Genomic DNA, 144,179 nt, shown 5'->3' with positions numbered 1-144,179 from the left:
ACACGTCTTCGTCACAGCACATGACTAGGGAACTGTGTTTCAAAAGCTAGTAGGCCTACAATTGGCTATTACCACAGCGATGAAAGAACTCACAGCATCAGGCTAAAACAAGTCGTTAATATCTAAATTGTGATATGTTCATATTGTTTGGAAACAGTTTACTACATTTTCAAATGATCATAAACTATTTTTTTGTCGTCATCTATAGCCATGGATTGTATATTTTGCTCATCTTCAGCCATGTCTGCTACAGCGTATGGATTTTCATCAACACGTTTTTCTGTACTCGAACTGTGTTGCGTGTTGTACGACACGTTTGGAAGAGAATTATGTTGAGTAGCATGCTCCTTGTCCTTGATTCTAAAAATAGCATGGAGTTAACAAAATAGTTGTTTATTTGCTATTTTATAAACAATGTTATGTCGCAACTGAAATAATTTTGAAACACAAAGTTTGCATTTAATTTTCTTGCAATCTTACAAAAAATACTGCGATATCAGCCATGTAGGAGTTTGGCTACAGCTGTAAAATACTTTGACCTGCACAGTGCACACCGTATCAATTATTTTGAGCAGTGGTCGTCTAGTAACATTGTTTAGATAATTTACCTTTTTCAATCAAGATTACTCAGTTTTTCCATATAAACTCGAACAGCTCAAAACAAAGAGACATATTGTTTCGTCAGCAGTATTGCCATTGACATCGGTACTAAACTGCTCATTTAGAAGCATTAATTGGCACTATCAACTGCAAATCATTCACAACAAAAAATGAAGAAACTCAATTACACTCAGAAACGAATTTACCTTGTTGAATGTCTGGTAAGATTTCGATCTCCATTAGAAGTAAATTACAACTTTGGATTTGTGTAAGTTTTGAAATTTGGCTACAAAGGGCAATAGATCAATTTGTGCAAAAGCCATATTTTGACCCAAAGTGAAAGTAAAAGATAGCCCAATTTGTACATTTAACTTGATCTTTTCCTCTTACTTTTAATGATTGTTGACAGTGGATCGTCGTGAGAACAAATTGTTTAGTTTGCTGAGACTCATCATTTATTGCTGCATTCTGGTGCCAGTAGTCAGTGGCCTAGTTAAGGTTTCTAGCACTTGGAGGCAATGGCACTTTTTACGTCTCTTAATAAAATTTACAGCAAAAAATCATGATCAGTTATCGAACACTTTGAAATTTTAGAACAAAAGGTTTAGCGTTTTTTGATACTGGACCCCGAGACAGGTATTTCCCCTTACCCCTACCTAAGCCACTGCCGATGTTCAAACACAACTAAAGTTAGTTTTTAGTTGGTTGTAATACAAGTTATTACGATAGCAAGGTGAGATATTTACCTCAGTTTTATAGCAAGAACTGCAATAATAATACCACAAACCAGCAGAAGTACCAACAGAACGGAAGTAACAGCAATAATAACAGTTGAATCAATGTCCGATTGCTTGGATTTATCATTTTCTCCTGAAGATGTATCAAGAAAAAGCTTTTACAATTGCTTTCACACTCAGTTTAAATTATGTGTAGGTTAATTCATGATTAGAGTAGACTAAAAAGTTTGAATTGATTGATGTCAATGCTTTTTTTGTCTGAAAAGTTTCACTGTTTGTAATTTATGACTGTTTTGTTTGTAATTATGACTGTTTGTAATTATGACTGATTATGACTCGTTATATTTTAAGGCCATTTGCAATCTACTTTTATAGGAAATATGTGGTTTGCTGTGTCAGTGCCGGTCTTTGGGGTGTGCAAACCGTGCAATCGCACAGGGCTCGCAAATTAAGGGGCCCGCAATTTAGTCAAAATGCACTAAGTTTTTTCATTTCCAATGGAAAAATTCAATTCGATTCCCAAGCAAATATTCATACCTAAATTTTTGTTGAACATGCTCTCAGAATGCACCAAATTCAAAGTAATTTTTCAAAATTTTCTGGGGGAGGTTTCCCAGACCCCTCGCCGCTGAGTGTCGCCTTCGGCAAAAATGCCGTCAAGCTTCGTCCGCCGGCCGTCAAAACTCCTCCTCCCCGTTCAAAATACCTAGCTAGGCTACTGAATTAAATCATTGTCATTGGGGCCCGCAAAGCATATTTCGCACAGGGCCCGAAATACCCTAAGACCGGCACTGGCTGTATATTGTGCGTTGCAGGAGATTTTTATGATTATGAATAAATTATAAGTTCATAAATACAGGATTTTTGCTTTGCAATGGAAAATGACAATGTTACTTGTTGATGGCATAGCATCAGAAGTATTTCCCGGTAGTGTTGCAGCTGCTGTGCTAGACCCAAAACTTGGCGTATTTGTGGATGAAGCTGTTGCTGTAAAAATGAACAAATTGCATTTGATTGACCGCGTACTGGTTTACAATTCATTTAAAACATGTCAAGACACAAAGAAAGTTAACTAGCTTGTGCAATGTGCATCTTCAATAAATTTTACAACTTACTTAACGTGATATGTGGACTGTCTTAGTTTGAGTAAAAGCGACGAATGATAACTTCTTACATTGGCTACATTCTGATGATAAAAATAAACATGTAAAAATATCTAAATAGTGTTATAAGCAGAAATACAAATATTAACCACAGAGACAATGGAGTATTCAGAAATTGGCCATGAAACACTGTGGTTCACAGCTTTGATGGCAAGCTCTACTGCGTAAAACTACTTTGATTAGCACAGCTAAACAAACATCTCAGGGTATTCTTCTTCATCGTGTGTCACACGGCCGTCCAAGCTCTTGCTCTATCGCTGAACTCGGTCAAATCCTGTGCAGAGTACCTTGCTTTTAGGTCAAAGCATTCGAGTAGATGTTGCATCGTTTGCTCCTGTCCGCATTTGCAACTTGTGCTCTTCATGGAATACTCCCAATGTCTCATCAAAGTTTTACACCTGCCAATGGGTGAGAGCTCCATATTGGCTAATGTCGGTCCAGCTGCCAAACCCTCCTGCCATAGTTGAACACGCACATTGGCGGCGACACCGTCTTGACCTAACGAGACAACTGAAGCTAGGACACTTTTTCTTGACTTCAGACGCCTGTGTGCTGGAGTTTGGTCATACAGTGGTTGTCTCAAATCCATGTGCTCACATCCTGGCAGGATCTTTCCTTTCTGCTGGTCACACTTCTTCTGATGTTGGGGGGAGCAATTCCAGACAAAATGTTCAGCGACGTGATGTTGGTTGGTTTGAGACAACCTGTAATCAATCGGCAGGTTTGGTTCAATATGAGGGTAATTTTCTTGGCATGTGCTAAGCGTTCTCAAACTGGACAGGCATATTCTGCAACCGAATAGCATAAGGCTAAAGCAGTTGACCGTATTGTATCAGAGAGGGCACCCCAATCAGAGTTATTTCTGGAAGCCACCTAGCTCTTACTTTTCCATATGAAATTTGTATGTGAGGGACCTATCTAGTTTGACGCCGAGGTATGTGGGATTGATGCAGTGTGCCAGTTTGGTTCCATTCCAGGAAATGTTTAGTTGGCGTGATGCATCCCGGGACTTAAGGTGGAATACACACACTTGGGTTTTATTGGAGTTGGCACGCTGGTGGTTGTCCGTGTAGTATGTTGTCAGCCCATCCAGACCATCGCTGAATACTCTCTCCGTGGAAATGAAGTGTTTGTGTTGCGTTGTTATACACAAATCGACAGCGTATAGGAAGCTTACTGTATCAGGATGGATTGGTCGGTCGTTGGTGTAAATGTTGTACAAGATGTGGGCTAAAACACTCCCTTGTGGTAGATCATTTTTCTGCTGTCTCTATCTGCTATTTTTGCCACAAAAATAAACATAGAAACTTTGAAACTTTGAAACATGTTTTTTTGATGTACCATTCTTGGAAAAAGATTCGGTAAGATTTTCAAAAAATCTAGCTAAAATTGTCAAAAAGAAATTTGATTGTGACATTTACCCTGTATATAGAACGTTCAAAGTAGGCAGATATTTTCAGCTGAAGTCGCCTACGCCCTTTGCTCTATGTTCTAATGTCGTTTATAAATTCAGTTGTTTGCGTGATGCAAGCCTGACATACATCGGTATGTCAACAAGACATTTATCGACTAGAGCTGGGGAACACCTGAACTTGAATTCTGTACAGAAAAGCGCAATTAAAGATCACATTTTCTCATGTACAGAATGTCAAAATAACGTTTCTATCAAGCAATTTGAGATCATGTCCAGAGGCAGGTCTGAGTATCAAACTAAGATCTTGGAAGCCTTGTACATAAAACATCACAACCCACTTTTGAACAGACAATTGTTTGCTTGCGGCTCGTCTTTCTTGCTCTCTGTATTTTAAAATTAGTTTTTTTGCACCTTGCCTTTCTACCATATCATGTGATCTTTTTAACACCTTTTGATGCAGTTATCTTTGATTCTCGTGGAGCCTATCGTTGAGTTTGAGCTAGTCAGAAGTACTGTGCAGTTGTTGCCTTTTCCTGTTTATGGATTTAGTTAACCATTGTATTTTATTCAGATGTAGTTAAGTTGTATGTATATTATTCCTGAAGAGGACATCTTGTGATGTCGAAAACGTTCGATACTTAATTTGTTGCGTAGTTTTGTGTTTTTATATGTAATAAACTTGAAGATGTTAAACTTGATCACGTTACTCGGCTTCGTATGCCTATGGTTCAACAAGACAAACTCTCTACCGAAGCTCAAACATAGAAACGGCGATTGCTAAGCAATCATTGTAGCAGCTTAGTGAATCGAAAGTTCTCGGTAATATTGAGGATTTTTGATAAAAGGAGACGATGGTTGACAGTGTCATACTCTGCAGATAGATCTACAAAGACCGCTCCAGTGACGGAACCCTCTTCAAACCCATTCTCTATGTGCTGTGTTAGATTCAAGAGTTGTCCTGTGCAGGATTTACCAGGTCGGAAACCTTCTTGTTCATTGATGAGTTAGTCTTCTATGAGAGGTTGCAATCGGTTTAATATCAGCCTTGCAAACAACTTGAACAAATGACACAGCAAAGATATCGGACGAAAGCTTTTAGGGTCAGTTGGGTCTTTTCCTGGTTTCAACAATGCAATAATTTTGGCTTTTCTTCATAGCTTAGGAATTTGGTAAGAGCTGAGGCAGTTGTTGTAAAGCTGTAGCAGCCATCCGAGAGCGATTGAACCAAAATGTTTAATTTGTTCAGTTCGAATTCCATCTAATCCAGCAGATTTACCTTGTTTCAGAAATTCAATGCCCTTCTTCAGTTCTTCAATCGAGAAAGGAGATGTTAGACAAGAGTTGCGTTCATTTTGAGGTCTTATTAGCCGGATGTAGACTGCTTTTTAATGCTATTTTTGCTTTTGCCATTTAGAAGAAGTTGATGGGCAATTTGATTGGCAGATACAGTGTAATGGTGGTCTGATTTAGTGTAGTCGGCTGACAGCAATTTGATTGTTTTCCAGGCTTTCCGACTGCTATGAGACATATCTGTGGATTCGATCATATCTTGCCACATTCTCCTCTTTTCGCTGGCGATAGCTGCCATCACGTTTTCTCCTGCTTCAACTGTAGAGTGAGAGAAAGAATCTGATTGGAACTTTTCTTTGTAGTCTTCATAGAGGTCTGTTGAGTCTGAGTTCAGACCAGGGATGTAACGTGTCCTACAGCCTCTAGGAATTTTTTTTTCATGACGGTCTTCGTACAGCTTCTATTAAGTCAGGGTATTTATCTGATGACGTATGTAAATTGGCGACGTGGAAGCCCAGATCTGAAGTAAATCGTTTCCAGTTAGCTTTTCGAAAGTTGTATCGTCGTTGATATAGGACATCCTTTGGAGGGACAACTGCCTCGATTCGAAGGCGGATTGACCGATTTTGGGTATGTGGGATTAGATCCAATATGTGCTTCACACAGCCCATAGTGATGGGGTCACTTGCAAAGATGAGGTCCGGATTTGAGCCTCGTTTCCATCTTCCGCTGTTAAAGGAAGGTAGCAACTTGGGGTCATGTATGAGGTGCAGGTTATTATCGTCAACCCATTTTTCAACAGCTTCTCCATCCTTAGTGGTGTTTTTATAGCCCCAGCTGGAGCTGTGGCTGTTGAAATCACCAATAAACAAGCCAGGCGTACTGCCATTTTGCACCATCAGATCGTTTGGTATGAAGGGTTCATTTGGGGGCTTATAGACAGATGTTACATCTATTCCATTAAGGTGGAGAGTCAGGCATTCAGTGTTATTGCTATCATCGGATGCAATTGAGTTAATACGTGATCCAGATCCTACGTACATAGCACTGCCATGTTTCCCATGAGGGATTTTGTTGACGAGGTTCATTCCGGGTATTCTTGGCCTATGGTGTGTACCACTTCGATAGGTTTCCTGTAAGAAGAGGACATCGCATTGATGTTGCTTGCAGAGTTCAGCAAGGATGGCTGATTTTGCTGAAGAAAATCCTTCAATGTTGGGCAAGATCACCGTCAGAGCCAGCTCTAAAGAGGGCTGGCTAGGCGCTAAAATAGGCACGGTTGTCGTGTGACGTGGTGAACACATTGGTTTCACTTCTGGTGCTTATTAGCTCTCGTCGAAGTTTCTTGTAGGGAAGGCCACGTAGAGGCTGTCTTTATTGTAGGCCTACGCTGCGTGTACAATAAGAATTATTGTTGCAGACTTGTTTTTGACTTTGCAATATTTTAGACTTTCCAAATAATCAAGATCTTTCAACAAAATATTTCAACTTCTTAGTTTATCACGTTATTAAACTACATGGTGTTTTCAATAGTTGTAATATAAGTACTGTAGACGTAATTGCACCTACCCGCTGGCGTTTCGCTTTTTGTACAAGCAGCGATAATGTAGACAAACTCAAGGTCTGTAAAAGAGTTCGTATTATCTGCTGTTGTAGTGATAGACACATTTGCAGGTTGTTTGAGTACTTGTAACGAGCTTGTTGAACAGAAGCTATCTTTGAGTTCTTTCAAGCAATCAGATGTAAGTGAGCTCTCTTCTGGTACATAACTGCGGAAGCACTGTGCAGGAGTGTCAGCATAAATTGCTTTCCCGTTATATGGTTGACCTGCACAAAGATTGACATTTATATAAAATATATAGTAAGATATATATCGCAAATATGCACAGTGCTGGTATCTACTGTAAAAATAAAATTAACAAATATTTTACAACGAAAAAAGTTGATAAACATGGATGCAAGGTGCCGTTCGAATGACTGAATATAGATTTTGAGATGCAATGTAATTTGCGATCACTGTAGTGTGTCACGATTTCTTTCTATCTCTTACCAGGAAAAAGACTTGGAAAGGTTCAATGACGTAGTTTAATGGATCAACCCGAAAAGCAGTCAATTAAATGTCGAATAATTCTACTAGTGAAGTGATAATCTGACTTCTTGAAGAACTTTAACGAACGGCTTCTCAAATAACTCTAAATTCGAACACAATTTATATCAGCACCAATTCTCATCTACTTGTATTCAATTACTTCAAGTCTCAATCACCAATAATTTCTGCATCAACTACCAATCCACAACTCATAGCACAACTCTCATAATCAACTCATAATAATAATAATAATCACACAAACTACACCACTATTTATAGTTGGTTGTTCAGTCCAGCAACTTTGAGAAGGTTACGTAAGGTTACATCATAAAGAACCATTGTTCTATCCAGCAGCATTTAAATGTAAACAACTGGTCACAGCGGTAAGCCATAATCTCTTCGTGGGAAAATTGTAACATAAAGTTCCCGAATCCGTTTGTCTGCATATAGTGACCGAAAGGAAACACTCCTTGAAACGTCTATTCTTAAAGTGTATTCCTGTAAAATTAGCCCGCGGCTATCGAAATCGAAATGCAACGCCTTGCACCTCTAAAAAACTGTCACTACGATACAGATTACTTGGATAAAAGACGGAGAATTTGTCCAGCTAGCAAGCACCAAATAAACCAGTTAAATGTGCGACCGACTTCCAACAAACAACTTCAAGAATGAATCAGAAAAATTTGTGATAACTCAAAGGCACGCCAGCAGTAGCGCGACGCAGCATTTCATGTCCAAACAGGTTTCAACTGAAACAGGTTTAAACAGGTTTGACACGAGTCTTACGGACGATGGTGCAATTTTGGCTCATGTTTTAGGAATTTCCATGACGTAATATTCAGTAGACCCGAACGGTTTCTACATGACGTTTGACCAGGCGAACAACCGTCTGGAACAACAACAGAAATCTCTAGAATGTCACGTAGGGAAAATGATTCCAGAAAACACATTTTACATAATACAGATTTCGTAATCAGAGGTTACTTCAGGTCATAACCGATAATAACACATCACACCAGAATTCTACAACCAAAACAACACGCTCGTTGAAGATACAAAACAAGCCATCGCGAGGCATTGCACCTTGATTGTGACATAGTGTAACGCTCAATGTTTGTGAAAGCACACAAACTTTATGATCTTGAAATCACTCTAATTAAAATAGTTTTGTTGTTTAAATCAGGGATCAACAAACTAACGCCTGCTGGCTACATCTGGCCCTTGAGGTTCGTCCACCCGGCCCGCCGAAGAGTGCAAATAGTGTCATATACACTGAATCAAAGTTTTCTTTTGAGATTAACTATTTCTGAAAGATCAGTTTATGTGTGGCTATAGGAGTTTAAAAATTAGGCAAAACTTTTTCTTTCTTCAAAACTCATTCGCCTATGATGCATGAACGTGTCAATTGTTGCTAACAGCTGAATAAATCAAACTAACTCCGTTGAATCACTACCACCATAAGTTGCAGACTGTTGAATTGATTATCCGGCTCGAGAACATATCCTTTCAGTCACCTGGCTTTTTTACAAGAAACGTTTGGTGACCTATGAGTTAGATAATTAGTTTTATTTAACATAATTCTCAAAGAAACAAGCATGACTTACCGTCAGGCATGGTGATAAAATCATCGTCATTTTGGTAGGAAGCGAGATATGTAAAAATTATGAACAGTAAATGATTTCGTTCATCGGGTGTTGCTATTTCCCATCCACAGGACTTGGTGTTTAACTGTCTATTGTTTCTGTTTGATGGATAGTGCTTGATGTTTCCATACCGACTTTCAAAGGTTGTGACAGAACATTCTGATTTGCTGCTTCCACAAGTCTTCAAAACTTGCAAGTGAATATAATATTAATACTATAGCTACAGCTTGTGTTTAACGCTTCCAAATAAATTTAAGTACTTGATATTTGAATTAAGTTTCCAATAGGAAAAATGACCGCTTATAGTTTTAGTTCTTCCCTGCCAAACTAGACTTTTGCTAAGTAATATATACGGAGACAGATTCCAAGAAGTTTTTCTTAATTTTTTTGATGATACTGTTGAACCAAATTATATCACTTGAAGTGGTAATGCAAACTAAAAACCTTTACTCTATAATATGTAATATGCAAATTATTTCTAATTAAATTAATTTCAATATTTTCAACTTCGATCACTCATGAACTAAAGGTATTGATAACTACAAAATTGGACACTTTTTCAATTTGAAATTTCTTTACACACTGATAGGATCACAAGCTTTAGTGAAACGACTTCCTTTGAACTGCTAAGATAAAAGTTATCTGAAAAATTTAACATATAGACTATTATCTGAAAAATTATTAGAATTGAAAAAGCAATTTAGACAGTTTGGCAGCTCACTTCAAACGTATGCAAGAAATAGAAGGATTTAAAGTAGGTCCGAGCTCTTTCATTTCAAACAAAACAATTACTTTTTTTACAGTTTTTCAAATCAACCAGCTTTGATAAGGTTTTTTTTTTTATAGCATTTTGTATTGCAATATTTTTGGTTATTACAAACATTTATCAAAATTTACATACTGTATGCGTGGTCGGCTCTAAACCACTTGGCTAACTGCAGTATATGCGACTCCGCTTATTTAAATTAATCAAAATACAAAGAGCCCAAAAAATATATACTAACAAATGATGAGCAAAGGTTGGCAAAAAAATTTCATTTATTTTATTTTTATGAGATTTTCCAATCCCGTATCAAGAGATACAGTACCTAAAATAAACAAAAAAGAAAAATAGTATAAAATTTTGGAACTATAGCCTAGTAGTTTTGGCAGGGGATTTTTCACATATCTACACCACATTCAAAACATAAATATGCTTTGTCTTGACTGACAACCGAGTTGTAGTTACAATAATGCCAACCATACCCAGCAAACATTGATTGTTGGGCCAATGTTGGCTATATGCTGGGTGCGTTGGCACAAGGTTGGCAATTTTGTCCAACATTTTGCCAACATTGCCAACAATACGCCAACGTTTACGATTATTCTTATTATGCTTTCAAAAAGTTCTCTAAGATTTTATTTCAGGTTTATTTGTTTTAATCTGTAAAAATACTAACACAAACTTCTTTTCATGTGGTATTGCTTCAAAACACAGTTGCGTGATTGGCCAACATCGGTCAGAAGCATTGCCAACGTTGTGCCAATTCATAACAATTTCGTTGTTTTCTTTCAAATTATGCAAATGTATGCCATCATTTTGCATAATTTTAAATTTTAATAATAAGCTATCAATGCTGCTATTGTTTTTCTAATATCGTACAAATATACTATGAATATTAAAGGCCAGCGTTGGTCAGAAGTGTAGCCAACGTTTTGCCAACAAAGTAAATTCATTTCGGTTTGTTTATTATGCCAAACTGAGCAGAGATCTAGAAAATGGTAGGAGCAACAAAACGCGAACGCGATAACGTGCTTGATGCCGAAGCAGTTCAAAGTTTCCATCAGCCTACACGTTTCCACAAAATAAACAATTGCAACGTTGGTTATATGCTGGATGTGTTGGCACAAGGTTGGCAATTATGTCCAACATTGCCAGCAATATGCCAACAATTACAATTTTTTTGACTATGCGTTCAAAGAGGTATCAAACATTTTATTTCATGTTTAGTTGTTTCATTTTTGAAAATACCAACACAAACTTCTTTTTATGTGGTTTAGTGAAAAACATAGTTGTGTGATTGGCAAACGTCGGTCAGAAGCATTACCAACGTTGTGCCAATTCATAACAATTTCGTTGTTTTCTTTTAAATCATCCAAATGCGGCCGGTAGGACCTGCCATCATTTGCTACAATTTTAACAACAGGCTTTCTATGCTGTTTTTGCTTTTCTGATAGCGCTACAGTACAAATATAACCTACTATGAATATTTAAGACCAGCGTTGGTCAGAGGCGTAGCCAACGTTTTGCCAACCAAGCAATTTTATGATGTCATACCTCAGAAAGTGTGAAATGCTGTTTCAGCTTCTCAATGCCAAACAGAACAGATGTCCACAAAAAGCTAGAAGCGACAAAACGCGAACGTTATAACATGCTTCATATACCGAAACAGTTTAAAGTTTCCTTCACACGTTTGTACAATGTACAAAATGAACAAGTGCAACGTTTACTATTTGCTGGATGTGTTAGCACAAGGCTGGCAATTTTGCCAACAATTTTTCCGATCAAAAAGGACTTTTGACACTTCATTTCAGCTTCACCTGTTGCGTTCTTTGAAAATAGGCTATCCTAGCCTACAATCCTAGTCTACTACATCAATAGCCTACAAACCTTTTTTATGCGGTTTTGTTTAAAAATATGTTTGTGTGAGCAAACATCGGTTAAGAAATGTTGCCAACGTTGTGCCAGTTGAACAACTATTCTAAAGTTTTCTTTCAATTTATGCAAATGTACATCATCATTTGCTACAGACCAGGCCACTGAGAAGATAATTTGGGCCCGGTACCAATGAGATCTTTGGGCCTCTAAACAGTTTTAAGAAAAACGCACTACATCTAAATATACGCGGTAGGCTAGTTTGTTTGTTTTTCCGGATACCTTGAAGAAGTTACGGGCTCCTAAAATTATCCAGGGCTCCAGTTCAAAAGTACCCCCTAAACTCCCCTGACACCGCTACTGGTGGGCAATTCCCAGCTTCAGGAGCAGTCATGTTGCGTCGAAATCTCTCCTCAATTTCTTGAAGCGAGATTTTACAAAATGATCGCTACTTTTACTTTCAACGATCCGGCGAATCGTTTTTCTCCTCCCGCGGTGCATAGAACAATACTGCAGGCACAATTGGTGTGAAAACTCCATTACGACGTCACAACTTAAACTTTGACTGGGCAATATGACACGTTGAAGTGAAATAGGCAACAAAGCTTTAGAGTGCGGCGATGTGTTATGGCGATGTGTTATATCAACGTGAGGTGATGCAATTTAGTAGAAGAACTTGGTTTGTTTTGATGAGGGAAGACAAAGGCCATGACTTAATTCTTTGCTAAAGGGATTATGACGTCACTCGATTCACTTCGACTGTTCAAGCATGGCGGTTGTGCGCAATACACAATTAATTACGTGGAGAGCCAAAAGTACAATGCTTATATGACAGCGCTAAGAGGAATTTTCGCTTCTTGCATTGAAAATATAAAAAATCGAATTCAATTGAGATATTACGGCCGAAAGAAGTTTTAGAAATGATCAAAATGAAACTATAGGAATGACTTACGATAATGTTTATGAACACCTGGTAAGTGAATGTCTTTTATTCATTGAACCTGAAATAATTGTGTAAAGTCGTTTTTGTCACTAGGCTACGTTTACCCAATTTAAAGAAAGTTATAAAACTCAACTTAGAGAAAGTTATAAAACTAAATGAACAATGGAAAACTTTCATATGAAATATTTTCGTGACAAATTTATTGCCAGTGCCCCTATATGAGTGCTAAGAAGATATCAGCAAAGTAGCAGAGTTTGTGATGTCCCACAACATGTGTAGGGTTTTGCTCAATCTTTGATTTTGCTGCTCCGTCAGTGTTTGCCTGACTGCTAGAATGTGTTTGTATTTTTATGTCGTGTGGATAGGTCTGTGATGGTTGTAGAATGTAGAGTATTTGCAAATGTAGCTTTCATTGCCGTCAGCTGAATCCCAAAATAAACTTTAAACGTTGGCTGTCATTTGTAAGTCGAAAATTTCTGCAACAAGTGCTGAAGCTGTTTAATATGGTGGATGAAGCCCCTGTCATTACATTCGATGTACATTTTGCAGGTTGCAAAGTTAAGTCAAGTTGTTGACAAAAATGCAAGCGACTGTATCAGTGGACTTATGCCAACTATTATCGAACACAACCAGTGACGTTCGGTGGCTTAAACCATTGGGAAAGCAACTTGGAAATATGTTGCAGCAAGGTAGTGGGCACGAGGGGCGTAACCGTCGGGCGAAGCCCGAAGGCGTGTTGCCGAAGGCAACACTTCCAGCGGGGGGTCTGGGGGGCCTCCCCCAGAAAATTTTGAAAAACACTTCCAATTTGGTGCGCTCTGAGAGCATTTCCAAAACAAAATCTTCGGACTTTCCCAGTCCGAGGATAAAGATTCAATCAATCAATCAAACTGGGACTAGTCTAGAATGTTGGCTGCTTTTTTAGACTGAGCACAAAAACTTATTGTCAATGTCATCTGTAAGCATTTACAACATGCATTGGACTGGTGCACTAGTAAAGAGCAAATAATTAGCCTATAAATTAAGCTAGTCCATTCTTGAAGAACACAAGTATGTTTGCTCTGAACTTGTGATGTCAGTCTATTGACCCAAAGAATTTAAAAAACACTTGTGCTGTTTCAGTACTGGTTGGTTAATGTACCCTTTGGAATTGCATGTCTTATTGTAGAATCTATGTTTTTTTTGGTAGGAGAACCAGCTTTATTTTCAGCGTACTCAGTAGCCTATAGTTACAAGCCCGAAAATCACTCATGCGTAGAGGCTGATTTCCTTTCGCCTGAAACCAAAAGCAGCCGCTATGAGATACGCATGACGTCACTGGGAAAGCAAGTTTAACCATAACACCAGATAACACATCTGATTGGCTAAGCAGCTGGTGTCGTTTTGCAAAACGATTGAGGATTGGATAAAACGAAGGCGTTTTTCAATGTAAGGTAAGCACTTTTGAAAGTTGATTTCCCTGGAGCTTCAGTGATGGTTTCTGACAAAAGCGTTTGCGTTAATTGGCATTTATAGGCAAGAAATGCGGTTTGGTGAGGACTTAGATACTCACAAGAGTTACGAGTAATTCTAGTCACGAACACAGTAATTTTCAAGTTAAAATAGATTTGATAAAAATAATAAGAAGTTAAACCTAGAATTCAGTCATTATATTTTGCATAGTTTTCGCTCAGGTAAGCACTGCTTTCCTTGCTTTCCCTCACCGATCGTCACTGAACACAACACAGTTCAAGTCATGTCGAGAACAAAGAAAGAAAAAATCATTGTAAAGTCTAAGCACTCGTTTGATTGTTTAAAAAATAATCTGAAAAGATTGTTCTTGGTGAGTACGATAAATGTTTCTACTACGACCAAATGATTATGTCATAACTATGCCATTTTGCTCTTTTGATTAATGTATGATGTAATTGTGAAGAGTATTGAGTAATGTATGAAAATGTTTTAGTGGTGTACTCGCATTGATGTGAACAACGAACATGGTGGTTAGTAGGCTATGTCGGCATTTATATACTGATTTAACACTTATTTTTTTTACTTTTATGATTAGACGTGGTGATGGCGCACGACAAAGCTGCTGCCGTGCAGCAAATTGATGAAGTGTTTCAGAGTGATTTCGAAATTGGAAGGACAGGCAAGGTAGCCGAAAACAGCAAAAACTAACTTTTGATGAGTTTGTTATATGTTTGAAAGACAACTGCGAATGTGTTGCTTTATTTGTTGAATAACTTATACTGTACAAGCAATTAGAATGTATTGGAACTTGATTATTGCTCTGTGTGGCGCAGAAGCGAATGATAAGTTTTTTTGTCACGCACATTGGAGAGAGGGATATTACATTGATATTGCAGATTGTTAATTAACGTCGCATTATCCTGGACGACAACTGCTCAAAATCCTACACTGTTTGCCAAACAGCCCTCTTGAATTAAATATTTTTGTTTCATTCGCAGGAATTCAGAATGATGAAGATACATAAGAAAAAGCTGCTGATGTGCAATGAATCTCCATCTATCAATACGTATTGATGTGGCTTGTTTCTAATAAATGTGAAAATATACGAAGCTCGGCTGTTACTTTGCTTTGTCACTAAGGGAGTAGTGTTGCTTATAAATCCGTGTTACTGCTGTTCTTTCGCCCAAGGATTAGGTAGGTTCAACAATAAACTTTTGGTGATGAGCGAGGTTTAGGTACAGAGACGTTTGGCAAATGTAGATGCTAACGTTGTTCAGATGTTTTATGCACCAGCTTGCTTTATATGGCCAACCTTGGTCAGAGCGAGGGCATCACAATAGGTCAGATGAAGCATCATGGTGTATAAAAATCTGGCCAACGGTGACCAGAATTTGAGCGCCAACGTTGGCCAGATGAAGTAAAATGGTGCATAAAACACTTTGCCAACGATAGCAAGATGCAGAAGCCAACAGTGGCAAGATGCAGACGCCTACGCTGGCAAGATGCAGAAGCCAACGTAGACAAGATGCAGAAGCCAACGTTGGCAAGATGCACAAGCCAACATTGGCAAGATGCAGACGCCAATGTTGGCAAGATGCACAAGCCAACATTGGCAAGATGCAGACGCCAATGTTGGCCAGATGAAGCAAATGGTGCATAAAACATCTTGCCAACATTGGCGTCTACCTCTTGCCAATGTTGCGGCAAGGTTGGCAAAAAAATTTCATCTATTTTATTTTTATGAGATTTTCCAATCCCGCATCAAGAGATGCAGTACCTAAAATAAACAAAAAAGAAAAATAGCATAACATTTTTGAACTATAGCCTAGTAGTTTTGGCAGGGGATTTTTCACATATCTACACCAGATTCAAAACATAAATATGCTTTGTCTTGACTGACAACCGAGTTGTAGTTACAATAACGCCAACCATAGTTTTGTAAGATGCTTCAGAAGACTTTTCCCAATGTAGGAATACCTAGATTACTGAAGCGCCATACAACACAATGCAATTGTACTTAATAAAAACAGCAGCGGAGAGTCAGCTTATGGAAATTTAATACTAACTTACCCATCAAAAATGTAAAGAGAATATATTTTACCATGACCTACTATAAATTCTTCGAAGGAACAGTGTTTCAAAGATGTAGTATTTAGAGTTTTAGACAATTCTAATTTCTGTTCAAAGCGTTTCAGTAGTAAATACCTGCATATGTATAGTCTAGAATGTTAGCGTTGTGAGACAAAATTGACCCTGTTTGCAATATTTGTTCACATTCTAAAAAACCTTCAATGACATTTTAAAGTTTGAAGTGCTATTTTAATGTAAACAAAAAAAATTGTAAAACGTTTAGCATTAACCTTCAAAGGAATAAGCTTTGTACAAAATCATTGCATTGCCTTCTGCTTTTCTCGAAGATGTCAATTTAACAAGTTTTTTTTTTAAGTTTAGGAAAAGCAAAGACGAAAGGCCTATCTATCGAATCTAGAGAGGAAATGAGCTTGGAGAAGAGTCGGCAACAACCGAGTAAACTTCAAGCGATAGCTAAGCATTTAAAAAAAGTTGTGTTAGAATAACAAAAAGTTCGGTAACACATGGATGCTGGCACCAAAACATCGTCAGCAATGGTATGATCGGCTTATGATTTATTGTTAAAGAATGGTTGAATGTTATATATATAGGCTATATATAGGCTATATTACATAAAATATATCAATATTTACAGTGCATGGGCATAAAGCTAAACAAGTTCCTGCGTGAGCTCATTTTTTGCTTGATAAGCTACAAATTTTCTTTGGTAAAAGCTGTAGCCATCGCCTGGTTGGTTCGTTTGGTTGGTTCGTTCGTTTCGCATACTTGTAGAGGCTTTCGACGAAGGGCTGGTTTACCGAGATTAACGCAGTGAAATTTCCGATTGTTGAAGTGTTGTTGCCAGGGAATTACTCCTTCTATTAGGTGCTGCTAAATGGAGAGCAGTCCTTAGAATGCGTTGCTCAAGCGCACACCCCGATAGTCTAACCAGCACCGCTTGATCTTGGAGCTTCTTTGTTCACGAAGACACGCGCTAAAAGCTATCTGTAAGAATATCGAATCCAAGCTGCAAGCCTCAAAAAAATTATGAATGGCCTACCAGTAGCCTATAATAATATTAATAATTGTAGTGAGCAGTCACTGTTATTCTGCTGCTATAATCGATTTTTAGTACAATCGGAGAAACATAAGTCAATTTGGGTTGGAAAAAGAACAGACCCGTGGTCCCACAAAGGGATAACACTTCTTTAATAGTTCTACACTCGCTCCACTGGCTTATGGCTGTCTGTTTCGAATCTTTGATAATCCTGGCATGACATTCGCTAATCACTTTTTACTTGATGCATTTGTGTCCTTTTTGTCTTGTTTACGAAAGCTTAAGTAAATCTGCATATCTTGCTTTGTTAATATTTTTTATCAGTCATTTCCATTCAAATTCTTCTTTAACAAAATAAACTGCCTACGTGCAGTCACATCTACCATAAGGTATTACTCTTTGTAATTTATTTTGCTGTAGATTAAAACAACGTAGGTGGCAAAACGAGGCGGCAACTTCCTGGTTTATGTGATTAGTGTTGAACAGTAGCATTTTCATTCTTAACCTGTGACGTACTGAGCGGCTTCAGTTGTTCAATATTAGATAACATCATTGAAATGTTGAGAAACTGTAAGAAATAATAACTTAGTTTTCTCAGGGGTAATGGCTTGCAAAAAGTCAAGCATAGCTTCCGCTAAGTTTTGTAACAAAAGACGGGGATTCTTGAGTAAAAGTCACATTTGAGTCATACATGACTGCAGGATAAGTGCTTTTGTGAGTCAAAGTACTAAATTGAAAGCTAACAGGACACCTATCATCGAGTATGTAACATATTCCTTGATATTTTTGAAGTTCTATAAAACCACCCATTAACTCAGTTGATTACTTTGTTTCCGAAGAAACCGTATAAGATCAAGCGATGCTGGTTCGATTCTTGGAGTATGCGCTTGAGCTACGCATTCAAGGACTGTTCTCCAATCAGCATCGTCTAGCCAGTGGATGGATTAATTCACAGACAATAACACTTCAATAAACAGAAACTTCACTCTGCCAATCTTGGTGACCCAGCCTAAATCAGTGGTTCAAAATCTCTCCAAGTATGCGGCCTGCCAGGATTAGTAACGCTTTCTCAGTTCGCGAAAAAAACTATCACAATCAATCAATATAAATGTACTTTTTAAAATGTCCATTGTCCAACTCTGCTGATTGTAAAACAGCAGGCTTTTTCAAGAAAAGTTCATTGAATATCTTCGGTTAAACTTCACACCAACCGCATCACATACACGTTACATTACGTCACATTGCTGATTCCGCCGATTAAATCTAGCGAAAAAATACATTGAAGTAAGAAGCACACATAGTAGGCTACTACAAGCTCAACAAGAGTGGTAGAGGTGTCCGTCAACTCGTTGCTCCGTAATAATAACAGCAACTTACACAACATCAATAAGGAAATATAAAAACCCCTTGCATAAAGTCCGAGCAAAATTATCGCAAATATGTTGCACTTCCATCAAGCAAGTCTTACCAAAGATTAAAAAGAATACAACTGGATTTATTTTGTAAAAAAGTGGGGGAAAGTCAGAGAAATAATGTAATCACGTTATGAATATCATCAAAATAGAAACAAAAACATCGACGTAGACTCGTGGGAAGACTTTGCCGCAGAGCGACCAACATGGCGCAGTCTTATTTATAAAGGCGCAGAATCAGCTGAGAAACACCGTACGCTATCTGCTATCAGAAAACGAGAACATCGCAAGGCCCGAGCCTCAAACAACCCTGGCCCAAGCCAACCATCCTTCCAATGTCCGTTCTGCAGTAGAAGATTCACCGCGCAGATAGGCCTCATCAGCCATCTCCGCACTCACGTAGCCTACACTGACCAAAGCCCACACTAGAAAAAAAAAAAAAGCTTGATCTCAGTCTCATTGGCCATCTTCGGAAACGAAGGGCGAACATCATCATCATCATCAAAATAGAAACAAAAACAACTCGAACGTGCAGCAGTTGTGAAGCGACAACAAATAAAACTATACCATGATCACAAGTGATATATCAAAGCATACGGTGTCGCTAGTAACTTCACGAAGTTGAAATTAAAAAATAACCTTTCTACAATACAATACGCCGTTTTTTTGCCTTTCAAAGTGAGTAATTTGGTAGACGTTTGGCCCACATACAATCCCTGAACATATTGACTTCACAGGTCCCTGTCAATCCAAGCCATAGTACAAATTTTCTGACTTTGTTGTCACCGTTTCTGTTACCATGTCATAGTCATTGTGGATGGGCACCGCGGATGGCTGGTCCAAGTGATCGTAGGCTGCGTCTTCTTCATTGTTTGCTGCCATCGCGTATAACTGAGGGTTCTGATGGGATGTTTTGAGTATGGTGTTTGGCTCGACGTAAATCCCGTTTTCTGGAATTTTATTTTGTGACGCGCCTGTGGGAGCATCTTGATGAGAAATTTTCATTGTCGATTCAGAGTTGGTTTTGCCACTAAAAATGGAAAGATGGATTAAAATTGCTGTAAGTTTTGACTTTATAAAACCTTGCAATGTCAGTTGTAATAGCTTACTGTATTACACAATATTTGAAATTTACTGAAAATAACCTGCCACTAAAAAAGCAATGAGTAATTCATCAACCAATTAAATGATGTTGGAGTTTTTACTACAATCTTCTAATGTTATTACTCTTAAATATACGTCAAATTCATTTAATTTAACTTAAAAAAAGTATTTTTGTTTTATTTCAAAACATCCATAATCATATCATACTTCTGATAGTAAAACTAGTAATTGCGATGTTTTGTAGGTAGGCTAATATCTACCAGGAGATATTCATAGCCACAATTGAATCTTTTGCAGTATGTTATGTTACGTATGTTACGTATACGTATACATGAAATATTAGATACGTATAGGCTACTGCTACGGCATGCAACGATGCTAGAACTTCTGTAACTACCACAGGTTCCCATTGAGTTGAAACATTCGCAAACATTCAATCAATACAGAAAACTAAACGGAATGAAACGAGACTTTGAGTCGTTTTTATAATTGCAATCCCAATTCCAATGCTCTGACCGTGGCAGTTGCTTTGCAATCAGTTTGTTCGTTTTGAATGTTCGAGTTAGCCTCCATGGCAGAGCATTATGTACTACTCTATTCGTTAAGTTGTCCTTTTTACAAGGCTGCTGAGAGGATAATGCGAGCTCAGTGCTATTAACAGTCTTGAGCTCTAAATGAAGACATTATTTCAGAAAAAATGCATTATATCCTATGAATACGTACCACCGTCATTCTGGCAGAATAATTTTGCGTGATCCGCCTAAAAAAATGATCCGTAAAAAATTGCGCGGTTAACAATGCGATGAAAGCAGCAACATTCGGAAGCTGATAAAATCACTTCTCCTTACCACATCAAAGCAAATGTTATATTTTTGAACAGTAAACACAGAAATTTCAATAAAAAACTCAACTTGTCAAAGATAAAGCAACTGCAATTGCGAAAAGTTAGACATAAAATCGTATCTATTAAGACTGCGATATGTGATATGGCAAGAAAAATAAGCATCACAAAAACGTCTATAAAAATATTTTCCCGAAATATTTTTCGGAATTTTATTTTTGAATCGTGTTCAGAATTAAATTTCCTTTCCAGGGATGGCAAGCTCGTGGTGGGGCAGACGAAGGAAACGCGAGCAGAATGGTTTAAAAATTAGGGAAATGTCTTATGTATTCACAAATAAATAGAGATTTTAACGTTTATAGACGCCTTCAATTAGACGCCTATAAAAATATTTTCCCGAAATATTTTTCGGAATTTTATTTTTGAATCGTGTTCAGAATTAAATTTCCTTTCCAAGGGTGGCAAGCTCGTGGTGGGGCAGACGAAAGAAACGCGAGCAGAATGGTTTAAAAATTGGGGAAATGTCTTACGTATTTAAAAATAAATAGAGATTTAAACGTTTATAGACGCCTTCAACTAGGCGCCTATAAAAATATATTCCCGAAATATTTTTCGGAATTTTATTTTTGAATCGTGTTCAGAATTAAATTTCCTTTCCAAGGGTGGCAAGCTCGTGGTGGGGCAGACGAAGGAAACGCGAGCAGAATGGTTTAAAAATTGGGGAAATGTTTTACGTCCATAAAAATAAATAGAAAATTTAACGTTTATAGAGGCCTTCAATTAGGCGCCTATAAAAATATTTTCCCGAAATATTTTTTGGAATTTTAATTTTGAATCGTGTTCAGAATTAAATTTCCTTTCCAGGGGTGTCAATTTTGTGAAGGGGCAGACGAAGGAAACGCGAGCAGAATGGTTTAAAAATGGGGAAAATGTCTTACGTATTTAAAAATAAATAGAGATTTTAACGTTTATAGACGCCTTCAATTAGGCGTCTATAAAAATATTTTCCCGAAATATTTTTCGGAATTTTATTTTTGAATCGTGTTCAGAATTAAATTTCCTTTCCAAGGGTGGCAAGCTCGTGGTGGGGCAGACGAAGGAAACGCGAGCAGAATGGTTTAAAAATTGGGAAAATGTCTTACGTATTTAAAAATAATTAGAAAATTTAACGTTTATAGACGCCTTCAATTAGGCGCCTATAAAAATATTTTCCCGAAATATTTTTCGGAATTTTATTTTTGAATCGTGTTCAGAATTAAATTTCCTTTCCAAGGGTGGCAAGCTCGTGGTGGGGCAGACAAAGGAAACGCGAGCAGAATGGTTTAAAAATTGGGGAAATGTCTTACGTATTTAATAATAAATAGAGATTTTAACGTTTATAGACGCCTTCAATTAGGCGCCTATAAAAATATTTTCCCGAAATATTTTTCGGAATTTTATTTTTGAATCGTGTTCAGAATTAAATTTCCTTTCCAAGGGTGGCAAGCTCGTGGTGGGGCAGACGAAGGAAACGCGATCAGAATGGTTTAACTAAAGATGAACTATTTTACGGAGCGTATAACTTTGCTCCTGCCTCGTCTGTTTTGAGAAATATAAAAAGTGAAGGTAAGCTTTGCAATAGATACTCAAAAAATTGGATGTATAACATCAATCGCCTGAGATACGAGTTTGAAAAGAAAAATTGAACCTTTATAAGACAAATAACTACACATCCACCAGGCGTTACAATGTATTCAAATGCACAAGTGAAACTTTATCGGGATTTATGCCCCAATGATGTAGTTTATTTCGACGCATCTGGAAGTATAGTCAGAAAACAAGAAGGTGAAAAAGACTTTCAAATTTATTCGCTTTTAGTGAGAAGCCCATTCACCGGGGGTCCAGCGCTCCCGGTGGCAACAAACATCGCAACAACTCATAATTCCGAGAGTATACGGAGTTTTCTGAGAAAATTTTTAATGGACATTGTAAAAATTTGCGGGAAAGTAAAAAAGCCGGCATTGATGATGATTGACGGTTCCATGGCTATGTGGAATGCTGTATTAAGTGCTATGTGCAATGAAACAATGTTAGATTATTACAACAGATGCTGGAGAGTAGTTACAGGCGAGGCAATAACGTACGACTTAGAAAAAACGTTCGTTCACAATTGTTTAAGTCATGCCATGCGTGCAGCTAAAGTTATGGCAAAAAAACATTACAAACATAAACAACACAGATTGACTGCAATGCATTGGATTTCGTTGTTATTTGCATGTACAACCCTGCGTGAACTGGACGAAATAATGGAAAGCATTATTTGTTTGTTTGTTTATCTTTATCCTGCATTGCGGGAAAGCGGACTTGAGCGCTATGCATCGGTGTACGCCTTCCGACGTACACCTGACCCACGCTGCAGCCGACGGCAATGTCAGTTTCCGGTTGTCTACTCTACTTATGACTTAAATTTGGTACTACCTATTACTCGAAATCGATCACTAGGTAGAGGCAATTATCGTTAAGTTTCTTGCCCAGAGAAACAACAGCAAGTGCGGGAGTCGAACATGCAGGCTCTCGACTGCGAGCCCAACGCGCTAACCACTCGGCCACGGCTGCCGACTGCCGACAAGTGTGAACTGCACTACGAGTAAACAAATATTTAGTTTCCCCAAAGTTTTGGTTCTGTCTTTAGGTAGAAATACTGGTGTAATCAAATCCAAAAGATGTGTCACAGCAGATGAAACTTTTACTCTTGAGGATGCAAATGGCGTTGAATGTAATTACAAATTCGTAAGTGCCATTGCACATTTTGGTGAAGGGAAGGAAAACGGCCATTACATTTGTTATTGTCTAGAAGGAGCCAATGTAGTTTGGGAATTTAATGACAAAAAGTTCGATGTATTTCGTTCTGCGAAATGACAAAGGTAATACAGGATCGCGGATACTTGTTTTTCTACGTAAAAGCTAAAGACTGAATATAGCAAAAGAATCCGCAGCATCCTACTCGATTTGCTGAAAAAATGTTTAGAAGTTTATGTTGTGCTCAGAGAATACAAATTATTCTTCATTAACTGATACCTACTGACGTGTTATTGCTTTAAGTTGCATTGTAATTTACGTTGTTGCTGATTGCTTTGTTGCTGATTGCTTTGTTACGTTGCCTTAAGTTCCTTTGTCGTTTTTACTGGTGTTTATTTTCAGTCTCAATTCAGTTTGCAGTTTATGTCGTCAGAACAACCTAGTTGCATTTTAGCGTAATAAACTTCTTAATAGAGGAATTGTAGATGGTTTCACTACATTTTATTACGCTAATAAAGTATGGATCTAAAAGACTTGCGCCCTAGACTCTTAGCTGCGGACCCGCAAAGTAAAGACGCTAAACGACAATGGGTGCATTGGTACAAGTCTTTTACAATTTATCTAGAAAAGCTCGGAGAAGTTTCAGCTGAAGACAAGTTGAATTTGCTTATAAATCACATAGACGCTTCAATATATGAACTGGTGTGTGAGACAACAAATTATGATGAAGCTATCGAACAACTGAAGCGCCTTTTTGAAAAGGTTTCTAACCCCATGTTTTCTCGATTTGTTTTAAAAACTAGGAAGCAGAAGCCAGATGAATCACTAGACGAGTACATGCAGACCTTAAAGCGATTGAGCCTCTCCTGTGACTTTCGGGCCGTATCGGCAGTTGCGCATAAAGAGGAAGCTATACGTGACTCGTTTATCGCTGGGATTTCGTCAAATCACATTAAACAACGCTTGCTAGAGGACAAAAATGCTTCGCTACAACAAACTTTTGATAAAGCTCGATCCTTAGATGATGCCCAAACGTTTTGCAATCGTGTCGAAATGACTGCGAGCCAGACTCCGTCTTCACTTGATTGTGGCGCAACAGCTTTTGAAACACGTCCTACCTTTAAAATTGAAGATTCTTCAGATAAGGAAGAAAGCTCAGATGTTAGCGCCGCGTTGGTTGAAAAGTGTAACTATTGCGGAAATAGGCGACATAGTAGAAGATATTGCCCTGCTCGTGAAGTTATTTGTTTCAAATGTTCTAAAAAAGGTCATTTCTCAAAAGTTTGTCGTCTTTCCAGGGTAAATCGAAAACCTATTTATTCATCTGCTTCTACTCCACGAGATGTCATTATGAATATGACAACCGAATCTTTCGACACCCACGCAAAGGTCAACGTCCCTGTTACAGTTAACGGAGTTCAAGCCAATGCTCTCATCGACACTGGCTCTACCCTTTGTCACATGAGCGACCGTTTAAGAAAGCGTCTAAATCTAAATCTTGAAGAAAGTGAATGCCGCATTGGTTTAGCCGTGAAAGGATGTTCATCGCAAAGTTTAGGAATCTGTAACGTAAAAGTCGCGCTTTTTGGACAAGAGTATGATAATGTAGGAGTCACTGTTTTGAAAAATTTGCTCACCGACCTAATTATCGGACAAACTTTTATGAAACAGCACAAAAGCGTGAACATTCAATTTGGAGGGCCTATGCCAACGTTACAGATCGGAGCATTAGAAGCTATTAAAACGTCTACTTCAATACAGCTTTTCAAACACTTAAGGAAGGAGTGCCATCCGATTGCTACAAAGCCTAGAAAGTATTCTCAAGCCGATAGAAGTTTTATCTCTTCAGAGGTGCAACGACTTTATAAGGAAGGTTTAATTGAGCCGAGTCGTTCGCCATGGCGAGCACAACCTCTTGTGATCACTCAAGAAAATCACAAAAAGCGTATGGTCATCGATTTTAGCCAAACCATAAACAAATTCACTTGTTTGGACGCGTATCCTTTACCTCTTATGTCAGACGTAGTGAACAATGTTGCTAGGAACAGCATCTATACAACGCTAGATTTAAAAAGTGCGTACCACCAGGTAGAAGTTCCTCTGCAAGATCGAAATTACACTGCTTTCGAAGCCGATGGAAGCTTGTGGCAATGGAAAAGAACGCCGTTTGGTCTAACGAATGCAGTACCTGGTTTTCAACGGATAATGGACAACATTATCAAAGACTACGAGTGCAAAGGTACGTACGCTTATCTTGACAATATTACCATTTGCGGGAAAACCCAAGAAGAGCACGATCAAAATTTATCAAAATTTCTTGCAGTAGCTCGAGAATGCAATCTAACTTTCAATGAAGCAAAAAGTACTTATTCGGCAGATACAATCGACTTGCTTGGATATAGAATCTCTAAAGGTACTTTAAGTCCTAACCCCGAAAGAGTGGAATCTTTACTAAAAATCCCGCCTCCAAAAAGTAGTAAACAACAGCAGAGGATTGTCGGTTTATTTGCGTATTATGCGCAATGGATTTCGCGTTATTCTGACAAGATTCAGCCTCTAATTCGAAACACTACCTTTCCTCTGAATGATGCAGCCCTAAACTCTTTCGCGACGTTGAAAGCTGAATTGGCTCAAGTTACGCTTGGGGTGATAGATGAAGAAATTTCATTTACAGTAGAAACTGACGCATCTGACATTGCCATTTCAGCCACTTTAAATCAGAACGGGCGACCCGTTGCTTTTTTTTCCAGGACACTCAACAAAAGTGAAAAAGTTCACTCAAGCATAGAGAAAGAAGCGACGGCAATTATCGAAGCCATTCGAAAATGGAGTCATTTTCTAGCGGGACGCCGATTCAAACTTGTCACAGATCAAAAATCGGTGGCATTCATGTACAACAGCAACAACCATGGCAAGGTAAAAAACGCAAAAATTTTGAGATGGCGACTGGAACTATCACAGTACGATTATGAAATTGTTTATCGAGCAGGGAAGTATAATACTGCTCCCGACACTTTATCTAGAGTGTATTGTGCAACTATGATGGACAATTTGTTGTATGAAATTCATGCGGCCTTATGCCACCCTGGAGTAACTCGCATGCATCATTATGTTAAAACAAAGAATTTGCCTTATTCTATTGATGACATCCGTAAAATGACATCCGCTTGTGAAATTTGTGCTGAGTTGAAACCTAAGTTCTACAAGCCAATTGAAATTCCATTGATAAAAGCTACGCAACCTATGGAGCGCTTAAGCATCGATTTCAAAGGACCTTTACCTTCTGCTACGAATAACAAATACATTCTGACTGTAGTAGATGAGTACTCTCGATTTCCTTTCGTCTTTCCTTGTAGTAAAGTAGACACTGAAACTGTAATCTCGTGCATGTCTAGTCTTTTTGCAATGTTTGGTAAATGTGGTTATGTGCATTCGGATAGAGGTGCATCGTTTATGTCTAAGGATTTTGTGTCTTACATGTACAGTTTGCGTATTCCTACCAGCAGAACCTTTATATACAATCCACGGGCTAATGGCCAATGCGAAAGATACAACGACGTAATTTGGACTTCTGTAAAACTTGCTTTGAAAACTCGAGATCTTCCTATTTCTAAATGGGAGTGTGTTCTACCTGATGTTTTACATTCTATGCGCTCTTTATTATGTACTGCAACAAACGTGACGCCACACGAGCGATTTTTTAATTTTCAGCGTCGTTCAAGTCTAGGTCTTTCCATACCTACTTGGGTTAAATGTCCTCAAAAGGTTTTATTGAGACGACACGTTCGTGCTAGCAAGTATGAACAGCTTGTCGAAGAAGTGGAAATGACTCATGCAACTCCGAACTACGCGCACGTTCGTTTCGCGAACGGACGCGAAACCACAGTGTCAATTCGTGACATCGCTCCAACTGCTCGTGGTGGCCTTGACGAGTCGACTCTTAGTTTGCCGGATCCCGGGAGTCCAAACGAAGGGATAAACAATCCATCTGTGGAAATTCCCGAACAAATAACAACTAATAATGAGTCTGTCAATGAAGATGCTCCTGCCCCGTCATCGGAAACTCATATACCGACTGATTCCAGCGAGCGCCCCATGCCCCGGCGCTCATCTCGTTCAAGGCGACCGCCAAACAGATTTGTAAATTAATTAAATGTATTTAATGTATTAGCGCCTTTAATTTTTGTTGATCCCTATTGATAATCTATGGAAGGGGTGAATGACGTGTTATTGCTTTAAGTTGCATTGTAATTTACGTTGTTGCTGATTGCTTTGTTGCTGATTGCTTTGTTACGTTGCCTTAAGTTCCTTTGTCGTTTTTACTGGTGTTTATTTTCAGTCTCAATTCAGTTTGCAGTTTATGTCGTCAGAACAACCTAGTTGCATTTTAGCGTAATAAACTTCTTAATAGAGGAATTGTAGATGGTTTCACTACACCTACTACATAGCCGAGTGGTGAGGTCGGCTGCATAGCCGAGTGGTGAGAACTTGGAAAGGCAATCGAAAGAGCACCGGGTTCGACACCGTTCAAGAGCATGCAGGTGTGTCTTTGGCAGGACACTTAAAGGCATGCCTGAAAGTGGACACGAAGATTGGCTTCATTGCTTTCGTGTCTACTTAATCCAAATCTTCAACCACCAGGTGTAAGTCTGGATACAACAAACAAACCTAGTGACTTCTAAATCAAATCATTGTAGATGCAGTAATCTATTAAAACTTAAAAAAATACCCATTCGAAATGTATAGCCTATAATCGCTTTCTAGAGAAATTTAAGTTTTCAAATTAGGATCTCTTCAATTTACACATCATTTTGTCAAATTCTGAAAAGTTCAATATTGATAAAGCATTAACTATTCTGTACAATTTTTTTTGCACTACTCAAGATGTGCTGTATAAGCAGGTGTAATATGGCTACTGGCGACAGGTCCTGCGTTAACAAAAAAACTAACGACCGTATAAGGTTGCCTCAAAGGTGCGGGGGGAAAACCTTACAACAATACAGAACTTAATAAACAAATGTAATACAAGGAATTTATTTTTGTACAGGCCTTTTCCATTATTTTCTGTAATTTCCAATTTTTCAACTATCTTTTATAAACGCTTAATTGAAAGCTTGTCAAAACGTCAAAATCCTTATTTAATTTTAAATACGTAAGATATTTCCCCCACTTTTAAATCATTCTGCCCCAGTTTCCTTCGTCTGCCCCACCGCAAGCTTGCCACCCCTGGAAAGGAAATTTAATTCTGAACACGATTCAAAAATAAAATTCCGAAAAATATTTTTATAGACGCCTAATTGAAGGCGTCTATAAACGTTAAAATCTATATTTATTTTTGAATACGTAAGACATTTCCCAATTTTTAAACCATTCTGCTCGCGTTTCCTTCGTCTGCCCCATCACGAGCTTGCCCCCCCTGGAAAAGAAATTTAATTCTGAACACGATTCAAAAATAAAATTCCGAAAAATATTTCGGGAAATATTTTTATAGGCGCCTAATTGAAGGCGTCTATAAACGTTAAAATCTCTATTTATTTTAAAATTTGTAAGACATTACCCCATTTTTTAAACCATTCTGCTCGCGTTTCCTTCGTCTGCCCCACCACGAGCTTGCCACCCTTGGAAAGGAAATTTAATTCTGAACACGATTCAAAATTAAATTTCCGAAACATATTTCGGGAAAATATTTTTATAGGCGGCTAATTGAAGGCGTCTATAAACGTTAAAATCTCTATTAACTTTTAAATACGTAAGACATTTCCCCAATTTTTAAACCATTCTGCTCGCGTTTCCTTCGTCTGCCCCACCACGAGCTTGCCACCCTTGGAAAGGAAATTTAATTCTGAACACGATTCAAAAATAAAATTCCGAAAAATATTTCGGGAAAATATTTTTATAGACGCCTAATTGAAGGCGTCTATAAACGTTAAAATCTCTATTTTTTCTTAAATACGTAAGACATTTCCCCAATTTTTAAACCATTCTGCTCGCGTTTCCTTCGTCTGCCCCACCACGAGCTTGCCACCCCTGGAAAGGAAATTTAATTCTAAACACGATTCAAAAATAAAATTCCGAAAAATATTTCGGAAAATTATTTTTATAGGCGCCTAATTGAAGGCCTCTATAAACGTTAAATTTTCTAATTATTTTTAAATACGTAAGACATTTCCCCAATTTTTAAACCATTCTGCTCGCGTTTTCTTCGTCTGCCCCACCACGAGCTTGCCACCCTTGGAAAGGAAATTTAATTCTGAACACGATTCAAAAATAAAATTCCGAAAAATATTTCGGGAAAATATTCTTATAGGCCCCTAATTGAAGGCGTCTATAAACGTTAAAATCTCTATTTATTTTTAAATACGTAAGACATTTCCCAATTTTTAAACCATTCTGCTCGCGTTTTTTTCGTTTGCCCCACCACGAGCTTGCCACCCTTGGAAAGGAAATTTAATTCTGAACACGATTCAAAAATAAAATTCCGAAAAATATTTCGGGAAAATATTTTTATAGGCGCCTAATTGAAGGCGTCTATAAACGTTAAATTTTCTAATTATTTTTAAATACGTAAGACATTTCCCCAATTTTTAAACCATTCTGCTCGCGTTTCCTTCGTCTGCCCCACCACGAGCTTGCCATCCCTGGAAAAGAAATTTAATTCTGAACACGATTCAAAAATAAAATTCCGAAAAATATTTCGGGAAATATTTTTATAGGCGCCTAATTGAAGGCGTCTATAAACGTTAAAATCTCTATTTATTTTAAAATTTGTAAGACATTACCCCAATTTTTAAACCATTCTGCTCGCGTTTCCTTCGTCTGCCCCACCACGAGCTTGCCACCCTTGGAAAGGAAATTTAATTCTGAACACGATTCAAAAATAAAATTCCGAAACATATTTCGGGAAAATATTTTTATAGGCGCCTAATTGAAGGCGTCTATAAACGTTAAAATCTCTATTAATTTTTAAATACGTAAGACATTTCCCCAATTTTTAAACCATTCTGCTCGCGTTTCCTTCGTCTGCCCCACCACGAGCTTGCCACCCTTGGAAAGGAAATTTAATTCTGAACACGATTCAAAAATAAAATTCCGAAAAATATTTCGGGAAAATATTTTTATAGACGCCTAATTGAAGGCGTCTATAAACGTTAAAATCTCTATTTATTCTTAAATACGTAAGACATTTCCCCAATTTTTAAACCATTCTGCTCGCGTTTCCTTCGTCTGCCCCACCACGAGCTTGCCACCCCTGGAAAAGAAATTTAATTCTGAACACGATTCAAAAATAAAATTCCGAAAAATATTTCGGGAAAATATTTTTATTGATGCCTAATTGAAGGCGTCTATAAACGTTAAATTTTTTAATTATTATTAAATACGTAAGACATTTCCCCACATTTCAAACCATTCTGCTCGCGTTTCCTTCGTCTGCCCCACCACGAGCTTGCCATTCCTGGAAAGGAAATTTAATTCTAAACACGATTCAAAAATAAAATTCCGAAAAATATTTCGGAAAAATATTTTTATAGGCGCCTAATTGAAGGCCTCTATAAAGGTTAAAATCTCTATTTATTTTCAAATACGTAAGACATTTTCCCAATTTTTAAACCATTCTGCTCGCGTTTCCTTCGTTTACCCCACCACGAGCTTGCCACCCTTGGAAAGGAAATTTAATTCTGAACACGATTCAAAAATAAAATTCCGAAAAATATTTCGGGAAAATATTTTTATAGGCGCCTAATTGAAGGCGTCTATAAACGTTAAAATCTCTATTTATTTTTAAATACGTAAGACATTTTCCCAAGTTTTAAACCATTCTGCTCGCGTTTCCTTCGTCTGCCCTACCACGAGCTTGCCACCCTTGGAAAGGAAATTTAATTCTGAACACGATTCAAAAATAAAATTCCGAAAAAGATTTCGGGAAAATGTTTTTATAGGCGGCTAATTGAAGGCGTCTATAAACGTTAAAATCTCTATTTATTTTTAAATACGTAAGACATTTCCCCAATTTTTAAACCATTCTGCTCGCGTTTCCTTTGTCTTCCCCACCACGAGCTTGCCACCCTTGGAAAGGAAATTTAATTCTGAACACGATTCAAAATAAAAATTCCGAAAAATATTTCGGGAAAATATTTTTATAGGCGCCTAATTGAAGGCGTCTATAAACGTTAAATTTTCTAATTATTTTTAAATACGTAAGACATTTCCCCAATTTTTAAACCATTCTGCTCGCGTTTTCTTCGTCTGCCCCACCACGACCTTGCCACCTTTGGAAAGGAAATTTAATTCTGAACACGATTCAAAAATCAAATTCCGAAAAATATTTCGGGAAAATATTTTTATAGGCGCCTAATTGAAGACGTCTATAAACATTAAAATCTCTATTTATTTTTAAATACGTAAGACATTTCCCAATTTTTAAACCATTCTGCTCGCGTTTCCTTCGTCTGCCCCACCACGAGTTTGCCACCCTTGGAAAGGAAATTTAATTCTGAACACGATTCAAAAATAAAATTCCGAAAAATATTTCGGGAAAATATTTTTATAGGCGCCTAATTGAAGGCGTCTATAAACGTTAAAATCTCTATTTATTTTTAAATACGTAAGACATTTCCCAATTTTTAAACCATTCTGCTCGCGTTTCCTTCGTCTGCCCCACCACGAGCTTGCCATCCCTTGGAAAGGAAATTTAATTCTGAACACGATTCAAAAATAAAATTCCGAAAAATATTTCGGGAAAATGTTTTTATAGGCGGCTAATTGAAGGCGTCTATAAACGTTAAAATCTCTATTTATTTTTAAATACGTAAGACATTTCCCCAATTTTTAAACCATTCTGCTCGCGTTTTCTTCGTCTGCCCCACCACGAGCTTGCCACCCTTGGAAAGGAAATTTAATTCTGAACACAATTCAAAAATAAAATTCCTAAAAATTATTCGGGAAAATATTTTTATAGGCGCCTAATTGAAGGCGTCTATAAACGTTAAAATCTCTATTTATTTTTAAATACGTAAGACATTTCCCCAATGTTTAAACCATTCTGCTCGCGTTTTTTTCGTTTGCCCCACCACGAGCTTGCCACCCTTGGAAAGGAAATTTAATTCTGAACACGATTCAAATATAAAATTCCAAAAAATATTTCGGGAAAATATTTTTATAGGCGCCTAATTGAAGGCGTCTATAAACGTTAAATTTTCTAATTATTTTTAAATACGTAAGACATTTCCCCAATTTTTAAACCATTCTGCTCGCGTTTCCTTCGTCTGCCCCACCACGAGCTTGCCACCCTTGGAAAGGAAATTTAATTCTGAACACGATTCAAAAATAAAATTCCGAAAAATATTTCGGGAAAATGTTTTTATAGGCCCCTAATTGAAGGCGTCTATAAACGTTAAAATCTCTATTTATTTTTAAATACGTAAGACATTTCCCCAATTTTTAAACCATTCTGCTCGCGTTTCCTTCGTCTGCCCCACCACGAGTTTGCCACCCTTGGAAAGGAAATTTAATTCTGAACACGATTCAAAAATAAAATTCCGAAAAATATTTCGGGAAAGTATTTTTATAGGCGCCTAATTGAAGGCGTCTATAAACGTTAAAATCTCTATTTATTTTTAAATACGTAAGACATTTCCCCAATTTTTAAACCATTCTGCTCGCGTTTCCTTCGTCTGCCCCACCACGAGTTTGCCACCCTTGGAAAGGAAATTTAATTCTGAACACGATTCAAAAATAAAATTCCGAAAAATATTTCGGGAAAATATTTTTATAGGCGCCTAATTGAAGGCGTCTATAAACGTTAAAATCTCTATTTATTTTTAAATACGTAAGACATTTTCCCAATTTTTAAACCATTCTGCTCGCGTTTCCTTCGTCTGCCCCACCACGAGCTTGCCACCCTTGGAAAGGAAATTTAATTCTGAACACGATTCAAAAATAAAAGTCCGAAAAATATTTCGGGAAAATATTCTTATAGGCGCCTAATTGAAGGCGTCTATAAACGTTAAATTTTCTAATTATTTTTAAATACGTAAGACATTTCCCCAATTTTTAAACCATTCTGCTCGCGTTTCCTTCGTCTGCCCCACCACGAGCTTGCCACCCTTGAAAAGGAAATTTAATTCTGAACACGATTCAAAAATAAAATTCCGAAAAATATTTCGGGAAAATATTTTTATAGACGCCTAATTGAAGGCGTCTATAAACGTTAAAATCTCTATTTATTCTTAAATAAGTAAGACATTTCCCCAATTTTTAAACCATTCTGCTCGCGTTTCCTTCGTCTGCCCCACCACGAGCTTGCCACCCCTGGAAAAGAAATTTAATTCTGAACACGATTCAAAAATAAAATTCCGAAAAATATTTCGGGAAAATATTTTTATTGACGCCTAATTGAAGGCGTCTATAAACGTTAAATTTTTTAATTATTATTAAATACGTAAGACATTTCCCCACATTTCAAACCATTCTGCTCGCGTTTCCTTCGTCTGCCCCACCACGAGCTTGCCATTCCTGGAAAGGAAATTTAATTCTAAACACGATTCAAAAATAAAATTCCGAAAAATATTTCGGAAAAATATTTTTATAGGCGCCTAATTGAAGGCCTCTATAAAGGTTAAAATCTCTATTTATTTTCAAATACGTAAGACATTTTCCCAATTTTTAAACCATTCTGCTCGCGTTTCCTTGGTTTACCCCACCACGAGCTTGCCACCCTTGGAAAGGAAATTTAATTCTGAACACGATTCAAAAATAAAATTCCGAAAAATATTTCGGGAAAATATTTTTATAGGCGCCTAATTGAAGGCGTCTATAAACGTTAAAATCTCTATTTATTTTTAAATACGTAAGACATTTCCCCAATTTTTAAACCATTCTGCTCGCGTTTCCTTCGTCTGCCCTACCACGAGCTTGCCACCCTTGGAAAGGAAATTTAATTCTGAACACGATTCAAAAATAAAAGTCCGAAAAATATTTCGGGAAAATATTTTTATAGGCGCCTAATTGAAGGCGTCTATAAACGTTAAATTTTCTAATTATTTTTAAATACGTAAGACATTTCCCAATTTTTAAACCATTCTGCTCGCGTTTCCTTCGTCTGCCCCACCACGAGCTTGCCATCCCTTGAAAGGAAATTTAATTCTGAACACGATTCAAAAATAAAATTCCGAAAAAGATTTCGGGAAAATGTTTTTATAGGCGGCTAATTGAAGGCGTCTATAAACGTTAAAATCTCTATTTATTTTTAAATACGTAAGACATTTCCCCAATTTTTAAACCATTCTGCTCGCGTTTCCTTCGTCTGCCCCACCACGAGCTTGCCACCCTTGGAAAGGAAATTTAATTCTGAACACGATTCAAAAATAAAATTCCGAAAAATATTTCGGGAAAATATTTTTATTGACGCCTAATTGAAGGCGTCTATAAACGTTAAATTTTCTAATTATTTTTAAATACGTAAGACATTTTCCCAATTTTTAAACCATTCTGCTCGCGTTTTCTTCGTCTGCTCCACCACGAGCTTGCCACCTTTGGAAAGGAAATTTAATTCTGAACACGATTCAAAAATCAAATTTCGAAAAATATTTCGGGAAAATATTTTTATAGGCGCCTAATTGAAGGCGTCTATAAACGTTAAAATCTCTATTTATTTTTAAATACGTAAGACATTTCCCCAATTTTTAAACCATTCTGCTCGCGTTTTTTTCGTTTGCCCCACCACGAGCTTGCCACCCTTGGAAAATAAATTTAATTCTGAACACGATTCAAATATAAAATTCCAAAAAATATTTCGGGAAAATATTTTTATAGGCCCCTAATTGAAGACGTCTATAAACGTTAAATTTTCTAATTATTTTTAAATACGTAAGACATTTCCCAATTTTTAAACCATTCTGCTCGCGTTTCCTTCGTCTGCCCCACCACGAGCTTGCCACCCTTGGAAAGGAAATTTAATTCTGAACACGATTCAAAAATAAAATTCCGAAAAATATTTCGGGAAAATGTTTTTATAGGCCCCTAATTGAAGGCGTCTATAAACGTTAAAATCTCTATTTATTTTTAAATACGTAAGACATTTCCCCAATTTTTAAACCATTCTGCTCGCGTTTCCTTCGTCTGCCCCACCACGAGTTTGCCACCCTTGGAAAGGAAATTTAATTCTGAACACGATTCAAAAATAAAATTCCGAAAAATATTTCGGGAAAATATTTTTATAGGCGCCTAATTGAAGGCGTCTATAAACGTTAAAATCTCTATTTATTTTTAAATACGTAAGACATTTCCCAATTTTTAAACCATTCTGCTCGCGTTTCCTTCGTCTGCCCCACCACGAGCTTGCCATCCCTTGGAAAGGAAATTTAATTCTGAACACGATTCAAAAATAAAATTCCGAAAAAGATTTCGGGAAAATGTTTTTATAGGCGGCTATTTGAAGGCGTCTATAAACGTTAAAATCTCTATTTATTTTTAAATACGTAAGACATTTCCCCAATTTTTAAACCATTCTGCTCGCGTTTTCTTCGTCTGCCCCACCACGAGCTTGCCACCCTTGGAAAGGAAATTTAATTCTGAACACGATTCAAAAATAAAATTCCGAAAAATATTTCGGGAAAATATTGTTATAGGCGCCTAATTGAAGGCGTCTATAAACGTTAAATTTTCTAATTATTTTTAAATACGTAAGACATTTCCCCAATTTTTAAACCATTCTGCTCGCGTTTTCTTCGTCTGCCCCACCACGAGCTTGCCACCCTTGGAAAGGAAATTTAATTCTGAACACAATTCAAAAATAAAATTCCGAAAAATATTTCGGGAAAATATTTTTATAGGCGCCTAATTGAAGGCGTCTATAAACGTTAAAATCTCTATTTATTTTTAAATACGTAAGACATTTCCCCAATTTTTAAACCATTCTGCTCGCGTTTTTTTCGTTTGCCCCACCACGAGCTTGCCACCCTTGGAAAGGAAATTTAATTCTGAACACGATTCAAATATAAAATTCCAAAAAATATTTCGGGAAAATATTTTTATAGGCGCCTAATTGAAGGCGTCTAAAAACGTTAATTTTTCTAATTATTTTTAAATACGTAAGACATTTCCACAATTTTTAAACCATTCTGCTCGCGTTTCCTTCGTCTGCCCCACCACGAGCTTGCCACCCTTGGAAAGGAAATTTAATTCTGAACACGATTCAAAAATAAAATTCCGAAAAATATTTCGGGAAAATGTTTTTATAGGCCCCTAATTGAAGGCGTCTATAAACGTTAAAATCTCTATTTATTTTTAAATACGTAAGACATTTCCCCAATTTTTAAACCATTCTGCTCGCGTTTCCTTTGTCTGCCCCACCACGAGTTTGCCACCCTTGGAAAGGAAATTTAATTCTGAACACGATTCAAAAATAAAATTCCGAAAAATATTTCGGGAAAATATTTTTATAGGCGCCTAATTGAAGGCGTCTTTAAACGTTAAAATCTCTATTTATTTTTAAATACGTGAGACATTTTCCCAATTTTTAAACCATTCTGCTCGCGTTTCCTTAGTCTGCCCCACCACGAGCTTGCCACCCTTGGAAAGGAAATTTAATTCTGAACACGATTCAAAAATAAAATTCCGAAAAATATTTCGGGAAAATATTTTTATAGGCGCCTAATTGAAGGCGTCTATAAACGTTAAAATCTCTATTTATTTTTAAATACGTGAGACATTTTCCCAATTTTTAAACCATTCTGCTCGCGTTTCCTTCGTTTGCCCCACCACGAGCTTGCCACCCTTGGAAAGGAAATTTAATTCTGAACACGATTCAAAAATAAAATTCCGAAAAATATTTCGGGAAAATGTTTTTATAGGCCCCTAATTGAAGGCGTCTATAAACGTTAAAATCTCTATTTATTTTTAAATACGTAAGACATTTCCCCAATTTTTAAACCATTCTGCTTGCGTTTCCTTCGTCTGCCCCACCACGAGTTTGCCACCCTTGGAAAGGAAATTTAATTCTGAACACGATTCAAAAATAAAATTCCGAAAAATATTTCGGGAAAATATTTTTATAGGCGCCTAATTGAAGGCGTCTATAAACGTTAAAATCTCTATTTATTTTTAAATACGTAAGACATTTCCCCAATTTTTAAACCATTCTGCTTGCGTTTCCTTCGTCTGCCCCACCACGAGTTTGCCACCCTTGGAAAGGAAATTTAATTCTGAACACGATTCAAAAATAAAATTCCAAAAAATATTTCGGGAAAATAATTTTATAGGCGCCTAATTGAAGGCGTCTATAAACGTTAAAATCTCTATTTATTTTTAAATACGTAAGACATTTTCCCAATTTTTAAACCATTCTGCTCGCGTTTCCTTCGTCTGCCCCACCACGAGCTTGCCATCCTTGGAAAGGAAATTTAATTCTGAACACGATTCAAAAATAAAATTCCGAAAAATATTTCGGGAAAATATTTTTATAGGCGCCTAATTGAAGGCGTCTTTAAACGTTAAAATCTCTATTTATTTTTAAATACGTGAGACATTTTCCCAATTTTTAAACCATTCTGCTCGCGTTTCCTTAGTCTGCCCCACCACGAGCTTGCCACCCTTGGAAAGGAAATTTAATTCTGAACACGATTCAAAAATAAAATTCCAAAAAATATTTCGGGAAAATATTTTTATAGGCGCCTAATTGAAGGCGTCTATAAACGTTAAAATCTCTATTTATTTTTAAATACGTGAGACATTTTCCCAATTTTTAAACCATTCTGCTCGCGTTTCCTTCGTTTGCCCCACCACGAGCTTGCCACCCTTGGAAAGGAAATTTAATTCTGAACACGATTCAAAAATAAGATTCCGAAAAATATTTCGGGAAAATATTTTTATAGGCGCCTAATTGAAGGCCTCTATAAACGTTAAAATCTCTATTTATTTTTAAATACGTAAGACATTTTCCCAATTTTTAAACCATTCTGCTCGCGTTTCCTTTGTCTGCCCCCACCCCGAGCTTGCCACCCTTGGAAAGGAAATTTAATTCTGAACACGATTCAAAAATAAAATTCCGAAAAATATTTCGGGAAAATATTTTTATAGGCGCCTAATTGAAGGCCTCTATAAACGTTAAAATCTCTATTTATTTTTAAATACGTAAGACATTTCCCCAATTTTTAAACCATTCTGCTCGCGTTTCCTTCGTCTGCCCCACCACGAGTTTGCCACCCTTGGAAAGGAAATTTAATTCTGAACACGATTCAAAAATAAAATTCCAAAAAATATTTCGGGAAAATATTTTTATAGGCGCCTAATTGAAGGCCTCTATAAACGTTAAAATCTCTATTTATTTTTAAATACGTAAGACATTTTCCAATTTTTAAACCATTCTGCTCGCGTTTCCTTTGTCTGCCCCCACCCCGAGCTTGCCACCCTTGGAAAGGAAATTTAATTCTGAACACGATTCAAAAATCAAATTCCGAAAAATATTTCGGGAAAATATTTTTATAGGCGCCTAATTGAAGGCCTCTATAAACGTTAAAATCTCTATTTATTTTTAAATACGTAAGACATTTCCCCAATTTTTAAACCATTCTGCTCGCGTTTCCTTCGTCTGCCCCACCACGAGTTTGCCACCCTTGGAAAGGAAATTTAATTCTGAACACGATTCAAAAATAAAATTCCAAAAAATATTTCGGGAAAATATTTTTATAGACGTTTTTGTGATGCTTATTTTTCTTGCCATATCACATATCGCAGTCTTAATAGATACGACTTGATGTCTAACTTTTCGCAATTGCAGTTGCTTTATCTTTGACAAGTTGAGTTTTTTATTTAAATTTCTGTGTTTACTGTTCATTTGGCTATGGAAAAAATATAACATTTGCTTTGATGTGGTAAGGAGAAGTGATTTTATCAGCTTCCGAATGTTGCTGCTTTCATCGCATTGTTAACCGCGCAATTTTTTACGGATCATTTTTTTAGGCGGATCACGCAAAATTATTCTGCCAGAGTGACGGTGGTGAATACGTGGTAATTTTGTCAAGTTTTCTAGTCCCTTGGAAGGGCCCGCAAAACTATCTCGGGCCGGGACCAACAATATTCCCTGGACCTCCTCTGTCAACGCTTCTGCCACCTTACCTTAGTTTCATGAAAAGAATTGCAATAACAACCAGACAAGCCACCAAAAGAACGGACAGAGTAGAAGCGACAATGGCGGTTGAAGCTTGTGTGGACTGAATGCTACGATTGGTGGACTCTGAAACAAAGTATACGAGGTAATAAAGTATTTTAGAACAAAGTATTTTGAAACTATTATTCCAAAACAAAGTACTTTCAAAAACCATTGTGCATTATTTGACATATATAGATAGGTTACTATTAGGCTTTAATTCAATTTCAAGATGACGTCAACTGTTGAATTCAGGAGTTTATGCTAACGTTTTGGTTAAAATCTTACCTTGATTGATGTTCTGATGTGAAACATTACCTAGCAAACATTGAAGTGAGAAATTATTATTTTCATCAACAAACTAATACCTATTTTACGAAAATGGTTGGAGATCGGGATGATAACAGACTATCCCAAATAGACCATCTCTCAAACGTCTTAAATTAAAACAACTTGACTTCAAGCCGTTATAATACGCAAACTATGGAAACGTAAACGTCTACAAGAACAATGAACATCACTTACTTCAAGACAAACCAAACTGTTAAAGTGCTTTGATAAGAGTGATTACATACATCGATGGCTAAATTATTTAGATTAAAAAATTACAAGCCTTACCTGTGGTCTGCCCAACTCTCGAACCATTGAAATGGGTTAGGTTGAACGCAGAGTTCGATACGCCGGTTTTCACAGGTGTTGCTGTAGCTACAGAAATTAAACGTTTTGAAATGAAAATGACATTCAATTTCGTAAAGCGAATTATGATATCAATTCAACAAAACTATAGAACATTTTTATTTATTATTTCACAACTGCAGGTTACTTCAAACAATATGTATTTTAATAGAACCTTTATATTTTTGTTTGTTTGTTTGTTTATCTTTATCCTGCATTGCGGAAAGCGGACTTGAGCGCTATGCATCGGTGTACGCCTTCCGACATACACCTGACCCACGCTGCAACCGACGCTAATGTCTGTTTCCGGTTGTCTACTCTACTTATGACTTAAATTTGGTACTACCCATTACTCGAAATCGATCACTAGGTAGAGGCAACTATCGTAAAGTTTCTTGCCCAGAGAAACAACAGTAAGTGCGGGAGGCTGGAGTCGAACATGCAGGCTCTCGACTGCGAGCCCAACGCGCTAACCACTCGGCCACGGCTGCCGACTTTAAAACAAAAAAACTCAAACAAAATTGTTAAATATAACAGTTTAAAAAGTATTTTCTAAAATTTGATTGTATTAAGATTTTTATGCAGGAGAAGTTATGTTAGGTCAAAAATACGTTGCCATATGGCAACACGGGGAATGAAAGGGTTAAGATTTTTATGCTCGTTCCACCTAATTACTTACTTATTGGTATTTGATTTGAAGGACAAGTAACGACAACATAAGTAAAAAGTAAGTCTGTAAACTCGTTTCCATCTTCTCTTGTATTTATTGACAAGGTTGCAGGTTGCATGAAGGTTTTAGATGACGTAGTTGGACAATATCTCCTTTCAAGCTCTGCCCTGCAATCTGCATTGCTTGAGTTCCGTTGTAGTTTATACTTGAAACATGCAGAAGAAGCATACACATTAATCTCATCCCCTTCATACTGATTACCTGGAAATATATTGAAATAAATTAGAAACACAAGTTTAAAACATGAGTAGTTTGCCCCAATAAATCAGATGGATAAACGCTTAACTGGATCAAATAACACTAATACAACTCTCAATGTGTGCAGTTGAGCAACGTATTTTAAGACAGTTCTCTTGTACTTAGGTATAAACAACGCTAATTGTAGGTCTGGGAATAGAATGTTTGAGAATAGAGATTTGGGGGAGTTTAAAGACTAAGATTTAGGAAATGGGGAAATATTCTTCAAAATACCCATGCCTAAATTGTTTAATTCTTAATCTTTTTCCCGATGAAAATCGTCCAATCATTAAGAGTCTCCTACAAGTCAGCTGAGCTGTAAACTGAGCAACTGGCAGTTGAACAAGTGACAATTTAGCTAGCAATGTTTCAGCAACTTGGTAAAGTTGGCAAGTGATGAAGCTGAGTGATGAAGTGACAGCTGAGCATGGAGCAAGCCGAAGCTTAAAATGTCACAAATCAGCAAACTCAGTTTAGCAAGCGATAACCAAGTAAGTCGGAACTGAAAAAGTAAATCTCATTTGCTGACACGACAATAGCTAAAATGTACTTGCTGAGTTGTCGCATGCCCAGAATCCTAATCTCCTTTGTTGTTTCATGAATTACCATTCCACAAACTGCAGTTTAAATAAATAACTGTCGTTTAGTGTAACTGTAATTTGACCAATTGTTGTTCTCCTATTCATCGTATTAAAATTTGCTAGGTGTTTGACTTACCATCTGGCAGAGTAATGACATCATTGCCTTGATAGTTTAGAAGGTAGTCAAGGTTTATGATGAGCAAAAAATCACTTTCTGTAGATGTTGCAATTTTCCAATCACAGGTCATGGTTCTTGGCCCGCCTCCTCGCCTATCCGCTGGAAAGTATTTAATGCTTCCAAACCCATCTTCAAGATCAGTGACAGAACATTGAGCGCTGATGCCATCAACAGCCAAAATCACTTGCAAAGAAACGTTAACTATTAAAAGGTTGAAATTGTTTCAAAAATTATTATCATAGGTAATGTGTTTGTGTAGAAGAAAGAGATAAAACGATTGGCTTTCATGAGCTTGGCTTTCTTGTCCCCGGTTTGTTTAAGGCCATGTCCTCAGTATGTCTATAAGTTTTAAATACCATAAAAAAAAATGTATAAAAGCGTTACCTACTAAGCATGTAAATAGCATTTCCCAAACCATTGCTTCATATGCTGTTCAAAATTGTTCAAGAAATAATCTTCAGCAGCGTATCTGCATTTACTTAATCACCTGCAAAATAACATCTGAGTGGATTTCAAGATTATTCATTGCGTCATTAGCAGTAAATTGCTGTTCAGACCTATACAAGGTAGAAAACTGATCTACAGTAGTTATAGACTTTTTGGATTGTATCTGTAGAAAACCTACGTTATCAATAAAGTTAATATACAGTAATATAATTCACTTAATGAATTTTAAAAGCAGCAAACATAAAACTTAAAAAAAAAAATTGAAACAGTCACTGGTAAAAAGGCCTCTATTCTGGTGTAACAATATTTATTTATTAGGTCGTTTTCATATGTCACAATCAATGTGCAAGGCCTCGCGTCGGGCTGCTTTGCGTCTTGACAGAATGTGCTGTTTTCATTGTGGAATTTTGAGCGATGTGTTATTATCGGGTATTGACCTGAAGTAACCTTTGAATGAGAAATCTGTATTATGTAACGTATTTCTATAATCGTCTGTAAGTATGCAACTCTGGAATGTTCTGTTGTTTTCCATGATTTCTGAGCGTCGTTTGTCATGACGTCATAAGGATGTTTATCAGTAAATGTCCGATTGCGAAATATTTATTATGTAAGAATCTTCTACACCACGTGATATTCTTTAAACTTCTTTGAGCTTCTGCTTGTTTACATTTTATGCAACTTGTCAGAACAATGAGTGATGTAATATCGCGTAACCTTCTCGAAGGTACTATACCGAGAAACCTTCTATAAATAGTGGTGTAATTTATTATGATGATTATTATGAGTTGATTATGAGAGTTGTGTTATGGGTTGTGGATTGGTAGTTGGTGCAGAAATTATTGTTGATTGAGAGTTGAAGTAATCGAATACAAGTAGATGAGAATTGGTGCTGATATAAATTGTGTTCGAAATTAGAATTATTTGAGAAGCTGTTCGTTAAAGTCCTTCAAGAAGTTAGATTATCATTTCACTAGTAGAACCATTCGACATTTAATTAACTGCTTTTCGGTTTGACACATTAAACTACGTCATTGAACCTTTCCAAGTCTTTTTCCTGGTAAGAGATAGAAAGAAATCGTGACATCATATCAATTTGCACTTTGAAAACTCATTTAAAAACTTGTAAACACTTTCATGTTATTGTTTAACTTTTCACCCTATTGGTTTCTTCACTTTTTCACTTCTCTTTTGAGCTTGATTTTTTTCTTCAGATAAACTCAATAGATATTATTCTCTCCAGCTTGCTCATTTTTTACCTTTACAGGAGATGACACAACCATGCTACCTACTAGGTCTCAAACTGTCGCTATTGATTTTTTAGTCAGTTTTATGCAAGGTTTACACAACAAACCAATTTGGTTATACCTATAGTACTTCGTTACGTCTGTGTCTGGATTGTAGCTCTTTCAATTCTAGAAGAAGAAGCTCTTTGATACAACTTATCACGTTGATCAGTGAAATGTTTACAGTGCAATAAAAATATTAGCATTAGACATCTCGTATTACCTCTCCTTATATTCAACAAACAATTAAAATAAAATAAAATTAGAATTATTGTAAAATATAAATTATAATGTATAATCTTGTTTGATACCTTAACAAATTCTGAATGCATTAAGTGCTTTGCGTTTCATTTCATATTCATTGTAAGGAACAGTTGCGTGATTCACAATGTTACAATATACAGATGGCAGTTATGAGACAACAATGTACAGTATGTGAATCAGATTCTTGCAATGATTCATCCAGTGCGAAGATAGGTAACTAACACAAAGCATAAATTACGTATACAGGCTACACAAAGCAATTAATACTTCAATTCAATATATCAATATACAATTATGTATATATACAATTATATATATACAATATATACAATTATGTATTATGTAATATACAATATGTCTATATAATAAGAGGATTTGTAATTGTTGAAAGTTCTCTTTTGTTACCATTTAGATTCTTGTTTAGTTTTTTTATGTTATTTAAATTGTCGTGATTACTAGACTAACGTAACGTGCCACCGCTCTTTGGAGAAGTCAGTAATGCTGTATCAAGAACTTTTCAGTGTGACCACAATCAAAGAGCGGGGCGGCTTCGTCACAATTACACCTATAATGACATGCTTAAACTCTCCAGTTTTGAATAGCTTCATCCGTTGTCTTGTGTCTACTGTTTGAGTGACGTTACCAAGGAAGATTTAGGGGCCAATAACGCTTTTTTGGCTATATAGGCTATTTCATTTTTTGCGCTTTCTCATGCAAGTACATGTTTTAAAAGTTTCTGTTGTGTATCCCCTGTACAAAAATATCAAGAAAATACTTTACATTTTTTTAATGGATTTGCGTATTTACAGTTGTAAATGACAAAACAAAGTGATTCACATCTGCAAAAGATTACAGTTCCAACAATGCTATTATCACATGATCTAGCTAGAAGTATTTTATGATAAAGTGTTGAAAAATCGAGTTCACTTCCAATTCTTTTAATGAAATTCAAGTTTTGCAAAAAACCACACATCTGGTATTTGTTATAATTCGTATTATTCGTTTGGCTTTCATACGGGCCAAAACACTTTCAGATAATAATTTTCTTTCATTGGATCACCTCATTGCTTTAACTCTAGTATGCATAACATGGGTTAAAATGACCTGAACGGTGCTATTCATGTTAATTGGTCGAACTATGCTGTTCACTTGGTTATAAGATTTTTGACTTGGTCAAAAAATTATACACATACATGATGATCAAAAGATTATTTTTCAATTTCATACCAGTTGTTAAATTTTTTTTTCCTAAACTACCCTGTAAATGCATAACATAGGTCATTTTGCCCTAAAAAAATTGCATAACAAATGGGTAGTGTAGGTCTGTAAAGCTGCAATCCAGTTGTTAACAGTGTGTATAATGATAGTGCATGCGATATGAACATGTGATGATTATCTAGTAATATCTAGTTAGGCGTTATCTATGCATACATTTTTTTGTGGGAAACCAACACTCCCAAGGATGCAACTCAGGTTCATGGATTCAAACCAGCCCATCACTTTAACATTGACATTTCTAATCTTGTAAAGTTCAAACTAGAAATGATTTTAAAATAAAGATGACTCATACTGAAATAGCGGAATAGTAATGTGTAAATAATAATTAAAGTTTCTACAATCATGGAAGAAAATCGCTGGTAAATGTTTCATAAACAGCATTTGAAATCATTGTTGTGTTTTCTGGTTTAGTCACAACTTTTTCCATAAACGCTTCCGGGGGAGGCTCTGGAAAGACGTCACTCCAATCAGCGATAGAATATTCATTGTCACCAGTAATGATAGACACTTTTCGTCTGTTGGCACCAGCTGGTTCCATTGTCGTATTATTGAAGCTGGTGTCTCTGCAATTTATTAGAAGACAATGTAAGATAAATAGCTACGTAAGTATACTGTTCTAGACAATAATTAATTTACACTGATTCAAATGAAAAACTAAATCCACAGGATATCTGCACAGATAAATATAATAATAATCAAAAGATTCTTGATTGGTATTCATTCAAGGTTTTGTAGGTTAGTTTTCCAATAAAAGTGTTACCAGATATGGAGTTCTGCCCTAATTTGTGAAAAGTTTAAAGACGTTTAAGACAAACCCTTGTGATTTGTAAAAAATTGAGGAGTCAGGCAGAGAAAAAATCCGAACCCTAACTCTTACTCTCCTAACCCCAACCTTAAACATAACTCTGGCAATCAACAACTACTTTTGCTTCAAAATTTTGAACTAATGGATTGTTCTCAATAAAACTAACCATATATTATATAAGAAACGTTTTCCTTATGTGTGAATTTTTTTTGTATTGTGCGGTGTGACTATGAGTAATAAACAGCAATATCAGGACATGACGACAAGAAATAAAGCAATGTATTTGCTATAAAACGGTAATGTACACAGGAAAGAGTGGGGTGAAGAGTTGTGCAAAAAACTCAAGTACCTGGTTGTATCATCATTAAGGAAAGCTTGATAAAGGACGTTGGTTACCATGTCAGACTTTCGCTTCAATTTTGCCGGTATTGGAGGGGGAGGGATTTCTTCAATTGCCAGATTTGCATAGTCTTCTTCAATAAGTGCAGACGTTTTCCTCTTGTTGCTCATCGATCCACTGGAGTTATTTTGATGTCTGAATTTGTAAAAAGCATTCCATTTTGCACGTTATAAATGTCTGCACATAATTCGTAACCGTGCAGTGAACTCGTTAAATCAACCCTGTCTTAAATCAAAGTGGTTCTTGCTTTATATCTTTTTCACGATCCAGTTGTTATGAAAGCATAGTTGAGTTTCAAATAAAATACTTCCAGACAAACAACTTCGTTTTTGAACTGATACAATTTACTAAAAAATTTCATTTTCTGCCAAATAAACTTTGTTTCTGACACCAACCATGCAGTTGCTATCATTGGTAAATAAACTGTGCATCCACACAACTGTAACAGTTATCATAGTTTTTTTCGTGGTGATGTTTTAAATACTACAAGACATCACACTATGAGCAGGTTATATTAGGAGCAAAATGGTTGGAACATCTGGTCAATCTAATTAAAAGAACAAAGAGCTCAAAAGGAACTCATGTTCAGCAAATGATTCAAAAACTGAAGTATCGTTTCTAGCACTAGCTGCAACGTTTATCTGAGGAAAGTAAAAGAAACAATCAACAGGCTGGTTGATTGTTTCACTGACGTCTCGCTCACCATGACAATGCGCATCCTCAGAGCGAAAAACATACAAAATAAAATTTACAAAGTTATATTCTGCAGTGCGATTGAAGGCAAGAAAAAATAAAACACACAATATTTTAAAGATTGGCCAATGATGTGTGAGCGGTTACTTTCCACGTTAAATTAAGTAAAAACTTCTAAAAATAAACATAAATTCGAAGCAGTGAAGACCAACATAAATTCGAGACGAAATTAAAAAAACAACAACGTTTCCAACTGTGCGTGCTCGAGTAGGCATGGAACTAGTGCTAGAAACGATAATTGTCCTGATGAACACCCAAACTGTTCAGTATCCAACTTAACTATCTTCATCTTCAGTGTTAATTAAGATTTTTATTCCTATTTTTTTTACATTTTCAGTGCTTTTTTTTATCAATTTTGTAGTCCTGAAGATGAAGGCAGTTTAGGGAACTGGGATACAAGACTCCGCCCTGGTCATAAATGCTATGAAATGATACACATCAAAGATTACAATTGACCAAGACATAAGGGGTAAAAAGTGTGAACAGCAAAGCAAAGGTATAGTAGTTGCAACTATATGTTTGGTCGATTTCAGTGCATGACTTCATTGTATTTTTGACTAGGGCGGAAGTCTGTATACTAGTTCCAAGTTTAGTTTACTAAACATATGTTTAGTATCTACATTACATTAACTTAACAAAGGCGTGTGAAGAAGGGAGCGTTTTAGACAAATTTGCTGTGACATTTTCAACTGCTTCAGCAACACTTGTAGTTAAACCTATCAAAAGGAATTGACTGATGTCGAAGTAGAGGTTTGTTTCGCTTACACTCAGTTGTCGGCTTTTTATCTCGCTCACTGGGAAAAAAAGAATGAAACATCAACCAGTTTCCAGGGATATCTAGAACAACGGGATTGCTGACTCTGTTTTGGAGTGGACAATAGGAGGGTACTGCATCATTACTGCATCATTACTGCACAAACTAATATGTGGATTTCTCAACATACAACCCATTTCTTGTTTTTAAAATGATGCTTGAAGATGAAATAATTTAAAAAAAGCAAAAAAAATTGAAAATGTGGCCGTTTTTTCCCTAACCGCCATGAAAAATACACAAATTTTAAACACAAATATTTTTAATGCCACTTACTGGATTTGAATCAAATTTTAACAAAATGTTTATAAGTATCAAGACTGAAGTTCTATAGAAGGAAATGAAGATATTTTGAGAAAATAAAAAGTTATTCGAATTGTTGCATTTTTTCAAAAATTTTTGATCCTCGCACATGAAACAAATGGGTGCCGACAACATCATAGACAAAATTTCCAAAATTATTTAACCAGAGGCTTTGCATGTTTACTCTGTCTGATAGTGTTAAAAATTTGAAAGCGATTGGCAAATAAATGAAAGAGATATTTGGGATTAAAATTTGGTACTTGGTCAAAAATCACATTTTACGAAAAACAACAATAAACATTTTCAACACCTTAAAGCCTCCTTTATCATAAGTAGACCCTTTTTTTTGCCTCTGCTTGGGTTTGTAATTTTTTCTTAAGTGCTTTTAATGTTTTTCTCCTGGCCTTGGATGTGTCAAAGCTTCTTTTTCTTGATTTGTCAAGTCAAAACTTGTCGAGTATTTGGCAGATTTCTGAATATGCAGAGATTTTGCTACTGTCTTGCTTTCCTAGTTTTTTTTGCTGAAGTAGAAGGTTGGCAAAAAAGGCTTTGATCTTCTGTTGTTGGATGGCTTTCTGGTGTTACAGGAAAGGTGCCACTTGTGTTACAGTAACAGTTCATCAAGTCTACCACCATTGTTAGACTTACAACCAACCTTATCCAACTTTCTTTGTTTAGCAATACCACGAAATTGAACTTTCTTACTTGTTTTCATGTTTTTTTTTATTTCCTATTTTTGATGACTAAAACTTGCCCAAAAGTGATGCAATAATCAATTAAATATGAAAACTAAAGCTGTGTTCAATACTGAATAGTCTTGCATGACTAACAGCAAAAGTTTGCTTTAAAATGATGATCTTAAGTTATAGACAAGGCCAGCCATTAGTTGTTGCTATGAGCGTTGCTAGGGAAGATGCCTAGGAGTGCCCACTTTCAAGACCTTATTTTAGCTTCACAGCAGGGATATCTAGAAAAGGCGACTTCTCAACTGCGTAATTGACACGCGCTTTCGCCTTTTTCATTTTTGGGCGTTGACAGCGCTGACCCTTCTAGTGTCCATCGCTTTATCGAAATTTGCAAAGTCAGCAATCCCGTTGTTCTACTGTAGATATCTCTGCCAGTTTCCCATTCACTCAGATATGTGATTTTACATGTCCATTAATTTGACATTGTTTTTTTATAATTTCAAATATGTGTAAGCAATGTAGGCTACACAGGAAAGAGTGGGGTGAAAGATTGTTCAAAAAATTCAAGTACCTGGTTGTATCATCGTTAAGACAAGCCTGATAAAGGACGTTGGTTACCATGTCAGACTTTTGCTTCAATTTTGCCGGTATTGGAGGGGGAGGGATTTCTTCAATTACCATATTTTCATAGTCTTCTTCAATAAGTGCAGACGTTTTTCTTCTATTGCTTTTCCATCCACTGGAGTTATTTTCGTTATTTTCGCGTCTAAATTGGCGAAAATATAGCTTACAGTTTTTAAATGCACAGGTATGTGCTTATTTATTATTAACAACAGAGTTTTCATTATGCAATGAAGAATCTAGTTTAACCAAGATCTCTTTAATAGTATATTATTAACACACTCAACTCTCGTCTTACCAGACTTTACAAATTGTTTACATTTTCAATGCTATATTTTCTCAATTTTTTAGCACTGAAGATGAAGACAGTTTAGGGAACAAACCTGTACAACAGCTCCCAGTTTGAAAAGTTTTCTAAACATATGTTTAGTATTTACATTACATTAAACAAAGGCATGTGAGGAAAGGAGCGCTTTTCCTGGCTATCAGCACAAGGCTGAGTACTCACTAGACCACAGCGAGTAGTTGCAATTCGCTAACTGTAACTTTCACGCTAGCCATTCAGACTATCCCATCAACTGTATGTTTCTCGACAGCCGATTCTAGCCAAAATTGACGGTGATAAACAAGTGTCTATCCACTATCGCTATCAATTCTTGCTACAGTCGGCTTAGAACAAACATACAACGAAGGACTGTGCGCTTTTGTCATACTATTAACAATCAAGACCTACGCTTTGTGATAAAGCGCTCTTCGTTTTGCTGTAAACCTTGTTTCGATGCCATGCTATTCAATTATTAATTTTTTCTTTATGTTTTTTAATGTCCTTGTAATTTCAATACAATGTTATGCAATGAAAAAAATTAGCCATATTTTGCATTCTTAAAACTGTTACTTTGGCAGAAATTGATTTATATTGTTCATGCTGCAGTGGGAGATATAAATGAGAAATAACATCATCGTGAAAAGAGATTAGAACTTACAGTATATAACCTATTTTAAAGTTATTTGGTACACAGTGAATGAAAGGAATAAATATTGTTCATAATCCTTCAGTCGTTACCTGGCTGTATGAACGTTATCACTGCAAGTTTGATATAGGACGTTGATGACCATGTCTTCATCCTCATCAGATTTTCCATTTAATTTCGCCGGTAAAGAAGGAGGGGAGCTCTCTTTGATTTTCAAACTGTCATGATATTCTTCAATAAGTGCAGACATTTTTCTTCTATTGTTCTTCGAACCACTGGACTTATTTTGAGGTCTGAATTTGACAAAATATATAGTTTTTAACTGCACAAGTATGTGTTTATTTACACTTAACAACAGAATATGCAATAAAGAATCTAGTTTAACCAAGAATTCTTTAATAGTATACTGTATTATTAAACATAGTCAACTCTCGTTTTATCAGACTTTGCAAATCTGGATTTCGGTTTCTGCACAGCGGACAACGTACTGGAGTTCTTCGAATTAATAGAGCTTTTTTGGAGGAATTGATTTCCTGCTTTAGCATATTTTTACGTCTTGGGCTACTAAATTTTTAGATCACGGTGCCGTATTCACACTTTAAGTAGGCCAGAAAATTAAAAAAGAACTTGAATGCAGTACAACCAAAAAAGGAACATTGACAGTTGTTGGTTCACCTAATTATTTTTGTGCTGTTGACAAGCACGTTATGGCGTTAATATAAATTTTGGTTAGTGAGGGTTCTTTGACAAATGTTCCTCGTTCCCTGTACTGACTGCCAGGAAGAACATCAACCATAACGGTGTGGCCGTTATAACCGTTACAACGGTTACTATACAGGAAGGGTACAGTTTTAACCCTTACTGTATAGTTCAGTAGTTACTACTTTTACTTATGTACGTACTATCAACATGTAGGCTTCTGTTTTTGTGCCTCTATTTTTTGCTGTGTTCTATTCTATAGCTCAGATTTTCCAGCTTTCTCTATATTTTTATATTTACAGAATGACCAAAGTTTTTTTTTCCTGGAAAATAACACACAATTTAGATAATATTTGAATAAGAACCTTCTGATAATCCCAAAAAGGGTGAAACAGCCTGTTAAGTTGTTTTTTTTTGTAAAGAGTAACTGCAGGTGATGTAATTTATATGCTGTATATCTACAGACCTAGTAAAAACGCATATTGTCCAAAGTCTAATCATTAATCTAAACCAATTACACCTTTTGTTATTTTTGGCTTACTAGCATTACAGCTGTTGAGTGCATGATTTCAAATTATCCAATGTTTAATAGGATAAATGCCTTACAAAGGCCGAAGTGTTGGAAACCTTGTTAATTGTAAGAGCCATCCCACTTTTACAATGGTGCATGAAATAGCAAAAACAGTTCAGATAAGTATCACAAAGTAGTGATAATTGTTACTGTATATTGTTACATACTGCATATACAATAACGTTTCATGCTGTACTAACTACACTTGACACCAAGTGCCCTTGGGGAGGGGGAGGAGGGGCAATCTCAAATGAACACGATGATGTATAGGTGCGCATTAATCCGGCCTTGCAAATACTTCCTAAATAAAGTTATTTTTCTGTGTTTTAAGTGGGAGATAACTCCAATCGCACCCCCTCGGATCTGTCAATGCTTAACACCATCTTAAAGTTAATCATATTGAGCTAATTACCGGTCCAATTCCAAGTCATTGCTTGGTGTTTCATAAAGAATATTGTCAATCATATCTTGATTTTCTTGTTTTTCCTTGTTATGTATCTTCAGTGTGTTTGTTGGAGACAGCATTGGAATTGTTTTGAGTGTCACCTCTTCATACGTTTCTTGGACAATGTTATATACATTGGATTTTGTGCTTCCAGATCCGTTTGTCCTGTGACAATCGCGGAAGGCGTTTTCCCTATCTTCTTCAAGATTTTTTCCTGTTCTGAAATTTGATAAAAGGTGAGTTATATGCAATGTCACAATATCTGACCGGATCAGATGACGGTCTGATCAGATCAGGGATCTTCTTGGAAATTTGTCAAACTATTTGGTTTAGAGTTTAAACAGATTGTTTGACTATGAGATAAAAAAAAATAGAATGCATTGAGAAAACAGGCCCAGGAACTGACTATGATGGCAGGGAAAAAGCGTTAATTTTTATAAGCAGAATTTTTATCAACAAGGTCTTAGTTTATTTATTGTAAAGTTTAAAATTTGAGTTCTTCACGCTGAATATCAACACTACAAAAAATCAAGAGCACGGGTAACTTCGTGGTGTTAGTGAATAATTAAAATGCATATTTAGGCTAGCTATAGATTTTTAACCATAACGTGTTTGTGGTTTAGGCTATATGCATAATTACACCATAAAGCTTTTGATTGTTGAAGTTCATTTCAGATTTTTTGCATATTACTACAACGCTTTACGAAGTGTTTTCAAGTCAATATCACAGTCGTATTATTTCTACAAAGTGCAGAAGCAATTAGTTGAATTTAGTTGAATTGCAAGATTTTGTAGACGATTTTTGCTCAAGTTGTTACCGAGCTGCTCTGTTAAAATTACCTGTTCACTGTTTGATAAAGAGTGCTTTTAATCATGTCTTTGTCTTCTCTTAATTTTTTATCACATGTGGTAACTGGTTTTTCCGCAGAACAGTCTGTTTGTATTTTTCCATTGTCATAATCTCCTTCAGCAAAAGTGTAAGCATCGTTTTCTTCACTCACGCTTGTCTGGTGTTTGTTACAAGCATCAAGTTGTTTGCCGGTCTCGAGGTTTGCTTTGAGTCTAAAGTAAATGTAAAAAACAACAACATAGATTTACATTGTCACTATCGTCCAACCAATAAGATGTAAATAAAACGGACACCATTCATACAACATAAATGTTTACAACCAATGATGTAACACTCATACATAAATGCAACATCAACGTTTGGAACTAGTTGCCAATACACTTGCAAAGAGTTTAATCTGACACCAATTAGTGAATTAAAAAAATATTATTTGAAGTTTTGCGTAAATTTGTTAAAGTCTGCATGTCACTCATACAGAGTGCTTTGAAGGAATGGCGACAGTGCCATATTTTAACATTTAACCCTACCCTTTGCGAGCCAATCTCCGTAATCACCTTCGGGCAGTTTAAGTGCCCTGCAAAAGACAAAGCTGCATGCTATTGAGCAGTGTCGAACCGACTCCGTTTCGAGTGCACAAGATTGCATTGTGACAAAACACTTAATGATTCGATGAAATGATAGAAGCTGGAACAATGAGTGTGTTGCGTTGCCGTACGTGAGCCGCTTCTAGCAGCCTGTTCTTTCCGCATTTGCACTCATGAAAGGTGAAAGCGTTTAAACAGTGCTGGTAAGGAGAGCGCCTTTACTCCGGCAGAAAAAAAATGCAGGTGCGTCTTTTTCAGACATGTGAGCTCAATGGTGGCCACAAACGTTGGCTTCTTTGGCTTCCTTTTTTTTGAGTCTAAATCTTTAATCACACACCATAAGCCTGGATATTACAACATCGCAGCCAACTAAACAGATACGTAATGAGGACATTGTTGCGCGCTTGAAACGGTGCCTGTTCGACGCCACTCAAGGTCACACGGTTATGCGTTTGGCAGTGCACTTACAGCATGCATAAAATTGGACACGAATTGGCTTTCTCGCCTTCTCTTTAATTTAATCCAAAATCTTCAAGCAAGCCAGCCAATTATCCCATTCTGTTTTGGGTACTAGAAAAAAACAACAACCACCCCAACACTTAAACAGAGTTGCCAATTGTTTTTCTAACTTTAATCTGTTTTGATATTTTTGGCTGACGCCTTTTAGGCTTACCTATGCTTCCGAATATAACCCATGCAAATAAGTCCACAGATAACTAGCAACGCAGCCAAGCAACCCGTTGATGCGATGTAGGCAGTGCAGTCACTTTGGTGCTCAACTTGACTACAATCACATGTGACGGGTCCTGCAAATACAGTGGAATACAGCGTGGTCAGTGATTTAAATCATGTCATGAAGTGTAGTCAACTTGCCATGAGCACAACTACAATTTACATCCTACTCTTTAACGTGTCAGGAATGGAGAAAAAGCATCACATACGACAATACACGAATAAAAGTGCAAAACGGCAAAAAATGTTGAATAGTTAGTTAGTAACTGCGCTCACAAAAACATCATACAATCACAGTTTTGGGTTTGGTAAATTTTGTTCTTTTACAAATTTTTACACTAACAATTAGATATAGATGAGCATAGTAAATTACTTTACTAGGAATCATAGATGTTCGTATCAAATAAATTAAAAACATACCAGAACTTGTGTTGTTGCTTGTAGATACGAATGTGGATCCTGCCACTGAGTTGGTGGTGTCTATTCTATCTATAAATAACCTTTACATTAAAATCCGTTGATATTAATATACAATCAATGCCAATCAAAACAATACTCTAATAAACTGTTGGTAATAGTGTTTATTGCACTTACAATGAAATATATCGAGAAAACGAAATATCTTCTGACAGGTGTCAAACCCACATTGTTTCTATTTGAATAAGCTTAACTGAAGATGATCTAGCTGCTAGCTGATTGAAATCGACTTTTAGTTGTCTATGGTTGAACCGACTCTTGTGAAAATCCATTTGTTTGTACTACAATGAAATATATTAACAGTAACTGAATTTATACATGTTATACAATTATAACAATATCTATGATATTTCTTACTAGTAATTGTGCTGCTGACAGTCGATTTCAGGCTAGTGGTACTTTCAATTGCTCCAGCTGAAGTGGCACCTTGAACAGGACGATAAAACAATCGTTTCAATATAAAATGACACAATGACACTTTAACATGAATATTTTGGGATGAATAATTTTCTGAAACCGACGAATATCTTCAGCAAAACAACTACAACCTTTAATTTTAACATCAAAACAAAAGTTTGAAAAGATAAATTAATAACCCTTTTACTTTTATTTTGATGTGTGAGTGGACATCAGTTTGGGAGCAACTGTTTTGAAAGGATGCAGAGATATCGTATTCATAACATATTGTGGATGTAATTCAAATAGTTTGATGAAACCAAGCGGCGAACGTGACAAGTCACGAATAAAGTTAGTTTTATAACCGCAGAGAGGACCCAACTGTTTCGATCTTATGGTGTCATCAGTGCAGAACACCTACAGTTCATCAGGCTGCGACGCTTTTTATATAAGTAATTCAGAATGAGGATTTTTCCTTTTGTGGTACGCAAGGAACCACATTTGGATACTTTCACCCACTATTTCTACATGTTTAGAAAAAAGTATTTACATTTTGGAATTAAATACTTTTAATCAGTGGCGGATTCAGAGTGAAGGAAGCGATTAGGGTGATGGTTCCCCACGGAAAAAGTAACTGTATTCACAATGTTTTGAAAGATCGCATGATTGTAGACGTATCCTATGTATTATTGTGCTTTGTTAAAATCATCCCCTCCTTTAAAAGTACTTGCTGAATCCGCCCCTGCTTTTACTATGCTTAGTACAGTCCTAATTGCAAGGAATTGAACTGCTGCTAATTGGTGATATATGGTGAATCAGTGGTCGGGAACCTTTTTAGGTAAAAGAGCCATTAAAGCTACATTTTTGGAAATAGATTTCCGTGAAAGCCATAGGTTATAATGCGTTAGCACTTAATACAACTAGCATGTGGTGGCACTAGTGTTATGAAAGTGGGAACGCGTTGTCGCAAGACGAGAAAAACAGCTAGGGTTTTGGGTGGTCTCCCCCACAAAAAAAAATGAAAAATAACATTTAATTTGGTGCATTCTGAGAATTTTTTCAGCTCTAAATTGTAATAAAAAGTTAAGATAAAATCTTCGCGGTTTGTACTTTAGAAGTTTGCACTTTAGAAGATTAGGATTTTTGCGAGCCAGATGCCGTCGTCAAAAGAGCCACATATGGCTCCGAGCCATAGGTTCCCAACCTAATGTATCACATTTTAAAAATTTTAAAAGATTTCTCTGCTTGTTTCTAAAGTGCTGATTAAAATTTTCCAAAATCACCATTTTCTCATCGCATTCCTATATTCACAACGCAAACAGAAAAAGAACATTAAAAAGGCAAATGACAACATTGTCGTAAAGTGACAATGCTTTAGTGAATAATGGTCAACAAGTCAAGAGCTTCTGCGTCAAAAGCCTCTACAAGAATGCGAAACTACCAGGAATAATCAATCAAGGCTTTGTCAGTCCGATAAAGATTCAAAATCAACTAACCAAGTCAACTAAAATCGTCAGCTTTGAAATGAAACTATTTTCCTGGAGTCAGACTTGAAGAGTAATTTGATGAAACTATTTATGAAGATAATGAGAGTTACAACAACAGACAGGGACGAACAAAGCTTACCATTTACTGTACTCGTTGTGGTTGTGACAGCTTCACTTGCTTTCTTTGTTGTACTATCTGCATTTTAACCTTTGTATTAAAATTTACAGATGATGTTTCCTGCTCTGGTCTTATAAAGGTATTTGTTATCAAACAATAAGTTATTTATATCAAATAACGCTGCAGAGATAAATATTACCACAAAATGTAGAAGGCATATCCTTGATATGTTGTTTCACTGTTTGTCGAATACAGACTCTTCCCCGTTGGTTAAAGATTTAAGTGGCATGGAAAGGAAGGCAAAAGATCTAATTTCCGGCCATCTTAAGCATGTGTTTTGCTAGAGACATAGTCAGGTGTTTTGAACGATGTTGAACCGCCTTGTTAGACGTTTTACAAATGCTCTCATCACTCTTCCATGCAGCTGATGATATTGGTTGGCAGTATAACCATGATATTTATGATGCAGCATAATCAACTTCAGTCTAAATTGTTAGATCAATTTCTATTTCAATTGTTGCATTTTTACCAAGGATTTTTTACTGTTTGAATTCTTGACTGAAAAAATCAATCAAAAATCAACACTGACGTCATTAACTTTGTCACGGTTTAGTGTAGCCTCTAAACTTTTACTCTGTACATAGTGATACTATATCTTACCAGGTGGTACTTAAGAACTTAAATACAGCAGTGAGCTTGATTATTGCTCGGCAGGTAACTTTTTATGAGCTGAGTAGCGAGACTTAGGCTACTCAATTGCGTCATTGCGTAGTTAAGCTGGAACTGCCTGTGTATTTGTAATTCCCTAAAAAGAGTGTAGACTACATTGCGAGTGTTATAAAATAAATAAACAATAAATTTAATGGAATGTCTAGCATTATGTCATGCACCTTTTTGTAGCGAAATAGAGACTTTGTCTGCATGATTTTTCTTCGACATTTCTTAAAAATAAAAATAAATCCTCAAAAAAGAATTTGAAGGTATTTGAAGCTGAATTGCAATGATACAAAAGCCTACCTGAGAGAGCAGACGATCGAGACTCTTCTGATGGAGTGGATTGAGAATTTGAGGAAGTATTACCTGCAAAATTCAATTTGCGGTGTTAAAATTATATTGTTTCAGTTGCATCATCTTTATGCATCATCTTATATCTGATGCAGTATTTTGAAGTAATGCAAAAATCGTCATAAATCAAGTCTGGTCTTAAACTTTTGGCCACAACTATATGTACCTTGTGAACAGCATTACAGCATGATGCGCAACGAGACCTCGCAAACGGGTATCAAACAAAAGCGGCCTTAGCGAGACGAGAGCAACAAAATTTGGATTTTTTTATTGCTAAAACGCATGTTGTACACAATGACATCACGCTGGAACAAAAAACTCGCAAAGTTAATTTGGGTTTTCCCGCCCTTTAAGGGCACTTTTAAAATTGGAGCTAACTGACTCAAAATCTGTGCAGTGTATTTTTATACTGCATTTAGTTGTCTATTGTTTTGCATCGGTATGCAGTTGCACTGCATGATGGTTAAATGGTATGATTGCTATAATTGTTACGTAATGGAGGTGCAACAATACAAACGCCTTCAGCAATATCAGCTTCGGTTGAACAGATTTAAAACATTTTAAACGCTTTACCAAGAAGACATTGACTTTAATTTCACTTTTTCTTATTTAATTTGAAAACTTATTTTAACAAAGCCCTTTCACTGCTTCTGAAACAAACTTATATGCAGCATGGCCATAAATATCTGGAAGCCGCTTTGACATGGAGAAATTCTGTCAGATCCCAATTACTGCAATGACACCACCAACCAATCAGAACATTTCTAAGTGGCTACCGTCAAATTGTGACCTTCTAGACCAGAGACCACTCAGAGAGTTGATGCTTACTTTAACCCTCTGTCTACCGAAAAAAAAATATGCAAGTTTTATCGTTGGGGTCTGTTGGACTCCAAATTCCAAAGTTCTTGTTTAGGACAACAAAAATCAGCTCCGATAATGAAATTAAAGCTCAATAGGAAAGGACGTAATAGACTAAAAAAGTCATAACTTATAAACACTGTAGAAATACCAAAAATACTCGAAATTTAAAAAAGAAGTCATACAGTAGCTCATGCACAAACTAAACTGATACGGAATTGGTCTATTCATGGCCACCTGGAGATTCGGCCTGATTTGTCACATTTTGCAGATTTTGATTACAGCTACTGCTAGTGCTTGACTGACATTTTTTGAGATGTTTTTACTTTTTGCGGTTTCCTAATGACATAAAACTTTTTTGTTTCCTTGTGGAAGCAATGGCAAATGAGAAAAAGTAAGTTGAAAAACGCAAAATCAGACTGTTATTGAAAATTAACAGTCTGACTAAAATCTTCGAAATCAAATTTTCTTTGTTTTTGAACATGTGAGGATGTTAAAACTTATTGTGTCATCTGGGGAAAAGAATAAAGAAAGCTTAACACTTTGCTCCTCAAAGGGAGGCCAGATTTGGCCCCCCCCTCATATTTCCTTTAATTATTTGAAGCACAGTAACGCCATGCACTTGGTTTTTCTTGACTTTTCCTAAAATTGCCAGGCGGATCTGATGATATTAAATTTGATGCTAAAAGTTGTGTAGTTTTCTTGTAAATTCAAGATTTTGGTGAATTTTTGCTATTTCTAGCTAACTTCCAGCAAAGCGTGAAATGGATTACATTGCGATGACAAGCCATAAGCTCATAATTGCTTCGTGCATCGATATGCGCGAGCAGAGAGAAGCATCCTCTTGCTTTCTTTTGTTTGGTTTGACCTCAATAATACAAAGCGCGTTATTTCTTATGCTACAAAGAAAAGCCAGTGATCGCAAAGCTGTTAATTAAAAACAATAATAGCAAACGTTTTTTGCGTTATCAGCTCTACAAAGAAGAATAGCAATCCACGATCAAAATAGTAGGCTATGGAGGCCACAAACTATTCAAAACAGTTGTTTCAAGCAGATAATATTCATTGACGAATAAAAAACGTTACAATAAGAAATCTTCTCTTGGATAAAGACACGAAAACCTGGTTTCGAAATAAACGTTCTATGGAAATGCTCTCATTGACAAAACTTGCAATTGAGGAAATGTATCACTGCAAATGCTTTTGGGAGAAGCCGGAGAAATAGCGTTTTTGCAAATAGTAATTGTGTGATACACTCAAAATTATGAGATAGGCTCCATTTACACGTAGCAGCTAACTCGATGGCGTCCCTTCACTGCTTTATGTCGCCTACTTGTTGTTATGTCTTGTATTTTTGTTTCACAGTGCACTGTGTTTTGTTCCAAAGAGCGCAAAATAAAGATGATAATGCCTCATCTACATTACAAAATATTTTGTAATGTAGGCCTACAAACAAAATGTACAATGTACACAATGTACATTACAAAATATTTTGTACTGTAGACGAGGCATAAAGTTAGGCGTCACATAAGACAAACAACAAATCAACTTTCTTCATCATTGATTCAACATCTGAATACGTTGCGCCAATGTATAAGAGGCCGGCTATTGTGAAAACCCGCCATTTATAAACGATCCGATTATACCAAAAGTGGGACAAACTAGTGGATCAAAGAATGAATAAACAATGCTGAGAAAACTAAATCTAAATGACGAACAATACCGATGTCTTCATTTATCTTGGAAAAATGCTGCCTAAACTCATCAACAAAAAATACCGTAAATAACGGCAAGGATCCCGAAAGCAGAATTTGCTCGACTTTGGCATGAATTTAGTCAGACATCTACAGTAATAATTCCACACATACAATAACGGGCTCTCAACTGCTGTAAGATAACACAATGGTTCTGGGCGATTTGTGTAACAGTTTAGGGGAAGACACTACTTGAAATGATGCACCACACAAAAGATTTTCAATGAAGACTGAGTCTAAAAACCGATGTGGATTGTGCTGCACAATAACTTCAAGTTCAGGACAGACAAGGCACAAAAATATCACGATAAAAATAAAGACCTTGTGGGAAATTTTCGAGAATCATAACACGATGCAAATACCATAAACGCTTAGTTTGCATGCTGCTCTAAGCTGGCCGGCAACCACAAAGGTAGACAATACAGGCAGTTTATAATTCGATAACAGCGCAATAAACATTATAAATACGTAAACCGACAATTTTCTTTTACAAACGTTTTACGTCTAATAGTAAATTTTTCCCCAACAATTTTTTGTGAAGCACTTGCAAACCACGGTTTTGTAAAATAATTCATCATTACTATTTTTTACTTCTCGGATATTGTAAAACGTCATCAGCAAAATCACAAAAAAAATTTCATTACTTCAATGTAGTAGGCCTAAGAATTTTTTATAGAATTGTAGCCACGTTGTTTCAACAAAGAAGCCATTTTTTAGCAATATAAAGTTATAGAAAATAATTTGCAATCATGCAAATGGTTGGAAAGAATCTAGGAAGTCTTCTCACAATCTGGCACAAAATGATTATGTTTATTGTATCTCTGTAAAATGTTTTACGACAAACTTTGAAGCTTCGTTATAATCATTTTTATCTTTGAAGTCAAAAGTTATTTTTTTTTTTGGCCAGAAACATAATCACTGCCTTGCTGATGTTGTCGCTTTTACGCGTATTTTTAGTGCTTCAAACAATAAGGACCCAGTCAGCAATCCAGTCCTTTTACATTGATTCAACATTTGTAAACGTTAAATTTATGTAGATTTGCTGACTGTGGGTTATTTTACATTTCCTTTGTTTACGCACGTTCCTCAATTCGCTGTTGCATTATTTCGACGCTGGCGGACTAAAAATGTATTTTCAAATTGATTGACACAATCTTCAATAAAAAGTGAGCTTCGAACTTAGCTTTGTTGATGTAAATGCTGTATTTTTTGTGGATGTAATTTATGAGTCATGTTTATAAACACCCGTAAGCGAAATGACTTATGATGTGGCCTGCATGATATTTGTGATGCGACTTGACACAAATCCACAATTTCAAAAGCACCTAATTTGAACTTAGAGATTTCAGATAATTTCAACAACTTGTTCAATTGTCTTCTCTCTACTAAAAATATTCATACTACAAACTCAATTGTAGACCTAAAATACACAAACGAAGATGTAAACAGCTATTCAAGCAGGCTAAGGTGTTACTTATGAGAAATTTGGTTCCATAAAACTAGAAGCTAGCCATGAGTTTCGGAATGCATTAGTTTAGGATAAAAATGTAAGACAACAAACGCAGTTTTTTTTTTTCAAATTCGTGTAACAATGATACTCTGATTGTAACTATTTTAGAATCAGTGAGTAGCTTACAATAAGATTTGCTCGCAAGTCGTAAATTCTAATCAATGCAATGATTCGGCACACCGCACACACACTTCGTGCGTTCGATCCAGGTCTTTGTTATTTAGAAGTTTGCATGAAATCGGATTAGCACGGTAATTAAGTAGCGGCAAGTTAAATCAAAATTGTCGTTTTTGGGTACCTTTGCAAAAATTGAAATATCAAGTTTAACATATAAAATTTTAAAATAATGACTTTTCAAACTTATAGACAAATGATTTGCTTTCACACCAGTGCAACTTCTGTTGAAATAGCATCAGCGGATAACACGTAACAGCTGATTGAATTTGATCCAAAAACGGCCCCCCCTTGAGCAGTTAACTTCCAAAAAAACGTTGAAAAGCAAAGGGTTAAAAATCTAATTTTTAGAAAAATTTATTTAAACGTTCGCTCAAAGTTAAAAAAACCTGGAAAATTCTGCAAAATGTGACAAATCAGGCCGTATCTTTAGGTGGCCATGGTCTATTCTTGAGCAATGGTCAAACTATTGAGAGATTTGCCTAAAAAACGCATATTAGGCCTACATATTAGTTCACAAGAAATATTGTGAGTTTATATATTATCGCATTCATTGCAAATGAATTGCGAATGTTCTTGGCAAACGTTGAGTTTGCAAGTAGTACAGAACTATCTGCATTTTTGGTCTTTGTGGCTTTCGCAAAGATAGCATCTAGCATTCATTGATTTTGGCGCCCGAACTTCAACAGCTGTTTCTTATATTTTGTTGCGGATTTAGATGTCTTGTTGATATTGAAGTCGAAGCTGGTAATCCAGCAAGCTCTTTTCCTAGTTGGATCTAAAATTTTCTTCTCTTTCATGCATGCATGTTTCAATGTTGTGCTGCTATTTTCGCCTTGCAATTGATGCAATATCACAAAAGCATTGACAGCAGTGACATCGATCATATTGAAAATTAAAGCTATCGGCTATCTTTTCGTCATTCTCTTGGAAATGTATTTCCTAAAATTTCTGTCAAAAGTGTCGACTCCTCTTTTAGTGCTGTTGTAATACAAGATTACTTCGAATACAGCAGGCCTGGGGTCAGTTGGACCCCACGGTACAAGATGATGTTTTTTTCTATCCTACCAACTTTTGTTTGAGATCAATAATTATTATATTGTCCTAAAGATCAAGCAAAGCTGTGAAAAGTCAAAGTATATCAATATCGCATCTGCTATATGTCCTGAGAAATCGCTGAGCGAAATTTGTTTTGGGGTCCATTGGACCCCACGGTAGACAGAGGGTTAAACTTTGTTTGGTAATCACAGAAAAAATAGTAATGGCAGGGGTGGAAATCGAACTTAAATCATCGAAATGACCAATTTTTTAAGCTTATTCGTTAGTCCAGGTAAAGTTAACGGAAAAAGAATAAGAGGCAGACCACCAAGGCGATGGCATGACAACTCCTGACATGGAACGAACTTAATTTGACGACACTGGGCGAGTGGGCGAGCTATCTAAACACTTTGACTAATGGAAACAGATTAAGCAAACTACCCATGTTGATGAGTAATCTACTTCAAGCGGAGATACCGATTGTATATAACCGTTAGGCCAAGCTGACGACGGCCAAATGGTCGCTTAATTTACTTTCTATTATCTGTTCTCACACTTTTTTACGTCACGGAAAACCTATCTTCTAATTGGTTGATTGCTTCGATGTTCAACTGGGCTCTGGCAGAATTTATTTAGGTTAAAGTGTCTACATAAATATGTAGCCTACTAAACCAGCATGATAGGGACAATAATAGAAATAATGTTTCAATTTATGCCAATTGCGACAACAGGTAGTACATTGCGATTACAGCTATAGCACAAAACGGCAAAGGAAGCCAGCAATTTGTATTACTTTGGCATGTCAAAGTTTTGCCAAGACAAAAGCGTGTGCTCAGGAGCGGCGTCGAACCAACGTTGTTTTCCTTCTTTCTGTGACACGTAAAATAACTTAACACCTTTTGATTAACAGCTGGTCAAATATTTTATTTGTCAATGTTATTGTCAAATAAAATATTTTAGAAAAGAATTTTAAGTTTTTTTTTCTCGATTTAAAAAACTGTCTTGAAGTTGTACGAAATCAGGAAAAGATTGTCTAAATTTTTCTGTTTTTTTGTGTTTGTTATTTTACTGTATTAGAAGTTTGGTGGTATAGCATACACTTTGGATTATCAAAAAAGCAGGACTAATGGAGTAATGGTAGACTATGTGCTCCGGAAGAGTGCCGGGTTTATGCAAATACCACATTGAAACATAAAACATGTGTGACTTCAATGTAATTTCTACAGTCAGACACATAAATTATATTTCTTGATAAATATAATCGCTTAGAGGTTTACTGGAAATTAGAAGTTTATTCACTTTGGACACCAAGGACAGCGGTAACAATCCTATTTGCAAAAAACGCTTCACGTTATCTTTGTTAACAAGTTAAGTTAGTTAGCTAAGAAGTTTATTTCTTCATCTTTATGTAATTGCAAAATTTTAAAGAAATATGTAAAATTAATCTTAACATATTTTGTATAGTGAAATGTCTACGGCAGTGGCCTATAAGCAATAAGTTATAAAACAAAACTGATTTGTGTTTTTCAACTTACCCATTATGAAAAAGCTTGTAGCTGTGCAACCCTGCAAACCACTATGAAATGAAGAACAGGCTACAAACAAGCCAACAAAATTGAACATTAATCAAATTTTGTATTCATTTTTACTCCATGATTTTATTGCTTTGCTTTTCCTAGACTATTTTTTTGAATAATTTTTGTTCTTAAATATTTTACACTTTGCAATAACATTATCGTCAGATTTATGATGATCATTCAATTGCAATAAAATCTCGAGCAGTCCTGACTCAAAAAAGAAGAATCTTTCAAAGACGCTTAACAACTAAAACGGCAAAAAATTGTTTTCCACATACTTAACTTTAGAAAAAAACACCTAGGCCTACTTTTAAACTTATTTTCATGGCATTGCATGTACAAGCTTACTTATATTAAATTAGACTGACTGTATAGGCTAGGCTGATTTATAAAACCATAAGTAAAAAATATAAAAAACAACTTGGCAGCTAAGTCTCTCTAAAGATCAAATGCCGAAATGTGAAACTGTTCTCCACATACAGCTAAGGAATGACTAAGACTCAGTAAATATACAAAATGATAAATATTTGCTTTCTCGTTTATTTTGCCATACCATATGTCCAAAATAATAACTTGAAGACTGTTTAAAACGGTTTCGTTTTGGTAGCGGCTGTGCAGAACCTTTTTACCTAAATAACTAGAATAAACAACAGCTTAAAATTTGTAATGAAAACTCATTAAGAAAGCTGCTAACATTCTAAAAAGTACGATGCTGATGTACGACAATGCTGATGATAGTATATCATCGTTTTACTTGCGTATGAGAAACGCCGTGTGAGCTAATGTCCTTTCAGTGTTTAATCCCGAATAGTTTCACGTTCAACATGTCAGCAACGTTGTACAGCTGCTCGTGAAAGCTGAACAGACAGTGAAGGTTGCATAGCTACACCACCGCAGGAGAATCCTGGTACCATAGGATGCTTGAAAAGGACGAAGGATCGATACCCTTTGAAAGCAAGCAGCTGGGTGATCAGCAAAGCACTTCATGGCATCCTAAAGGTAAATATTAAAATTGCCTTCCATTCAACTACAAACTAAATCTTTAATCAAAAAAATACGCATGGATGCGACAACAACACTATTGTAAAAAGGAATCACTTCACACAATATTTCAATTCCTGTGTGTTAAAAAATGTATTTTAAAGAATCATAATACCAATCTGAGGCTCAAGCCTTGTAAGCAAAATATTTTTAAAAGTTATGAAATTACCTTAAAGAAATGTAAATTGTTGCCTATATCAAGGAGAGTACTTCTTCACCAAAAGAAAAAAGTTGTCTTGGTAAATAAGAATCGGAAGAGATGTAGGCTAAATGCTTTTCCTATTCAGATGAACATGAAGTGTTTTCTTCCATTTTTTGGCCTGGCTTTAATATCATCCCAGTCAGGTTCCTAAAGTAGGGCTACTCCCTGGGCGTCTTACTAATCTTATTACTTTGCAAACCTTACTTGGTCGATATCCATTTTCGTCATAATTGGAGTGCTGACGCATTGTGTACTATAGATGCTGGTACTTCTTTACTTTGGTCACATGACAAATTAAAAAACAAAATATTTGTTTTACTTTGTACACGTTTGGATCTTTTTTGGAACAACTCAATCTGTCATTTACTGTATGGTCTTGTTTTGTAACATTTTTATAGGCTTAAGCTAGTGACGACTACGTGAAAAATGGCCCAGGTTGGTTAAATTGAATTGAGATTTATTGAATATTTGTCGCTTTACATTCTCGTACATTTGTCGTTCTTTTGTTTAGAAATTATGTGTTACATCAATAAAGAATCTGTTATATTTCCAATGATGTTATTCTTGAAAAGCCATTCCAAATTTTGCGATAAAAACGACCACAGAATGTGAATTCCCGATAGTGGATCAAGACTTACTGGAATATGCTTTTATAGGGAACACAATGAAGTGGTCTAATTAAGCATTTAAAAAAACAATAAAAGAAACAAAAGCTAAACTAAAGTGAAAGACATTTTTAATTTATTATTGTAAATGGCTTGTTGCTTTTACAAGATAATCAATAATATTGACGATCAATTTTATTTTATTACCCTAAATACACAGAAACAATATTATACAAATATTGCTTTGAAATAGAGTTTGGACACATAAAAAAATGTCTTGAAATATGTGTTGACAGTTTCGTCAACGTTTACGAGAAGATAAACACGGTTGGCTGTTACTAATCATGGACGAATTACTTGGAGGATCTGGAATTCCAGCATATGAAATGAGAATAAGTTTAATGTATCTGTGAAGAAAGGCGTTCTTTCCGGCTATCAGCACAAGGCTGATTACTCACTAGCACAGCGAGCTGCAGTGACGCTTCGCTAACCAGAACGGTGTAGCTTCCACGCCAGCCATTGAGACCTCCAATTAAACGTTGGTGCGATACTGATGAGCCCAGCCTCATGGGCGAAACACGTGTCTATCGCTGTCTATTCGATGCTACAATCGGCTGCCAAAATAACTTAAACGTTTAATGTATCTATTGACTTTTAATTATGTTATATCTCTGTATAATGCAAATTTTAAACCCGCTAAGATTACTTTGTCTTGTTTGCCTATTTTTAAAAAAATATTCAAGAGCAAGCGCTTCTGTTTAAACAGATCATGCGAGAATGATCTCAAAATTAGGGTTAGGGTTAACTTAGGGTTAACTGAATAAGGGGATTATTCTCAGGAGAGTAGCCTACGAAAATAAAAAATATTAGGTGCATTTAATCTAGAATTTAATCTAAAGTAACTCAGTGATAGTGGTTAATTTGTAAAGTTAAGATTTGAATCAAAAAGTATTTTGTCGGCATGAGAAAGATATTAATACTCACAGTGACAATGATTTGTCAAAGTATATTCAAGATTTTAAATCTGGACGTTTTATAGCGGTAAAGTAGTGTCCCTCTGCTACTCAATCTTCTACAGCTTTGCACCAATAATACAGAAGTTAACCCTCCAGCCAACAACTTTTATTTTTGTCACGTTCTTCGACGACACAAATTTTTATGACTTGCCGTAGTATAACAGATTATGAAAACCCCTGGGATATGACAAACAATGCCGTATCGCCATTTCTGTTCTCATAATAAGACAATGCAAAGGTTAAGTTACAAATTTAAATATTGAAATTAAAGTCAAGGAAATTGTTGGGATAGATTACTAAGTTCTTTTAGAAATAAGTTCTTGTAATTGTTCACGCCATGACAGACATGATCTTGAATAGATCTTGTTGAGTTTAACGATAATTAATATAATCCAAATGAAATATTTGTAGTTTTTTGTTACAACGTGGTTTTCATTGAAGAGAAGTAACTGTTTTGAAAAAATGAATCATTAAATCTCATCGTAAAGCAAACGTAAAAGCAATTTCATTTTAAATGACAAAGTTTATAATGTTGTGAACACAATATAAATTTCAGCACTGCAATGAAACAATATACATTGAAGGATATGAGAGCATGCAATTTATGATTATTTAGTACATTTTAACCTATCAAAATGCTTGAGTAAATACGCATACGCAATATTTACATACACATAAAATGCCCAGATACGTACAGCACTGGCGAGGCCAGAAGGCCGAAACGGTGTGCTACTGTCTGCAGTTACATATAAATTCACATACGCATACATACATCGTAATACGCAGCTACGCAGCTCAAATCAGACGATGGCGCAGGCATGCATTCAACACTCATAATGTGCGGTGCTGAAGCAGTTGAACAGTTTTGCACTACTGGTACCAGAAACTATCAGAAGTTTTAATATTACGGTAGGCCTACACAATGGCAGGAAAAATTGATATACTGTATGACACGTAACTGCAATCGCTTTTCAGTTTAGCTAAATTCATGCAGTAATAGCAAAGCAGAAAAAAAACATATAAAGATGAGTTTTTCATAATCATTGGATTTTTTTTTTGTTTCAGCATAAAAAGTAACAATGTACCAGATAGTACAATTAATAATTTATTTAACAGCGATAAATTGTAAAAGAGCATGAATTCTCTTGTCATTTTGTACTTCATCAGTGCATTTTCACTAACTATAGTGATTGATCTTACCTGTTCTATCAGAAACTAGCTAGTTTGCTGGAAACCTATCTCAGATATTTTTATTTAAAAACGTAAAAACTATCAAGAGTTAAATGCACAAGGAAGCAAAAGATACATGAAAAGTTGACACATCTGTTTGCTGCATAAGCAAACCTAGTTTGTTGACGAGACGTGATACAACTGAAAACGCATAAGACAAAATACAAGTTTATTTTAACTGACAATAATTTTAAAAATACGACAATTAAGAATCATATAAATTTTGTTATACAATTGACTGCTGAATACACTTTCGTTTCTGTGCAAAATATTTTGCACCGTTTCATTTTAACCCTATTTTTGCAAAGGTTTTTTAGCTACCGTATACCCTTGATGACTATTGAAAGGATCTAGAAATTTCAATGAGAAAAAAGTTTCCAATTAATAAAAATATCAGAGTGCGAGCAGCATACTGCATAATTTTACTTCAACATATTGTAATTCATCAAAGTGACATCTCAAGACTTCAGAAACCAGTTGTGTTTCGAAAACAACTTCAGTTTTAAAATGCTTAAATTAGAAATCAAAGCAATTTTAAATTGTCCAAATGTTTTTAGAGCTGATGAAGCAAAATTAGTTTGAAGCTATTGAGCTCATAACTTTCATGGTTAGATTGAGACAAATTCTATAGCTTCTTGATACATCTGCTTCACTTGCCCCTCAATGAAATTTCAAACTTTTCAAAATACTTGTCATGTTGATCCCAAATAAAGCGGCTCGGTAGCAATAAAATAATCCTCAAGGAAAGCCTGATGTGACATAAACAAAGTAAACACTAAATGACTATTGTATACTAATGTTACGTAACAACATTATTGTTATCAACACATTGTTAACAAATAACAATATTATCTCTAGTCAAAATTGCATTTCAGTGCAAGAAGAAAGGAATCCACTACAACTAAGACCGCACTGCATTCATGATTAAGGCTTTATTAGGCTACAATGAGCACAAAACCCTCCTGAAAACATACAAAATTGGTAAACAGAAATTTACGTAAAATAGATCAAAAAAGCATTTAAAGTAATTTTTATAGTTCGAATCAATAATGACATTTTGGAGGTGCTTTGGCGGATCAGAAAAAAAGTAGAACAGAAACGAAATAGGTCACACCAAGGTTCAGTCCTGCCCTATACGTATGTCTATATACACTTTATACAGTATATACTGTAGATAAAGATTTGGCTGCGTGTAATTTATCATCCCCTGGGAGTTGGTTTTTCCAGATAATCATGGATTAAAAGGAAGCAGCATCTTTTTTCTTCTGCGAGTGGGAAGATACGTCTAAAACTCCAGGTCACATTTTGGCGCTATGTCATACTTTTCTACAAAATGGAGCAGAAGGTCTGTGCGTTTTGAATGATGAGACCAAAGATTTGCTTCTGCCTAGTAGCTTCTCGATTTAATTTTAAAAAAAAACATCAACAACTGAGGGCGGCGCAAGAACGAACTCGATTCCAAAACATCAAGTGAAGAAGTAACAATAAATTAATCATTTCTTACTTGTAAATGTTTAAACGTGGGCCTCTCTAACTCGTTTCTATGCCAGCATTTCAACATTAGGTCATATAAAGAGTCTGGGCAGGGTGGGCTGGTCACTGGTTTTGGCATTCTGTAGCCTTTTGTCACTCTTTCCCTCACTTCCTTCTTCAACATTCCTGCACAAAAAAATATTAAATATAGTGTTAACCAAACCCGATCAGGCAATACGTAATTTTTTCTAATTCTAACTCACAAGTAAAACACTCCCATTTCGAGTGCCTTATATATCATCATCATTATGCTACTTCCTCATTTTGAGCATTGGGAGTAATGTGCCATTGTTCTCGATCATGAACATTTCATACCGCACATTCATATATTAGGCTAACTTCGTCCATTTAGAGATGTTTCTTGTCCAGATCATTCTAGGTCTGCATTGAATTCTTTTACCATTTATTTGCTGTTCTATTGATAATAATCTTTGTAAATAGTTTTGCCTTATTGGGTGTTTAAAATATTTCAGTTTTTTTCTTTTGACTATTTGTAAGGGAATTTTGTTTGAATTAAACTGACACTAATATTTCATCGTTAGCCCTTTCTTGTTTGTTTGCTATTCGGGAAATAAAAAATAAATAACTTACTACAGAGAATATTTATTGAGGATCAAATCCATGAATATGTTAGACATGGAAGAAGATAAATTATCAAACTTAAAGATAGATATCCCAATCCCAATACACCACCTTGAGCAGAACTACTTCGAAAGGAATCTGGGTGAAGCTCAATCGTTTGCGAACTTGGATGGGCCTCTTCAATAGTAACATGTTTCAATGGGTCCTTGCCGACTCAACATTTGGTGCATGTGGCTCAGACTTTAGACTGCATGCCACATTATTTACCAATGTCCTGTAAACCGACCTCAGTATAGATATGTGGAGCTCACAATGCTCGATGAAAACACAATCCATTGGCTACTGTGCGTGGATTGATCAACGTGACATGTGGCGGCCTCAAACTCAAGAACAAGAATTAAACTTAAAAGGACATTCTTAGATATTTAAGAGTAAAAACTTCCCGAATCTTTTGTAAGTTAAAAAAACTCTATCAACAACCAACAAAAAATGGAATGGTCTATATTTCAAATGAAATCAATTATTACAGCTTTCTACAACTGTTTTCAACTGAACTGAAATCAACTGCTTTCTACAATGCTTTCACTATTTGTGTAAATTTTTTTCTAAATTCCAAAAATTTTTTTTTTTGCCTAAATAACAGCATCTCATAGCTTCGCCCACGCAAATTATAGAAAACCTGATATCCTTGGTTTATTCATTGCTTCATAGCAATTGCGTAGAAATTTCAGCAGAGAAACACCTTTGCTTAACTCGATATTTTATTGGTAGAAAACGCAGCCTAGTTGGAAATCCCGTTCTTATGAATCCTGGTTCTATTATAACGCTTCCCATCAGCAGATGGGAGGCTGTGGTAGGGTAGTAACTCTTACCTGGATACGGTATTTGCCCTTTTGTTAATATTTCATACAGTAAAACACCAAAGCTCCAGACATTGGATTTGATGGTTATTCTTCCAGGATAATTTATACCCAACTTCTCATCATAGCCGATTGTTTCAGGTGAAAGCCATTTAACTGGCATCTTTTCTCCTGAAGTAATTAACCATTGCTCAAATTACAGCAATAATTTATAGTATACTTTATTTATATATTTTCAAGGAGACATTAAACCAAGAAACCAGCACACAATAAACACAGATAATATCTGTATCCTTGGACAACATCTTAGTGCATAACAAACAGCTACCACAACATTAATTAATATGGTAAGCAATTACAGAATTTTACTGTAACTGTGTTCAGCAAAAGATGTTACTCCTCTGAATAATACTGACTTTTTGTTCATCCCTTTAACTGCCACGGGCCCTTTAAAGAGACCGAGCTCTAAAAAAGTACACACTGTTTGCAATCACCATAACTCTGGTCTTTGTTTGCCAAACTGCATGGGAGTTACTTTTCAAGAAAAAGAAAGACTTGTATTTTCTAAAAGTTGAAAAAAAAATGGTAGGTTTGTATTTGATTTTTTTCTGTAATATTCAATCATTTACAGAGAATTTTTATTTTTTGTGCAAAGCGAAGTTTATGCGGTTCTTTGTTCGCATGACGCATAAACATCACCGTAACAACGTTTGTGTGGCAAGCTTAACACTTGCCTGACATCTACCTGTGAAGTTTTTAGCAGTTTGAGATTTTTTTTTAGATATCTAAATGGAAACGAAAAAAACAAAACAAAAAAAAACGAAAAATTATTGCATTTTGTCAGAAATTTACTCATTTAAGGCATTTAAAAAAAAATACACAAAATTTGTAAACATATTTCTACAGACTGATGAAAATGCAACAACTTTCATATATCGTTTTTTTTTTTTTTTTGCAGTTTCCATTCTTAAAATACAGCAGTTCAAAATCAAAGCCTTGCTCAAGCTAAATTCTAAAAAATGCATCAAAAAAGCGTGGCAGTTAAAGGGTGCTATCGGTTTGCAAACCTGTCCAAAGTGCATCACCTGGTGTTTGAATGTTAATTGTTTTTTAATGTGAAAACGTAATCATGAACAATTACTTACTAAGAAGCATATCACACACCCCATTTGTGGACCTTATCATTCCGAAGTAGGCAAGTTTGCAACGTTCGTATTTCCCAACATATACATTGCCTGCTCTTAAATCAAGATGTATGCAATCGTTACGCTCAAAGTAAGCCATTGCTGCTGAGATCTGCAAACACAAATGCCTTCTTCACACAAAATTGATCAAACTACATAGTTTTTTAAAACATGTTTGTAGTAGTAGTTACTGTAGTATATTACAAGTAAACTTGTGCAAAGGAGAAAGCAAAAAAGGAAAATGACGGCCTCATCTTTCCGAAGGAAAGGTAAATTCCATTAAGAATAATTTCACTGCATGATAGAACAAAGATTGATTTTTGAGTTAAATATAGTTTTTCTAACTTTACCTGGCTATTTCAACGCATTGAAACTATTTTGTATTGCAAACAAATGCCCAAATACCTATCATAACTTATTTTTAATCCCTGATCTTCAACATGTTTACTGTGCTGTACCTTATACAACTTAATGCATACTTGTGAGGAATACACATAGGGACTTGATGAATGAAGGTTTGTTTCATACCTTTGCTTCCCAAAAACGACATGTCAAACAAAATTTCTCATCATTTATTTTCCAATATTGCGACTTATGAGTTTTCTTTGTCCGGACACAGTTACTCAAAAAGTTTTATTTCTGACGTAGCCTAAGTGAGCGAGAATAGATTAATTTCAAAAAAGTGAAAAGCATAATCACTGGAGAGTAATGGGTTACACCAGAAAACAATAGTCCAGCTAGAGACGTCTCCGAAACAGTCAAAACAAGAAGATAAAGCAAAAACTGAAAGAGAAATTGAACAAAGCATTATCGTGCTGCTCCACGGGGTTCCGAACATCCTGTCAAGCAATAATGAGACGAAAAATACTGCGAGTGACCAAGTAAAATACGCACAGTAAAGAAAGTTGCAAAAAAATAATGACGCATTTAACGATGTCACTGTCTTGTCATTCATCTTGTCATTGGAGGACAAGACAAATCGCAGACCAGAATGCTTACTCTCAACGAATCGCAGTCGAAATACTGCTCCAGCGATCACGACACCCCGGTCTTTCACCAGGTCGTCTGCGGATGATTCGGCGCCTGGCCTCGAGCCGAGGTGTCGGGCCGGCCGGCCGCGTCTTGCCGCGACCGACCCGAACGGCCTCTCCGCGGCTTCGCCGAGGCTAACGCCTCTATCTTCGCCCGCTCAGGGCCGGGCGCGAACAAATTGTCGCTTGTCAGGAGGGATTCCGACTTAGAGGCGTTCAGTCGAAAGCCCGCGGACGGTAGCTTCGCGCCGCTGGCCGATCGGCCAAGCGCACGTAACAAATGTTGAATCTGCGGTTCCTCTCGTACTGAGCAGAGTTGCTATCGCGACGTCGCGTCACGAGACGAGCGTTCATCATGCAGTAGGGTAAAACTAACCTGTCTCACGACGGTCTAAACCCAGCTCACGTTCCCTATAGGTGGGTGAACAATCCAACGCTTGGCGAATTCTGCTTAGCAATGATAGGAAGAGCCGACATCGAAAGATCAAAAAGCGACGTCGCTATTACCGCTTGGCCGCCACAAGCCAGTTATTCCTGTGGTAACTTTTCTGACACCTCTCGTTCGACGCTCTCGAACAGACGAAAGGATCGATAGGCCGCGGTCGCTATTCGTACTGAAAATGTGATCGGTGGCGGTCTCCGCGTGGCGAAGACGCGAGATTAAGGAGACAAGGAAGGCCCCGTGAAGAACGCCGCCGTCCGGCTTTACCGACTGAGCGGAGCGGCGGTCAGAATGACGCGTTTGAATGTTAATTGGTTTTTAATGTGAAAACGTAATCATGAACAGTTACTTACTAAGAAGCATATCATACACCCAAGGCCGGATTTAGACCATGAGAGGCTCTAGGCTATTCCATTTGTGAGGCCCCTCCCTATTTTTGAGCTCAGAATTTCTTTCTAAACAACATCACATGTCATTGGTTAATGTTAAAAATATGAGTGCATTAAACTTTTCGTTCTTTTTATTTCCACATGCATGGGTGCCAATTTTTAATTAAAAGAATAAAATTTTAGTTAAGGCAGTTTTGCTTTTAATTTTAATTTCTTTGATCAACTAATCGTTACAATAGTTGTAAAGTTTATTTACAAGGAAGAAAAAATAGTTACAATCATCAAAAAGAGTAAGACTAGGCAGGGTTGGAAGTAACGACTAGTTGTCACTATTCGATAGCGTTATTCGTTGCTTTCTGAATATCGATTGCTTATACCCATTCCTTTGAAAAATAAATATCGAATGCGCGTTATTCACTGCTTTTTTATTCAAGCAAAGAAATCATTATTCGTTTTTCACTAATTTATATTTAGGATAACTACTAAATCATTTTTTGGTTTTCACTTCCTTCGTCGTCAAAACGAATTTACGAGATGTAGTTTTCGGATTACTATCTAAACTATTCCCCTCCCGGTTTTCGAACTTTAAAGGATTAAGGAAAGTTTTGCAGCAATACAGTTCAGAAAAACCATGCCAGATTATGTAGTTAAAAAAAAACATAAAACGTTGGCGATATCATGGTCTTTCAAACTTCTCTGGCATTTGCCGTTCGTATAAAATCGGGGTAAAGGTGGCCCCATACTTGATTCAAGTGTCGGGTATGAGAAGATAAGGTTTCATTGTACTAAGCCTTTGGCACTAAGGAGAGTAGGGTGGCCAGTTCCTTTCTCTCGGCCACCTTTCCTGCAGCAATTATGCCCACCCAATTTATTACATCCTAGGTAGAGGTGAGCGGTGTTTTCAACAACCAGCTTAACCCTTTGCTTTTCAACGTTTTTTTGGAAGTTAACTGCTCAAGGGGGGGCCGTTTTTGGATCAAATTCAATCAGCTGTTACGTGTTATCCGCTGATGCTATTTCAACAGAAGTTGCACTGGTGTGAAAACAAATCATTTGTCTATAAGTTTGAAAAGTCATTATTTTGAAATTTTATATGTTAAACTTGATATTTCAATTTTTGCAAAGGTACCCAAAAACGACAATTTTGATTTATCTTGCCGCTATTTAATTACCATGCTAATCCGATTTCATGCAAAGTTCTGAATAACAAAGAGCTCAATCGAACGCACGAAGTGTGTGTGCGGTGTGCCGAATCATTGCATTGATAAAGATTTGCGAGCAAATCTTATTGTAAGCTACTCACTGATTCTAAAATAGTTACAATTAGAGTAATATTGTTACACGAATTTGAAAAAACAAAACTGCGTTTGTTGTCTTACATTTTTGTCCTAAACTAATGCATTCCGAAACTCATGGCTAGCTTCTAGTTTTATGGAACCAAATTTCTCATAAGTAACACCTTAGCCTGCTTGAATAGCTGTTTACATCTTTGTTTGTGTATTTTAGGTCTACAATTGAGTTTGTAGTATGAATATTTTTAGTAGAGAGAAGACAATTGAACAAGTTGTTGAAATTATCTGAAATTTCTAAGTTCAAATTAGGTGCTTTTGAAATTGTGGATTTGTGTCAAGTCGCATCACAATTATCATGCAGGCTCCATCATAAGTCATTTCGCTTACTGGTGTTTATAAACATGACTCATAAATTACATCCACAAACAATACAGCATTTACATCAACAAAGCTAAGTTAGAAGCCCATTTTTTATTGAAGATTGCGTCAATCAATTTGAAAATACAATTTTAGTCCGCCAGCGTCGAAACAATGCAACAGCGAATTGAGGAACATGCGTAAACAAAAGAAATGTGAAATAACCCACAGTCAGCAAATCTACATGAATTTAACGTTTACAAATGTTGAATCAATGTAAATAGACTGGATTGCTGACTGGGTCCTTATTGTTTGAAGCACAAAAAATACGCGTAAAGGCGACAACATCAGCAAGGCAGTGATTATGTTTCTGGCCAAAAGAAAATTAACTTTTGACTTCAAAGATAAAAATGATTATAACGAAGCTTCAAAGTTTGTCGTAAAACATTTTGCAGAGATACAATAAACATAATCACTTTGTGCCAGATTGTGAGAAGACTTCCTAGATTCTTTCCAACCATTTGCATGATTGCAAATTATTTTCTATAACTTTATATTGCCAAAAAATGGCTTCTTTGTTGAAACAACGTGGCTACAATTCTATAAAAAATTCTTAGGCCTACTACATTGAAGTAATGAAAAATTTTTTTGTGATTTTGCTGATGACGTTTTACAATATCCGAGAAGTAAAAAATAATAATGATGAATTATTTTACAAAACCGTGGTTTGCAAGCGCTTCACAAAAAATTGTTGGGGGAAAATTTACTATTAGACGTAAAACGTTTGTAAAAGAAAATTGTCGGTTTACGTATTTATAATGTTTATTGCGCTGTTATCGAATTATAAACTGCCTGTGTTGTCTACCTTTGTGGTTGCCGGCCAGCTTAGAGCAGCATGCAAACTAAGCGTTTATGGTAATTGCATCGTGTTATGATTCTCGAAAATTTCCCACAAGGTCTTTATTTTTATCGTGATACTTTCTGCCTCTTCTGTCCTAAACTTGAAGTTATTGTGCAGCACAATCCACATCGGTTTTTAGACTCAGTCTTCATTGAAAATCTTTTGTGTGGTGCATCATTTCAAGTAGTGTCTTCCCCTAAACTGTTACACAAATCGTCCAGAACCAGGTTGATTATTATGTATCTTACAGCCGTTGAGAGCCCGTTATTGTATGTGTGGAATTATTACTGTAGATGTCTGACTAAATTCATGCCAAAGTCGAGCAAATTCTGCTTTCGGGATCCTTGCCGTTATTTACGGTATTTTTTGTTGATAAGTTTAAGCAGCATTTTTCCAAGATAAATGAAGACATCGGTATTGTTCGTCACTTAGATTTAGTTTTCTCAGCATTGTTTATTCATTCTTTGATCCACTAGTTTGTCCCACTTTTGCTATAATTGGATCGTTTATAAATGGCGGGTCTTCACAATAGCCGGCCTCTTATACATTGGGGCAACGTATTCAGATGTTGAATCAATGAAGAAGAAAGCTGATTTGTTGTTTGTCTTATGTGACGCCTAACTTTATGGCTCGTCTACATTACAAAATATTTTGTAATGTACATTGTGTACATTGTACATTTTGTTTGTACATTACAAAATATTTTGTAATGTAGATGAGGCATTATCATCTTTATTTTGCGCTCTTTGAAACAAAACACAGTGCACTGTGAAACAAAAATACAGGACATAACAACAAGTAGGCGACATAAAGCAGGGAAGAGACGCCATCGAGTTAGCTGCTACGTGTAAATGGAGCCTATCTCACAATTTTGAGTGTATCTCACAATTACTGTTTGCAAAAACGCTATTTCTCCGGCTTCTCCCAAAAGCATTTGCAGTGATACATTTCCTCAATTGCAAGTTTTGTCAATGAGAGCATTTCCATAGAACGTTTATTTCGAAACCAGGTTTTCGTGTCTTTACCCAAGAGAAGATTTCTTATTGTAACGTTTTTTATTCGTCAATGAATATTATCTGGTTGAAACAACTGTTTTGAATAGTTTGTGGCCTCCATAGCCTACTATTTTGATCGTGGATTGCTATTCTTCTTTGTAGAGCTGATAACGCAAAAAACGTTTGCTATTATTGTTTCTAATTAACAGCTTTGCGATCACTGGCTTTTCTTTGTAGCATAAGAAATTACGCGCTTTGTATTATTGAGGTCAAACCAAACAAAGGAAAGCAAGAGGATGCTTCTCTCTGCTCGCGCATATCGATGCACGAAGCAATTATGAGCTTATGGCTTGTTATCGCAATGTAATCCATTTCACGCTTTGCTGGAAGTTAGCTAGAAATAGCAAAAATTCACTAAAATCTTGAATTTACAAGAAAACTACACAACTTTTAGCATCAAATTTAATATCATCAGATCCGCCTGGCAATTTTAGGAAAAGTCAAGAAAAACCAAGTGCATGGCGTTACTGTGCTTCAAATAATTAAAGGAAATTTGAGGGGAGGGCCAAATCTGGCCTCCCTTTGAGGAGCAAAGTGTTAAGCCGGGAGTCGAACCAGGTTCGCATAGTTGAAAAGTCAACGTCTTATCCATTACGCCGTCTCACCACACAAGATGTACAGTACTTGAGTGATAATACATTTATCTGGCTCAACAGCGGCGTACAGCCATCACTTCATTCCACACTCCACCGCAAATTTTGGTGAAATATGTGCTTTATTCACATTGCAATGATTATTGCAGATTTATTTATTTTTATTTATAATAAACAACTAGTTGAATGATTTCACAAAAGTGATAGGCATAATCATTCGAGAGTAATGGGTTACACCAGAAAGCAATAGTCCAGCTGAAGACTTCTCCGCAATATTCAAAGCAAGAAGATAAAGCAATAAACTTCAAAAGAATTTGAACAAAAGCATTATTCTGCTGCCCCACGGGGGGTCCCCAACATTACAGCAAGCAATAATGCGTCAAAAAATACTGCGAGTGACCAAATTAAATATGCACAGTAAGGAGAGTTGCAAAAAATAATAATGCATTTATCGGGACCTTATTCTTGTAACATTCAATATGTAGCTATTAACTACACCAAACAAAAATTGATGCATGACTCGGAAGAAATAAACTTTACTTGATCCACCCGAAAACAAACTACAATTTTGTCAATAAAACGCTAAAACGTATTATACAATAGACTGTGCATTAACGAATCAAACATAGAAAGATCGAAAATTGTTGTGTAGGCTTTTGTAATACCCAAAAATTTACATGGATGAAAACCCGACCAGGTTGGTTGGCTTGATACTATATGACACTTTTTATAGTTTACTTAGTTACGTGTCTGTGGCAAGAAACGCTGTGGAATGAAGGCATCCCTTCATGAAGTTCCAAAAATAAATCGCTATTTATTGAAATAGTCGTACGCTCAAAAATAAGAAGTTTTTAAATTGAGCCACTTTATTGTAATAACCTATTCAAAATCTTCCAACGAAATAATGCCTACAAACCAATAATATCAAATACATAATGTTTTCAATAACAATCTATCTCTCGTATTGCACAAATCATTTTGAACTTGAAAACATTTATTCGCACAATACAAGATTATTAAATAAAATGTTCCTTTTCTTCACTAAAATGCATATTAGCGGCAGGCAACCAATTGAATCATTGATGAACCAAGTTGTGGAGTAAAATAGAAGAAAAAATTAAAAGCAAGGACTTGTTTTGTTTAAAAACATTTAAGACTCACTTAATAAGCCACTTCCTGGTAAGTTCTGGTAACTAAATACACTCAAATTAGTGACAAAAACTAAACCTACATTAGGGGTCTGAGGTGGTACAAAAATAAACCCTTGCGAGTAGAGAAGAAAGGAAGAAGCCTTACTAGAAAGTTTTCCCAAAAAATTGTAACTTCACGTTGGAGGCATTCCTACTCGCAATACCGACATCGTAGAAAGAATAACTCAACTCCAAAAGGCCCTCATCAGAAATTCTTCAAGAGATTCACTTCTGCAAGGCGGAAGGACTTGTGATTTCACGTTACTCACCAGGTACATCAAGATAAGAAAGTATTGAACAACATAACTCACAGGCAACTCAAATTTCTCAGTCACATCATCAGAATAAAAGAATTCGAAAATCTCTGTCTAAGCCGGAGACGTGCTCGTGGCACACAACGAACTACATTTGTATCTAACTTCAACGAAATACATCAATTAGCCAACCAAGAACACTTTGGGACACTGCACGACAAAGGGAACATTGGAAAATTTTACAAACTGAAGGTCTAGTTCATAAAAGACTGCATAGGCTATAAAAGTGCAGTAGTAGTAGTAGTAGTAGTAGTAGTAGTAGTAGTAGTAGTAGTAGTAGTAGTAGTAGTAGTAGTAGTAGTAGTAGTAGTAGTAGTAGTAGTAGTAGTAGTAGTAGTAGTAGTAGTAGTAGTAGTAGTAGTAGTAGTAGTAGTAGTAGTAGTAGTAGTAGTAGTAGTAGTAGTAGTAGTAGTAGTAGTAGTAGTAGTAGTAGTAGTAGTAGTAGTAGTAGTAGTAGTAGTAGTAGTAGTAGTAGTAGTAGTAGTAGTAGTAGTAGTAGTAGTAGTAGTAGTAGTAGTAGTAGTAGTAGTAGTAGTAGTAGTAGTAGTAGTAGTAGTAGTAGTAGTAGTAGTAGTAGTAGTAGTAGTAGTAGTAGTAGTAGTAGTAGTAGTAGTATTAAAGGTGATGTTTCAAGGCTTAAGTTCTGTGCTGTTAACACCAACATCCACCTCATCTCTTTCTTTTTCAAGTAACGCTTATATGTGTATCAACAGCTGTTCGGACAGTAAATACAGATCTGTAACAGTAGGCTACAGCAAACTTTATAATAAACAAGATATCAACGATAGTACACATAACGAGCAAAAAATTATAAATTCAGACACTGATGCAGTTGACATTTTGATAGCACTGAACCGTAGCTCTCATTGTCACAAAAGCTTTTTTATTTTCATTCATTTGGTTGATTTCCAACTAAAACTCACTTGTGATGCCATGTTTACGTGGTCGACGAGTGTTGTGTTTCTACCTGCCCCTTCTTTTAAATAATCTACCAAACTTCCGTGGCACATAAATTCCATGACGATGTGCATGGTTTCTGACAAAATCTGAAACAAAAATGCAGCTACTTGCAAGCTGGTGCAGTGGTTGTTAACTTTTGTTTGTACAGGTTACCCCTTCATGGAACATGACAAATAAATAGACTCCAAGTCCAAATTCTCTCAAGCAGATAAATACAATACAAACGAGGTATGCCTCAGTCTACCGTAACCAATGATTTCCATTTTTTAGCATAGAAACATGTGCTGTAACTGCCAGATTTTGTAAATAGATAATTTTTAAATATGATTAATAATAAATTTATCATTTAAAAGTTATAACATTACGGTATACTGTAACATCAAAACATTTTGCTAAAAAGGCTATGTTGCATAAATGTGAGTAAGTTGTTGCAATGTATTTATGCATGAAAATATAAAAATAAAATTCCAAGAAAGAAAGCACTTTTAGTAAATGATTTGAACTTTACTATGCTTTTCTCACTGATGAAGTAGCAATTTAGGTAACACCATCCAATTGATGTAACCAGTATCCAGTTGGCAAGCCGGTGTAAGCTCCATGTGCTATTTTAATGGGCTTGTAGGCTTCTGAGTTACATATGGATTTTGTGTTTGTGCCACACAGGCTTAATGCGAGCTCTTAATGGAATGGCTTAACGCAATATGAGCAACTCATGTGATGCCCATAAATGAATGTGGGCAGCTCATAAAAGGTACCTAGGAGGTACCGTCATAGCAGGTATGCCACTTACCGCGTCGTACACATAGACGAGTTTTTCGTGACGTAATTGTTTAATCAATTTTACTGCGGTAAGAAATGCTTCCTGTGACATCGTTCCATGCTTTAAAATTTTTACTGCCACCTTAGTGTTTCCATTCCAAAAACCTTTAATACAATACGGTTTACGATGGGCATATTATATAAATCATTGATATAATTGTATAGTGACTCACAGATAGGATAGTTTGGTTCTTAAATAACTTAGCATTGTGCTTAGTGCGAATTTTTAGCATTTTCATGAAAAGTGGCCAAGGTTTTTTTTTCTAGTTTGGCAATATGAGAATATGTTCTGGAAAAACTTGTATCAAGACATGTATCGTAAAATCGCTTTTGTATCAAACTTGCTTTGTGTTTATTACAAGCTGTTTATAATACTTGCTTGATAAGAAGCAAAAAATCGCTTTAGTGTACATTAAGCAGAAAATTACTTATGCTAATTGCTATCTATAGAAAGAAAATAGTTGACAACTATGACAGGTCGTGTTGATGTACATGTAGGCTAGTAGGGTGGTCCTTATTTCGAGACTTTTGAATTTTTAAATGGGAGCCCTTTAAAACAGTTCAAAACTGGTTAAATATGAAACCCTCAAATTTGTTTTAAATTAAACAATATCTTCTGATGATCTTTAAAAACAAGATCAACAAGAACTTGTGATCTTGAAGATCAAAATCAGATCACCAAAACAGAGTAATCTTGAACATCAAGATCACTGTTTATGTAGCCCGACTTGGAAGAATTTAGTTTTTGACCAATGAGATGGCAAAAAAAAAAAACTTGCAGACCTAAGCAACCTGGTCATAAGTAGTTCGTAGTTGCTATTGCTGACTTTTTATTTTTTTACTATCTATTCGAGTGCGGGGTAAACATTAGGGTGGCTCGTTTTTGAACTTTTTTTTAAAGTCTTTCGTGGTAGTGGGGAAATGGTGCCAATGAGTGAGAAAACAATCATGACAAAATTTGAGATTCGTAACAAATTGTCTTCAGCCTCCTCATGGGGCTTAAAAATCGAAAAATGAGGTCAAAAACGCATTTTTTTCAAAAATATTTTTAGTTTGGTTAGATACAATATTGTTTAGATATATCTAATTAGCCTAAGAAAAAAAATTGGAGTCATTTGAACTATTCCTTCAGCTTCCTCAAAGCTTCTGAAAATTTCCACTTTGCTGAAAATTTCGCATTTTTGTGGGTGGTTACATGATACATAATTGCGTTAGACATTTTGCCAGCTATAAAACGTCATTGTATTTCTCTTTATAGACCTGTCCTGAGCTGTTGCGTCATTTTTTAATGAAATTGGGTTAATTTGGTAGGAAAAAGTTACGTCTTTTATTTGAATTTACGTCACTGACGACGTTTGTAGTTATGTAACCACAAACAAAAATGCGAAATTTTCAGCAAAATGAAAATTTTCAGAAGCTGTGAGGAAGCTGAAGGAATAGTTCAAATGACTTCAATTTTTTTTTAAGGTTATTTAGATATATCTAAACAATATTGTATCTACCCAACCTAAAAATATTTTTGAAAAAAATTGCGTTTTTGACCCCATTTTTCGATTTTTGGGCCCCATGAGGAGGCTGAAGACAATTTGTTACGAATCTCAAATTTTGTCATGATTGTTTTCTCACTCATTGGCACCATTTCCCCACTACCCCGAGAGAATTAAAAAAAAAGTTCAAAAACGAGCTACCCTAGTAAACATGCTGCTTTTTTCAATTTTCTTGATTTCCCTTTTTTTATTAAAGTAAGTCAAATGTCCCCGAGTAACCACAAACAAGGTTGAGAATGGCAACCCTAATGCGAACCTCACATGGTTGCATTCCTCAAATGTTGAAAAGATATTTCGTAAGGTCTGTGGGAGGCATCCAGGCACTATCAGCAAGACGCCGTTGATTGTACTGCCAATAAAGCGAATATGTACACTTCGACCTCGCACAGGTGTACTATGCTTAGCAGTGGGGTAGACCAGCGCAAGGGCTGCTGTGCGAAAGTAAATATTTAAAAAACAGAAAAGTGAGAAAATTTGAGCCATTTTTGCCATACCCAATATAAAGCATAAGCGTAGATTTACTTTTTCTTGACTAACACAGAAAAAAAATTTCAATTTTGAAATGGCAACACTGACCAAGCTATATTGATACTTCATGTCGACTTTTTTTACTCTTATCGTATCAACAGTGGCTTAATGTTAATAATTGCCACTAACTCCTTTGCACAGTAGGCTACAGGTTTAAAATACTGCCTCCATCAAGTCAACTTAATTTCCAAAGTGATCTTGATCTTATTGGTTTTGAAGATCAAGATTAAAACAAAAAGATCTTAGACCAAGATCAAAGTGATCTTCAAGATCCTGATCAGATTTTGATCATCAAGATCACATTGTATTTTTCAAGATCAATATCACGCCCATCTTTATCTGTAGGTTACTTACTTTTTTCAGTTTGTCCTTCGTTGAAATTAATATTTGCAAATAAACTTTAGCTATTATATTAGTCTACTATTCACCGTTCAGTTGACAGATATGGTAGTTCTAGGTATACCTAATTTTTATAGTTTTGGTGTAAAGCGATTAGGCTATGTTGATAGTGCAGGCAGTTCATACGTACCTTGAGGGGTACAAACAATATTAACCGAATAGGTGTTTGTTTGCAGATAATATTCTAAAAACAAAATGTCCTACCGATCAATTGACCGACGTGGTAGTTGTAGAGTTAACCGCACTCCATAATGACGTATAATTATTACAATTCTAAAAATGCAAATCTTAAAACTTTAAAAAAATACATGTCTGTATACTTATCATTCCTACCTATCCAAATTTCCCCAAATTGTCCATCTATTAGTTTGGTTTGCAATTTTAGTTGGCACCTGTTTACTTCCCACACATCTGGTAGCTTCGTGGGTGGTAACACTTTAGTAAATGGTTCGGTCAGTCTGCAGCACAATCCATCTGCCCTCTCTGAACAAAACAAATTTGTTCTGAACTAAGTTGATTGATTGTCCATTATTCACACTTTACGATTATGTAGTCCAGGTGTGGCCAACCACTCAGATGCCAAGAGCCTCATTTATTGCTTTGTAAACTGCAAAGAGCCATACTCACATTACCACTCTGTTTCTGCCTTAGCTCAGCAGGATTTTTTGTAAATGTAAAATGTTACACACAAACATGAAAGAATGACATAAATTTACAACTCATTTATTGTTTTGTATATTAGGCTATAATACTTAGTGGAGCTTTTAGCAATTCTTTTAGTCACAACCCTTTGGGTTAGCACAAGTTCAATTTTTCATGGTTGTTTAATTAATTGCCCCAAACCGAGCCCCATCTCTTAATTTCAACTTCTAATTATTTTATTTCAGTTTGAAAAAAAAGCAGGAAATGTGAGCACAAATGTGGGTTGAATCTGGGCAGCCCAGTTATAAACTTATCTACACATGGGTGGTAGGTGAGTTGCCCAATGCTAAAAAAAAATGTTTTTACAAAACAAAAATATTTTTATTGGTAGTATAAAAACAACTTTGTCAGTGTTGTTTTATAGGCTACTGCCAATAATTATTGCAAGGGTTCATGTGAGATCTCATGTGAGCAGCCCATTTCCGCAATAACATTTTACAAATTTTAGACTGAGTTGAATTTTCCACATTAGTTCAGAATATTAGTAGTTTAAACTAATGCACCATTTGTTATAATAACTATATAGGTATATTTACGCATTTTCATCTTCCCTTCAACTACAAAGATAACTTGCTTTCACTCCTTTTGAATACGACGTTTTTTGAGGTTCAGTGGCGCATTGCATCTGTCTGTGATCCAGATTACAAAGGACATCAGTTCGACACCGCTTGGAAGTGTTTTTTTTTCAAACCGGGTTGCCTAATTGGGAAGGAACGTAACCTCGTGGACAAATATAACTGGGATCCAATCTGGCAGCTCAGTCGGGGCCAAATATATTGCCCCTTTTGGTACCTAGATGGGCCCCAGTTGTCATTGCTGGTTGGGTTTGCACATCTTTTTTTTTATCTTGTTGGTTCTTCATGGTCTATAGCAGGGGTTCCCAACCGGGGGTACTCGTACCCCTTAGGGGTTCGAGATTAAACATCAAGATCCTTGGGCCACAGAGAAGCTTTTCAAACACATTTGACAATACAGTTTTATTTTGGAATTGTGAGTGATAATATGTCATTACCGTCTTTGCTTTGAAAAAGCAATTATCTACAAATAATTGTTGTTATTTAGTAGGCCAAGAATTAGCCTCATTGTCTCATAACAATGCGTTTTTTACTTGCTGCTGCTGAAAATGAAAACCTTGTTAATTTTCCTTGATCAAATTGCAAATATCTCTTTGCTGCAAAATGTCAAAAATGAAATTATTTTCCATTTAAAGATGCTAGTTGATTCTTTCGATGGTTACTTTTTTGTTGGTGAATTGAATTGTTTCCAGCATTGGATTATAAATCCATTTCTTTTTGATTTAACAAAAATTTGAAGGAAAACATCATCGAAACGAAAAGCTGCCAAAAATTGAAACTGCTATTTGACAAATCAAAGTTAGAAGATATTTGGTGTGTTGCTATTGTTATAGTCGTCATTTTATTTACGTTGAATATATGTAACTCGTGACCAGCGTCACTACATAATCACAGTTCAGCGTTTTCTGGTACAGACGTTGGAATTGATTACTACCGCACTGCGCGTGTAATCAATTGAGCGTTCTGTACCACGTTCCTTAGTTGATTGTTTTGCGTTTCTTTCTTACTATATATTTTGCGTTGCTTTTATACAATGAATCAGTAAGTAACAAGAGGTAAATGGTTTTCTCACTTGGTTGGCTATCGCTACAATTATTATTGTTTATTTTATATTAAACGTCTGGAAATACAACAGACATTTAACTTTCCCAAGTCTTGCTATGGACGCCATGACAGTGTTGATTCTCTTCTCAACAACTTATTACTGTAGAAGTGGTTTTTCGACCATGATGTATATCAAGAATAAATACAGAAATCGCCTGTAACTGGACGATGATATACGTGTTGCCTCGAGTAAAATCGAACCATCGTTTGAGCGAATTTATCAATGAAACAGCAACAAATATCTCATTAAGAAGTGACAAACAAAATAACTGACATTTAATTTATTTTGGTAATTTTTGCATTTTTGTGTAAAATATCGGTTCAACCTTTAATTGAGCTATTTGATTTAGCAATATACCTAAAAAATACAATTAGAATTTTTTTGGAGGTATGAAGAATGCTCTGACCTGACAAAGGGGTACGAGCAGCAAAAAAGGTTGGGACCCCTGGTCTATAACTTGAGTTTATTGACAAACGCAAACACGCTTCGTACCGAGGCAAGGTAGCATTTTGAGTTCATCTTGGAATCAACCAAGTTCTAGGTCGATCTGGTCCTAGGTCCTATGTCCACTTAGTTATAGGTCGACACAAAAAAAAACAGAACCATAATTCACCAAGGATCCCAAGTGCTCAGGAAAGTTTTTGTTTTCTTTTCTGCGAGTTTCACGACATCTCAATGCCGAAAAAAGCAAGAGTGTAGGTTACATAGCTTTCCGACAGTCATCTTAGAGCACATTGCAGCGACAGGTCACCTGACAGCTTTTGGTCCAAGACAGTAATCAGATTCTTAAATTGCCTGTGGTTGATTGAGCGTATTATTGCGAACGTAGTTGACGATTTCCATCGCAGGCTTCATGACGTTGTCCAAATTCGAAGTCTTAGGCATAAGTAAGCTTACTTCTTGTGGGGTTTTAGAAAATTGACTTATGCAAGTTATGTTACACTGTGGTATGAATGGTTGAATAATTCTATTTGTGAGATTGTTGATAGAAGTTCTTGAAGGACTTTACGAATGGTGTAGCACTTCCAAGAAATAATCAAAATAAACTCTCAATAATTTGACAGCAACTTCTTAGTACAACTCTCGTAGTTTATAGCAGCTAGAACCTTAACAATCGTTTCCATCTTCTAATAATCTCAACTTCTATAGAGAAAGAGAGAGAGAGAGAGAGAGAGAGAGAGAGAGAGAGAGAGAGAAACCTTTTATTTTGTCTGTTGCGACAATAGTACGGTACAATTATATACAATACGAATAAAATAGTACCATAGCTATCTAAATACCACAACAGACAGAAAGCAACGAAAGACTATATCAGTCATCGAGTCAGCTGCTTCCCAGTTCTTAATGTGATAAATGTCAAGCAGCGGCAAATTACGTTGAAACAAGATAGGCTGATGTTCAGTAATATTAATAAAAGAAAAGAAATCATGTGCTGCTGCGATCCTCAAGTGAAGTCCTGTGGTTTTATTCAAATATAAACTTTATTCCGGGTGACTAAACATAGGAAAAAACTTTTGATATAGTAATACGATTCTCATCTAGGCTACTCATAATATCTTTTCATCGTCTCATCTACTCTCATTTTTATTAATTATACTTAAACAGGCTGCTATTTATAGTCGTTTTGTTTTGACCAGCAACTCCTAGAAATTACGGTAATGTCACTTCACAAAAAATCAATATTCTGGTCAAACATTACCAGACATACATACGTTTGTGACGTCATGAAAGCATACCTTACGTCAGAATGTTTCTTCAAGTTAAGAAGTTTCTTGAATTGCATGAATGCAAAATCATTTAGAAGTAAATTTCGCAATAGAAAATTCCGTAATTAAAGGTTACTATAGGACAGAAATCAATAAGATCTCACAAGAATTACTCAGTGAAAATAGCCCACTTGTTCAAGAACAGAATGAAGCCTGCCATCTAGGCTACGCATATTGATTGTGACAATATCCTCAAATATGTTTATGCTCATCGTGGCTCTGTACATATGATTTTGTAAATGATCACGCTCATGAAAAGAACGTCCCAACTTTTTCGACTCCAGCTAGCAACATGAATTCAATAAAAGCCATCCGTTGAGCTTTGTATTTATTTTTACTTGTTTTGTTTAGTAGCTGCAATTCTTCGACCTTTCAAGTTGTAGAATTGAATAACTTCATCAACTATGAAAAAGTTTATAAAGAAATCAAATGAATCATGCGGCGTTGAAATGTCACAACTTCGGACCGAACAGGACGTAATAATTGCAGGTTGATTTAATTCATTGCTGGACCTTTACTGGCTTACTGGCTCCATTGGCTTCCGTGAATTCTTTTACTGTCTACCGAGATCTAAAAGTAATAAACTCTACATAAGTTGTGCAGTAGTCTGACTGACCGACGTACAGTAATTTGCATGGCTACCAAAGTTGCTAGATATTTTTCAAATTTCCAGCTCAATTGCTGCTAAAATATAGTCTAAAAATATCCAAATTATTTTCATGTTAAAATATGCCTAAAGGCTTAAACATAACCCAAACAATAAAAAACTCGCACAAAATAACGTCAAAATTGAAAATTTATAGACGAAAATGGCATTTACAGTAGTTTATGAAAATCGGTTTGAAATAAAACGAAACCAAACAAAAAAACGCGACTGCTAAAAGTTTCGCAACTCCAAAACAAACGAAGCCTAAAGCTGCAGAACTGGCAACTCTGGCACCTACTGTTGTAAACAGAAAAAAATTGCGGTTTCAACTGTGATAAGTAGATCAAGAGATAATGTTTTTCTTCCGCCACAGCTGTTTTCATTGACAATCAACAATACAGAGCTTTTATAAGACACAATCCTACTGGAAAGTACATGGGTCATTTTTAACCAATTGTGTGTTAATTTAGGATAGGACACAAAAAAAATCACTTGCTGTGTAAATAAAACAAGCTTTTGCAATAAACTTTTTTTTTTACATAAAAACACTCGATTTTAAGGGATTATACATGGAGCGCTGACGCGAAACACCTTTAGCAACCACCAACATTGCATGAAGCTCGTCACTGCATCACTTTTGACACATTTATGCAACCTAGGGTTAACAACTGAGGTATTGAACCTAATATATCGTGTTCTATTGTATATAAATAGCTATGCTCAATCGTTTGTTGATGGCCGCAGTCTCTACCATCTTTGCCTCGCTCAAAAGCTAGCAATATTGCAGACTGACCATGACCACCAATTAAATAAGCACTTCGAATTGGTGAGTAAATGTCGTCACCGCAATAAATTTAAACTCAGATACTTCAAATAGCACAAACCACCTAAGCAAGGGATAAGAAAACTTTGATAATAGTGAAGTTATTCACTTACTCAACCACAGTATGTGAAATAGTTCACATCAATATTCTAAGGCAGTATCAACCCTACAGGCACGAGCAAAAATTAATCATATATAAATATTTCATGTTTATCTTCCAAGGTAAAGTCAGAATTTAGTACATACAAAAAAAGTGCACATGCAGTAACTTACCACGATAATGAGCAACAAGTTTGAATAAATCCGTAAATAGTTCAGTTTTGGTTAATATATAGAAATACCCAGTGAACTTTTGCAGTATTCTATAATGCTGAACTGACACCTCATTTTCTGGATCATTTACAAAGAGGGAATAGGATCCTGAAATGGCGATGCAATGTAGTTTTCTTACCTACACAATCTTAATCAGTAGGCTACAAGACGTCAAGATACGTAGATTGTATTTCGGAACGTTTTGACGTTCTGCAGTTTTTCAGATCTCTGCTATTCTAATTAGTTTGACCAGTGGTGAAATGACAAATGTGTTTTAGTTTGACCAGTGGTGAAATGACAAATGTGTTTTAGGTTTACCAGTGGTGAAATGACATATATGTTTTAGTTTGTACAGTAGGAAATTTCAAAAAAAAGTGATGACCTTAATCACGTTCTCTTTAAGGTATGAGAAAAAATGCATATCTTTCAAAATAAAAAAATCAATTACTAATCTACAACAACTAAACAAAACAAAGGATGGATGCTCGATATCTGCCATGAATTTTCGTCACTTCGTCACTTCCGGATGCTATTGACGTACTGTATGTAATTAACTATAACCCGTTTTGATTCTTGGACAGCGAAAAAGACTGGAATTTTGACATCCACAATTAGGCTAATTTGACCTGTTTTCAGTTTCAGTTCTTTTCCTACTACTGTACAGTATACCCATGCATTACAAAAAACAGTCTTCACACAATATCAATACATATAAATATCTCTCCAAAAAATTCCACAACCAATAAGTCATTATTCTTTCCCTACGGTAGAAGCATCTTTGGTATTACACGAAATTCAGTAATTTGTTGCGATTTGGTATCACTAGGCAATTTACCAGTTACTTCTGTCACATTTCGTTACAAATTGAAAAAAATAACACTTTTTTTAATGGATTCTTATTAAAGTTTTACACTTACGATTGAAACAACTAAAAATCATAGCACTTTTTTGGCCCAGATCACCTGATTGGTGGATTAGTGGTTAACCCTATCTTAGTAAGAGCTGTTTTCGTACGCGGAAAGCACGTCACGGGCTATCTTAGCCCCGTGGTATTTAATCGCTAATAACAGGAGCTATGAAAATCACAGAACCAAAATATTTTACAAGATAATAGCCATGTGTATTGTGCGTATAGAAATTAAATTTTTACTCAACAAATTTATTAAAATAAAGTGTCTAAGATGAAAAAACGTCAGACAGTCGGTTTTTATTTTAATTTTCTGAAAATAGATTCAAAATTGAAATTTTTGAATTATAACTAAACTAAACAAAAAATTACTTGTGCTCATTAATATAAGGCATTTTTGAACGTTTCTACATTTCAAAGTAATTGCACTACCATTAACATATATATAGGCTAACTAGCATTGCACGAAAATGTCTAGCCACCTGAGACGAAATGCTTATTGTGAAGGGCAGGAAGGTATAAAAATGACCAGCTTTAGTGTAAAAAATTCAGAAAGAATAAAAACTAAAAGTCAAGATATTTCACATTTCTGGCATATTTCCTTCTGTGAAATATTTCACTAATAGAGTGGGGCGTCCTCATAAAACCCCGTGTCGCTACAGATAGGGTTAAAGTGTCCGCCTCTGAGTCGGTAAGTACTGCGGGTCAAACACTTTTTTATACCAAACACTTTTTAAAAGTGGTACTGTATTACAAAAACATATTGAAAGAAACGAAATCTTTCTGTGTTGCACTGTTTTGATGCTAAACCGATAGTTTTACCTGTTTCAGCTCCCTGGATAAAGCCAGTCGTGGAGACTGACAAAACGTCGGAAATAAGCTAGTTGTTATTTTCAACATCTTGTGACAGCCTTGTCTGTAGTCACCGGAAAATCGTAAGAAAATGAAAGTACAAAAAAAGAATCGCAAGAAACTCACACATGCATAACGGTTAAACTGAGCAAGATAAATTGTTACCTGGATTTATGAGGTTCTCTGTTATCATAAACGTTCCTGGAGCTGAATTGGATTCTCGTAAGCATCTTTCGCAAACTTGTTTGCTTGTGGGGCCAAAGTACCATCTAAAACACACAAAATGTCAGTCACACAAGTGTCAAACTCGACAATTCCTGCATCATTACTGCATTGTTCTATTAGTGTGGCATGAGTGGTGCTTACTATTAACCCTATATTGCCTGAGTGGCGATACATGCCTTGATACAAATTTTTCCAGAACTTATTCTCGTTTTGCTAAATTAAAAAGATATAGCCTTGGCTACTGTTCATGCACCAAGCATCAAGCTCTTTAAACTTGCTGTCGCGGCTTTACCAGCGTTGGGGCTCAAGTTGCCAACTTCCTAGTGGTGAGCCCTGGTAATTGATTCTTGCAATATAGCGGATAACAACAAATCGAGACAGCAATTGTAGCTCACAGAGCTCTATGCAAATCTATCCTGTACAGAGTGACGCCAAACTAGAGCATGCGCTCTTCATTTCTAATAATTGTTCGAGGCGGCAATTTCGGTTGTCGTAGGGGAAAGCATCACCTTGCTGCAGTTGAATGTGGAAGGCCTGACCAAGTCTAAGGTCAATATTTTACAACATACAGTGAAGGCCAACCGAGTGACGGCTATTCGCCTTGAGGAGACACAGGTCACCAACCGTGTTGTTCTGAAAATTCGCGGATACATATTGGCTGCACAAACGTAGGCCTATAGCAACATCCATAGTATTGCCGCTTTTGTAAAAAGACCACTGGTTCTATAAATACAGAATCTTTTGATTTTACTTAAATATTATCCAAATTTATTGCGTGTCACGGTTTCTTTTTATCTCTTACCAGGAAAGAGACTTGTAAAGGTTCAATGACGTAGTTTAATGGGATATTACCGAAAGGCAGTCAATTAAATGTCGAATAGTTCTACTAGTGAAATGATATATGAAAATTCTTGAAGGACTTTAACGAAGATTACTCACAGCTTCTCATGTAACTCTAATTTCGATCACTATTTATATCATCACCAATTCCCATCTACTTGTATTCAATTACTTTAACTCTCAATCGGCAATAACCTCTGCATCTATTACCCACTACCACAACAACAACAGTTTACAACTCATAATTCATAATAATCTCTTATAATTATTACGCAAATTAAACCACTATTTATAGCAGGTTGTTCGGTCTAGTAACTTCGAGAAGGTTACGTAATGTTACATCATAAGAACTCATTGTTCTGTCAAGTTGCACTACATGTAAACAAGCAAGTTAAAGAAGCTTCCAGATTTTCACGTAGGGTAGAATGTTCTAGAAATACGTCACATAATACAGATTTCGCAATCAGAGTTTACCACCGGACAGTAAACGATAATCACATATAGCATAAGAATCCCACAATCAAAACAGCACGTTCGGTCAAGATACAAAGCAGCCCGTCGCAAGGCCTTGCACATTGATTGTGACACTGCGCAAGTTTCGCCTTGCAATGTTTTATACTTTACATGCGAACTTTATACATTTTACACTTGCTAAAAGTTTGCTTGTTCTTTTTGGAGAACATTGTGTGTTTCCGTATTGCTCATTATAGAGGCAACGCTTGCCGAGTAGGCTACTGTCTGCAAATAAAACCAAAAAAAATGTGAGACTCATTCTTTTGTCCCTGGCTTTCTCCTTGAAGTGTAATAGCGTTGCCAATCAAACATTTGTGCTGATGGAAAATTTTAAGTTATACAGAAAGGTTTCAATCTAAAACGTCATGTTGCTGCAAGCTGAAATTTTCCTCACAAAACTTTTAGAGGGCGTTTGTAAAACGAAACCCACTTTCCTGGCAGATATACTTTTTTATCAAAATGCTTGGGAGTCTACTAATTTCATCGTTTCAATGTAAACCCTAATCCAGTCAACTCACCAAGTGAAATATTTTTGTCGTTTGCTGTCAGACTTGTCGCAATGCGCTTGTTAGCCTTTCCATAGCTAGCAAATCATTCTTTTTTGTATATCAAATCAGAGTTTGTAGACATATGTTTATTGACTTTAAATCAATATAAAAAGATCAGATTTGTTGGCTGGGTCAATCACGTGCTTCAAAAACGAATATTTAGTCTTGAGATAAGACAGCGGTTGCGCTTGCTTTTTTATCATGAAATCCTGGCTCAACTACAAGTTTGAGCTAGTTGTTGAAAAACTTTTCTCACTTTTAAACTATAGATAAATATAACATATTTGTTTCTCTATCTTCTAAAACTATTTAAATGAATATACCACACCCAAAATTGGAAACTCTTGTGCCATACTCGGTGGCTGAGAGATGGAAATAGACGTTTCACCTCTTTGTTCTAAAAAATTGTCTATTAAAATGTGAGGATAATTAGGTGTTTTTGAAAATTGCAGCTACTCTTTGAACTTTTTTAAAACATTGCTTGACAATGGATCACTATCCTCCAAAAATTAGCTTTATGCATATTTTATTTTTACTAATACAGTAATTGCAGACTTTCTTGGGTAAATTGTTTGGAGAAAAACAGACAATGGACGATTGGGTTAGGGTTGGAGGGCGCAAAACATGTATTCTTTGTTAAAGGGAGGTGAGTAAAAAAAATCTAAGAATAACTACTGCAAGCTAGACGGTTCACACAAAAATTGACTTTCCGTTATACGAAAATTAACAACTTCAATTCAATATCACAGTAACTAAACAGACAAACGTACTTTTGTGGTATGAGGTCTGTGTTTGCAACGTAGTTGCTTGGAATGTATCCTCTTTGACCAGTTGTAGCTGAACGTGCTTTCAACCAATCTCCTTTTCTGTGAACATATTGTGCAAATATTTTATAGTTATACGCAATGAAGAAAGTACCATATTATTTTTAACTCTTAGAAAGCTGGGCCCTGGAGTCTTGCTCAGTTTGGGGGGGGGGCTGTCGATTCTTGGAAAGTCTAATGCAACTATGATTTGTACATTTTGGAGACAGCATGGCCGATCCAATGTATTTGGTTTTTTTGGACTTAATTGTCTGGGTCATGCTTGCTCTACTGTAGGACACGTGATTAAAGATCATTTCATAAGCTTTATTAAAATATGACAAAAGGTCATTGCCTGGTTGAACGTGGCTATTTTTGTTGTGTACATATGGATGATCATGTCGAGAAACTTAAGGACAGCCTAAACGTTTCAAGATACTCCAGTGTCTGTTTTTACTCACTGTTGTGTCGAAAGCATTGGTGAGGTCACCCAAAGTGATGAAGAAATCCTTATTTTGTTTCATAGATTTATTTTGTAACTGTAACTACTGAGAAAACACAGTGCTTCTGTTTGGTCTAAACTTCAATGAAGCTGTGAGATGAACTCTTCAACTAAGAAATCATTTTGATGTTGATGCGTTGATTGCTTTTTGTTCAAATTTTTACTCAAGGCTTCTTTGTAATTATTTTTTTTTAGTAACGTTTTCTCATTTATAATGTACATTGTACACTACAGCCTTCCCATACAGTATTGTAGGTAGCTATCAAGTTTGAGAAACCGGCTCTAGTGTTTCCTTAGCCTTAAAGAAACTGCGTTCGATTAACTTTTTAAGTTTGAAATATTGCTCTAAATTGTCCAGATTTAACCCATTAAACGCCGCACCTATTTCTAGAAGTTAATTCTTTTTCATTTTTTGATGTTAGTAGCACCCTTTCAGTTTCGACAATTAGTAAAAAAAATTGATTTTTTTTTTGTTTGTTTATACAAAATCTGAGGCGTTGCAGAAACGCAACGTCAGCGGGCGATAATTTTTTTTAATTGTTTGACTAATCGAGTGTTAAGACTTCTTTACCTTTGCGTCTTCTGCGTCTCTCTTTTGACCGTTTTCTTTTTTTCCTTTGAACATATAAAAATCTAAGACCATATTTTAGTCAAGTGCGAAAACATAGTTTTCTATTCACAATTGCAAACAACGAAATCATTTGGCATAAAAACATACGAGTAATAAAAGTACACAAAAAAAGTACTCAATAAAACACAATGTCCTTGAACACATCTACTTTGGACTATGGCCTGTTTTTGTGGTACAATTCATTGCAATGCTGATGAAGAGGAACATCACACATCCCACGAGGAAAACGCGTTTGACTGTGACCCTGTCTGCAACGACGTCTTTTATTGCAGGGAATAGTTTTTAGACAGTGGTGCAATGTAGAACTATTTGGTCGGCTATATTCAAGAGCAAAAACACTTGGGCGGCCAGTGGCAGAGATTGCAAAGCGTTTGCAGTTAAAAAGTTTCACAGTCACTTGTCGTCGAAACTCTAGTCCCAGCAATTTCCTTTCCAAATCTTCCAGCTTGTCAGCTTTTTTGCTTATAGGAGAAAATAAGGAAGAAGCCTTTTTCCTACTCCATTTTACTTCCGATAAGCTGCGTTTTTTCTTCGGAACTGGGGTCGTTGTGAATTTCAATCTCTCCTGCAGCGTCTGGTAGCACTGCTCCACTTCCTGTCAAATCGTTTTCGTCCATACCCTCTTCGTCGCTAACTACAGCAGGATCTGGTGGTGCTATGACCATGTCAATTTCATCTTCTTCACAATATTCCATATCTTCGAAAGGGGCAAATGCCTCTTCTACAGTAGAAACTGCTGGCGAGACATTATTTAGTGTAACGCAATGCGTTCGGAAAAAAATAGCAGTAGCTCGGCCTACCTCTTGTAACAATCAGTTACCGTGTGACTTTGTGAAACAGAAAACAATATCCAGCTCTATTTCGGTCAAGCCATTAGTAAGACAACTAAGTATCGTTTAGAGTTGGAGAAAATTACTGGTTACTGGCTAGTAATTCTCAGAAATCATTTGCAAATCAGGTCAATTGTCGCTTTATTGTTTCGTAAATGCTTTTCGCCTGTAATCAGCATCTCTTTACGAAACAACGGTGCGTGTCTACTACACTGCATATTAGGCTGGCGCAAAATCTCGAAAAAAAAATGTTTTTTTTTTAAATTTTTCGTCAGTTTGGAATATTGTTCCTTTTGGTAAATGTATCTCCTACACCAATTTTCACAAAAAAATATTAACGTTTGACCCTGGTTCACCTGGTTTGAATTTTTTCAATATATTGAATTTTCGCTTATCCCTGAAACTGCTCACTCGCTATCTTCTAATGCACTCTAGCATCTTAATGGACACAATAAGAGGCAGTAACACAAACTTGTAGCAAGCAAAGTGGTTTAATTAGCAACTCCATGAACACTGACACGTGTATTACTCTCAAAATGTCGAATTCTACCTCATTTCAGACATGATTTTGTTTGTGCACTCTTCACCGTAGTAAATATCTACTGCTTTCAGTTTCTTGAATCATTTGATGATGTTTATCGATTTTCACAGGCCAACAAAACTTTATAAAGGCAGTTATTTCAAGGTCATTTTAAGGTATTTCGAGGCCCCTGATTCTGAAAATGCACTAAGTTTTCTCGAATTGGCTCTAGTTTTTGAGTTACAGTAAAAATATTTTTTCGTAATTTTGAGCCCCTATAGATTTAACGTTGTGTCGTTTACTACATAAACAAAACTGGAAGTAATCCCAGGCACATTTCTGAGTTGTATAACCCTTAACATACCAAGCGGGGTCTCGTAGGGACCCCAGAGGTGAATTTTTTTATCTCTCGCCTTACCTATAGCATCAACTTTTCTCTTTATCTTTGTATGTGTCATAAATTTAAGCAAGTTCAGTATAGTGCAACAAAAATTAAAAAATTATTTGAAACATATGCAAAAAACAACATAACGTTACCTGGTGTCCTGATATGGGACCCCCCTTGGTATATTAGGTTACAAATGTTGAATGTTATCCAGCTAACTTCACGCGAAAAATGTCCTTACACTTTGCCAGAGTTTGAGAATTTGATGACAAATCAACATGTGGTCAAAAAAAAGAAAATGCCAAACTTGCAGCTTTTCGCGAAATTTGGGATGGATTTGTAGAAAACTGCAAAAAACTTTATAAGCCATTTGAAGAAGTAATGGTAGATGAACAATTAGTCTCTTTCCGAAGGAAATGTCCAACGAGTACATGAAATCAAAACCAGCAAAATATGGAATTAAAGTGTGGGCAGCTGAAGACGTGAAAACACTTATCTGTATAATCTCCAAGTCTATTCAGGAAAACTTCCTGGGAGTGCACCAGAGAAAATCAAGGACGTCTGGTTGTGTGTACTGTGTGACATGATGAAATCACTGTTTGCAACTGGAAGAAGTGTCACCACAGATAAGTTTTTTACATCAGTGCCAACTGCAGAATTTTTGTTCCAGAAAGATATCACCAAGACAGGAATACTGAGCAAAGAAGTCAGATATTCCTTCAGTTATGGAAGTTGCGAAGGGACGATATGTTTTATCGTCAAACTTTATCTTTTCAGATAAACTGTCAGTTGTAAGCTATGTGACTAAAAAAACAAGACGGTTTGTTTACTATCTTCTCAGTATCTTGATGATTCACTGTCTAATGAAGATCACAAGAAACCCAACATGATACTTGAATATAACTGCACAAAAGGCGGAGTGGATGATGCAGACAAGTTGGTGAGTGAATATTCTTGTGCCAGACGAATGTCAAGATGGCCTTTCCGACTTTTTATGATCGTGCTTGACATTGGAGCCCTGAATTCCTATATCACTTTGGTGTTCAAAAACAGAGACTGGAACAGTAGAAAATCTAATCGAGGATATTATTTCTTGCTGGAGTTAGGCAAAGAATTGACGAAATCTAATGTCTTGCGCAGAGCATGTAATCCATCTGGTTTTCAGCTTCACATCGTTAGAGCTATTGAAGGTATGGGAGTTTCTGAAGCTCGAAACACTGAAGCTTCAAATATATTCTTAACGTCAAGGCAGCTAGTGAAACGGAAGAGAGGAAAATGTTTTCAATGTCCTTGAAACAACGATAGAAAAGTTAACATTATATGCTCCAATGCAAACGTTTCGTTTGCGAACAGCACCGAGTCACCAACACAGCTGTGACAAGTGCAAAAGAATGTGAAGATGAATGTGAATGAACTGTGTATTTATGAATATGATCCTTTGTCTAAGTAATTTGTAGAAACACATATTATACTGTATGTGATGCTAAGACTAAAATTTTAGTTTTTATAACACTTGGGGTAAAAACAAGGGTTTGTTACAGTGTCATAAAAATGGCATCTGCTTTACTTACAATTTCAGCAATCTTCCTTTCTTACATTAGCTTTATAAACTGTAATCTAAGTAAGGATGAAGAAAGTAGACTACAAGTTGGCTTGTGCTTTGGTGTGCCGGTATACTGATTGTATGTATTGTGAGAAAACGCAAACCGGCTTAGCCAATTTGCCGTTTTTCATTTCCAAGGAAGAATGGTACATTCATCCCCAAACCTGAACCCCTAGACTTTGGCTTCTCGTCTTACCTGGAGAGCAGGGTTTCGACTAAACACCACCAAAGTTTGGAAGTGCTGAAAACTAATCTGAAAAAAGAATGAGCCAAAATACCTCAAAGAGTTATTCATGACTCTTGCAGGTCGTTTTCGAAGCGTCTCCGACTTGTTATCGACCCAAATGGCCGACACATTGAGTAAAACTTGTTTTTTCTAAATATTTATTTACTTGACAATAACATTATATTTTTATTACTCATTTATTAGGCTATCCACCATTTGTTAAATACATTTGTTTGAAGTTGTAACGTTAATTATTGATGACCTTGTATATACTGTATACTTTAAGCAATAGAAACGATGGGGTCCTTGGAGGACCCCACCTTGGTAAACGACGTTGGTGAACGAGGCTTGGTATGTTAAAGGATAAACGCTATTTCGAACCAATCACGTTAATTACAACCCAAACAAACAGCTATTTAACGTTTACTGGCCTAGTAACAATCAAAATATGATGTGAAGTAAGCCTGAGGATACAAGATGTAGAATATATAACTTGCGTTTTGCATTAATATATTTGTTGACTTCAACAGTCTCAGACTCTACTTAGTAAGTAAGCTACCAAGTACAAACAAAATGCATACATTGTTTTGCTTAACAAACTAGACAAATAAGCAAAACAAAGCTATCGATGAACAAACGCAACTCTTTATTATGATTGGCTTACTAAGCAACACCCATCAAGGTACGAAGGCCATTTACATAATTACAGAATACAAAGTTATGTTATTCAGTAAAGTAGCTGCTTAGAATTTTATGCTTGCTGCGGAAGAACGTAATCTTGGAGTCAAGAATGCCATGTTGATCGAGATGAGGAGCCAAGATTCCAGCTACCACTTTTGATAACTAAATATTTAACTACTACAGTAGGTGGTAGAAATGGTTTTGAGAAAAAAAACTTGACCTTGCTCCAAAATATTACTGAAGGTATTGAGGTTACTCTCAGTCATGCCCGTTTTCCTATTGTTTCAAGCAAATCACCACTTGAAACTAGAGAGGGCAAACAAAAAACAGAAATAGCAACGTCCATGCAATGACTGCCTTGCACACTCCATGTAAACATGATGTTCGAACTTCCTTCGAACATCCTCACCGTGCAGAAGTATCAATTTTCATGATGATTCCACGGCTCTCTTTATGTCATGGCACTCTGAACTTCTTAGCCTTGAGCCAAGAAACGGGTTTGAGTGCAATGTTTGCATACTTTATAGGAGGAACCCAGGACTTATCTTGATCACACAGCTTCATGTCAAAGTAATAATAATGCTTGTTTTTATATAGCGCTGTATCTATCGCAGAATGCGTTGCTCCTCTGCGTTGCCTCATGCAGCAAAATATATCTGGGTTGTTTGTACAGCATCCTACTTGTCAAAGGCATATTTTATTAGCCTATATGGCATTTATTTAGCCTATAGACCAGAAAAAAACTTCTTGCAGCAAAGACTTGGCCTTAGCAAAGGCTTAGAATAAAATTTCATTTGTACAGTATCCATTTCAGTAGGCCTACCTATTCAATATAAAGCTGCATTCATAAACACATGACTTTCGGGATATTTTTCTCGTGATGTAGGCCTACTGATTCACAACTGTTTTCGTTAAATATTTATGTCTCCCTTACGTCAAACACAGTTCATTTCAACCTTTGCTTGCGTTTTGAACTTTTGTGCAACATGAACCAATTGAACTAGACAAGTGCAATTATGACATCATAATGGTAAACAGGGCTGAAAATAAGTAATTTGCTAATTGAAAGCTTTTGAGAAACGATTTCAAAAATATTTTCATTGTCGAATATCTCGAAAACTAGAGCCAATTCGAAAAAACTAAGTGCATTTTCGGAATCAGGGACCGTGAAATACTCTTTAATGACTCTCATCCTTTGTGCCAAAATATTTTTGTTGGTCCATGTTATAAATTCACTGACTGCGAAAAGGCTGCAAAATCAACTAAAATGACACTAAAAGCATGCACTATTAGTGACTCTCAGACTTGGAGTAGGGTGAAGATGTTCCACGTGGAAGTCAACAGAAGAAGTGACGTCAAAATCACGTGGTCAAATTTTGAGAAATCCCCTCTTCAGATACTGCTAAACCACTTCGAAATTTACTAATTTTTCAGAAAAATTCAGAATTTCTCCTTGGGTGAACCAGGGTCAAAGGTCAAAACCCAACAAAAATTTTTGGTTTGCAAATATCAGTGAGCAAAATGGAACATTATTCCAAACTGAAAAAATTTTTAAAGAACATCAAGGAAAATGAGCCACCCTAATGCATATGCATAATAAAGTATCGGTTTTACGCTGACGTTGCAGAAATGGTACAGCAAAGTTTACACTTAAATATCTCCGGCTCTTCACACATTTAGAAGATGTGCTTACACTGGTATGTTCTAGCATCACTACACTATACTTTAAGCCAATTTTTGAAATTATTTTATTGAATTAATGCATATTGAAATACGACAAACAAAATGCGCTCGAAATGCGTGAAAAGTGTCGTAAAAGAGCGATGATTTTAAGTATACAAAAAAATTTATTTTTTTAAAATAAGGTTTTAAACACTTTATTTAGAGTTCAAATGACAAGAATATTCATTTTTTTAGATAGAAAGTTGCTTTTGAAATGCGTTTATAAAGGCTCAAATATAAAGGCTCAAATAATTTATATTAAGGCTCAATAAGGCTCAATAATTTATATTAAGGCTATTAAGGCCGTTTATAAAGGCTCAAATAAAAGGCTCAAACCTGTTTCGCAAAAAGGTTTTTTGGTTTTAGGTTTTTTGCGAAAAACCTAGCTAAACTTATAAAAAAGAAATTTTCATGTGACATTCATCCTGTGTATAAAACATTTAAAGTGCACCAATATTTTCAATTGAAGTCGCCTACCCCCTTTGCTCTTTCTTCAAATATTGTGTATAAATTTATTTGTTTGCGTGACGCAAACCAGACATACATTGGTATGTCAACCAGACATTTGTTGACAAGGGCCGGGGAGCACTTAAACCCAAACCTAACAACTAAAAGTGCAATTAAAGAGCACATCGCCTCTTGTGAAACGTGCACTGACAATGTCTCGATCGACCAATTTAAAATCATCTCTCGAGGCAGATCTGATTTACAGACTAAGATCATGGAAGCCTTAAGAATCAAACGTAACAATCCATCTCTCAACCGGCAGTTATTGGCCTGTGGCTCATCGTTCCTTTTGTGTGTGTTCTAATTGTTTTGTCCAATGCCTGTAGTCTACACCTCACGTGTCTACACCTCACGCACTTACGAGTTCAGTTTGTGCTTTCAGTCCAGAGTGTCGTTACAGTTACAGTGCATAGTCAAATTTATCTTACGATTTTTCATTTTATGTATTGCAGATTTAATTCCTGATGAGGACACACGTACGTGTCGAAAACGTTTGAGTTCATTTTATTTAATTATGTTATATTTTGTGTGAAATAAAGTATGCTAAACCCGCTAAAGTTACTATGTTTTATTTCTCTATGTTTATAATAGTAGCATAACCCTGTTAAAATTGATATTAAATTACAAAACATGTTTTAAAAAATTAAATATGTATCCATGAAGTATTTTATGCACGGATTTAAAAAATGTATGTGTTTTCAAAATGGTTGGGTTGTATGGATTTAGAACTTATTTTTTTGACAAGTATTTGTGGATCCCTGTTGTAAATAACATGGAAAAAGCATCATAAAATCTACTTTTCCAAATTTAATTTTACAAGATAAAAACTTCAAAAACACGATCTTTCATCATACTGACCCTTTCAATACGTAAATCAAATCTCCTTTATGGAATGATAGTTCATCAGAGGTTCTTGCGACAAAATCGTACAAAGCTACAAATTTTTGCATTCCTTCTGTAAAAGATAGATTAATACAAAAAGAAGTCGCGTCAAACAAAACTTGAAACTGAGTACAATAGTTCAAGGAAATGATATTTCACACAACAGCAAGGCATCGAACAACAAATTTATCACACTACTTATTTTGAAAGAGCGGTTCAGAAAAACAATTGAAGAGGTGAGAAGGAAAGCCACCTGCTAAAGTTACATTTTGGCCACAACTTACTTGTTACTTGTTTTGGACTTCCTTTACAGTCTTAAGTAACATATCAAAAGTTTTGTAGCTGAAAGTTGTACCAAAGCCCTTTTATAAGAAACGGAATTTTTTTTAAATTACGGATTTTTCGGGCTAAAAGTACTTAAAGTCCTTTCAGCTAATAAGATGGTCGGCTATCCTCACGTGACATCTAATGCAGGTTTGCATAAATTTTGCAAGATAAATAATTTTTTCTTTGACCTGGGAAACTTCAAGGTTGTTGATGACAAAAAAACGTGATCGAGAAAACTTTGAAGTGACGTCAACAAATAGTCGTACTGATTAGGCTACATCATCTTTTATAATCATTTCTTGTCTTGTCACGCGACCAATTTTACAGAAGGCTAATAGAGGTAGACCACAATAAATTATCAACAGATAGATAGCCTAACTTTTGTAGCAAGTTAGGCTATAAACTTGTACTCATACTATTGTATATGCTTGCTTTCAAAAGGTTAAATTCATGGATGTGCTTTCGGTTTATTCAATACTCACCGCAGCATACACTATATGCAAGTGTGTTCAGCAAAACCAATCTTGGAAGATGTTTTTAAAATTTATATACAATACCATAAAGGAATCTTCAATACAATTGATAGTATCTCCCCTGCAAGTGGTAGGTATATGGCACTAAATGTTATCACAAATCATGTCAGTGGAATGCAAACAACGAATAGCCTGCACGTTTTATTTTAGAACAAAGTCACACTTAAGCAAAGAAAAAGGCTCAAGTCCAAATCTGTTTGTTAATTCCCATGAAGCAACACAGTGAAATATGCTACAAAAAGCAAAAATTATATGTCCAGCTGATTTCAAGAAGCATAAAAATTTAAAAACCTCAAAATTGACATTTATGACTCAAGTACTTTACGTTCTCACCTCTTCAATTGGAAACAATAGTTGAAAATATTTCTTTTATAGAAATGAAACATATTACAGTGAGGAAGTGTTTCAAAATAAAACAAAATTCTTTAAAAAAAATTTTAATACAAAACAATATGGAATCTTTACAAAGAATATATCCTATCGAAACAGAATATGATCAAACTGCCTTTATGTTGACCATCCCACATTGAGAATAGATAAAACGACAAATTATATCACAGCCAAAGCATAGTTTATGCGTTTGCAAACATTTTTTTTTACAAAGGGCCAGATGACTGTAAAAGGAGCAACTCGCGGGCGAGATGCCCATTTCTTTTAATAAAATGCAATAGCAATTGACATGTTTGTTTGTAACATGTGAATACGCTGTACACATACATTCAATCTTTCAGAAATACAAATATTGCTAAAAGGTTTTATTGGAAAATAAAGACGCAATACTGCAAATTAAATACTTGCAGCAAATTAAATACTTTGCAACAAAAGATTGCGCTACTAAAGAATACTATAGGACAGTAAAGTACTGTAACATCTCAACAGAATTACACAATAAAATAGCACCCTTGTTCAAGAACATATAATGTAGCCTGCCGTATGAGCTATATCTATTGATTGTGATAAAAACAAATTGGTTTCGTTTTGATTAGGCCGTTTAAACTTCAAACTTGGCTATGTTACCAAAACAGACTTTGTTTGAAACCAAAATATATTGCCTTCACACAAATTTTCCTTTATATTGATTGTTTGAATTAGCCTACGTGCTGCAAACGTTTATCTTGATCATAAAATAATCATTTCGAGCAACCTCATGCTGCTGACCTGGCATTTGCTTGCTGGTGGCAGGTGCTACAGGTTCTTTGTTTTCTGCTGGATTTTGAATTATGTTTATCTGAAAGCATGTATATATATTTTGTAAATAATAACCCTTGTGTCTTGTCGTGTTTGCAATTTCAATTGCACTTTCTTTACCTTCGCCAACTCATAAATCAAATGTTCAAGACTGTGGTTTCTTTGTGCATGTTCTAATCCATTTCCAGGCAACTCTGTAGTTTTCCAACATTCTGGGCAAGTGACCTTTAATTTTTGAGACATTAACAATGGGAGTTTGAATTTGAATGTTTGTCTGCAACAAAACACAAATTTAGTTTGAACATCATGATGAAGTAAATAACGAAACAAATTTTTGAGTTTATTAGGTTGTTATTTTATTAATGTATTGTAGTTGTTTTCAATAATGCTATTCAATCCCACTAAGTTGTGGTCAGTCATCTGTTCATGTTAATAAAGATCGCCAGACTACTCGGCATGCGACAATGCAGAAGGTGTTTCAACTCAGCAAGTGCATTTCAGCTACTATCCAAGTCAGCAAATGAGATTTTCACTTAGAGTCGGACTTGCTTGGTCATAGCTTGCTAAACTGAATTTGCTGACTTGTGACATGATAAGTTTTGGCTTAATCAGTTGACATTTTCTTAGCTTCATCTTCATATTTCTTAGCTTTGATACTTTTCCAAGAAAAAATTTTGATCGCATTAGATTTGTACAAAACCTTCATTAGCAATGGAGCACTTTCAGTTTACCCTTTCGTAATGTAAGCAACTTGCAACCTATTTTGACAAGCATCTACCTATTTGTCAAGAAGTTGAATGTTCACAATTCACAAATTTTGTGATGCCTGTCTAAATTTCTCTTCTTTTAAACCGCCTTGCAACAAAATTTTACCTAAAATTGTTTTATTTACATTTCATCTGTTGCTATTTCTTTATGATGCCATCAAAAACACAACCTGAGTTCCAGTACTGTTACCAAAGCGCAACTGGTGTCAATCGACACCTCCGTTGTTAGAAGTATATTCTCTGATTAAAAAATTGTTATTATCAGAATGTTTATCAACACAGTATAAAAGTAAAGCTAATATAATTACATGAAAGTACTCAAACTCTCAAGGGGACTGGAGAACAAACAAAGCCAAAATTCAGATATCGAAAATTAAAAAGTGTCGATTTCGACACCTCCGTTGTTCTGATATTAAGCTTTCATGGACAAACGTGGCAAAGCCATGCTTCCTGATTTCGGCAGACCTAGCTAGTGCGTAGTTTGGAATCGCTGCGTATTTCTTGATGCTTACAGTTAGTTAGCTAGCTACCTTCAAGAAGTTCAAATTTATTGCATTTTATAAATATTTTCATATTCCTGATGAGCGCTTAAATTAAGCCGAAAACGTTCGACTGTTAAAACTATTTGTAAACATGTAAATTATATTATTATAATGCTCAACTCTGTTGTATTGTTGTGTCTTGCCTGTGTTTAGTACAAGAAAACAAACTCTTTCCCGAAACAGTACTTGATAATGCCTTTCAGACATGCACTATCAGCAAAAAAAATCAAAACAGATGTTTGTCATTCTGGAGAAGGAGACTATTCAACGTTGAGTGACTTTAAAACACCACTTTTTCTCCATACACCTATTTTTACAAAATTGATGTTTCTACTATCACTTATATGAAAGAGGTGTGTATAAGTACCTTGAATATGCTCAATTATGTTTTTCATTTTTAGGAAGCATTGTATTCTATTAAACAGCTATTGTATAAATTAATATAGACAAGAACCAGGCTCATATTTCACGTTGGAATATTAAAATAAACACATTTATGACAGAACTATTTGGGATTGCCATGGCCACCTAAAGATACGGCCTGATTTGTCACATTTTGCAGAAATTTCCAGGTTTTTCTAACTTTAGGCGAACGTTTAAATAAATTTTTCTAAAAATTAGATTTTTACGCTTTCTTTATTCTTTTCCCCAGATGACACAATAGGTTTTAACATCTTCACATGTTGAAAAACAAAGAAAATTTGATTTCGAAGATTTTAGTCAGACTGTTAATTTTCAATAACAGTCTGATTTTGCGTTTTTCAACTTACTTTTTCTCATTTGCTACTGCTTCCCCAAGGCAACAAAAAAGTTTTATGTCATTAGGAAACCGCAAAAAGTAAGAACATCTAAAAAAATGTCAGTCAAGCACCAGCAGTAGCTGTAATCAAAATCTGCAAAATGTGACAAATCAGGCCGCATCTCCAGGTGGCCATGGGATTGCATAATGTGCGATGCCGATATCCTGTATCGTTTAACTTCAACTAACACTCATTCAACCTTCAGCAAGTTTTTTTATGAAAATGTAATGACATGAAAAGCAACGATAAAATTGATTGCCGATGCCGTCTGATGACGGGTTGAAAAGTTGAGTTTTAGTTTTAACATAGTTATGTTCCTACTTGGAAATTCGAGGAGTGATGCATATTTGTTCCAAGCATGTGTGGCACAAATTGTGTCCACACCGAAGTATTCGTATTGGTTTCTTCAATGTGTTCAGACATTCTGGACATTTGGTCATCTTTGCCATCTTGTTTTGTGAGTTGGTGTCATTTGAACTAGCCATGTTAGAATCTAGAGACATAAAACAACGCAAAGTATATCATATTTCATCATCATTTTCAGTCTGTGGTAACTCACTGCTGAGCGAAAGAACTTTCTCTTTTCTTGCCAATTCAGTTTGTTGACACATTTACAAAATTTATTTGTCGTTTATTATGCCTCAAGTAAATCATCATAAAAAATGTTAATAGTAATAAGTTCTGAATATAAGTTTTTGTAGTTTTTCAAATACTGGTTACATCAAAGTTGCAGAATAGCTGAAATGAAGTATCTGACGTAGGTTTGAATATGTCGATTTTCTCAACTTTTTCTGAAGCAAAAAATATTAGTTGATGTTTTTTACACTGAACCTACTGGTTTCTGAGCACAAATTCTTCCCGTAGAAAAATCACTCATTGCAACTGAAGAGGTGAAAACAAAATTATTTAAATCACATTTGAATAAAATAAATTCAGAGCACTCCAAGCATCTGTACAATGAACACTAACCGCATTGCCAAAATATTTGTAGCCTACCTAAAACTGGTACCTAAGTCTCCTGCTTAAAATATATTCTGATTTACATCTAACCCATTCTTCCATTTGTAGATTTTGTATATTAAGGTTCATATCACGTCACGATGCTGATTAAATGATAGTTTACCTTCGAATTTTAGGTTGATAATGCTCAATGTTTTGTAAAGCTTCCCTAAAGATAACCTCTGCCAACTTAAAAATATCTGCAGTAGAACCTGGCCAAAATGCTTCGTTCAGTTGTGATTAAAAAAATATTGCAACTTCTGTTGATTCATAAAGCTTTTTTGGCATATTACTTTAGATAACCGTCAAACACTCTCTTGGAAAGCCTGTGTTATGTCCATACACAAAAGTGTCGAAAGACTACTGTTACGGAATACATTGTCTTGCTATTGTGAAATTCACCAATTCGATATATCTTCTATTTGCTTTTCAGAAGACTGGAAGTTAAGGTTTTTCAAACATATTGCAATGATTATTAACAGTAAATGAAATTTATTCTAATTACACTTCTAACGAATCCAGATTTCAGGCCAAGCGCAGCAAAAGTGTCACCTTCACATAGCTCTACTCGTGGTTCCAACACTTTTTACCAAAAAAATAATACAACATGAAATACGAAAAAAAAAAAAACAGACGCTCTTAATAGCATACTAAAATTACTGTAAAAGGATTAAATATCGTTATAAAGCTTTCTCCCACTCATTAGAAATGTTTGATGCCTCTTCTAGGAATACAGTCACTGAAAAAATTCCCATTTGTAAAACGACAAAAGAAAATTATAACACAAATATTATCACATCTAAAAGTGACTGATTTTTTTACCTTGCGTTTCTTTGACTGCGAGAGGGGGTAAGTGTGTTGCTTGTTCCTCACTTTGCTTTGTAATTTCACCTTGACAATAATGTTTTTATGAAGAATAACCTAAATGCATATACAATTTTAAGAGCATAACTTTACTAAAGGGGGTCCAAGAGGGAAGCGAGACAAATGCTTTTTACGTTTCTATGGAAATCCACCACTGCGTCCAAACTTATAGGTCAAGGAAGATTAGATGATTGCTCACTTTAACTATCGGTAACTTGCATACCTATAGCCAGCTTAAATGTGTGAAAACTTTTGAGGACAAACCAATAGAGCCTAATCCACATAGGCTACTGTACATGCGTACGTGTAGTGGATGAACTATTACAGATACGTTAGGCTCGTAATATGGTCACATAGTAAATCAGAAACAACATAAACGCAGTACAGTTGTTCAAAATGTTATCATTGGTAGAGTGACAAAAAAAATCATAGCAAAACTTCTATCACGTTTACAAGTGACTGATTTATATACTTTGCAAACCTTTGCCTGTAGGAGACGATGAAGGCTTCGTTTGTTTATCACTTTGTGTTGTATTCATCTGTAAGTAAAATATTGTGATAGAACGATTCACTGGGGAACAATTTTGAAAAAAAATTGGTGACTTTGATTTTGCACTTAATTTAGGCTAATACTGGTGTGCTGCTTTCAAAAATACCGCCAATTTTCTTCTATCATGTCAAGTTTTTGCTCTACAGCATCATCCAAAATATGCAACTTTTCACGAGTTTAACCGTATTGCTTTTCCATAGTACGTACGTAATAGGAACGCACAAGCTAATCATATAGGCTAGTAAGCATTATACAAAAAAGGTCAACTGAATTATTAAGCAAAAAAAGCACAGGCATCGATTTAGGTCGATGTTTTTTCCCCTGTTTTTGATTGGAGAGTACAATCATCCAACGAAACTAGATTAGAATGGTAAAATTGAAGTTAGCTGCTTTCCACTTTTAATTATGCATGTACTCGTACTATCCAGGAAAAACAGACAAGCAATAAAATAATATCTGTTCCAATCCCTGCAGGTTCACAAAATTTCACAATATTTTGCAATTTTGCATCAGTAACTGTCAAATGCCTTGAAAAGATGTCGACTCTGTTACACCACACGTTTAAAAAGCTTTCAAATGCGCTGACTCAAAACACGTGTTGCCTCGCTTTGAAATTGTAGTTTCATAAAAGCGTGGAATGTAATTGATTGATTCAAGAAATATGGAATCGACGACAGAAAGCAGAAAAACCTTAAAAAATATAAACAATACTATCGAAACTAATGAGCTAATTAACTTAGTTTAACTTAACACTGATATTATGCACATGTTCATTGTTTGTATTGTTGCAGGCAAGTGTCAGTAGGGTCAATATATGATATATATAGTTTGAACCAAAAAAAATCCTACAAAAGGTTTTTCAACGTTTTTTTGTAGTATTTATCATCAAGAATAACATTTTAAAATATTAGGAGAAAAACAATTTTTGACAATTTTTATTGAAAAAAAATAATCTTGTGTTTTTCAACATTTTGTTATTTAATAACTTACTGTATAGGCAGGTTCACTATGTCAATATAAAGAGTTTCGTTCAAATTTTTGGGAGATTAGCAAACCAATACATTTTCGGAAAGCTTAGACCATGATGAATCCGAAAAACGTTGATTGCATTTGCAGAAATGTCCGCATGGCCGTCATTTTTAATTTTCCAAATGGCCGCCCCAAAATATACATTTTGCTCTATCTCGGCTCTTAATAAACTTAGAAACTTCATTAAACATGCTAACCCTATGTTTTAAGGATCAAGGAATCCATTACAAGCATACCAAGATGCCTAGCGTTAACTACTTTCCAATTATCCGCCATATTTCTTTTCAAAATGGCCGCCGAAATTATATTTCATTATATTACTACAGCAACAAACCTAACGTAGAAACAGCAACAAACTTAAAGTGGCAATGGGCGGGACATGTAGCAAGAATGACAGACAACAGATGGGTCAAGATAACCACAGAATGGACACCAAGATATGTAAGAAGAACTAAAGGGAGACCAAAAAGAAGATGGCGTGATAACATAGAAGAAAAAATTGGCATCACCTGGATGAGAAGAGCAACAGACAGAACAATGTGGAAACATATGTGGAGGCCATCAGCCAGCAGTGGCATGACCGGGTGATGATGATGATGATAATATAACTACTTACTAGTTGAGATATAAACTTTATTCAACAGGCTAGTGCTAAGTTATGTTGAATAAGGAATTCTTTAAAAGCCAGCCTGCACATCACTGTCATAAAGACAAAAGAAAAACAATTCCATTTTCTAACAGCTGTTGTCATTTGCTATGCTTCGTCTGTCACGTCTTTCTCAGCATTGAAGTTAGCAGTGGTGCTTCGTATTAGTTTGGTTGTCTTGTACAACATCTTGGTTTCGTCCATTTCACTGCCTTAACTTAGCATCATAGACGTGTGAACCACTTCTTCACAAGCTTCAGGGTTGTGTAGAACAGATGGCTTTCTTCTGTCTTTCTGTCTCACTGATTTGATATTTGGCAACTCTGAAAAAATATCCTTCAGCCACTGCCGTGTCAATTTCGGTTTGTGTTTCTCTGCCTCTTTTTTGCCTCCAAGCATGAAAATATAAGTGTTGTCAATGTCATCCATGGGAAGGTAAGCTTGCTTTGCTGTATGAATCTCAACAGGATTGATCAATTCGATCAAGCACGCCATCTGCATTGGTAACTCATTGTTATTAGACTTGTCTGTCACTGGCTCCATCTCTGAGGACATGAAACACATGCCAAATCCAGCAGAGCTTGTGGTATCTTACATTTATCGCATGGGGATCACTTGGACATATCGCATTACTCAACCTTGTCATTAGTTCCGGATCCTGAGTAATTTTCACAGTTTGCCTGAGTGTTCTCCCCAAATTCTCTGTTCGGACTTTGTAGAGAGATTGCCATCATCTACCTGACAGAAGCACTGGTCTTTTGACAGAGGCTCTGTTGCAGATCCTAGTGAATGGTGCTGCTTTACCTGATATGCTCGCATCCATTTCCGAGCTTGTTCGTGTGTGTCCTCGTTTTTGGAGGCATATTTTCCTGTTGGCATGGAATGTTGAAATCGATCCCTCGCTCGTTGTATTGATACCTGATTGGTTGCACTGAAGTAACTACTTTTCAGTTTTGGAAAAGTACACATAGACTGTCGTAAACGTTACACCAACCCCATCGATACACAGCTTAAGAAGAACAGAGAGGAAAGTGGGTCCTGCGTCAGGAGGAAACAAAGTGTTCGAATTCTTGATGGCAACTTCGACAGCAAGACTGATTGTTCTTTTTTTTTGTGGAACTCGAGTTCTCACGGACAGACCTAGCTTTAGTTTCGTTAAAACAGATGTTTTTGCAAGGACTACATTAGAGTGTTGGGAGAGACGTTCTGACGATTGGTCATTCGCCGTGAAAGGTCATATTGAATATTACGGTGGCGATTTGGATGCTGCAGACTGTTTATATCATCATTCTTGTAGTGTTAATTTTAGATATGGATTTAACGTACCATTGCAATACGGCAGAGTACCTGAGGGAAAATCTGGGCGACCGAAGGATGTTGAACAGGACCAGGCATTTTTAAAGATTCAGACCTCAGATCTAAAATGAAGGAGTTTTTTTGCAAATGATGATTGCCTTTTTTATGGATCACAATATCTGAAAACCCAATTACATAAGCAATACGGTGAATCTATTTATATAGCTGAAGGTCAGGGCCTTCACGACATTGTCACTAGGAGAGAGAAAATATCCAAAATTCTCCGATCTCATTACCTAAAGACAAGGCATGAGGATGATGAAGAGTCACAAAAGAGAAAAATAATTAAAACTGCGGCAAGGATCATCAAAGGTGAGATCAAAAATGGTGTTCCATCTGTTAATGATCGCTATCCAAGCACAGACGCACTCAATCTCGGTCCTGTTCTAATGTACTAGCCTGAAACTTTGCGAACACTGTTGAGTTCCTTATTTGTAGGAAAGACACAAAGCAAAAGGTTGCAAGTATTAGCCAAGCTATTGCCCAAGCTGTCAGACCACGAGCGGTGATTGCACCATAGAAAATTGGTTTTGCTGTTCAAGGACATCATTTGTACAGGTCTAGATTTCTTGATACTTTACACAATATGGGATATTGTTCTTCTTACGCAGAAGTCCAGAGGTTTGAAAAGAATGCAGCTGATTGGGTAGTGTCAGAATCCATTGATCCAGAGAACATATAGACCTACTCGAAAGTACAATGTTATTTGTAGCTGACAATGTTGATCATAATATTATTACCCTGGATGGAAAGGGGACTTTCTACGAGATGGGAATGATTGCTGCCTTGAAAGCAAACTGAATGATTCCAAGGCACAACCACCCACAACTCAACATTACAAAGAAGGCTAGGACTGAAATCAAACAACTCCACTTTGCCAATAAAGCGCGTCGTGACATCTTGTTTCAAGATCTCCCCAGATTTCTTGATTGTGATGACAGGATTGACATGTTGTGGAAGCTTTCATTCAATTTCATGCAAACCCTGCCCAACTGGCAAGGTATGATGCATATTCTTCACCAAGGGAACGATCATCCTGGCCAGTCGTCGATAGTGTTTTTGCCAAAGTAAAACATGTATTCAGCGGATAAAACGTGCATTCTGTCCACAGTAGTGTATGTATCCAATATTGCCTTCAAACATCACGTTCCAGTAGTGATCACATTCAATCAGCCACTGTACTGGAAAGCTACCGAAATCATTGCTGAAAAACATTCCGAAAAACTCAACACTACGTCATAGATGGAGGTTTACTGCTACAGCGGCTACCATGGAAGAGGGGAAAACCTACGGATCCACTGCACAATCATATGCAAAATTTACGACTCGGCGTTATCAAAGGGCAACATTTTTTTACGGGTACCTAGGAGGACCAACAATCAAGGACAACACACACCAGAGGATTGGAAAGAATGTGCATGCAGTCATCAGCTTTACGGTAGAGACAGTGTTTGATGGAAGGAAGGATGAGTTTCTCTCAAGGGACATGAACAAACAAAAATGATTGACCTGATCAGTAAAACACTTCGGGGTAAAGGCTGCAAAATGATTAATGCCCCAGGGAATGCTGATGTTCCGATTGTGAAGGCTGATGTTCTTAGTGCAGTGTCACACTCGACAACGTTGATTGGAGAAGACACAAATCTATTGGTCCTGCTTCTTCATTATGCGCAACAAGCAAACAAAGATCTATATTTCCGTTCCGACAAGGCAAATGCTGACAAAGTGTATCATATAAACGAACTGAAAATGGTGATGGGTGAAGAATTATGTTCCCAGTTACCTTTTCTACATGCCTACACACAGGATGTGACACAGCATCAAGAATCTTTGGTGTGGGTAAGAAATCTGTCTTTCGTAAGCTGGTGAAGGGTGATGCTTCTCTGAAAGACTGTGTCAATTACTTCCTTCTTCGAAAGCAGATAGCAGCATCCATTGTGAACCAAGGTTGTCAAGCGATGGCTGTGATTTTTGGGGGCATGCGGACGGATTCCCTCTCGTCATTGCGCTACAAAGCACTAAGAAAAAAAGTAGTTTCTTCCCAATCATTTGTGACACCAGAACGCATATACCACCTACTGAGTCATCAACAAACTTTCACTATCTAAAGGTTTACTACCAAACAATGGTCTGGTTAGGACAAGAGAGTGATATGGAAACTTGCAGGTGGCGTTGGAAACTTTAAGGCAGTCAGTTTGTGCCAACAGAGTCGGAAATGAATGAGGCCCCAGATTGCCCCTTGAAGATTATCCACTGCAACTGCACAACTGCCTGTAGAACTGCCAGGTGTAGCTGTAGGCAGAATAATCTACCTGTACCTTAGCATGTGGACAGTGCCAACTTGATGCCTGTGACAATACGTACAATCAGTCATTACTGGATGAAGATGATGACCAGGACTTATTAATCAACTTAATGTAAATAACTTAATAAGCGGTGTGTGATTCTTATACTGCCAGTGTTTCACTGTTGGTTTTGTTTCCTATAAGTCGTTCCATTAACTTATAAGTCTAATGAGTTACTTTCATTTTGAAATGTTTTAATAAATTCCTTACCACCTAAAACCAAGGCATAGACTCCAGAATTAGAGCTCTAGCATGAATATTAAGTGAATTACTGTCATTATACTGTTTTGGCGGCCATCTTGAAAATGACAACTTTCCAATGCTCTGATTCTCCTAGATTTTTAATATATTATTCTTGATGATAAATACTACAAAAAAGCGTTGGAAAACCTTTGTAGGAATTTTTTGGGGTCAAACCATATATTGATCTGACTATGTGGTTAAGCGTGCTTATGCTTGTTTGTTAGAATACTATCATGTCTGCGACTGCGTCTGCTGTTTCTCGTCGTCAGTGTCTAAATAACCCGAATTTCTTTTATTTTATTTGCAACAGTTTTACTATTTCTAAGCCAAAGAAAAGATGTCAGTGCAAAATTCCCGTCTTTTCGGTGTTAATTATTTTTATTAAATTAATTTAATAAATTTAATAAATGATTTCATAAATTTATTAATTAATAATTGCTACATTTATAGCACTAGATGAAGACAATATGGTTTTTTAAACGGTTGTTGAACATGAGTTTAGTACCTACTGTACTTTTTGGGATGTTTATTTTTTGACTACATTTCTTTTTTTATTTCCACAATTTGAGAACATCTGGGAAGTCTCAGTGTTTGCGAGATTTGACAGTAGCCTACTGTCAACTTTTACATAAAATTGTCACTACATTTTTCTTCACCTTTAATTGAGATTGATTTTCTTTTATTGTTTCAAATACACACTGTTCAGTGTTCACCTTTCCCAATGCTTTGATCCAGTCATCAAGACTGATGTTTCTTGGTACATTTTCCAACCCTGGAAGCACTGTTAGAAAAGAACATGTAAAGCCGAAACAAAATATCAGCTAAAATTTTTACAACATGACATTGAGAGCAATATTAAAAAGCAATATTGCAAACAAGTAAAAATGTATGAACGGATGTTTACTCTCAGAGTTAAAAGTACTACTAGCATTTCAATCTTATAATGTATATATCAAAAAAAGACAAAACTGTAAGGCATTTTTGATACATTTATTGTAAATAAAATCATAGTTTATCGATACCATTTAAACCATTAATTACAATACACCTCCCTCCCATTGTACATTGAAGTTATGAATACTTCGGTGACTAAGCAATGGCATTGTCCAATATCTTACTTGTGATGTTGTAGATTGTTGTCCCTCCAAAATTTGGTTGAACCAAATGTCCACCAGACACACCTACACTAAGTGCATTTCCTAGATGCACGTTGCCTCCATGTCTTCCACAGCTAAAAATGCATAAAACGAAAGTAAAACGGAAATAGCTACTGGAGGAAACTTTGCTCATGTTCATTTGTTGCTAAGAAACTTTAAAAGTTGAGCAATTTTTTTACTCTTTTAAGGCATCAAAGAACATTAGTCTGATTTAAAGTCAGAACTACTTCTTACAGTTATATCTTCATCATATTAATATATGCCTCACTGTTCTATTCAAGCTTTGTTTTCTGTTATTTTTAAATTTTATTCTACCTAAAATTGCAACACTAGTTCAGTCTACTAACAAGTAAGTGTACCTCCACTGGCCAGCTATTTTCCGGTCCTAAGCCCGGAAAATAGGGATATTTAGTGGAAAAAGGGGCATTCTGCTGTTAAACCTATGCCAAAACGTCAATGGAGGTACAGAATTAATCTTTTACCAATGGGTCTAGGACTTATCCGGAAAGTTATGTCTAGCAACATGGTCGTACAACTGTGAGAAGCGTTACGGCTGTTTTACCATGGACGTGTAAGGTTAAAGCAGATAGCCTAAACAGAAAAAAGCAGTAAAAGCAATATATGAAAGCAAGAATTTAATATTTGGAGTATCAATATGGTAAAATGGAAGTATTTACCGATAAAGGTAGATAACTACAACGCAAGCCACAACAGAGACCAGTGAAGGCACAGAAGCCTGGTTAGTGAAAAATTATATTAAGAAGAGCACCAGACAGAGTTTGCCAAGAAGGTAAAAAAGGCCGTTTGTGAAAAAGAAAGTCTGCACTTGGATGGTCTTCTACGAAACCGTGAAAGAAACTGCAAAGGATGGGTTGGATACATATAGCTAAGGAGGATCAGAAAATAAAGAAAAAACATGGTAGTGAAATGAGGATGTGCAGAATTTGTCACGAAACAGAGTGAATGCAAGTTACTTGAACAGATTTAATCTAACATTCCTAACTACTTCTGCGTAAAAGACTGGAAACAAGTAAAACGTGTTGTGGGGAAAACAAAGACTGCAGCAAATAAGGATATGAATAAGCCGCTTCAAAATAAAAATAAACAATTGAACCTAACTCGATTGTTCATGTAAAAGAATAAAGATCCTCGAGATGTTACCAGTTAAATAGTGAAACATATGAACTAACATGTAACAAAGGAAGATGCATAAATTCTGGTAAGTTTGGACAATACTATCAACAAATAAGAAATGTATGGTAAAACACAAAAAAAATGTGACAATCGACCAAGCAGCAGATGAAAGTGTAGTTGAGGTCGTGCAAAAGCAGAAAATGAAAAGACGATAAGCAGTTGTACTAGACGATATTTCAAGAGAATTTTAAAAGATCATGGAAGCGACAGGAATAAAATAACTATGCAATTTTAAAGACATAATAGAACATGCCAGACGACTTGAAAAGTAGCAAGTTGATGTCAATTTTTCAAAAGTTTCCTTATCACAAAAACATTTTGGTTTCATCCAGGAAAGGAGCTCGTGAGGCACATTAGATCTAATACAGTATTTGCGTTGCGTTAGCTGATGGAAAAAACACAAAAAAACAAGATTAGCATTGCATTTATTTATTAACCCAGAGAAAACACATTATCAAGTAAAAAGGAGAGATATGTCTTGCAACGAAGAAAGTAAAAGAGATCTATGTCCGTCTAATTCAAGATTCTTACCAAGAAATTAAAACATGAGCGAGGCGTTGAGAGAGAGAGAGAAATGTTTTTGATTTGCCTTTCCAGCACGAGAAAAAATCGAGTAATGACACAATATAATACATAATGTAGAAATATCTGGCAGCACCGAATAACTTTGCGGTTTTCTTGTCGAGATGTGCTGCCAATCATCAGGTAAACAGCAATAGTATCCTGTCATAAAATTGACTACATCACATTAAATTGACTATATAAAATCACTACATGAAGCGCATATAAAGGTTCATAATCAGCAGCACAATTTTATACAATTAGGCCGACATAGTCAGTTCACGAGTAACATCATTAAAATAATTGATAAATTTATCCTAAACTACTTAGGAAATTTCACAGTTGGCGACATTGTGTGCTATAAAGTGAACAGCATATCGAATTGGTATAAGCAACGTCACGCAATCAATTCTTTTTTGGGATGTAAAAGCGAAACCAAGGGTTATAGTAAATGTTACATGCACAATACACATTTTCATCCATTTGGTTACGAGAAGGTTATTCAGAACAGTCAAGTAAAAAGTTTTTATAGTGTTTTTAAAAAGAATACATGTTATGCAAGTTCTTTATTGTTTGGTTAATGTCAGTCCAAATTTTAATCCCTCGATGAGGCAGCAAGTTTCGTGCAAAGGCTTTGTTTAATTGTGAAGAAAAAATACAGCTTTATTTAATTGTCTGGTGTTGTGAGTGTGCACATTCTGAATTTTGATTAATTGTTCTTGAAAGACTCTTGGAAGATTGTTAATGATAAGTTGATGCATAAATTTGGCAAGTTTCAGTTTGTAAATATCTTTCCGTTTTAAGAATTGTAATGACTTTTATAGATTGCTGAGGCGGCAAAAATTAAAATTTGTTGTCATTGTGCGAACAACATTGTTGAGTCTAACGTCAACTTCCTCTGTTAGGGAACATTTGTGGATTTTAGATAACGGTCGCACTTTATCAACGGACAGCACTTGGTCGGTTCTTTTATTCTTACATAAGACGAGGCATCCAGAGAAGCGTCATATGACATGCCGTTTGTATAGAACGCTTTGTTTTGTGCGAGAACAGGGAAAGACATGAAATATACTCTGGAGAATCGGAGAAAAGCTATGGGGAATAGAGGAAAAAATTAGAATATCTTTAATATCTATATGTCAGTACGTAAAGGAGTTTAAATACTTTTGTCCTACAGATCTTGAGTAGAGAACAAATTGTGATAAAGCGGCTACGACAAGATGACAGGCGAAATGACGAGCATGAAAAAAATAGCAGGAATAATGTGTGACCGAAAGATACCCCAAAAGTTAGGGAAAGCTATTTAAAGCAATGGTGGAGACGCGCAGTTGCGAAACTATGGAAACTAAGTCATGGAAATGTTGGCCGTGAAAAAGAACAGAAAGGAAATATTCAAGAGGCCGAAATGAAAATGCTGCTATAAACTGTGAGGTTGATGAAACTAGACTAACTGAAAAAAAATATTGTCAGAAAAAAGTAGAAGTCGGAAATCTGAAAGATGAACTGAAAAGACACGTTTTATAATCTTAGATGGTTGGAACACGTGGCAGAGAAAGATGAGGATTGTGTTGGAAGGAGAATGAGGATATTGTAAGTTGGAAAGGAAATCAAGGAATACTAAAAAAAAGATAAAATATTATAAAAAACCTCGAAACAATAGGATGGGAAAAAGATCACGCTTCTGACTTGTGATGTGGAGAGCTGCAATCCACACCAGCGACCTCAATTGAAGTGAACGAAAAAAGCTCAAACAAGATGAAAAAGTTCAAGCTTGCCAAAATGAAACCTTGTGCTTGGCATGTGTGGATCATCATCTACAATTGGCATCTGTTTTTCCCCAGGTGTTACGTTGATGAATGACGATTCTTCGTCATTTCTTTCTTCAGGTGTGCTGCTGATCGAGGTTGATTCCTCATTATCTCCTCCAGCATACTTGTGCAACAAATCTAGCGCACGCTGAGAAGAATTCTCGGCAGATGATATTTCAGATGAATGCTGAAATTGAAAATTTTGTTTATATCAACTAGTTATCAATCTAACTTTTTCTGATTGTCACAATCAATATGCATAACTAAGGCAGTAGGTTACATTCTACAGTATGTTCTTAGTTATATACTTTTTTGATTGCGTAAGTCTCACTGCACTAGCTGTTATGGTTGAATATTTGTCCAAAAATATCTTTTTGTCTAAGCAATGCGTTACCGGCATTGCCAACAAACTTCTTAAAAATTTTACAGTTTTTTAGCTTAATTCTGAAAACTTTTTTAAGTTGACAGTACACTCTGACATTTTAAATACTGTTGAATGTGAATCATCATGTATTCTCTTCTTTGTTCTTAGAATTAAATACGCATGAACCGATGTAAACCTGACGCACGTTTTCGGGATTAAGTATTATACTCTGACCAGTAGTTGAGTTTGTAAGCCATTTCAGCACTGTTGCGGTTGTACAAACTAGTGTAATGTTAGCAAGGGATTAGTTATTCTTGGTTTATCTACAAAATGAGGCACATCAACCCTCTTCTGTTTTCCAATAGCGTTCCGCATGCCCCGAACCCAAACGAAATGTATGCGGATATTTTCAAATCCTTTTGCACTCAAAAACTTGAAATACGATTGGAAAAACAATTCCTATAAAAACATTCATCTTCGTCTGAAAACCCAAAATGAAAATAAGATCCACAAGATTGACCAACATGGAAAAAAATTTTGCTTGGAACGAAATTCTTCTGAGAAACAAGAAAATCAATTTCCTCCTTCCACCTCACCTGTCTTTCACGTCCTATCGGATAACTTATAAAAGATACAAATGGAGAAAATTTGAAAATTATTACAATCCGATACAATACCAATAAATTGCAAATTCTGCCGAAAACATGGTGACAATGTGGCCCACGTCCTCACTGGGTACACTTTTGCATTAGAATTTTGAGAGCGCTTGAAGCAACAATTGTCTGACTTAATCAACAAAGACATCAAAATAACAAAGGACATGATCCTCTACAATCAATTCCCCAGCGTACAAAAAAAAACACAGTAAAACCCAATACTTTTGATTATGATGAATGTCGCCCAACATAAAGCTTCATGCAAAAGAATTTATCTCTGGTTATTGGCAACACCCTCATATGGAGGACAAAACGGTTCACCATCTAAGCCCTGTGGGTGATCATGACCAAAACAAAAGACATGACCAACAAAGCATAACAGTCCTTTATCATCTGACATTTCCCTTTCTTCTAAACCCCCTCCTACGGTCATAAGAAAAAAGAGCCAGTCGATACTCTCTCTTCAATCGTCTCTCTCAGCCGTCCTTTATGATAGGGACGACTGATTGCAGCAGTGGGTCTTATTTTTCCACAAGCCGGCCCATCCAAAGAATACTCTGGGATCAGCAAAATCTATCCTTCCTCTGACCGCCTCTCTCTGGCATCTCTTCCAAATGAGATTTCAGACCGCAATGGACCTTTCCACAAGCAGATGGCCTTCTTTAAAAGGACATCAAGAAGAAGCACACACAAAAACAAACTGAAATTAAATTAAATTAAAATTAATTCTCTGCCAAAACGTGCTAGTTCTCGAGCTTGACCCGCCACCTCCTAGTCTGCTTCAACATCAGCAAGAGGAAAGTAGAGACAGGTAGATAAGCTTGAGGCAGTCAATAACCTTTATTTTATACACCCAAAAATTACTATCTACAACGGTGTGTCCCTTTGATCAGGGTAAGTCCCTCGCCTCCCTGGTAGGTATCTTCCTTGCAAGTATGGTGTGCTTGCTGAGTGTTTGGCTGTGTGGACGGCTCCCGGAGCGGATGCATTAATGATGAGTGAGATAACAATTCCATTTTATATGGAAAATTGTAAACCTGCAAGGTAGCTTATCCATCTTGAACTCTGAGCGTTGCGGGAAAAAAAATAGTTTGTGATTTTCTTTGGGTGGGTGGTCGTCTACATCGAACTTCCTTGCCATTCAATGTAAAACATTTAATTATCATGCCACCAGATCACCACATTACAAGATTGCTGATACAAAATTATCATGAGCTGGAAGGGCACAGTGGAACTCTACATGTTCTTTCTACCATAAGAGAAAGGTAGCCTACTGGATCATTTGCGGACAGTCTGCCGTTCGATCAACATTACGTCTCTGCATAACGACGACGCTTTCAGCATGCTAAGGTTGGTGAACAGATTATGGCACCTCCACCAGAATTACGTGGCACCCCCAACTATCCTCCCTTTAACTGGACAGGCATTGATTACATGAGGCCGGTATATGTGAAGTCCGGAAGAAGTACTCCAAAACGTTACATCTGTGTTTTTACCTGTTTGAACATAAAAGCTGTACATCTTGAAGTTTCCCATGCCGTGGACACAAATTCATTTTTGCAAGCCTTTCGAAGGTTTACAGGCAGACGATGTAAACCCTCGCATGCTTGCAGTGACAATGGCACCAAATTTGTTGGTGCGGAAAGAGAGCTTCGTAACGCTTTTCAAAAGTGGAACCAAAGTACCATGCACAATGCTATGTTGAAACAGGAAATAGCATGGCACTTCAACCCACCTGCGGCAAGTCATCAAGGAGCGTATCATCCGAACTGTCCGTAAGGTTCTGTACGCTCTTGTCCAAGACAGATTGTCCAAGACAGACAGACGTTATTGTAGAAGTAGAACACATTCTCAATAACCGTCCAATCACAGCCATGAGCGATGACTCCAGGGATGAATCTCCTCTCACTCCTAAAATGTTGTTGACTGGTTGTATAAACAGTAAACACAGACACTACTCCGGGTGCTTTCATTATGGATAACGGGTATCGTAAATCCTGGAAATTGGTTCAACACTTGGCCGAACAGTTCTGAGCACAATGGTTAAAACAATATCTGCCTGTTCTTCAGTCGTGTTCTGAATGGGCTGTTTAACGCAGCATTTTTCAATCTTGATTTGAAATTTTGCAACCTAAGGATATGTTAGAACACAAATGTAAGATGTAAAAAGTTTAGTGAAACAATGATTTCCCACAATGAAACAAGTAAAAAATATCAGGGTTTGAAAATAATAGTAAAAAACCTAAACGCTTCCCTTGAGGACTGTCTGTGGGTCTCGGGCGGGCTGGGGAGTGTACAAGAGCCGGTCCGCCGCTCTTTGGTGGGGCGAGGTGGATCTGTCGTGGAGAGTGGGGCCACCGTAGCGCGGCTTCCGGTGAGTGGACCAGTAGTACAATCACAACTGCCCTCAGAGGTCGGTAGAGAGGAGGTTCACCAGGAAGTGTTAGGGTTACAGAATGACAGGGAAGCCCGTCAACGAAGGCGTCAGCTACTTAGTGACATCAGTGCGGCCACGAGACAGCTTGGGGAACTAAGAAGCAGAGACGAAGTCATGGAATTTGAATCACAGCATGTCAAGGCTCTAGATTGGAGGGTTAGAGACTTTTGTGTCATTACGCAGAAAGAGGACTCCGAACCTCGAGTCGCCCCCGAGTTTGAAATGTTGGTGAGGAGATGTAAAGACTCGCCTCCAGTAAATTCAGCTTCCCTGCCAAACATAACCATTGGGGTCCCTCCCTCATCTGCAGGAAAAAGCAGAAGGTCTGCGCATATTCTAGCTCAGATTGATCTGGAAACTCAATTAGAACAGATTCAAATTGAGAACCGCTTAGATGAGGCGCGAGAGACAAGAAAATTGAAGGAGGCCCGAGAACAGGAAGCCCGAGAAGAGCGTAAGCTGGCCAGAGAGCTTAAGGAGGCCCGGGAACAGGAAGCCCGAGAAGAGCGTAAGCTGGCCAGAGAGCTTAGGGAGTTACAAGTACGTGCAAGCTTGCAGAAGCAGATGGCCATGTCGGAATGCTATACAGAGAAGACACATAGCTTGAGGAGTTATCGCACGCGGGATTCCAAGACGAGCGCCCAGGTGAAAGATGGTCCCCATCTCAAGGAAAGCGAGAAACCAAAAAAAGCCCCTCACTCAGTGCTGTCTAAATTCTGTGCCCATATGGAGGCTGCTAACAAAGCAGACAAGTTAATGGCCCCTAGCTTAAATGTACCTGTCTATGAGAGACCTATTAGACCTCCGCCACGATTTACTGATACTACTAGGTATATCCCTAAGGGTAGTGCATAGTCCATGATGGGTATTATGGCTTACCCCTGCATGAAAGTGACGTGATGGCAAGGAGAGAACAGCAACCTCCCCTAGCCTACGACGGAGCGTGCGAAAAGGCGTCAAGGAAGGACTACCTTGACATGGCCTCGCTCATAAAATATGACGGTTTTCTATGTCCTTTATTGTTTTTAAAAACGAGATAAATGCTTTGTTAGAAAAATGCCCATATGAGGATATGAGACTGAGCTTGATTAGAGCAGCATGTATTAAAACTGCTGCTCAAGACATAAACTTGGTGATCAGTAGCACCCCAGGTTACAACGAAGCAATGCGTGCTAATATGGCATTGGAGCGTTTGTCTTTAAGATTTTCTGTTCGCGCCGGTTTTAATTCTGAGTCTTGTGTTAAAAGTATCCGATTTGGGCCGCGTGTGTCGGGGGCTGACATTACTGGTTGGCGCAAGTTTCGGGCAGAATTACTAGATTGCCAAATATATGCGGCAGCATACAAGCGGTTGGACTACCTTGAAGGGAAATTTGTCTGTGATCTAGCTAAACGTTTGCCCGTTTATGCGCGTCAACGCTTCATTGATTTCTTAGGTGATAAATTTGGTTGTACGGCGGACCCTTCCTTTGATAGTTTGTTGCAGTTTGTTATTGCGGAAGACAATGCGAAATCAACCGACTTTGGCGTTTGGTTAATGAGTGAGGACCATAAGTCGAGCAATAACCATTCTTTTGGTAAGTCGGACAGTAAAAGGGACGCGGGTGCATTTCAAGTGAAACATACGGCGGCCAAGGTTGACGGCTATGGTAATATAAATTCCGCAACGTCAAAAACGAGTGTCTCGTTGTGTGAGTGTTGCCTTTCGTTTGGTGTGAATGTGGATCATGGTTTGGAGGTATGTCATCGTTTGCAGGGTATGACTGTGGCAAAGCGTGAAGAGTTTTTCCACAAACATTGGCTCTGTTATAATTGTGGAGGAAAGCATCGGGCTAGAGATTGTCGCTGTGCCATGAACTGTGATCAGTGTCAGGATGCTAACTATAAAACGCCGAAGCATTTCGCTATGTTGCATGAATGGGTCGTTAATGATAGGCCAGCAAACAAACCAGTTCCAAAGAAGGTACGCGAGTCCGCTGTGGACAAAGTTGACAAGTCTGCGGTTAATAAAACTGGAGTTCAAGGTAGAGAAAAATCAGTCTCTTTGAGAAATGTGAAAGTGACACCTTGTAAAGTTTTAAACCGAACAGTTGCTGTGAAGGTCATAAACCCGGCAACTGGCTTAGAAAAGTTGGTGTACTGTCAGCTTGATTATGGATCCCAGATAACGCTGATATCAAAATCTTTGTGTGCAGAGTTGGGGTTACAGCCCTATGAAAACATTTCCTTTACCATGAAAACCTTGAACGGTGATGCGAAAGTTGATACTGGTTTGGTCAAATTTATGGTAAAATCGTTGTCGACTGGTGAGAGTTTTAACATAGATAATGTTGTTTGTTCGACGCCATGGAGCGATGACATTGAAACCTTGCCCCATAAGCAAGAATTGAGTGGTTACAGACATTTTGATGACATTAGTGTGTTTGAATTAGAAAATCGTCAGACTGTGGACATTTGATAGGCGATGATTGTCCATTCTTGTTAACTGTGCTTGAAGAGCGAGTTGGTAAAACGTTGCATGAGCCACACGCGATCAATACACCGTTGGGATGGCTAGCCGGTGGAGGGCGGTCTCCTCTCTGTTCGGACAGTCGCGTCACAGTCAGGAAAGTGCAGGTTCGCGATGATTTTGAGAACGTGGACTGGTTAAAACGTGAAATTTTGACGCGCGACTGTATTGTGGACGAATTAAGACAGGAGTTAAAAGAAGCCACGCTGGCAGATTCGCAGCGGAGCATGTCACGCGCTGATAAGAAAGTGCTGAGATTGACTAACGAAAATCATGTGTTATCGGACAATCGTTATGAGATTCCTATCCCATTTAAAGGTGACCTTCAGTTACCGGAAAATGAAAGCCTGGCTCGAAAGCGGTTAGGGGCGTTAAAGCGAAAAGCCGTGTGTGACGCCGAGTTGTACAAATTTTGCTAGAAACTTTTCAGGAGCTAAAGGAAAAAGGATTTATAGAACCCGCTTTGAACGAGTCAACTGAATGTGGCCCTTGGTACCTTCCATACTTTGTTACATCACAAACTAAAAAAAGGATTGTATATGATGGGAAGGCAACATTTAATGGCACTTGTTTAAATGATTGGATTTTCACCGGCCCCGATTTGCTTAACAGCCTGGCGGGTATTCTTGCGCAGTTTCGTATGGGTCGCTATGCCTTTATGTCGGATCTAGCTAAATGCTTTTTTCAGGTAAAAGTGCCTGAAGTGCAAAGAGATTTGCTGCGCATCTTGTGGTTTGACAACGATGATATTAATGGCGCTATGCGGCCGTATAGATTCACGCGCCATGCCTGGGGACTTAAGAGCTCACCCTTTGTAGCGAGTTTTGCGATTCGTAAGACTTTAGAGGATAATGCAACTGGTGCATCGGACCTGACTTTAAACACTATACGAGAAAATATCTATATGGATGACTTAATATTTGCGGTGGATAGCTTGTGTGATGCAGAGTCGGTTGTAAACGAGTCGATTTCTTCGTTTAAAAGTCGCGGGTTTCATTTGGTTAAGTGGAGTGCTAATGGTGAGGCACTTCCAGCGTTGTCACATTTGAATGTAGACTCATTAGCGTCTGGTTTCCGAGACCTAGACTTGGATGATGAATGTCAAGATGACATGCCTGGCATGAAGGCTCTTGGTTGCATCTGGAAGACAAGCTCTGATTGCTTAAAACTCAAGTCAGAACTGCAACCTTTGAACAAATACACGCGAAGAAGCATGTTAAGCCAATTAGGCAAGTCGTTTGACCCTCTTGGGATATTTTGTTGCTTCTTCGTGAAGGCTAGATTGATCTTGCAGCAATTAGCAATTGATAACTTTGACTGGGACACCCCGGTTCCAGACAAAGTTGTAAAAGATTGGGAAACATGGTTTCAATTGATAAAGTCACTGTTAGACATGTCATTGCCTCGGTATTACTTTGCAAATTCTATCCCAGTGGAGCCCAATGATAAAGTGGTTTTCCAACTGCATTGTTTTTCGGATGCATCAGAGCGTGTCTTTGGTAGTGTTGTTTATTTACATCGGATAGTAAATGAATCTATATCAGTGTCGATTGTCTTCGGCAAGAGTAAAGTGGCTTTAAGGCATCAGCGCTCTTGGGAAATTCCGCGAAAGGAATTGGTTGCTGCTGTGATGGGTGTAGAGTTACTCCGACAGGCTAAGGAGTCGTTAAAACTAGATAACTGTAAGCCCTTTTTGTGGTCTGACTCGAAAACCGTTTTGCATTGGCTAAAAAATGATGAGTTGAGATTGGACAAATTTGTAGCACGTCGTGTTGATAAAATATTATTGTTTTCGGAGTCTTCAGATTGGAGGTATTGTCCCACAGGTTTAAACCCGGCAGATGTTGCTTCAAGACCAGATGGAGTTAAGAAGGAGACATCGAGAAGTTTGTGGTTTCACGGACCTAGGTTTTTATCACAAAACTGCGAAATCCCTCTTGTTGATGATGGTGTGGGTAGTGTATCCTGTCATAAGACTAATTGCACAAAGGATGAGATGTGCCCTGGTGACGATGATGACAGTCTAGAACGACTCATTGCCTCTGCACCGTCGTTGTATGTTTTGCAGAAGCGTGTGGCCTATAGGGCAGCGTTTGTTCAGTTTCTGTTCTGCAAAATCAAAGGATGCGAGTTTCGTAAGCCGAAGTTAGATGTCGATTATCTTAACTGGTCATTGGAATTAGTTGTTAAATTTGTTCAAAATAAAGTGTATGGGTCTGCTGTGAAATTGATGACTGAAGAATCGCCAGAAGCCTTGGATGAGGCGATCAAAAAGCTAAGCAAAAAGAGTAGCGTACGTAATAAACAGTGGTTGGGTGATTTGAGATCATTACTTAGGTTTACACCATGCGTAGATGAAAAGGGTCTGTTAAGAATTGAAGGAAAATTGAGTAATGCACTGGTTTTGTCTGAAGATAGAAAACATCCGATTATCTTGCCAACAAAGCATGCGCTCACGCGGCTGGTTGTGTTATGGTATCACAGCAGAAATGGTCATGTTGGTGTACAACATTCGCTGCTTTGTACAAGGCAGAGGTTTTGGATCATCAAAGGTGCATGTGCGGTCAAAAAATACTTAAAAGAATGTGCGAGGTGTGCGTTGGAGAAAGCGAAGCCCATAAGGTAGCTCATGTCAGATCTCCCAGTAGCTCGTACTGCTACATGTGATAAAGCCTTTGACATTTGTGGCATGGACTACTTGGGGCCAATTGAATTCGTTCAAGGGAGTAGTACACGTAAGGCGTGGGAATTGTTGTTTACTTGCATGGCTTCAAGGACAATACATGTCGAACTTGTCACTTCGCTGTCATTAAATGAGTTTATATTGGCATTTAGCAGGTTCACTGACGTAAGAGGCTCCGTGACGAAATTGTTCTCTGATAACGGGTCTACGTTTCAAGGGGCAGCTAACCTTTTGCCAGAGTTGCTTGAGTCTTGCGAGTGGTCAAACTCTCTACGTGAAAGAGGTGTTGTTTGAAAGGATCCCGCCATGTGCCCCATCGCAAGGTGGCACTTGGGAATCCATGGTCAAGCAGTTTAAGCTAATTTTCACAAGAACTGTGCATGAGTTGGCACGTAAGCCAAGCTATGTTGAATTGCTGACGTTTGCCTCGAGTGCCGTGAGGATTGTCAACGAAAGACCATTAGTATCGTTAAGTGATGATCCTAACGATTTTGCGGTGATAACACCGGCGTCATTGCTTACACCCGCCTTCGGCCGGTATGTGCCTTTAGGGGATTCTCAACCCAGGGACCTTCTGAGGCGTGATTACCGGTTTTTACAAGGGCTCTCTGATAAGTTTTGGGGTCACTGGACAGATTTCTACCTACCTCAGTTGCAGGGTCGGGGAAAATGGAGAAACATCTGTCGCAATTTAGAACCCGGAGACTTGGTCCTGGTATGGGATATGAACGATCGGCCTAAACGAGGAGACTACCGAGTCGGCAGAGTGGTTAAAATTTTACCGCAGCATCGAAAGGGTAAAGAGTTTGTGAGAAGGGTGAGGGTGGCTGTGGTAGCATGGGACACTAACACAAAGAAGTCGCACGTTGAAACCGTGCTTCGTGATATTTCTTGCGTTGCTCCGGTGGAGGGCGCGCGGACACGCACTGCTGTGCTCGCTCCAGTTGGTTCGGGCCCCCCAGATGGACGTTAAGGGACGTCACTCATAGAAAATGTGTTCACTTTATTATTAATGTTTAATTGTTTATGACTTGTGTGATGTATGATGCTTATGCTCGCTGTTTACAAATTAAATAGATACAGTCTGGCTGGAAGCGTATGTATTTATCAAGTACATATTGTCACTTTGAGTTACGCCAATATCGCTTACAGCAAATTTGCTTGGGATACCTGTGACTTAAGCTGAGCATCTTATTCATTCTTTCACATTTAATTTAGTATCTTCATATGACAACTTTGTTTTTGTATAACTTTAGGTGTATTGTGTGTTAGTACTGTAATGTCGTGTGAGCATGGTCCGTTTTAAATACCTTCAGACAGCAGTGCGGGACGACAGGTTCATCTACATGACTGTGTCGTATGTATGTTATTTATACAACAATATTATGCGACATTGCAATTATGTTTAATGTGTGTTAGGTATGGCCAATGTTGAGTAATTTCGTTTAGGTAAAAATAATCTTCTGGAAGATGGATATTGTAATATTCATCTTGGAGGCTGCTATGTTCACGAAATTATGGCCAAGTTATCTGTTTCCGTATTGTGACATAGATTGTCGCGCAATCGTGACGTCATCATTGCGATGCACTGTCACGCTTGAGCGACAATCTCTCGTCATTCTTTCTCTAATTTTCTAACTTGTGTTTTCCAAACGTGTTGCGTCTTTCTTTTACGATGTGTGAATCTAACGGACGGACGTAATAAGAGTGTGAAGTGACTATTCCACATCACAATTGAACCCGTCTCTTGTTAACAATATACCATCAATCTTCACTCAACACATGTGGAACTTGAGTCGAAAGTTAGGAAGAAGACAGGTTGGATAGCAGCTCATATACATAGCGGTTATCAAAAAGAAAGAACAAGGTTTGGGCAAGTGCGTATCAGTGGTTAATCTTATCGGGTGGCTATTTTTTATCACTTTTAAATATGCATTAACGTATATAATGAACACTTTTCATAAAAAAATCTGATGAAATTTAACTAGCACTAACTTTTTGTAGAACCGGATGTACAATGTTGAGAATCGGATGATCAACCAGTTCAAGAACTTTAGACTTTTCAGCGGATGCCAAATCTTTCACCGAACGAATGTTTCCTTGAAAAGTTATGGAGGTTAGAAAACCAAACAAGAACAAGACCTTGTTATGCAAACTAAACAACACTTTGCAAGTGAAGAATCAGCATCATTAATTAATCCATTTCAAGATTTCTTCAATTTTTGCACTGGATTTCTTTATTTTGTTTTTTTATATTTTCTTCGACTTCATTATTCTTGAGAGCTTTCTGATATTTCCTATTTTCACTAAAAACTAAAAAGTGAAGATATTATAAAAAGTAAAGAAATCCTATTTGTAAAACATACTTAAGTACAATAAAACTAAATGTTAACACCACAAATGTACCATTCCATAGCTTTGCAGTAACTTCTGAAGGCAAACCAAAGTTTTCTTCCAAAAATACTTGAAATACTTCTTCAGACATTTGTGACAAAATCCAACAAAAACAAAAAAAATGCAAAAAATCTGTAATATTAGCAACCATTACACTGGTCTACAAACAAAAAAAAATTTCTGCTGCTTAAACTTTGAAAACTGATTTAAAGTAATTTTGGGGTGCTGAATCCGAATTTGAATTCAGATTTACACTATGAGATCAGATTTTTTAGATATGATAACAAAAATGCTTTATTTGCCAAAAGTGAAAGTTTTGGAGTTGCGTTTACCACCAGCATATGCAGTGCTATAGCGAAAGGTTAGTCTTAGACAGGCCAAAGCAGCCTAAATAAGGTTACTGGACAAGCATTGCCATAGGCCTGCTTAAATCTTTGTGGTTTCATGCAAAACATTGACGGGGGAAGGGGTCAGTTATACTTTTGGCCTCCCTTTTAGCTTGTTATTACTGTTTTGTTAATAATGTTGCTTAGAAAACAAATTGGTATCAAAATTATAGTTTGTGGGTGTATTTCAGCTATTTATGCACCACATGGCCTGGATTTCTTGATAGGCTATAGCACAGTGTGTATGTGTGATAAACGCAACGTCAAATTTTCCACTTTTGACAAAAGTAACAATTTGTTGTTATCATATCTCACAAACCTGACGTGATAAAATAAATCTAAGGTCAGATTCGGATTCAGCACCCCAAAATTACCCTAAATCAGTTCTCTAAATTCATACAGCAAAAATCGTATAGACCAGTGTTATAAATTAATCTGTTAAAAAAGGAATAGTACCTATAGACATCTGTCGGATTGGCCCATAAAGCAAGAGAAAGACCACAAAGGATAGCAACTGATTTATATAGGTTCAACAAATGAAACAAAAAGATCAGCAACGTCTGGTAGCACATGTAACTTCACACAAAGTGAAAATTACATTACTTTAAAACACTTTTTATGATTTCAATTTTTTTTCTTCTTTCAAATCATAAAAAAACTGTTTGACATAACTCAGGATCACGCGGCTTAGTTTCGGCAAGACACTCAGCGATATGCTAAAATACAATACAGTGTAATGTCAACAAGTTACTCAGAGGACTGAATGTCTTTTTGCTGCTTCCAGCTGTTTGTTGTATTGCCTATGTGCTTGCAGTGTATCGTGTTGTGCTGTTCTTCTGTTTATAGGGTTTAAAAATACTGTAGTAATTGAAGAGTGACTAATTCAAAGCAATTTTCAAAATTCATCATTTGTTGATTCTGAGAAATTTGTTAATATCTTTGTAAGACCCTGAGCCCATTTCCACATTGTGCTATTAGCCTGAAAGTTGTATGTGCCAACATTAAATTATTCACCGAGGATACTAATCAATTGCTTAACCAATTTTTTTCAGAAATAAACTTTTTTTGCATGCTTTAAAGTAAATTCTGATGAAAATCACCGATTAGTAATCCAGCAAATACCTTCACGCAAACTGATTGACGATTTGGTTTGGTTTTGAATTTTTATTCTCGGACTGACAAACCCTTGATAGGTTATTCCTGGTAGTTTCGCATGCTTGCAGAAGCTCTTGACACAAGGCCGGTTACCGAGATTGACAGAGTGAAGTTTGCCGATTGTTGAAGTGTTGTTGCCGGGGAATTATTTTATTCACTATAGGTGCCGCTGAAAAGCAGTCCTGAAATGCTGGAAAGCAGTCCTGAAATGCGTTGCTCAAGCGCACACCCCAAGAGTCGAACCAGCGCCGCATAATCTTGAGCCGGGCGCTAACCACTGAGCTAACTGGGCGGACATTGTCCTATCAAACGGTTAGTATAAATAAGCGGTCGCTTAACCCTTGTAAGCACGATTGACTACATTCTGCAGTCATTACAGCTTTCAATGCTGCCCAGCAGGGCTGTGGAGTCGGGCACAAATTATAAGACTCCAATTCCGACTTCTCGGTTTAAAACTGGCCGACTCCGATTTCGGAAACCCCAAAATTTTTGCGACTCCGACTCCATAGCCCGCAAAAAGCTGTGGAATCGGCCGAAAGTAAAACTGATAACTTTTTGTGCAAAGCAAGTTTTGCTTTCCATTTTCTACGTGTCTTATTTTGCTGGGATGTGACTGTAGGATACTTTATATACTTCATTACTTTATACTGCGGATAAAAAGCTTATTTTATGCTATTTATAAAAAGACTATTGATCTTATGCAGTGTTTGCGCTCAGCTTGGTATCTCAAAGGAATAATTATATCGATACCTTGATAGTAAATGACAAAGAAAAAGAAGTTATTTTGTTTGATAAAGGCTTACAGCAGAAAAAGTATGGCAGATTCAGCATGTCAATAACAAACAACACGCATTTAAAAAAAAAAGTGCTTAAACAAGGACTACTTGTTCCAGACGGTTGTTCGCCTGGTCAAACGTCATGTAGAAACCGTTCGGGTCTACTGAATATTACGTCATGGAAATTCCTAAAACATGAGCCAAAATTGCACCATCGTCCGTAAGACTCGTGTCAAACCTGTTGAAACCGGTTTAAACATGAAATGTTGCGTCGCGCTACTGCTGGCGTGCCTTTGAGTTATCACAAATTTTTCTGATTCATTCTCGAAGTTGTTTGTTGGAAGTCGGTCGCACATTTAACTGGTTTATTTGGTGCTTGCTAGCTGGACAAATTCTTCGTCTTTTATCCAAGTAATCTGTATCGTAGTGACAGTTTTAGAGGTGTATCGCGTTGCACCCCATTTCGATAGCCGCGGGCTAATTTTACAGAAATACACTGTTTGAAAAGAAGTTCAAGTGTGTGTTTCTTCGGTCATTATATACAGACGAACGGATTCGGGAACTTTATGTTAAAATTTTCCCACGAAGAGATTATGGTTTACCGCTGTGACCACTACTAAATGTAATGAATCTTTCTTTTACGCGTTCATGAGGGTTAAAAAAATCTGCTGTTGGGGCATCCAACTCTAAAGAAGGTTTCACTTAGTTGTAAACGCTCTGCAGTTGTAGTTTCTCGTCGATGTTTCTTGGAGTGTTTCCTTCAGCAAGAAGGAACTGATGCACTGCTCTTTGCCTTGATGGGTAGGCTACTTCTATCAAAGTTGCCATAACAAAATAAGCTCAATTTAAATCATATGCTTTCTTATATCTGATAAACCACAAGAAATTGCATACATCTCATGAGTAAACCACTAGTGCTGGATTATGATAGTTGAAGGTCTAAAGCTCAAATCACTTTGTGGGCTTATTTTTACGTGCGTAAAAACTTCTAAGACCACTTTTGGCTTGCAATGGAGATAATAAACTTTATTTCAACTAAACCTCATGTAAGCTATCCGCTGCTATTATATGAATGGCCACAGGTTTGGTAGCCTAATTGGTTCAAGTTCTGTTTCGTGGTTCCAATCTCAGTTTAACGCTTTATTTTTGGTGGGTCGAATTTTTGTAGGCCTACAATAATATACGGACCATTGATAATCTAGCACTGGTAACCACAATCCTTCCACTAGCTTCCATTGGTCAGTCATAGTCATGATGCGTATTCATTTTCCAACTTACTGTAAATTCATGTTTTACAGACATTTTCGATATTAAAGTAACATCTGTTATAAACATTATGGGGTTTCATTCCCAGCAATACAAATATCAAAATAACAGTATTTTGTTGGTGATTAGGCCTGAAATAAAAATTCTAAGATTAAATATTGTGCTCGATAAACCTTACAAAGCTAAGCCAACACTAACGAAACAATGCCAAAATTAACGCTCACTTTTTACACAAGGAAGTATGTCATCGTTCAATTGTTTGCACATTAGTAACTTCCTAACGCTTTGAGTGACGGATTCATCACGCGTATAGCTTCCATTGAAATTAAGTCGATATGCGCAGGAAAGGTAATAATTCAATAGACCGACAACAAGAACAGTCGAGAGCTTTTTAGCACGAATTAGTGGTGCTAACCTGATGAGCCAAGCCTCATGGGCGAAGCACGTGTCCATCGCTGTCAATTCTTGTGACGTACAATTGTCGAGAAACAGATGTCTTTGAAAATGGCAGGCGTGAAGTTTACTAGGATATGTAGTTGAATGAGTTTCGCTTTTAGCAGCATGATCGTTGCTTACTTCACAGTGTAGATTCAAACGATCTGTTATAGCCTGATGCTGCGGGTTCTTTTTGGCAATATCAAATTACACTAGCTTTTGGAACACAGTTCCCTAGTCATGTGCTATGACGAATGGTGTTGAAGTCAGTGAGTGGTTTTTTAAAATGGCTCTTTGTTTTAGCTTGAGGCTGCCGGCTGTTGAGTTTCTGTGCTGTTAGGCGTTATTGCTGTGAGGTTGTGAGGAACCTCACAGCAATAACGCCTAATGGAAAGGAAATTTCCATTTGTAGCAGTGTCCAGTTCTAAGTGTGTGGTTACCGAATTAATGGAGATCGGTACTTCCAACTTTGAATTTCGAGGTTTTCTGCAAGAACTAGAAAGCATGTTAATTTCCTCGATACAATTTACCTTAGAAGGTTTGAACTGTCTAGCTTTCTTTCGACAAACACTCTGTAAGTGTCCCGTAATATTGCAGAAATGGCAAGTGGCTTTCTTGTGGCAAGTGGCAAGTGTGTTCAAGTGGCAAGTGGCAGGATCTTTACAGAATTTTCTTAAACCTACAGTCATTGGCCTTGTGGTTGGAATTACCACAGCGATAGCATTCTTTATTTTTAGAAGAAAAGAAAGTACCTGTAAGTTGCCTAGTTTTTGGAGGTTTGCTGATGGTCCTTACTTTCGCAACTGGTACTGGTGGAGTGCCGTAAACAGTTTCTTTGGCCACCTTGGCTGCCTCTTCGGTTTCTGATGCAACCTCCACCGCACGTTTGAAAGTAAGTTCATCAGCTCTGATTTTGAATAACGCCTTAAGCACCGCCTCGTTACCTATTGAACAAATAAAACGAGTACGTAAAGCTTCGACCAATGGATTTGAAATGGACGAGAAGTCACAGGTGGCAGCTGCCTGGCGTATGCGGATGGCTAGTTCTTGAGCTGTTTCACCGGGCTTGCGCTTCATTTCGCTCCAGAAACGGAATCGCTCCCTCACGATGAAGCGTTTTGGGTCGAATTGTTGAGCCATGTAATTTGTAATTTCCGTCATGGTGAGATCGTTGACTTCTTTTGGGTTTGTTTCCTGCGCAGCCAAATTTGTTAACATTTTGTAGATTGTAGGTGATTGATTGGTGAGAAAAACCTGCGGCATTTTGTCTTGTGCGACTGAATGTGCTGCTACAAAGGTGTTAAACCTCTTCCAATAGTCTGCCCACAATTCAGTGGTGGCATCGAACGTTACGAACTTAGGTAAAGATACCTGTTGTTGTATTGTTGTTGGTTGTGGTCTTGAAGTTTGGGCTCGTATTTCTCGTAGTTGTTCAAGGTGGCGCTTTTCTTGGTTGGCAATTTGATCTTGATGACGTTGTTCTTGTTCTCGTTGACGTTCTTCTTGTCTGGCAATTTGTTCCTTCGTCTGGAGTTCTTGGTTGGCAATTTGTTGTTGCAGGACTTCGATCAGCTTCTCCATGTTTCTAAAATCCTGTAGATATTCTGTAAAGATCCTGCCGGCGACGCCAGTTAAATGTCTGTTGTATTTCCAGACGTTTAATATAAAATAAACAATAATAATTGTAGCGATAGCCAACCAAGTGAGAAAACCATTTACCTCTTGTTACTTACTCACTTATGTGCACAAAAACAACTCAATATATATCAAGAAAGAAACGCAAAACAATCAACTAAGGAACGTGGTACAGAACGCTCAATTGATTACACGCGCAGTGCGGTGGTAATCAATTCCAACGTCTGTACCAGAAAACGCTGAACTGTGATTATGTAGTGACGCTGGTCACGAGTTACATATTTTCAACGTAAATAAAATGACGACTATAACAGACACCATCGGCCGTTGGAGGTATACTTTTTTTTTGGCCGTTCTAGTGTTAAAACAGCAACAGAAACATGCATTGTCTAAGTTCTTTCAATTTTTGTCAAAGCTTTCGTTGTGACAACCACGGCTTCGTCAGTGACGTAAATTCAAATAAAAGACGTCACGTTTTCCTACCAAATTAACCCAATTTCATTAAAAAATGACACAACAGCTCAGGGAAGGTCTATAATATAAAGAGAAATGCAATAACGTTTGTAGTTTTGTGGTTATGTAGGCCTAACCATAAACAAAAACGGAAAATTTTCAGCAAAATGGAAATTTTCAGAAGCTGTGAGGAAGCTGAAGGAATAGTTGAAATGACATCATTTTTTTCCCTAGGGTAATTAGATATATCTAAAAAATATTGTATCTACCCAAACTAAAAATATTTTTGCAAAATATTTTTTTAATTTTTTTGGAAAAATTGCGTTTTTGACCCCATTTTTCGATTTTTGACCCCCATGAGGACGCTGAAGACAATTTGTTACGAATCTCAAATTTTGTCATGATTGTTTTCTCACTCATTGGCACCATTTCTCCACTACCCGAAGAGAATTAAAAAAAAAAGTAAACGAGCCACCCTACTAAACGCGCTCTGCATGAAATCAAACCAACAAGTTTGCTTATACAGTATGTTAGTAATCTCACCAAGATAAGATTACGTGCAATATACCAGCATGGTATGGTGGTAAATAAAGTTTATACTTGTATTAACAACTGTTTGCATAGTAAACGGACATTTGTAACAGTGCGACAAAGCCTAAAAAACAACAAACAATTAATACTAAAAATAAAAAGTAAAATAATAAATTCAAACACGTATGCAGTTGAAATGCCAATGAACGTTAGCTCACTACTGCAAAAAAGCTTTTCTTCTTTATTCATTTAGTTAATTTCCATCTAAACTTACCTGTGCTGCCATGTCTATGTGGTCAACGAGTGTTGTGTTTCTACCTGCCCCTTCTCTTAAATAACCCTCCAAACTTCCATGACACATAAACTCCATGACAATGTAGATTGTTTCTGACGAAACCTGCAATGGAAAATGCAGCTGCATGTGAGCTAGTGCAGTGATTGTTGATCTTGTTTTGCACTTTTTACCTCTTTATGGAACAAGATTACCAAACTTACTCCTAAATCAAATACTTTCAAGTAAATAAATACACCGAGGGATTCTTCAATCAATCGTCATTATACTTGCATTAAATCAAAGCTATTTTCACGAAGATCCACACTACACCAGAATAAATGGTACCTGGAAGGTATTGTCATAGCAGGAATGCTACTTACCACATCGTACACATCAATAAGTTTTTCATGACGTAATGTTTTAATCATATTTATTTCGGTCAGTAACGCTTCCTGTGACATCGTTCCAGGCTTTAAAACTTTTATTGCCACTTCAATTTCTTCATTACAAAGACCTTAAATACAGTACCGTTAACGATTAGTGCACACTAGGGTGGGTCAAAATTTTTTTTTTCTTCCAAAACATGGTGGCAACCCCTTCAGATTATGAGGTTAGTCCTAGAAACTTCCCAAATAAAGTTTGAGCAGGTTTTTTCAAGTATTCGCCAAGCAATGGCCTTTTGAAATTTTCAGTATAGGAACATGATAGGCCATATGGGAAAACGTATTGTAAAAAAAAGGGCTTTTATGTGACTTCTTTATCTCTATGTCCTTGCTAACATCTAAAATAATCATTTCTGAATTCAGTCAACATTTCTGTTATCAGTTATTACTACTGAGTACGTAAATCATGTTCATGACAATGATTCACATGTAAACAATATCTATTCATGGTCACAAGGACAGGAACATAATGAAGTGCATGGTAAATTTTCATTTTTACATTTACAGTTTTTGCATTCTTTTTTACAATTGCATCGTCTTAGTTTACATGCTTCGGCTACGGGGTCTTTTCTTGTCCACATAATGTCCCATGTTCCCCCATCTCCAGATTTCCATCCCCAGTTGGAGATGGAGATGGCAATTGGCAATGGAGATGGCAATTCTAGACTCCTTTCAAGAGCTCGTTCCCAAATGTGTCTGGCCTGATATGCTGCCAAAATGCATGCAATTTCAGCGCATCTTCTGTTGGTGGAATATTATTATATTGTTTATTTTCAAGTGTAAACAAAGTCATTCTTGCAGTGTCTACCGTATCATCAGTGCTACTTTTATCATAAGATATACCGTGAATTTTTGAAGGATCGCAAAATTTTCTGCATTTATTTCCTCTGGACACTGACTGAGCTTCTGAAATGTTGACGTCACAGCTAGATACACTGATCACGTTGCAAAGAACGACTTCTTCCCCTTTCTTTTCACGCCTGAACAAGAGTCACAGCCACTAAAGGCATGAAAGAACAACAGCCCTTTACATTTCTATGGATCCAGGACAGAAAATATCTGATGAATAGGAATCCATCTTCTTTTGTTTCCTCTCCCGAAAGATATCCACAGCTCGTGAAGTTCATCTTTGCTCAAGTTTTCAAACAAGCCAATTCCAATAACGACCCCATCAATGTCATTAGCCAGGGTGGCTGCATTTTGTATAATTTCATATTGAGACCGTGATGAGGATGAACAAAAATTTTGGTATCGGCTTCTTGGTTTGAGCTCAAATTGACTAAAGCGGGATTGTCATTATTAGTAACAGCTTTATCATTCTTGGAAGCGTTAACGATATCATCCGGTGGCATGAATTCTTGGATGGAATCAGCTAAGAATGGATAAAGTTCTTTTTTATTGTCTGTATTTTGAAAAAAGCTTGGCCAGTTCTTTGGGACTCTCCCATCTCGAGTAACTCTCCGCCTGCTACCATTACCCCTCTTCATACGAGCATGAGATTTGATGCTTCTGTCCTTGTAAGTGTCAAACACAACATCGGTTTGTCTGTGCTTTCTGGAATGTGTCTTAATTTTCTCCACGAAGTTCTTCTGAGCATAATCTCCAAACGTCTGATGGTTTGGTGTAGTCGAGTGTACTAAGCATGCTCCATCTATCACCATCATGTCTACACCGTCCAGTAAAGCAGGTTGTGCAGGTAGTCTACCACATTCTCTAGGCAACCCATTATATCTGCTTTCTGTGTTTGGTAAAGATCACCTCCTGAACTTAAAGCTGCTGGGAATCGTTGGTTTTCATGGCTAAAAAATTCAGGCAGATCAACTTGTCGAATCTGTTATGAAATAAAGAGCTTTGAAAAAAGGCTGCAGTCATCCTTCAATGTGCTTTGATTCCCTTTTCGTGTTGTCTTTTTTTAGTTAAACAGTGTGAATTTGTTCCGAACAATTGGTGAGTAGAATTTGTCTCATTCTGATGTGAAATTGTCCAACTGATCTTTACCTTTTTTATCATGGTCTTTTTCCCCATGGCATTTTTTGTATTAAGAGTAAGCAGATCTGAAGTTGACTCCTCGAGATAGGGATTGCCCATCTCTTCAATGGTTCGGGTGAGAGAAATGACGTCTTTGAGAAATGCTTTCTGTGCTGATGATGTTGCTTCCTGATGATTTAGGGATGTTTTTCTCGACTTTTAGAAACACATTCATATTCCTGTATAATTCTACAGACTTCAGGGCCTACTACCGTCCATCGTAGCAAGGCTGATTCGTCTTCTGCGATTCCAATTATCCCTCCATCTCCTTTCATAACGGAATTATTCTGTTCATGGGCTTGGTCAATAGCAATCGCCGAATATTCTCTGTTGGTCTTCTGAATCACAAACTTCCCTTTCATGAACTGCTCATAAACATCAGGAAATTTATCTTTCAATGACAGCATGTCAAGTAGGTGTATGGTCAGTCACCTTGAGGAGTGATTTCTGTCACCACTAAAGAATTTTGGGAGGAGTATTGCCAGAGCCTCCTTGTACCCTAGAAAATTGCTTTCCCGGAGAGTGCTCACAAAACCCAGCAATGCGAGTTCCAGATTGAATGCAGTGTACCAGTAGTTGAACATTGGAAAATCATCCGCTTTCCTGGCGCACCATTCTTTGAATTACACCTCATTGTAAATCCAGCCTGGTGTCTCCACCTCTTTCGCAGAACGCATCAATGCATAAAAACTACACGCTGTGACCTGGTGGATACGTCTAACTCTAGTCTTTGCTACATTGAATGCAGAAATGAAAGATTTTGCTGTACCTGATGGATGATGCTACCTTGGCTTCTTCAAGAGCAGCTGTCCTGCCACTACCTTTCAGAAATGTACCTAATAGTTTTAATGCAGCCATTTCAACGTTAAGACCACCCATGATGATGACCAAAGTTACCGTATTCATCAGGCCAATAACATTGCACTTGTTTAGATAGTGCAAAAAGAGGTTGGTCAGCTGCAATGACAGGTGTCTGAGAGGGATTAAGATACAACATAGTTTTCTGGACTTGATGCATAACATGCTTTATTGTAGACTCACTGTCTGCTTTATCTCTCAACGGTGGTGAAATGCATAAAACGCTGACGTCGAATTTATGATTTTGTATCTGTGAGGCATAGAATGCGGACTACATTGCTTGCACCTTGTCATCATATTCTTCAGTGAGAAGTACGTGGTCTAGCCAGTTAAACTGTCTGTCAATCAGGAATAAAGATGGGCTAGGTAACGAGAGATTTTGCGGAGGCTAGCATTTTTTAAGTAACATATGACCACCCTTTTTTCGCTAAAAATACTAAAAACGTTTTCCCCCCCGCTTTTTGTGAAGATTTTTAATGAGAGGTACAATCTTAAATCATAAACACTGGCTAAAAATGACAAAAAAACATTTTCAAGGTAGTAAGAGATGAAAAACACCTAAATTGCACACATAAAACTGCTTTCATACGTCAGTCCAGGACCGCCATGGCGGCCATTCTAATTTTTGACGTCAAGGGCCGCCATTTTGAATTTTTGTTTCGTCAATTAAACTTTCGAAATCTACATGGTCTAAGGTACATATGTGCCAATTTTCATGCTTGTGTCACCAAATGATGTATTTTACGAGAAATCTAAAATTTTCTGCCTAATCGCCTGTTATGTTCCTATACTGAAAATTTCAAAAGGCCATTGCTTGGCGAATACTTGAAAAAGCCTGCTCAAACTTTATTTGGGAAGTTTCTAGGACTAACCTCATAATCTGAAGGGGTTGCCACCATGTTTTGAAAGAAAAAAATTTTTGGATCCACTCTACTGCACACTGCACAATAGCAACATTAATCTACCGTACTGTAAATGTAGCCTACAGTAGGTAACTTACAGACAGGATAGTTTAAAACTTGGTTTGTGTTGGTTACATGCAGATATGGCCAGCAGCGCGTTACTTTTGTAGCGCCGTTATTGGCACGCTTCTTTTTGGTAGGGATTGTAGCGCTATATTTTTGTTGGAGCAACTGATTCAGTAGCGACGCTTCTTTTTCTCAATGTAGCGGTAGCGAAGAGGCGCTACATTTAGTCATACTTCCGTTACCCGCTATTTCCAATTTAAAGCGAAAAAAAATGGAATCGTTTTTATTTTTTATAGATTTTCGATAGAAACACTGAGCATAAGAACAAAATTTTATCTAGAAGTTGCTTTACATAACGATGTTGAAATGGCAGTGTAAACGAATGTGCTGCTGGGAGATGTTGTCATTGATTTTCAAGGTTATTTTAACTTCACAAGGTACTTGAGTATAGCTTTCCAATGTAAGTTTAAGACAATAGTTGCACGTTGAAGTACCGGTAGCACGCGCTACTTTTGATCTCAGCATTAGCGGTAGCGTGTTATCATTTAACAACTGATAGCAAGTACCGGTAGCGCTGCTTTTTTGGAATAATGTAGCGGTAGCGATATCAGGCTACTTTTAAAGTAACGTATGACGACCCCTGGTGGTCACAAGCTGTTTATTATATTTGCTTGATAAAAAGCAACAAATCTCTTTAATTAGTAAACAAGTAGATAATTACTTATGCTATAAAAAGAAGTTGACATTTATGACAGGTCGTTGTTATGTGCAGTATATGCATACAAATACAACAATTGTTTTCTAACTTGAACAATTATAGCCTTTTCCCCTTTTTTCTGCTGACTATATTGTATATAGACTGTAAGCTACTCACTTTTTTCTGTTGATAATATTCAACAGAAGGGTTAATCACATTTTTTAGTGATATACAATATCTGTGTTATTTTAAAAATGTAAATCTTTATAAGTTTGAAAAAAATCTTGACCTTACGTACATCATTCTTACCTTTCCAAACTTGTCCAAACATTCCGTCGGTTAGTTTCTTCTGAAATGTTAATTCATCTCTATTTATTGTCCTCACATTAGGTAGTTGCGTGACTAGTGACAGTTTC

At 36.7% G+C, this 144,179-nt stretch overlaps 2 protein-coding genes across 2 annotated transcripts in view; both read right to left on the bottom strand.

Moving 5' to 3' along the window:
- LOC145783008 (uncharacterized) overlaps nucleotides 1-16,172 on the bottom strand; it is a 17,841-nt gene extending 1,669 nt beyond the window's left edge. Inside the window, exons 1-6 of the mRNA XM_082594764.1 lie at nucleotides 16,037-16,172; nucleotides 8,898-9,125; nucleotides 6,774-7,031; nucleotides 2,232-2,324; nucleotides 1,347-1,470; nucleotides 1-360 (exon numbers count right to left, since the gene is read on the bottom strand). The exon at nucleotides 1-360 is cut by the window's left edge and continues 1,669 nt beyond it. Coding sequence (XP_082450890.1) covers nucleotides 162-360; nucleotides 1,347-1,470; nucleotides 2,232-2,324; nucleotides 6,774-7,031; nucleotides 8,898-9,125; nucleotides 16,037-16,070 — 936 coding nt within the window. The 5' untranslated portion in view covers nucleotides 16,071-16,172 and the 3' untranslated portion in view covers nucleotides 1-161. The remainder of the gene's footprint in view (nucleotides 361-1,346; nucleotides 1,471-2,231; nucleotides 2,325-6,773; nucleotides 7,032-8,897; nucleotides 9,126-16,036) is intronic.
- Nucleotides 16,173-67,672: 51,500 nt separating this feature from the next.
- On the bottom strand, nucleotides 67,673-123,711 carry LOC145782815 (uncharacterized). The gene is made up of 22 exons (XM_082594582.1): nucleotides 123,571-123,711; nucleotides 120,794-121,002; nucleotides 117,214-117,326; nucleotides 116,752-116,876; nucleotides 112,956-113,069; nucleotides 112,455-112,646; nucleotides 110,408-110,465; nucleotides 109,885-109,953; nucleotides 108,385-108,556; nucleotides 106,075-106,228; nucleotides 105,925-105,994; nucleotides 103,883-103,979; nucleotides 95,385-95,480; nucleotides 92,654-92,757; nucleotides 90,691-90,837; nucleotides 85,134-85,283; nucleotides 82,298-82,431; nucleotides 81,471-81,593; nucleotides 72,945-73,095; nucleotides 71,812-71,970; nucleotides 70,329-70,483; nucleotides 67,673-69,573 (listed from the first exon to the last, which is right to left on the bottom strand). Exons 1-22 carry the CDS (start codon nucleotides 123,709-123,711, stop codon nucleotides 69,517-69,519), a joined length of 2,790 nt encoding a protein of 929 aa, XP_082450708.1. The 3' UTR covers nucleotides 67,673-69,516.
- Nucleotides 123,712-144,179: the final 20,468 nt, after the last annotated feature.

This window comes from Aplidium turbinatum, chromosome 14 (assembly GCF_918807975.1).
Source record: "Aplidium turbinatum chromosome 14, kaAplTurb1.1, whole genome shotgun sequence".
NCBI classification, from domain to species: Eukaryota; Metazoa; Chordata; class Ascidiacea; order Aplousobranchia; family Polyclinidae; genus Aplidium; species Aplidium turbinatum.
The sequence above is the reverse complement of the archived record's forward strand: the minus strand, read 5'-3'. Positions and strand labels throughout refer to the sequence as shown.

Excerpts from the sequence above, each read along its gene's own strand:
- LOC145782815 (XM_082594582.1), bottom strand. The coding sequence starts at position 123,711 with ATGGCTGTGATTGGACGGTTATTGAGAATGTGTTCTACTTCTACAATA. Across the intron at positions 95,481-103,882 it reads TTGATTTACGTATTGAAAGG|AAAAGGAGATTGGTTGAAAG; the intron begins GTCAGTATGATG and ends ATATGTTCACAG. Across the intron at positions 85,284-90,690 it reads ACTTGTTGCTCATTATCGTG|AGAGGGCAGATGGATTGTGC; the intron begins GTAAGTTACTGC and ends TGTTTTGTTCAG.